At 41.8% G+C, this 140,027-nt stretch overlaps 4 protein-coding genes across 36 annotated transcripts; 2 read left to right on the top strand and 2 right to left on the bottom strand.

Moving 5' to 3' along the window:
* The first annotated feature begins 24,150 nt into the window (after nt 1-24,150).
* On the top strand, nt 24,151-90,196 carry LOC133509186 (rho guanine nucleotide exchange factor 9). Of its 18 annotated transcripts, none has more exons than XM_061835951.1 (16): nt 24,151-24,208; nt 27,421-27,459; nt 28,064-29,731; nt 31,766-32,101; nt 32,965-33,091; nt 33,182-33,288; nt 57,825-58,004; nt 59,405-59,494; nt 61,343-61,543; nt 65,895-66,074; nt 66,876-67,108; nt 67,818-67,947; nt 69,738-69,869; nt 73,618-73,861; nt 73,962-74,030; nt 76,164-80,514. In XM_061835951.1, the coding sequence occupies exons 3-16, from the start codon at nt 28,133-28,135 to the stop codon at nt 76,337-76,339; spliced, it is 3,804 nt and encodes a 1,267-aa protein (XP_061691935.1). In that variant the 5' UTR covers nt 24,151-24,208; nt 27,421-27,459; nt 28,064-28,132; the 3' UTR covers nt 76,340-80,514. The 18 variants fall into 18 exon arrangements, 17 of the variants coding, with proteins under 17 accessions (XP_061691935.1, XP_061691944.1, XP_061691938.1 ...); XR_009797256.1 differs by lacking the exon at nt 24,151-24,208 and having other exon boundaries at nt 27,164-27,459; nt 76,164-78,131; nt 78,244-80,514; XM_061835958.1 differs by lacking the exon at nt 24,151-24,208 and having other exon boundaries at nt 27,164-27,459; nt 28,064-29,354; nt 29,571-29,731.
* LOC133509191 (ankyrin repeat and SOCS box protein 12-like) lies at nt 82,256-88,365 on the bottom strand. The gene is made up of 3 exons (XM_061835984.1): nt 87,295-88,365; nt 84,613-85,141; nt 82,256-84,529 (listed from the first exon to the last, which is right to left on the bottom strand). The coding sequence occupies exons 1-3, from the start codon at nt 87,577-87,579 to the stop codon at nt 84,372-84,374; spliced, it is 972 nt and encodes a 323-aa protein (XP_061691968.1). The 5' UTR covers nt 87,580-88,365; the 3' UTR covers nt 82,256-84,371.
* On the top strand, nt 89,869-127,522 carry LOC133509188 (moesin-like). 16 transcript variants are annotated; one of them, XM_061835967.1, is made up of 18 exons: nt 89,869-89,880; nt 90,096-90,203; nt 104,477-104,501; nt 107,375-107,438; nt 118,041-118,088; nt 118,291-118,374; nt 118,450-118,545; nt 118,710-118,832; nt 119,305-119,456; nt 119,545-119,628; nt 120,637-120,783; nt 121,318-121,414; nt 121,882-122,045; nt 122,169-122,299; nt 122,448-122,608; nt 123,865-123,957; nt 125,585-125,818; nt 126,705-127,522. In XM_061835967.1, the coding sequence occupies exons 2-18, from the start codon at nt 90,125-90,127 to the stop codon at nt 126,867-126,869; spliced, it is 1,947 nt and encodes a 648-aa protein (XP_061691951.1). In that variant the 5' UTR covers nt 89,869-89,880; nt 90,096-90,124; the 3' UTR covers nt 126,870-127,522. The 16 variants fall into 16 exon arrangements, with proteins under 16 accessions (XP_061691951.1, XP_061691967.1, XP_061691953.1 ...); XM_061835975.1 differs by lacking the exons at nt 89,869-89,880; nt 90,096-90,203; nt 104,477-104,501 and adding exons at nt 105,534-106,394; nt 117,171-117,241 and having other exon boundaries at nt 126,705-127,521; XM_061835976.1 differs by lacking the exons at nt 89,869-89,880; nt 90,096-90,203; nt 104,477-104,501 and adding exons at nt 105,534-106,408; nt 117,171-117,241 and having other exon boundaries at nt 126,705-127,521.
* Nucleotides 92,789-106,721, bottom strand: zc4h2 (zinc finger, C4H2 domain containing). The gene is made up of 5 exons (XM_061835985.1): nt 106,632-106,721; nt 103,626-103,797; nt 103,238-103,410; nt 95,744-95,906; nt 92,789-93,842 (listed from the first exon to the last, which is right to left on the bottom strand). The coding sequence occupies exons 1-5, from the start codon at nt 106,682-106,684 to the stop codon at nt 93,729-93,731; spliced, it is 675 nt and encodes a 224-aa protein (XP_061691969.1). The 5' UTR covers nt 106,685-106,721; the 3' UTR covers nt 92,789-93,728.
* Nucleotides 127,523-140,027: the final 12,505 nt, after the last annotated feature.

Here is a 140,027-nt window from a genome sequence, read left to right as displayed (position 1 = left end):
ATATTTCCGTGCAACGATCATAATGCTAATATTTAATGAACTGTGGCATTTGTCATTTTAAAATGTTGTTATTTTATTAACTTTGTAATGGTGGACACAGTTGCAGGCTGAATCAAATTACTCGTATATGAGCGATATTGGCGTGGCATTATCAAAAATACTAGATATGTCTATGGATTAATACAGCTTTCCTAATTCTGTTTTCCCCCCTGATGACAAAAATAAATAAATCAAAAAGTGCAATTCTATTAATGCAGCTTAATCAGGTCGAAAACCGTCAAAGTCAAAACTCTGCACTCTATTTTGCTGTTAGACTGAATTGAATCGTTTTATATATGGAAAATAGTTTTGGTATGTATTTTGTGCAATGTACTTACTTCTTGTACAAGTCTTGCATGCAGTTTACTCTATAATACATATTTATATTTTTTTGCTACCATAGATGCAATGATCAGCGACTTACAATGCATTGACACTGGCACAAAGTGAACTTCTGCCTCCGCAGCTCGGCAGCCGTGGGGCGTACTAAAATACGAGCGTTGAATGCACCACGCAGCTGGTCAATGCGGATGCTCCGGTAATGTCAGATGCTGTTTGTTTTTCCAAATAACTGAAATAATCAGTGCCACGGCCTTAACGAGTCAAGGTTCAGTGATTTCTGTAATAAAATACAAATGTTTCATAACATTTGGCAGGTCTGAATTTGTGTTTTACTAAACGATCTGAGATTTGAAAATAAGTACATTTGTGAATGCATAGCGAAACAAGATCACGATTATTTCAGTATATCGGGGTTCATTCCAGAACTGGAAGACAACTCATTTTTTAAGCAAACAGATTTATTATTTTCTTTATTTTTTTATTTGCCAGTGACTCACCTGGAAAGCATTGGACACATGGTTCTGAGGTCCCGGGTTCAATCCCCAATCCACCTGTGTGGAGTTTGCATGTTCTCCCCGTGCCTGCGTGGGTTTTCTCCGGGCACTCTGGTCTCCTCCCACATCCCAAAAACATGCAACATTATTTGGACACTCTAAATTGCCCCTAGGTGTGATTGTGAATGCGCCTGTTTTGTCTCTGTATGCCCTGCGATTGGCTGGTCACCAGCTCAGTTTGGACCCCACCTCCTACCTGTTGACAGCTGGGATAGACTCCAGCCTTCCCTGTGACCCTTGTGAGGATAAGTGGCTAAGAAAATGGATGGATGGATGGATGGATGGATGGATGGATGGATGGATGATGGATGGATGGATGGATGGATGGATGGATGGATGGATGGATGGATGGATGGATGGATGGATGATGGATGGATGGATATTTCTTTTCCCTGTGACTGACTAGCGACCAGCTCGGGTTTTATAATCACAAGGGTCGTGGGAATGCTGGAGCCTATCCCAGCTAACTTTGGGTGAATGGCAGACTACACCCTGAACTGGTCACCAGTCAGTTGCAGGGCACATATCAACACCATTACTGGCCGGGAATCGATCCCACGCCGCCCGCATCAAAGTCAAGAAGATCGGAGTTTTGGCCACGAGTCCATGCTAGATGTGTCTGGTAAGCAAAAAGAAACTTAGCTACATATTGAAAATTCAATCCATCCATCAATGTTTTCGTCTTATCTGGGGTCGGGATCACAGGGGGAGCAGCTACAGCAGAGAAGCGCTGACTTCCCTCTCCCCAACTACTTTGTCCAACTTTTCTGGGACCACAACACGTACCGACCACTTTACAGACTGCACATGTTTGTGTGCTTACATCAAAATTGCAGGTGGTGACAACGCATAACTCAATATACTCTGTATATTTCCATTAAAAAAAAAAGTTCAGAAACATTTATTTATCATGGCCAAACTTTTGGATGTATTAATTCCAATAAACATTTCTAACCACAGGCAGATATTGGCAGATGGAAGAATATGCTCTTTTAAAAATTGACTCCTGCTGAGCGATGTAAAAATGCGCTAACGTCGAAGAGAATATCAAAATATTAAACTTGGAGTCAATGTGTTCCCACATCAAGGGGAAGAACAAGTGCAACCTAACTTGCATGTGGCATTAAAGTGGCTTCATTAGGGATTTGATCCATATACTCACAATTTCATAAAGCGATAGTAGCATGGAAAGCTCTGTCCACAGCAATAGTTTATTGCCCAGATTATTATGTTTTTTTTCTGTTTTTTAATTGTTCAATCTCCCCTGCTGTCTTTCCCGTGGGCACTCACAAAACTAACATTTAGATTTTTAATTACTTTTTGCACAGACAAATGGGTCACATTCCAGAACATTATGTTCCCTTCGCCTTCATTTTGACTATTTTACTTACTCGTGGACAAAACTGAATTCACTGTTGATCATGTTGCAACTGAGCCATGCATGAGTGGGCGTACGATCATAATCAAATCCCTCATTTAATTTTTTTGTTTTTTTTTTTTTTTGCAAAAGTTCACCCTTGCAAAAAAATGAATTAGCGGTAAAAAAAAAAAAAATACTTGAAACTTGAGCAACAACTGAAACACAGGGTGTATTTGATGAGCGTTTTCAAGCATTTTAAGTACCTTGAAGGTAGAAAACCACGATAAAAATGAAATCTTAATTACCATTTTTTCCTCTCTAATGCCAGTGATCGTGTGATACTGATTGACTTAAAACAATTTCTCAACCCACTGAGAGTTGCCATCATTGACATGTATCTACGAGCATTTACAAAACACATACAACAATACAAATTACACTTGTTGAGTTCATCTTTTCTGCTGTGCAGTGGTAATCTTGCAAGATTTGAGGAAGCCTCTGCCTGGAGGATTCACTTGCTGTCAGGTCAGCCTTCCTTTGTTCATTGTTATATGATCAGAAATGTCATCTCAGCGCTTCCATAAGTTTTTTTTGCTCTTGACTGTTACCCTGGCAGTCTTATTTTTTTTCACCCTGCAATTTCTTTCCATTTAATTACATGTCATCATGTACAATGACGGTTCAACCTCCAAATTTGTGGGAGACTTTAGAAAGATATTTGTGCCCCAAATTCTCTTTCAATGTGAAACTTTCCAGAATTTTACTCTTGACTGCAGTCCACTCAAGGTTTGAAATTAAATACAAGTGATAATATATTAATATATTATGGGCACAGTTATTATATTTGCAACTATTATTATTATTTTTAGTTTTTTTTTAATCAGGCCAAAAATGTACTAACCAGCTAGTAACCTATTCAGTTATTATGTTATTGACCAAATGTTACTATTTTATATGTTTCGAACGTTATGTTACATTTTTAAAAAAGGGGGAAATTTATCACACTAGGCAGAATGGTGGAGCAGCTGGTAAAGTGTTGGCCTTACAGCTCTGAGGACCAGGGTTCAAATTCCGCCCCCCCCTGTGTGGTGTTTGCATGGTCTCCCCCTGCCTGCGAGGGTTTTCTCCAAGCACTCCGGTTTCCTCCCACATCCCAAAAACATGCAATATTAATTGGACACTCGAAATTGCCCCTAGGTGTGATTGAGTGCGGCTGTTTGTCTCGACGTGCCTTGCGATTGACCGGCAACCAGTTCAGGGTGCACCCCGCCTCCTGCCCATTGACAGCTGGGATAGACTCCAACACTCTCCATGACCCTTGTGAGTATAAGCAGCTAAGAAAATGGATGGATGGATATTCATTGGTCAACATAATCCACCCATCTGCAAACTTTCACTATTGCTTGTCCTCATTAAAATTGTAGGTGAGCTGTAGCCTTTCCGGCTGAGATTGGATGAGAAGTAAGGTACCCCCTGGACAGCTCACCAACCATTCGCAGGGCATGTAAAGACACCATTGACCCTCACATTCACGTTTTTTTGGACAATTTTTCAGTCTTCAATTAAATTAATGCAGAATCTTTTTGTAGTCTGAGGGAAGGTCGCACGAATCGGCAAAGCTCCACTCAACCATATGGAGACCAACAAACACACATAAAATATTAACCATGAATGTCTTCTATAGTAGCATTAAATTATTGGAAATACACTTAAAAGGTGCCTTGCATAAACATACCACTGCTTTTTAAGGTGACCTTCATTATATTTGATGATGTTCACAGAAGTGGTGAGGATCTCAACACGTCAAGTGGTAAAATGGAAATTATCCATCCTGCACAATCGGACGACTTTGAGTGATGTGATCCTTTGTAAGGTTGGCTGTGATCAAGAACTCTTTTGCAACAGAAAAAGAAGGAGTAGAGTGATGTCCTGTGATTCCCTACAGAAGGATCGCCTGTGAAGAAGATAATGAGTAAATCAATGAGACTGGTTGTAAGACTCGGGCGAAGTCATGCCTGCTCGGTTGGGGGTAAGCTGTCTTACTATCAGGCCTCCAGCATCATCTGAAACTAAAAGTCTTCTATGCTTTAGAGTGGAGCACATTCAGTTTATCAGCGTGTGTCACCTTGTGCATCCAAATGTGTGTATTTCCAGCAACCGGTATGGTAGGCACTCAGACTACAAGAAAGGCTTTGGGTAAAGGCTTCACCTGCCTGAAAAACATATCCACATAATTGACAGACACATTAAAGTCCTACTGTATTATTAGGCTATATGCATGAGTCGCATTAATTCACACACCTTTGTCAAACTCTAAGGTACACCTGCGTTGTGTTCAGAAGTGTTTTTAATATTACACCCTCACTAGGTGTTTTGTTACTGAATGACAATGGGTGGGATATGCTTCAGCTTTTCCATGACCTCAAACCAAAATTCTAAATCCATCCATACATACATACATACAATTTTAGAGCCGCTTATCCTCAAAAGAGTCACGGGAGTGCTGGAGCCTATCCCAGCTGTCAACGGGCAGGAGGCAGGGTACACCCTGAACTGGTTGCCAGCCAATCACAAAGTACACAGAGATAGACAACAATCACACTCTCAATCACACCTAGGGGCAATTTATAGTGTCCAATTAACGTTGCATGTTTTTGTGATGCGGGAGGAAACCGGAGTGCCCGGAGGAAACCCAGGCAGCCAGGGGGAGAACATGCAAACTCCACACAGGTGGGGGCGGAATTTGAACCCTGGTCCTCAGAGTTGTGAGGCCAACGCTCCAACCAGTTGCGCCATCAGACTGCCAGTTCTAAACACTTACAAATGAAAATTTTGATGTTTCACACATTGGTAAATTAACAGCACTAGACTGCAGTAATGTGGTATTTATTGTACTCGTATAGTAAATTAGTGATTGACGACTGTTAAAGCACAGTTTTAATAAAAAATGAACTTAAAGTATAACAATATCTAAATGAGATATTGCATGCACTGGTAAACATTTGAATTACCTTAGTACTGTACAGAGTTAGGCTACCAGGAACTCTTTGAAGTTATTTAATTTAAACCAAAACAATTGCTAAGTTTCTTTGAGGAGACTACAATTAACCTTCATACTTTTATCGCAGACATAGCACACACACTGTGTTGCCTCTTCCTTTTCTTGTGCTTCCCTTTAGGCTTTGGCTTTATCACAGCTCCGCCAACTCTGATGTGCTCAAGAGAGTTCTTTATGTTGCATGTCAAATACACCATAGAGCCCAGCTGTATTGTTTTCATCTGCCGGCTGGTTACAATGAGCTCCCCCTGAAATGATATCATAGATTATTGAAGATGGTTAGCGCTTGTGATGTTGTGGGGATTCTGTGTAATGCTGTTGTGTTCACTGTCATGACTATTGAGTGCAAAGTAATGTAATGTTATCCATAAGTGACAAATGAAATAACTTAATAGTCTGCTTGTGCTTGATTGTATGTTGTGTGCGTGTGCGTGTCCGTGTGTGTGTGTGTGGTGGGGGGGTGTAAAGATTTGGATTTTAATCGGTGCTTTGAATGAGGGCCTGCCCCCCGGTGCTGACCTAAATTCATGTTTGTGCAGTGACTTCCATCAATGGATGAGGTGTTGAACACTTCAATCAACAGCTCTGACAACCTTTTTTTTTAACATGAGCTAAATATGGTTTGTGGATGGCCCTGTTTATTAAAAGGCACATCTAAGAGGTACTTGAATTAGCACAGATAAATCCCTCGGTGTTGTTAACAGTAACTCAAACATTGGGTTGCCTCAATCTGCTTGGACATGACATTAATTTAATTTGGATCTGCCAGTCCTCAAGTACAAAATCCATGTAATACCTGATTAAACTCATTTGAATCCAGCAGGCTAATTTGTGAAAGAATTCATTTTAAGCAAATTGGTCTGTTAGACACTTTAATTATGCGACTGCCAGAAAGTCAGAAGAAAACAAAAATGACTTCATAGACACTAATGAAAATGTAAATTAGAGCTATGCCTGATGTCTAAAATGGGCCAATTCTAATATCAACAACAATTTTAAATGTCAAAGAGAGGCTTCATCCATTTTCTGAGACGCTTATCCTCACAAGGGTCGTGGGAGTCTTCCGGAAGGAGGCTGGGTAAACCCACTTAATCTGCCAAATTTGGAAGATTCAACAATGTAGTTTTGTATTTTTGTTATTTTGTGACCCTAACCCTAAACTAACCTAACCTTACCCTACAGAGAATGTATATGAAATTGAAATTTCTAATGAATGTCCAATGAATGACGTTAGATACTGTTAGCTTAGAGGTACATCCTTTAGTCAACAGAAAGTAAAGATTTACATTCACTGCTCTTATCATACCTTTTTGTGTGGGCTGCACAAATCAATGTCCCACCAGCAGGACGTCAATGAAAGATTGCCTGAAGTGGAAACCTGCCATTTCACTTATCCTTTTAAGAAAGATTGTGATTCATTTGTTTGTCAAAACAGCTTTATCACAGGAATAATTAGATTTGGTCCAATCCAAAGTGAGAATGTTGCCATGATAGAATTCTTCGTACTAATACCTTGGGCAGTGTTTTGCTTGATGTCCTTCTTGATGGTCCTCCATCTTTAAGATGAATCAGAATCAGCTTTAATGGCCATGTAACAAGACACATGAGGAATTTGTCTCCACTAGTTGGACCCAGTCAGCATGGTAGAACAGCTGTAGAACATTGGCATCACAGTTCTGAGGACCAGGGTTCAAATCCCAGCCCCCTGCCTGTGTGGACTTTGCATGTTCTCCCCGTGCCTGCATGGGTTTTCTCCAGGCACTCCGTTTTTCTCCCACATCCCAAAAACGTGCATTCATTGGGGACTCTAAATTGCCCCTAAGTGTGATTGTGAGTGCAACTGTTGTCTGTCTCCTGATGCCCTGCGACTGTCTGGCAACAAGGTCAGGGTGTACTCTGCCTCCTGCCCGATGACAGCTGGGATAGACTCCACCACTCACGCGACTCTCGTGAGGATAAGCGGACAATGGATGGATGGATGGATGATTATGATAGTTGGAGCTACATGAGTGTGGTGTGTTATTGACTAGTGAAAGTATATCACAGCTGTGGTGATGCAGATATAATGGCAAATAGTGTAAATGATGTAAATAATCATCTCTACCATCTTGCACGTGTCCACTTTGAGGTTGTGTTTTCCTCACCAAAGCTCCGGCCGCTCTAGTTCCTGTTGCTGCGCAAACTCATCACTATCTTTTAAGACTGTGATGTTGACTGCAAGCTTCAGAGATTGACAGCTCAGTGCATTAAGGTGCAGTCGTTTGTGTAAAGAGCACAGTAGCAGAGAAAGGAGGCCTTGGGGGTGAGCTGAGAGTAAATGTGGATGAGGTGGTGTCCCCCAGCCTCACCTGCTGTGTCCTGCCCTTCAGGAACCTGTAAATCCACCAACTGATGGCAGGCAAGACACTGAACTTGAGAAGGTTAAAGGGGAGTAATTTGGCAATGACGGAGTTAAAGGCAGACCGGAAGTCCACAAGCAGGATCTTTGCCTAGTTCCCTGTTCCTTCGAGGTGTTCCGGGATGAAGTGTAGTCCCGTGTTGACCACTACATGCACAGACCTGTTTGCTCGATAGAAAATCTTCTCGGGGTGAATCAGGGGTACTGTGACACTCATTAGGTGGTCCACCACGAAGGACAGAGAACTTGATGACCACAGATGTCAGAGCAACAGGTCTGAAGTCATTCAGTCCTGAAATTGCAGCTTTCCTTGGAAATGGTGGAGAATGTGGGGGAGAATGGGACTTTACACAGCTGCAAAGATCTGTTGAAGATCTGTGTGAAAGCTGGAACGAGCTGGTCCGCCCAGGCTTTCAAATAGGAGGGTGACACACTCTCCAGAGCCGCAGATATAGGGGGCAGTGGTGTGTCAGAGGAGTGATGGTGGTCTTCGGTCATGTGGGTCAGTGGGTGTGGCGTGTGAAAGTATTCTTTTCAAATTTGCAGAAGAAGTTAAAGTTGGGGGGGTGATCACTTGTAGATGGTCACTGATTGTACTCGTGAGCAGCAAACTGTTTTTGCAGCTTTTCTTGGTGTAGTCCGTTTGGTGTAGTTGGAAGTCAGGTTGTAGTATTGTAAAACACCTACAAAAAAATGAAAAGGAAAATTAAAAATGCAATGACTACATGCCTCGTGTACATTATGCTGAGGGTTGGAGATACAGGTATAAAAATCACATGATGTAATGCGTGACATTTAAGTTTAAGTGCTAAAGCATTTTAAAAGGCATATTTTACACCTAAAACTTTGCTGTAAATTGCTAGATGACTTTACATCATTTGCACAATTGTCGTTGTATCAGCATTACCACATTACCCGTAAACTTTCACTGCTTAGTGTGCGTTTTTGTTTTTAAGTCTCCAAAGTACTTTTTGTCATATTGGCAATCAGTTGTCATATTAGAGAAGCTCCATCTACTGTAGACATATTCCTTGTGTGTTTTTTTTTTTACATACTTGGCAATTAAAGATTATTCTGACTCGACCCAGCACATTACACCGTATAATATATTGATCCTTAAGTATGTTAATCTTTCGGACAATGGTAATTCATTAATTCATTCATCTTCCATTACGCTTATCCTCACTAGGGTCAAAAGCATGCTGGAGCATAACCCAGCTGTTGAGAATTTTTGCAGTATTTGTCATGATCCCTCTAACTCATATCATCTACGTTCTAAACACAGACAAAGCAATGATTTTCTTTGTCAAGCTCCTAATTAACAGCAAACAAGTGGACCTATCTCTTTAAAATTCAAAGCACAGAAAAGCTTCAAACGATGAGAGACACTGTGTTGCTATGACGTGTAGGAAGTTAAATTGACTTTGAAAGGTAAATTTCTTTTCAGCAATATAATAACTTAATTTCTCTGTTGAATAAAAATACATGTTGTATAAATTTGATAAATAACAGAGAAGACTGTTGTTAATAAGCCTGCACAGTTTAATAACCAAAAATATCAACAAAACTTTTGTGGTGCTATTATTGCAGCAAAGGTTTTGCTATAATAATCGCCCCATAAACCTTTTGGCTGCTGCTGAGTGCGCACAATAATGTGTATTTCCACCGATGAAACAAAGGGCCTCACATTTGGTATTTACAGTATATTGTGGGGGAGGGCTGACTCATGCCATAAAGCCCAGGTGTGTACCTGGGCTTCAGTTTTAGACAAGTGAAATGGTTAAAACAATTTATTACATATTATAGTTTCGTAGACGTGCACCACAGTGAAAATTATTTTCGTCTCAAGTCTTGGACGTTGGCAGCATTACCCCTTCACATACCCAAACTCTATCAGTATCTTATTAATAATTAAGGACTTTTGTTTCAACTATAGTGGCAACACTTCGTAGAAGGTCAAACGTCTCACACAACTCATTTTCAAGTAAGTAGATGTAACTGTTTTGACTTTGGACACCAAAACGTCCTCATCATTTGAACCAAAAGAAGAACTCTAGCATGATTTTACGATATTAACTTGGTGTCTTGATAAACGTGGCTGGATCCATCCATCCATCAGTCAATGCATCCATCATCTACCGCTTTTCCAGGTCGGGTCGCAGGGGAAATAGCTTCAGCAGCGATACCCAGACTTCCCTTTCCCCAGCCACTTTTTCCAGCTCTTCCAGACGGATCCTAAGGAGTTCCCAAGCCACCCGAGAGACATGCTCTCTCCAGCATGTCCTGTCACCAGGGAGGCGTCCAGGAGGCATCCGAATCAGATGCCCCAGCCACCTCATCTAGCTCCTCTCAATGCGGAGGAGCAGCGGGTTGATACTGTGCCCCTCCCTGATGACCAAGCTTCTCACCCTATTTCTAAGGGAGAGCCCAGACACCATGCAGAGTAAACACATTTCAGCCACTTGTATCCGGGATCTTGTTCTTTTGGTCACGACCCAGAGCTCATGCCCATAGGTGAGCGTCGGAACGTTGATCGACTGGTAAATTGAGAGCTTTGTCTTTCTACTTAGCTCCCTCTTTACCACAACGGACCGATACCAAGTCCGCTTCACTGCAGTTGCTGCACAGACCCGTCTGTCAATCTCCCGCTCCATTCTTCCCTCACTCGTGAACAAGACCCCAAGAAACTTGAACTCCTCCACTTGGGGCAGGATCTCATCCCCGACCTGGAGAGGGCACGCCACCCTTTTCCGACTGAGTACCATAGCCTAAGATCCCCTGTAATTTTATTTTGTTGGAGTTATATCAATCTCAAGAAAAACAGCACTTTTGATGGATGGCCAGCTGCGCCCCAAGTGGTTAAACCCATCGCCTGCCACCAGCTCAAGTCATTGACCAGCAGATGAATGTGGGCAACTGACTCAAAAACCCAGTCCGCTTGACAGAGCTTGAGATCATGCTCAATGGATCATTCAGTCCCAGCATTCCCAGAACCCATGGCTGGGGCATCCTTTACCAAGACACTGATACCCTGGACGCTTCAACAACCTCTGCTCCAGTGTGTGCCACCTCTAACTGTTTGTGTTTGATGTGTCCACAACTGAGATGGATCAAATGCAGAGGAAGAAGTTGTTTGTGTTCATGACAATAAAAGAGTATTCATTTTTTATTACCCTGTAAAGAAAGAGTAATGTAATGTAGAATTTTACCCATACTAATCCTACTACCATATGCTGTAATCCAAAATACAGTTTTAAATTTTTCAGATTAATTACCAACACTCACTGTTAAATTGTGGTAAAATGCAGTCATTAAAAAAAAACAGTAATATGCAATCCAAATAAATTAGCAATACTAACCATTAAATTACTCTCCTGTCACTGCTCAAGTAAATTACACCAAAGGAAATGTTAAATTGCGGTGATATACTACTATCCATAGTTCAGTATTTTAATGTTAAATAAACTATGGGAGATGTATTGTTAAATTACAGAGACAATGTTATAATCCAACATGTAATCTTATACTGTGAAAATCAAATTAAATGCGCAGTAAAATAATTGAATTATCTTTCTGCCAGTAAACTCCATGTTGTTTTCAATGATGAAATTTTTCTGAGTGTATTGTTCTGTTTGTTTTTATTTGTCTTTTTTTCCAATCCTGTTATTTCTATGGCACACAGAAGATTGGAGAAGAGGACATTGGTTTTGTTATATATTCAGGACGGTGCTTTGGTCTAATCCACATACACTCCAGCTCGGTCCCTCTTGTGTGCCCTGCCCTTAAGAAGGCAAACAATGGATATTCTTCAGTCTCCTTCAGATCACCTCTTTCAACACATTACCCTTCATCACTTGACAATCTCCTTTTCTTTCTTCTTTACTATATATCTGTTAATTTTAATTAGGGAACAGTTAGTACCAAATCATGCACTTTTCAAAATTCACTGCATATAAATTATTTTTGTGTAAAAAAAAAAAAAAAAAGAACATTGGCTCACGTTCTTTTTGCATCAAAAGAGATTTTTAGCTCAACCCAATTTAACACTCAGTGAGTTTAAGCAAGGTGCTCCACACTTTCTATTCTGCAGCATAAACACTCAATATATGCTAAGCCTCATTCTCTTGGTACGCATAATGTTGGCCGGATCTCACCGAGCTCCCATGGACCCGCACACTGGGCCCCCGTCCTCCTTCTCCCTTCTGCCAATAGCTGTCAAGGAAGATCAATATTGTCAATTCACATCGCAAATGTTGGGTCTTGACTTTCCAAGGTGATGTCTGCTCGTCTCTCCAATGATACTCTCAACTCTATTCGATGTTATTTATGTCGTCCACAGTCACAAATCACACACTTGTCTTGAGGAGTTGTACAGTCTCTACATGTGACTCCTTGTTTTCAAATAAATCACATATACTAACCCTAACCCTGTATATAATGTAAACGGCATGCATCCATCCATTTTCTTAGCCGCTTATCCTCATGAGGGTCGGAGGAATGCTGGAGCCCATCCGAGCTATCAACGGGCAGGAGGCAGGGTATAGCATGAACTGGTTGCCAGCCACTCGCAGGGCACATAATGACAAACAGACGCACTCACAATCACACCTCGGGGCAATTTAGAGTGTCCAATTAATGTTGCATGTTTTTGGGATGTGGGAGGAAAGCGGAGTGCCTGGAGAAAACCCTTGCAGGCACAGGGACAACATGCAAACTCCAGACAGGCAGGTCCTGGATCGAAAACGGAACCTCAATTAGACACTCAAAATTACCCCTAGGTGTGAGTGAGAGTGCGGCTGTTTGTCTCGATGTGCCCTGCGTTTACCTGGCAACCAGGGCAGGGTGTACCCTGCCTCCTGCCCATTGACGGATGGGATAGGCTCCAGCACTCCCCGCGACCCTTGTGAGGACAAGCGGCAAAAGAAAATGGATGGATGGATTATTAAGCCTCACAAAAATTGGCCAGTTCCTATTTGTCGGTGACAATATGTCTGATATAGCTTTCCAAATCTGACAACAAGGAATAAATACAAGCTGAAAGGAAAACAGATGGTTTGAAGGTTTTTTTCAGTCATCGGGTTATTTATAGCTCGAACAATTATATTATTACAATTATGTACATGTTGTACTTTTTCCTCAATGCTCGCTGCACCTGCCCAAAATGGTCTTTTTTTTCTTTTTTTTTTTTCGGTAAACAACAGCAGAGCATGAGATGAGGAAAAGAGGGGAAACTCAAGGACAGTTTGTATCTCTTCACGTATCAAATAAATTTCTGCGCAGCATCTGTAAGAAGAGTATTTGAGCCGGTTCTTTTGGGATAACAACACAGAGACTTCACTGTCATATCCAGGTTTCATCTAAAGCCCTAACTATACTCAATGATGCTACTAAAAGGAACGCAACAAAAAGGTGGAGGAAAATAAACTCAGCACAAAGAGCCTTGAGACCTCTGTCTCTCCGACAGATTGCTGCTACTCTAAAAACTCCTGCTTAATCCTGTCTCGGAAGGGCACACACCCACATATTGTATGTACATATGGTACAAGTGTACGCACGCGAACACGTGCGCAGTTGAATTATGCATATACAACCAAAGAGTGATATGTCAGATAATAACAGCGTCTGCAGGAAAATGCCATCCCCCGTGGTAAAATTTGTTCTGATGAGGTTTGAGGGTTAGTTAAATATGGAATAATGATAATTGTCACTCATTAGAGCATTTTCTTAATATGCACAAGATTCCACATGCATCCTGTGGCCAAGTGGCCCATTAAAGCTCAATTTGAAAAGAAGGCTTCCATTCCTGTGAGTGTGGCAGAAGTGTAATTTCTGCAATACGCCGGTGTAACTTTTTCGTTTTCAGGCAACTTTACTATAGAGATTCAAATATGGCTGAAATATTAAATTAGCCCTCATTTGTGTTTTGCAAATAAGCACATGCTGCCTCCGCAATTGTCTATTCTTATGAATCTGACAATGAACCCCTCACCCAGACTTCCCAGAGCCTCCTCATATTTTATTTAGTTCTAATTTTCTATCATCAAGCAGAGGAAGCGCGAAGGCTAGTTTGAGCTGTCATTTCTGAGAGTTTCATGAATAGAGACATACCAAAGAAGATATTAACAAAGTTTGAAACCCATCAAGGTTGCTGTCTCTCCAGGGAATGAGTCTCAGCCACTCTCATCATCTTGTTCTTGTTTGATCCAGGCTGAACCCTAAAGATCCGTTCTTTTACTGAAATAGGTGACGCATAAGGTGGGAGGGAGTGAATATGTTCTTCAATGCCATTTCTCTATCTTAACTTTGTAAAAGTACAGTCCACATTCCATAAAATTCACTCTTTGTTATTTTGGTACTTGCCACTGGTTCCTCACTTGAAATTACATATTTAAATGAATTACACAAGTAAAATATTACTTTGCAGATGACTGCAACAGTCACCTGTAATAGTTTTGGAAAGATATGGTCAATTCATTTATTTTTGCTGTGAATAGTGAATATACCAAAATGCAAGAAAACAACAGTTCAGCTTTTATTTCTAGGAATTTGCTGTACATTAAAATTTTACTCCCACATACACAATATCACACCTTTTGTTTGAATCCAAGCGTTAACAGCAAAAGTATTGGAACGTGTTTTTTTTCCTGAGGTACCTCGCGCTACATCGATTATTCAAAAAATATATATGCGACATACATACAACACTGAATTTTATTTTGAAAATCACTTGCTGAAATTTTTCTCATGTGAAGACTGGAATTATTGGGAATTGTTAACAGTTTAAAAGTAATAATTGTTTCTAATTCATTTTTCACACTGAGAGCAAAAATGTCTTAACCATTATGTGTCCCAAAATAAAATTTCATAATTTGGATCATTTTCTGAACATGCTAGTTTAATATATACGTATTTATTTATTTGTTTGTTTTTTTATTTATTTATTTATTTATTGCCATTGCTCAGGACATGACATGACATGACATGACACATAAGAAATTTATCTGTGTGTCTTAACAATTCCTTTTTTGGTTCCTTTACAAATGGTCCTTCTATGTCACACATGCTTTTACCATTCACTATTAAAGCTACTGGAGGGAGCCTCATTATGTTGTTTCAATGTACCACAGTGATGGATCTGTGATCTGAGGTGCCAGGTTGTGGCACACAGCAAAATTGACGGTGTTATTTCCGAGGTATGTATGAATTTGTGAAAGTGCAGAATAATTACATGTCTATGCCATTATTACAAGCTGCATTACAGTGAAATGTATACAAATTAAATTTAAACAGGTCAATGAATGAAATATTCCATCTGCGTGTCATTCTGTGGACTAGTAAGTTAGTATAAGTGTGTAGTATTTAATTTTCTGTTTGAAAATATGTCATAAATGTCTTCATAACTTAAAAAAATGTTCTGCTTGGCCGTCTAAACAAAAAAAGCTGTCTATGCCACAAATTTCCATCTGCACGCTTGCTGAGCAATCTTGCGATGTAATTTCCTGTTCCTGTCTTTTAATTCAGTCTTACCTCTCTCTCATTAAGACACGACAGGATCCAATTTGACAGTATAGTTTTGCATAGGAAATAGCTGTGAATCAGCAGAGCAGTGAATCGATATGAATATCAGAAATGAACAAAGGATATTGAAAGACATAAATGATGAGTCTCAGAGCGTCTCTGTGGATGTCTAGTTCCTTAGGTTGTGGTCCAGACCTTCATTTTAAAATAACCTCACTGCATTCCGAATATGGATTGGAATTTGTTTTGATACTGAATGTCATCTTAATGCTGCAATGCAAAAACAGTGAAAAGACTAAAAATTAATAAGGGCTTATGCAATGAGACTAATATTGTACCGTACTCTGTTCACTTCCGGTTGGTGAAGACTTTTTGTTTCGGATAAATGATTCACTTGAATTAGTGCGTTTCAAGAGTTTGTGACGTTCAAATAATCAAACAGAAACAATGAACTGATCACATTTTAGTAGCTGCAATAAACACAACAAAAGGGAATCACTGTTCATTGGCTCTATGAACTTAACATGCACGTCAAATGAAGCAAATGTGTGCCCTTCTTAGCAACAGACATTTTCCAAACACTCTTGTGCTTTGGACCATGAGATGCCAGGGAGAGGTTACCCGAGCCTTTTCATAATTAATACATGGGGTAATTATCACCATGCTGGTTTATATGCAAAAGTAGAGAATACTATATAGTCGTATATGTGACTGCACCGAATTCTCCATTTCATTTATCATTAAGCTCCACATCTCATTTTATTCTCAACATCTTGATTCCAATTAAACGGCCGAAATTACAGTTCCCGTCAAATCATGGCTTTGTTTATCAAGACATTGTCAAATTATAGTGAACCATGCCAAATATACTCAAAAACATTCAGGTCTCTACTATCCAATGGATGGTTTCCAGCACCACTGTCACACTTTGCTTATAATTGTAGTATACTGTACAGTATATTGTCACACTGGTGGCAACCTGACAAAACACAAACATGCCACACGCAGTTTAGCCGTTATACAGACCAAGGATAAATCAACATTTAGTGTGCACCAACACTGTGGAAATATTTATCTTGGAGAACAAACACCGTGCGCGACAAAGCTGCCATATTGGGAGAAGCCAATAAGGCAGATTAACTGTTCTGGTGTTCTGGTGATGTTCTGTTCCCAGACATGTTCTTCTGGGACAGATGGAGCCAATGAGACATGTAAACCTCATTGTTATCACAGAATGGCCATGGACACATTAGTATTAATCACACAAAATAAGAGAGAGGATCATTACACGACATCGACCACACAAAGGGCCCTGTTTTATGGGGTGTAAAAAAAAAAGTCAAATATCATGGTGATTAGCATTGTCTTTAATTTATAAGATAACATGTCACAGAATTTAAAAGATGAAAGAAAACATTTTCTGCATTCCATTACTGCATCATTACTGCCAAACAAATTGTGGAGTGATTTGCTGTTGCCAAGTCTAATTGAACAAAACGAAAGTTGCAACAACTTTCTCTCTCTCTCATTTTCTACAAGTTTTTTTTCCCCTCTCTGTGCTTTGAAAGGTTTTCTGGGGTCATATCAATAAATCCGACCCTACCCTCACTGAGAGTGAGCGGACACTAATCAGCCGAAGGTTGATGTTATAATTTGTGCTGATACTAACTGGGCGTTGCTTTACCTTTAAATCGATAGGAGCTCTACCATGTTTAGAGTTAGTTATTATCCAACCATCCATTTTCTTTGCCGCTTATCCTCACCGGGGTCGTGGGGAGTGCTGGAGCCTATCCCAGCTGTCAATGGGCAGGAGGCGGGGTAGACCCTGAACTGGTTGCCAGCCAATCGCAGGGCACATCGAGACAAACAGCCACACTCACAATCACACCTAGGGGCAATTTAGAGTGGAGTTATTATTATTTTTGTTTAAATTGTCACACTGGCAGCCACGCCGCTATGGGGGGGTCATTCACAAACGCCTGAGTGAGGATCGATACATTATACTGTTTAACTCACCCCCTTTGTTTGGTGGTGAATAAACCTGATTGTTTTAATAGAGGCGCAAACAGCCCTTTTCTAAATATGCCGGCTGCCCTCGTCTACCAAGTTACAAACCTCCACCTCACATATTTACAGAAAATGCAACACTGGGCTGTCAACAGAGGTTGGATTAGACCACTTGTTTAACCCCAGACTGTAATTATTTCTTTTACCACTGGATTTAAACAAGGGCAACAAACATGGATTGTATATCTAGCCATCCATCCATTTTCTTAGCCGCCTCATCCTCACGAGGGTCGCGGGAGTGCTGGAGCCTATCCCAGCTGTCAACGGGCAGGAGGCAGGGTACACCCTGAACTGGTTGCCAGCCAATTGAAGGGCACATGGAGACAGACAATAGTTGCATTTAGAGTTAATTTTGCAAACTTTTGGGATGTGGGAGAAACCCGGAGTGCCCGGAGAAAACCCACGCAGGGACGGGGAGAACATACAAACTCCACACAGGCGGATCCGGGATCAAACCCGGGACCTCAGAACTGTGAGGCCAACGCTTTCCAGCTGAACCAACCGTGCCACCATAGTATTAGTCAACAGTTAAATTGAACACCAGGAAGTTGAACAACAAAAGGTGATATTCTATTCTTGTTTTAATTTCCAACCTCTGTTATTAAACGTTACATGTGTAGTTTAATATTTCGCAACTATTCAAACATTGTATATACGCTTACTCTACTAGAATAAGCACTTACCAAGAACCATTCATAGCCTGCGATTCTGAGAAATTCAATCAAACATTTTAATAACTTATTCCGCCGCTGTTTTCAATCATTATTGGCCAGGTCTTTCTCAGAACTCAAATGAGAGAATATGTAGGTAGCGTGAATGCATTGTTAAGTACTGCACAGCAGAGAGAATATTTTTTAAATCTCTTTATATTATTTATATATTTACATTGAAGCGTGAACCTTTTTACAGGTAATAAATATTCTGGCATATAGATGCTAATGATATCACCAAGGTTCTGAACACATAACTTCATGCTTGCTTTTAAAACCAATGTACGTCGTCACGGTTATACCAAAGGTATGTTTAGAAAAAATAAAGATTAGTTTACTGTATACAGTTTGCTCTCCAAAATGGTTATCATGAGCATCCACCATTTTCACTCCATGACCTCCCACTATAATCTGCCTACTTTAACAGCAGTAAGGTAGGATTTTTTTGTATGGAGCTGTAATGGTGGAACACCGTTGGTGGTTTTCCCTTTGTCACTCAAGCCATGGAATAATCTTGCATTTGCATCTGGAAAGGACGATGATGTCTGGGATGGGTAAAATGACTCTATGGGCAATAATATAACCCAATATTAACAAGTGGAGGGAACTGATTGTGCATGCAAGTATCGTGCAGTGCAGATCTCGTTTTTTATCGGGGGACAGCAAAACATTGTAGAACAATTATATTGTGAAAAAAAACATGGCATCTATTCAAGATGTAACAGGCTGAAATAATCAGATGAATCATGTGTATCAAAAAGAAGTTTGTCGTGCTTCATTATGCCGAAGCACTTTCATGCATTTATTACCACTAGAGTGAGCATCGTTTTGGTATTTTTCAAAAAAAAAAACAGATTCACACGCATTCCAGTTCATCACGGCATCATTACGATGTGGATTACTTTTTTTTTAAACCTTTGCCAACCAATTACTTTCAGTCTGTGAATAAAAGTGGTCTCCAAAGGCGTGTATTTCTCTTTGACAAAACATATTTGTGTCAGTCCATTGGAAAAGTATAGTTGAGCAAAAGAAGTAAAACATTTTCTGTATCCCTTTTCAAACGAGAGGCCTGAAGCCACCCACATGTGACACTCTGAGCCACAATGTCATTCCTGATGAAAAGCCAGCCACGGATATTTCATAGGAGAAAATAACCTCCCTTTCAACGTCTGAGACCCTCATGCCGTTTAAGTGTCTCTTCATCAACTTGGAGAGCCATGCACTCGTTTTAAAAAAACATGTCCTTTAAGGAACTATCAAAATGGAAAATGTTGGAAATGAGCTCATGACAATTACTTTTCAGACATTCGCCATACTCCTTTTTTTTTTTTTTACTCAGGCTCAACTTTATAGAATATGAAGAAGCATAATGAAGGCATTTTTCAGGGTATATATGGTAGCAATCAAAGTGCATACACCCGGTCAGATCAGTGCAAGTGTCTCAGAATTCATCCATCCACCCTTTTTCTGAGCCTCTTATCCTCACAAGGGTCGCAGGAGTGGTGGAGCCTATCCCAGCTATCTTCAGGCAGGAGGCGAAATACACCTTGAACTGGTTGCCAGCTAATCACTGGGCACATAGAGACAAATAGCCACACTCATAATCGCACAAAGGGGCAATTTGAGTCTCCAATGAATTCACGTTTTGAGGTGTGGGAGGAAACTGGAGTGCCACAGAAAACCCACACAGGCACGGGGAGAACATGCAAACTCCACACAGGCGAGACCAAGATTTGAACCCCGGCCCTCGGATCTGTGAGGGCAACGATCTAACCAGATGCGTCACCGTGCCGCCTCAGAATTCAATTCACTCTCAATAACAGTATGCCGGTATTGCATATTTACTTTTTCTATCGTTTTTCAGGCCTTGCTTATTTTCACTGCATAATCAAGGTGAGCAGACCAGGGGATATGTTTGCAGTAATACAGTATTATTATCATGAAAACAATTCCTATGTGGAGTCACATACCAGAGGGATCCATTTAATTGAATCCATTTCCTTTGCAGATGATGGATTCACCTCCTGTCATGGTGGATGTTGTCTGATTTACATGGTCTCATTTTGTAGCTCAACTCTGCCGTCGGGTCTCTTCTATCCGTCTGATGCTCCCGCTAACATTACCAACACCAGCAGGAAAATGATGGTAATTGGCCATTTTTTGGCTCAGGCAGCTGCTAACATGAAGGCAAAAGGCTTTGGCTAGGAGTGCTGAAACATTTTCGACAATCTTTCCCCTGATAATCACGTTTTCCATTTGTACCTGTGCTTCCATTGAATGTGTGAATCTGCACTCGGGGGAAAAAATTGATTAAAAGGTGGAAATATGATGCATAAACTCAATGATTGGACCTTGTCGTGACTGACAGCAAAAGGGAGATGTGACAGACATAAGTCTCCCGTATACACAGATTAAAAGTGGCTCTTATCACTCCTCTTAAAGCCTTTAGCGGGGATGACATGCTTCACTGAATAATAAATGAGAAAGTTCCACATGACTTGTAGCTTTTAATTTCGACTAAGTCATTACTTAACTTGCGTCAATTATCTATTATCAGATTTTAGGAGATATATGGTGTATACTTTTTCCTTGCAAAAGTTTGAGATGAGTATTTTCCACCCCCTTAATGAACCATTTTAGTAAATGTGCAAGGCCAATGAAACCATGTACGCCTAATAATGGTACAGCGAATATCACGAGAATTAATACAGCATTTCAAGTATTTTACAGAACACCACAGCGATGAGAACCGTACAAGGGAGATCCACTAGATTGCCTGTGGCTGTCCTCACATCTAACGTTAATCCTGGCTATATTTCCCAGGCATAATTCTTGACTTTATTGTGAAATGACTTCTCAGCCCTCGGTGTGTCCTACACAGATGCACGGCGCATACTCACACAATGACTGCCGTGGTCATTCACGGCTTATGTATAACAAGCACAATTCACTGAATGAAACAGATAGGTCTCAGTGGCATGCTGCTTGGAATTATTGAACATGTACGTGTACAAGTGCACCGTCATGGGGGGGTGAAGCCAGATGCCTGAGGGTGACAAATCCTTGAAAACAGAATGTTGTGTAGAGGACAATTGCAACCCTTTATTAAATTTAGGATTGATGTCTTACTGGGACCATCCAATACAAACCAGTTATTCAATGAACGCGTGGATTACTCAGTTAGTTAAAACCTGAACAGCAAAAGTCTCCTACATCATTTCATCTTCTTATATTAATTCCTGTCGTTTTGGTGAGAGAAACCTGTTTGTGCCTGTATTGTGTGGCTTCTGGGGGAGGGTGGGGGAGAATGCTCAAACGTGCACTCTTATCTGTTTTGTAATAAAAGGATCAATCTGTATACTGTACCATACAGGCGGCCATTATTCATTTGGAAGAAGCAGAGCGTCATCATGTGGCAACAAGCCTTCACTACACATCAATATGCAGGATGAGATTTTTAGTTTTTACATTTTTTAATGTACACTACATGGGCGGTACAGTGTATCAGGTGGTAAAGCGTTGGCCTCACAGTTCTGAGGTCCCGGGTTCAATCCCGGACCCGCCTGTGTGGAGTTTGCATGTTCCCCCCAGTGCCTGCGTTGGTTTCCTCCAGGCACTCCGGTTTCCTCCCACATTCCAAAATCATGCAATATTGATTGGACTCTCTAAATTGCCCCGAGGTGTGATTGTGAATGTGGCTGTTTGTCTCTATGTGCCCTGCTATTGGCTGACAACCAGTCCAGGGTGTACCCCGCCTCCTGGCCGTGGACAGATGGGATAGGCTGCAACACTCCCCGTGACCCTTGTGAGGATAAGTGGCAAAGAAAATGGATGGATGGATGAATGTTCACTACATATTATTTTTATTTGAGCCTTCTGTTTTATTCTTTCCCGTTTAACCTTTTCCGGGTCACAGCAAGGTCTGGAGCTTAACCAGGCTGAATTTCTGCGAAAGACTGACTGCACCCAGGACAGGGTGATTCTGTACCACTATTTTGCCAGTGGCTCTGACATCTGTCATTTGCGACATAGCCAAACGTTCACCCAGCGTGATCCCAAATAAATCGAGATGGCAGTTGCGAATGGTTCCTCTAGATGTCTCTCTTCACCCATGATTAACCGAAGACTCCTCTCAAAGCCCGTCCCAGCAAAAAAAAAAAAAAATAATGTATCTTAGTTGGCGGTCAGTCAGAATGTGGAAGAATAAACACGTGGGGGCCATTATTGTCCAAAAGCTGTGTATGTGCAAATGTGAGTAGCAGGTGCTTATCCTTGACCAAAAAAAAAAAAAAGGCTACATTCGAGGATGTTTTGAATAAAAATGTAGTATTTACAAACTTCATCGTGAATGCATTGTAAACCGGCACCTCTCCATTGTTTCTGTTGGCCTTAAAGCACTGTTAAAGTGAGGGTCACATGGGAATCAATGGAAACCTGTAGAAGAACATCCCCCATTCCTCTTCCATTTGTGATAATAACATGTAAGAAACGAGTAAGATTCTAACAGCATCAAATTGCAACACAATAGTAAGAACATTGCACACTTACCTTACACTGATATAATGTCGTTCTGCCAACTGAACTGTAACCGGGTAGAAACAATCCAGAGGTCAGAGGTCAGCATTCATCACAGAGATAAAACAGTCATCTCTAAACAAACATTCCTAATGAACAATCACTGACAGGAATGCCAGTGTTCTTTCAATCGCAAACTAATTATGTACAATGTTGCCTCCGATAACCCCTCTGCCTAAAAGGCCACATACACTGTGTTGTAGTATTATATTTAGAAAAATACACCTCATCGCCAGCGTGACTTCATCAATTCTTTGCTGAGATTCAATGAGAAGCTCTGCTCTGCTCTACAAAGATGTGGATGCACTCAAAAGACTGGAAACAGTTATTCTGTGCCAGGCTGCCTTTCGCTCTTTGCTACTGACCCACAAATGAAGCCAAGTCCAGCTCAGCCCAAGGCTTGAGCAGGCAGATAACATGCCAGATATATATATATATATTTTTTATTATTTTTTTTTTTTTTTAAATGAACAGGTTGGGGTTTAGGGAGAATTTGCTACTTTTGACTTCTCATATGCAAGTCCAAAACACTCCAAAGTGTACAGACAAAAAAAGAAACCAAGTATGACTCATGAATGCTAATTACTGACAAGAGCACATTTGGAGTGAGGACCACAGAGCTCTGATTTGAATTCCTAAAAAATCTGCTGTTTCCTTTCTTGCTCTGAAGCAGGAAGTAGAGCTGTGGTTGTCTTCCGTTCGCCTTGTTTATTGGAACCCGCCTTCCTGTTTTCAGATTCACCCTGATAAAGGCTAAAAGTCCCCAGCTGCAGGCCCCCCATGCATTCACATATATTTTTTCATTTATTTTTTTTACGCCTTGCTCCCCATGAGATGTTTTTATTGTGTAGTGCATTTTACCGTCACTGATGACTTTCAGACATGTCCTTTTTAATAACAGTCTCACATGTTATGGAAATTTTAAAAAACTCAGTGTCAGTTGATGGGGGAGTGGAAATCAAGTGCTTAGTTACGTGTGTGTGTGTGTGTTGTGTGTGTGTGTGTTGTGTGTGTGTGTGTGGTGTGTGTGGTGTGTGTGTGTGTGTGTGTGTGTGTGTGTGTCAATGATAGTGCCATGTGCAGCCTGGCCAGGGTAGAATGGAGGTCAGCACAGAGGGAATGTCTGGAATGTCAGGATAATTCAAACTCTTTTTGACCACCAGAGAAAAGTGCTTCCATGGTCTGTTTAATATTTTAAAAAAAATTAATCTACAGAATATGACCAGTAGTGTTGAATCATTTGCCCCAGCATTGGATGCGCAATGAATACACACACAGGGGATTTCAACATCATCATCCTTGAGACCTCTTCAACTCCGATCCAGATAGCTTTAAACTCGGTGTTCCCAAACACTTGTCCGGAAAATAATACAAAACTCCCAGCTGTTTTCACGGAAGACGCAACGCACACCTCTCGAATCGCGTTCCCATGCTTTGGTAAGCCTCCCATTTGATATCGCGGCATATCTGCTGCCGTGCCCCCGCCCCCACTGAGCCAGTCTAGCCAACTTTTTTCAAGGCAGCCTTGTTTTCACTCAACAGCTTTGACAAAGACTGGTGAAATAATTACAGCTGGGCTGAAACTCGGTGAGTGTTTGTGTACTGTAATCTCCACCAGTGAGGACTGTGTCATAGGAAGAGGAGGAAGAGGTTGATTGTTCTGACAATGAGAAGTCAATGACATCATTCCAAAGCATTCGCTTAATCTGTTGAGAGTATTCAACACTTTGGATAAATAGGCAACTGGTGGTAATGTGCACGGCTCAAATGTCAACAAAACTTATCATTTCAGATGCAGGCCCATTTTGCCAAAGGTCCAGCCATCTCTAATCTGAATCTCCTTTCAACACCTGTGTTCCCTTTCACTCAAAATACAGTACATTCTATACCTAACTTTATTTTATAGTGTATTTCCATGATTGTGATGAACAGAACTGTTTTATGTGCGCATGAGCCAGAGTACTACTTCACGATGCGGGCCAGGATGTCTTGTATTGGGGAAGAGAGGGCAGGAAGACGGCTTGGGGTCCTGAGGAAGTGACTGAGCGTGCGGAGTGAGGGAAGAGGAGGGGAGGGGCTGTGGAAGAGTGTCATGAGGGAAAATGGACAGCACAAGGACCAGACAAAACAAAACATGAGTCACGATTACCCAATGCATGTACCGTATGAGAAGTGAAAGTCTAGCTTAAAGATTTGGTTGCTGTAATTTGTCTCGTGACTCCGGAGCAGTCGGAGGACCCAGGAGCAAAGTGCGGCTCCATGCGCAGCAAGGGAAGCACGGACACATTGAGATATTTACATACGGTCAGACAGACTTCCTGGCATTGTCAGCCCGAGAGCATTGATGTCAGATCCACTCCTTCCTGTGCAGAAGGGAGAACGCCGTGAAATGACAATGGGCCCAAAACAGGACAGAGAGGAAATGTTTAAATTTAGGTCCCTTCTTCCACCATCTCCTCTTTCTATCAGCTATGTAGCACTGGAGCTGTTTAGGTTTTGTGAATTCCTTCAGTTCCCCCGACCCCCCGAGCTCCCTCTCCCCATTGTGTCCTTTCAATGGAAGGATTTTCACATTCAAGGCAAATCCCAAAGGAGGATCAACCAGTGAGACCAGAGTGCAGTCAATTACTTGTTTTCACAGACAAATGCGCTTTAGTGTAAATCGCTCTCACAAATAGGCACAAAGACAATCTTTGGTTTAAAAGTTGACTTGTGTTTTGTTTTTTTTTTTTTTTTGGGGGGGGTTGGTAAAAATAATAAAAACAGTCTGCATTTCTCATAAACGTATTTACTGCTGAAAACACTGTACAAGTATATGCTCTATCATACAATACATACATTCAAAATATTTGTTAGCTTACCAAAAATTGTGCCTTTATGGAGTTAATAATGCTTTTTTTATTGAAACGTCTAGTATAACATTTAATATAATTGCATTTGTAGTTCAGTGTTAATAATTCTATATTTTGTAGTGTTTGCTATACATAGAGGAAGGTTTGGGAAGTATAGGTTATCTAATCATGATACAAAATAAAGTTGACCGTAATCAAATAGTTACAGTAAAAATAACTTCATCAGATTACAGGTACATTTACATTTTCAATGTGCGAGGAAAGAGAAACTTTCTCCAGAATTAGCAGTGGTACAAGCGGATAAATTGTCCCACAAGAAACCTCAATAGACCGCAGGGAATGTTTTCTTGTTGGCCAACCAAAATGACACAGGCCACTCCATGGCCATGTTGGCTTCCCAGAAGTGGGTGTTAAAAAAAACAAAACCAAAAAAAAAACTCAGTGGGAAATATGACGATTCCGCCCGACACCAGTGATTTTTTTTTTATATTGAATATTAGTCACAATATTTCATTATATTAGTCCCAGCCATTTACATTTACCTGAAACAGAATTGCATTCAAATATGTGACTTTTGGTATTTATCTAAATAAAAGAAGTCTACTGTAATGAATGAAAATGTAGTTTAAAAAAGGTGTAGAACTACAATTGCTTATACTCCAAAGACCAAGGAGGACACATTTCGCATCACCCGGTAGTTTTTGCTTACTCTGATACCAGAATTTAGTTTTTCTGTTTGTGGAATTCCGTATGTAGAAACCCGTTCAAATAAAATTGTATAAATTGTGGAAAATATAGCCTATCGTTATTCGGGATTTTTTTTTATTTACTAATTTCTCGTTTGGCGGCACGGTGGAGCAGCTGGAAAGCGTTGGCCTCACAATTGTTAGGTTCCGGGTTCAACCACAGACCCACCTGTGTGGAGTTTGCATGTGCTCCCTGTGCCTGCCTGCGTGGGTTTTCTCCAGGCACTTCAGTTTCCTCCCACATCTCAAAAACATGCAACATTAATTGGACACTCTAAATTGCCCCTAGGTGTGATTGTGAGTGGGGCTGTTTTTGTCTCAATGTGCCCTGCGACTGGCTGGCAACCAGTTTAGGGTGTTACCCCGCCTCCTGCCCGATGACAGCTGGGATAGGCTCTGGCACTTCTGCGGCACTTGTGAGGATAAGCGGCTAAGAAAATGGATAGATAGATAGATAGATAGATAGATAGATAGATAGATAGATAGATAGATAGATAGATAGATAGATAGATAGATAGATAGATAGATAGATAGATAGATAGATAGATAGATAGCACTCTCCGCAACCCTTGTGAGGATAGGTGGCAAGGAAAATGGCTGGATGATTTCCCATAAAGATACACATTATTAATTTTTAGATTATAGATCACTGTACTGACATACCTGACAGAAACTAAAACCTAAAGCAGTGGTTTTGTATTACATTTGTTGAGCAGTACTTCAGCGAAAACGGAAAACGTGATAGTTGTTGTTCTTTGGAGTCGTGTGTTTACAAACGTTATCCTGACAATCTACAATTGAAACGACTTGAAATTAAATCAGTCGCGTCAACTCGGTGTTGTTTAGGCACTCTTGTTGCTTTCTACCGAGTTTGTCACGACCGCGTAACAGTTTGTGCTCTGCTGTGCGCGTGCACTCATCTCAAATGACTGCTGGCGGCTGCGCGTGCTCGCAGGCCAATAGTTCACCGGTGTGTGGCTCAAATCACGCTAGTGCGGCTTCGCACAGGCTACATCGGGCGAGGTCTTGTTGTGTAAACCGAGCGGGACAGGATCTCGTGGGCGAGTCGCCGCCCGCCACTTCCCCCGTAGATGTCGGCTAAACCGCTAACAGTCAGCCGGATAAAGTTTAGCGTGCGTGCGAAAGTCTGGAGTTGTTTTGATTTGTTTTGTTTTTTTTTTTTTTTTTTTTTTAATCTAAGGACTCCAGCGGGAATGCCATCTTCGCCTGCGACTGGGAAGTAAGCGAACGACTTTATCTTCTCCTGGTAAATCTCAGTGTTGTTCATGTTTTATTTGAGGTGGCTGTGTTGAAGAACCTGCGTTTTAAAGTCGGACACTGGCCAGTGTCTCCATTAATCTGGGGAGTGTCACAAAGTGTCTGACAAGTTGCGAGCCCGTCATAAACCATTTTGTATTTTCAATCTATTTCGCAGTTTTGTCAAACAAATGATAACTTGTGTGTAAGTATTCACTCTCGCAAACGTAAGTGTGAATATAATTTAATGCTAAGTGCTCATTTTTACATTTGAAATGCTTGTGTACAGAACTGTCTCAATGACTAAATCAGTAACCCTATGAATTAAGACATTCGCTAAAAAGACGAGATGGTTCAAAATATTTCACAGGATGCTTCCATACATTTTCTTGGCATAGTTATTGTTAAGCAATTTAGGATGATGTCACAGCCAGCGACAAATAACAAGACATACGGTTTTAAGGGGTTTCCATGACAACACTGCCTCCTTGTTGAAATGGATAAGATGGGGCCAACATGAGGGGAAGGAAGTGGCAGGTGATTACGGTTGTTGACAAAACTTTTTTTTTTCTTTTTTTTTTGTATAGGTATTAATGTGAGAGCAGACCAAGACATGATGATCATTCACATCAATAGCTGACATTGTGGAATGAGAGATGATGGAGCAACTAGACGATCCTGCCCCCGAGAGTAACAACCCTAATGGGTTTGTCAACCGAGTGTTTAATGTTTCCCTGGATCTGGAGAATGAGACCAGCAGTGTTTATATTAAGGAGAGTGGGTCAGAGGCTGCTGAGATGCAGGGCGAGGCCCAGGCATCATCTATTCCGACCCCGATCAAGGACAGACAGGAGGTCAACCGAAGACCCCGTGCAGCTGGCGGAATCTGGAAGATCTTGAACCGGAAAAGAGGTGTCCCGGAGCTGGAGCGAAGACCCCACTCCATGATTCTCCTAGGGGAAGGTTCCCTGCCGAAACTCTCATTTGCTGATAAAGTTCGTTCCTTTAAGAAACTTAAATCCCCTTCTGTGTTCAGAGGGAAAGCTGGGAAATTGTCTAGTGCCAAGCTCAGCAGCTCATTGGTGGATGAGGATTCTTTTTGCCGAGACTTTGGCACTCCACAGCAATCCAGCAGGGGCACACTTAGACACCGTGGCAAGAGGCACTCGTATGCTGGCTACACAGCAGAATTTGACTGTTCTTTTGAAGACATCGACCTCCCAGCTACGATGGATGACCATCAGCCGACGACTGTTCCAGAAACTACAGTTCCGAATGGGTGTAAACCATCGGAAAGAGTTTCATACTCCAAAAGAAGCAACATCAATTCAGCAAACTGTAACAAAGCTGCAGGTTGTGAGGAGGCTTCTGTTAAGGCTGGCAAAAATACAACCCAGGGTTCAGGAAGGCGACACAAAGATGTGTGGAGTTACCTGAGGAGGATCTCTCTTTTGGGAAAGGCCAATCCTGTCTATTCAGAGAGGAGCTTTGATTCTGAGCTTCACTCTTTTGACAAGACAATTGATTCCGACTACGGTTCTGTAGAGCTTGAGAATGTCAAAGACTTCCAAGCGCTGCCTCCAAAAAATTCTGACATGAAGGGACATTTTGGTGGGTTTTTTAAATTTTTTAATAATGTAGCAGAAACAGCCAGAAAATGGCGGACAACATCTCGCTCCTTTTCTCCTCCTGAGGAGGAGAAGACCCCAATTAATTCACCTCAGGCTCCTCAGCGCACAGTACACAAAGTTCACAGTTTGTCCCTCACACTCCACAATGAAGGGCATCTACAATGTCAGAATCCGCCATCCTCACCATTGACCACTGAATCCTCAAAACCCAGCATCTCTGACTATGAGACCACCGCACCTGTGACAGGTGCGGGATCTCCTTTTGTTGTCTTCAAAGCTTTTCGGCCGTGCTCAGTGTCTGGAAATATCAATGGCTTTGGAAACTCAGACAATTCAGGAAAACATATAAACATAGCAAAAAACCACAGGCCCACTGTTGTAGAGAATCATATTCATCACTCGGTTACAAATACTGAGACTTGTGCTGAGCATGAAATGAATCCATTAAACTGTCTGCACCTAGGAGAAAAGGTGAAGGAAGACACAGGAAATGAAGAAGATTCCAAGAATGCTTCACCTGACTCGCAGCAGACACAGGACGTAAATATTATATTACAAAAAAATGGTAAAGAGAGCACGACCAATAGTATTCCATCATGTGATTCCACAGAGGAGATATTTAAGGTAATGTATGTCATTTCAATTAAGCTATGTTTTTATTTAACAATTCCCCTTCAACAGAATTTAAGTAAATGTGTAATAACTCTGCAATATCATGTTTCTCATTGATGCCATAACTACATTCCATCGCAGACTTCCTAATCATTAACACTGCCAGAGGCATGCTATTACTATCTATGTTCAAAATGTAGTTCATGTAACAATTTTAACCATATACATTCATTTTCCTGTAACAGCAACAGAAGAAGGACAAACAGCATAATATAATACTTTGGTCCTTGTAGGCGTGCTATAAATATTGGGAATAATAAAAGCATTTAATGCTCCAGCCTTGGGCTGACATAAAAATGTCACCGATGGCAGAGTTATCATTTAGCACCCTCTGTTGGTGAGATGGGGTAGTAATTGCAGTGGTTTACAACATTAAACCAGAGACGTTTGCTCTTTCCAGCCCTGCCAACCTCATATAGCATGCAAGTACAACATTTTTCCCGTGAATCTTGCTGTGTGACTGCCCCTTGAGCATGGTGATGTTGATGCTTCATGGTGGCAAGGCTTATATTTATGTACTCCAGTGAAGGTATTAGTCATGTCCCTGCCAGTCACACAGAGTCAGGACACGGTAGCACAAATCCTATTGACAAAATAAGATATGACAACACAGTACTCAGCAAACTATCATGAGGGTTAGCTATGCAACGAGATGGGCTGTTTATCATTGTTTTGGTCATTGCACCATTAAAATAGTTAGGTTGACATATATGGAACCATAAACTGTAGGCTGCCTGGTTTCATTTGGCCATGCATTTTCTATCGTCTGATATATTTGAAGGGCATTTCCAACTAGTGTGTCCGCAGTTTCCCATGATTCTGTTTTTTTTTTTTTTTTTTAAACACGAGGTTGTGTAAAACAAATCTAATTTAATGGACTTTTCCTAGATCCTCAAAAGATAATAGAGTACTGCACATTAAAGGTAAAATTTTCTACCTACAATGTTATCAAAGTGGTCTTCTATCCCTCTCTGGCCCAATCTGATTCCTGTAATTTCACTTTAATGATTATTTTACAACCTGGCATGGCGGGACAGCGACAGTTTATCACAGACTGGAGAGACAGAAGGAGTTAGCAGCCAAAGTTCAAAATAATGATTTTGGCAGATCCCAAGACAAAAAATAAAAAGAAGAAAAATATGTAACATGGCGTTCACGTGAGTGAAGGGTAAGGCTCTAGTCAGAGTTGTGAGGGCTGGGAGAGGGAACAGGGAAAACTGCAAACTCTATCTTTAATTGGTCACAACATTAGATACACATCAAATTAATTAAAAACAGTAATAATTACATAAGTTCCATGGTATGGATATGTCGCCTTTAGATCATCACCAAAATTTAGTTGGTTCTTTCTTGGCCTATGCACTAGCCTTATACAGCTTCGTTTCATGTTTTTTTGCACAATCTTGATCATTTGAATCGGTGCTATTTACTGTTATAATATCAAGTAGTTATAGTCTGCCCTATGAAGGACAGCTATTTAAGGAACTTTTTAATGATTAATTCTAAGATCAGTGTCGATGACATGAGTTCAAGAGCAATCCATCTATTATTTCCGACTGCTTTTCCTGTTTAAGGTTTGTAAGTGTGCGCGCAAGACAAACTACCCACTGAATGATAACCAACTGAAGGCACATAGCGAAAGATAACCACCGGAACTCAGATTTACACCTACGGTCAGTGAATAGCCATCGATCCTACGCTGGCTGCACAAAAGTCAGTCATTTGTACCACCATACTCCCAGTGACCTGAACTAAATCGAGCTTTGTATTTTAAAACTTACTTTCCTTAGTGTTTTCCGTCAATAATAGTAAAAAGGACATTTAAAAAAATATAGTTGATTAAGAATTTATAAGAACACAGTGGGTTTTTTTTGGCTCCCGCTTGATTTCAGGTGTAGGTAGGTGTACCTAATGTAGTGTCCTGTCGGTATTTATTGTTGCACCTTGTGTGTGGGCCAAGCCTCTGAGAATCTTTGCCAATCCCAGCTGTGTGAGCAGATTGCAAGCCAGACAGGCTGCAGTGTAAGACTGCCAGGCCCGGCCCTCCCCCACTCTAACACAGAGAAGACCTCTGTACCTCAGAAGCTGCTGCGCCCTCGTCCTCGCCCGGCATCAGCTGTATTGGATGTGTGGAGCCCAAACCCAGACCGAGATCTCAACAACGATTATAGTGAGTTTGGCTCACTATGCCGACGGAGGCACAGACCTAATCCCACCATGCAACACTCACTGGGGCTTAGACGGATGCCTGCCCGTCCCAGGCCCTGCTCGGTCATTGAATCCAGTGTTAGCGAGATGCAGTCCACGGAGTTGCACCACAGAGTAAGATGTTAAATTACACACAGGCATTTATACATCCATTAGCTGCATTTGGAAGCAATATTCAAATATAATGTTAATCATTATTTAAGTACAGCGTTTTAATTTTCCTGTATTTTAGCATTATGTTCACGTTCAACCTGTGCATAATGTTACCATGGCTCACAATAATATTAAATACAGTATACCTTTTAGTAATAAAACCACTTTCTCATATTTTATGGTCTATTACGAAGCTATCATAGTCTTTTCCTTGTCATGATGGTGAGTGATACTTGGAGAGCTAAGTATTTTTTAAGTGGTACTTGAAATTAAAGTTTTACAAAACATCCAAAAAGATGTCTGAATCCAACTTACTGATAAATAATAGTCCAAGACCTTTATGAATGAATAGAGTACAAATCCTGAAGGGCAGCCCGTTCACAGTACAGTACAGTACAGTACTGTGCAGTAGCAGCACCACTCGGTGTTAGCTGCAACAATGCAAGCATGCTCTGCTCTATTTATAAGGAAGGGCTTTATTTCAGAAGGCTGCTTTTCCACTAGCTCACATCTTCTCACTCTTCTTTGTCTTTGTGGTCTTTCCTTTAAACACTTATTTAATTTTCTATGTCATTGCTCCCATAAGTTCTACTTCTCATTGGCCTGACTTGATGTGCTCTACTGTATCGCCTGACAGTTCATGTACCACTAACACACCACCCCATTTTGCATGCTGGATGCAATATACTGTACTTTGAATTTACTGTACAAACAGAGAGATGGGATTTTTGATAGATGTTGTGTACATTCAGTCTAACTATACAGTACATGAAAACAACCCTCATGACATGTAGGAATTGTCCTAACCCCTGAGTACCTTCCAGGCCTTGTCTCGTCCTCCTGGTGGGTCTCCATTAGAACCACCACTCAGGGCTTCTCTGCAGCGGTGCCACTCCCTACCTCTGCCCACCAGCACTTTAACTGCTTTGGCTCTTCTCCTGCCTCATTCAGGTATTACATCACACAAATTTCCTTTTCCACATATAGATACATATGTTGGATTAAATTGCATCATCTGACTTTCTTGTTCCTGTCAAACAGATGCAGGTCAGTCATCCTCTTCATCAGTACGTCTGCGGTCTGAAGGCAGTAGTTGCACGAGGAAGAGGCTGCTACGACCTGGGTCAGAACCACTGCAAGTCAACATTGTAAGTTGACCATACCCAGAATTACACTCACAGCTTTTCTGTGTCTGAAGTTTTGAAGGGCCAAAGCTTGATGGAACCCTACAATTAAACCTCAATGGCTGAGCATGCACACCTTACTGTTTATTTCCAATTGCCCTTTTTTTTCCACAAGAATACCTCAAATTGAATATTGAAAATTATGACTGTGTATTGAGGCAATAATCCAAATCAGCCATTTGAACAGCATGGCCACATTTGGCTACCCAGCAACCACAGAGTAAACTCAGGTTTCTATTTGATGATCGCTGCCGATGGTTGGAAATGTTGATGTGGTCAGTGTGATCACTTGCATATTTTCATCACGGATTGAAAAAAAAAATGTATTTAAAAAAAAACATTGTTTATTTGAGTATTGGTATTGTTGTTTTCCAGACGGTTTTGTTTTTATGGTTACATATATTTCTGTTTTGTCTTATGGGGACAGTGGACCATTAATTAAAGAATTACAAATATGACTAGAGCACCATGTGTGGGACATATTAATAGCAATGGCAACTACACATTGAAATTCATGTTTACTTAAAGTTCCCAGATTTGTGCTATTTAGATCTACATAGAATGGCTCTCTAACATGGACCTAGTATAAAATTGTGAATTTAAAAAAACTACTTGATTTTATCATATGAGTCAGCATAAAAGGCCCTTCTTACAGCTACAGTACTTCTGTTTGACACAGTTTCGTATCCCCTTTGTCCATATTTGGCTAGGACTACCCGTTTCCCTCTGACTTGTGACTCACTTGAGAGAGCACATGTGTTTGTATACACTTTTCAACTCCAAGTTTTCGTGTGATATTTGAATCCCCCACTCTCAAATACTTTGGTCAATTCCAAATTTTTTATTGAATTTTAACTTACCATTGTACACCTAGATGCAGTGTTTGTGTATATATAAACATACCTTCACCACTTGTATTTTGGTAGATGATGGGGGTCGAGTTAACTCAGTACCTGAACAATATAGGAAATGATGCCTGAATGTGATGGCCATGTAGCCTGATTTCGTCCAATCCTCTTTAGTCATTACTCCTTTTAAATTTAGTCAGTGGGTGGTATAGAGCTCGTGCACCTACGTCATAAAATCCCGTGACTTTTGTTTACCTCGCCAAATTGCCAGTCAAGCTAAGCATTGCTGAAATCGATGTTTTCGCCGATAAGAAATTGGACTGTTAATTCACTTCCGCTTGTCTTGGACAACTGGATATACACATGGATTTGGTGAGTAAGTCGTCGAGATTTACACGGAAAAGTTTGAAAGCGTATAAAAGTGTGGACACATACGAATACTTCGTGGCTGGTTCTGTTCCCATCAGGAATAAATCCCACATAGTGAGGGTTTTGACGGCTTGTGAACACAGAAGTGTGTTCGGCGACACGTTAACCTTTGCTGGAAACCATCACTCTTTTCAACTAGTATTTAATACAAATACCAATATTTAAATAAATGACCCCTGGTTTTACACAAACTCGCATTCATTAACTATGATTTAAAAAAAAAAAAAAAAGGATGGCGTCGTCTCCATGGAACATACATGGAACCGATTGCGGTCACACTTAACCTCCGTAAACCTCTGTGGAAGACTTTTTTTTGTTCTTTTTTAACACGCATTCTTCTCAAATGACCCAACTTTGCATTATGAATACTTTTTGGTAATTTGAGATAAAGAATAATTCCTACCTGAACTGAAGCGATCGCTACACAGGTGTGTGTGTATTTTGGTTGTGCACCATCCATCATGTTTAATTGCCGAAATCCATCGATATTAACTGGTCTTTTCAGCTGGTATTCCATAGAATGATCTCTTTGAATATCTGTCTCGTCTGTTGTGACAACCAACAGCACAACAGGTCTCGGGTATTGTAAATATTCTCCTCCGGTTCAATGTCTCCCATAATGTCGTGCATCTCTGTTTGACCGTCAATATGGGGCCGTGAAAATGGTGATGTCATGTACACGAGCTCTATTAAAGGATAGCATCACACTCATATATGCATTTGCGGGAATGCACAAGTTATTGTTGTGGTAGGTAGGCACATGACTGACCCTGACGGAAATTGATAAACAACAACTACAACAAACTTATTACCAGTATGAAGTGCAAAACAATATTGCAACTGACAGGGGCAAGCAAACCCAATAGCAAGAAAGTGACTTTACTATTGATTTGTTACTCATCCGTTTCCATCTTGATAGTCTTCTGCATAAGTCTTTATTTAAATAGAATTACCTTCAGACTAATAAAAGCAGACAGCAGTATACTTACTTTGAAATGCAAGTAACCTTGGGAGAATTATTGGTATACAGGTTACAAAGTGGGTATAGGTGGGTTGATGTATGTTGGCTGGGAGAGGGTATTGTGGTGTTTGGTGTGGAGATGGTAGGTGGGTTTTCATTGTAAAACCTATGTATATATATATATATATATATATATATATTCAATAATTCAAGTTGAATCTACTGTTTGATATCTCAGTGTTTGCTTGTGTCAGAATTTGGAGAAGCGCAACATGGTCTATAAAATATCCCCTCTCTAAAAATTCTTTAGGATTTTTTTTCTTAGTATCATGAATATCCATTTTCAGTGACCTCAATCTAGAATTTAATTTAACTAAAAAAAAAAAAGCCTCAAGATAATTAAGGATTTGGGGTATTTGATGCTACATGGTGTTTGCAAACCACTGCACAATTTTGCCATGATGCTGCCCGTCTTGTGTTCATTTACTTGTTTCTATCTTGAGGCAGCCGTATTAGGCAAGGCTAAAAGAAGACAGTGTGTGGGTGAGGGAGAGAAAAGGGGGTGGAAGAGAAAGAGAGAGTTTCCTGTTTTGTGTGCATGTGTACGTTGTAGCCTGCCCTGGGGTAGGGACGTGTACCACTGGAAAGGTCGTTGAAGGGAGAAAGACATTTATGTGAAGCATCTGCAGATGTTACATATTTTGCATGTCTTATTCCAGTATGCACAAATTGGTGCTTTGACGGAAATATTTTAGGGACACTGCAGTGTGTGTTACTGTTCCTATTAGGATGACTACTAGTGCCCGGAGGCCGCAGGCAGAAAGAAAGCATTCTGACTGCAGTGGATTAACTGCTAATGCTGACGCCTCTCTTCTTCATTTCATTTAAATGGATTTCTCCTTCAGTCACTTCCCCCTCTCCTTTCCTTTCCTCTTCTCTTCTCTGTTAATTCTTCTTCAGATTGAGGGGACAGTTCTCTGTAGTCTGGTACTGATGCTGTGATGATAGCATCTGGATTGGCCAGTTGTGAGAAGGAAATATTCATGCAGATTATAAACTTAAAATTAAAAAACATTACATGACTAAATGTAAGACCAACCGCAGTATATGAGGTCATAATCATATTATGCAACGCTATTTATTAATTATGAATGCATGACTCAGCAGCCAGTGGTTAGTTGGGCAAAGAGTAGGACTGTTATGGAATGCACGACTTGTGCACGCAACTGTAGACACATGCTTGGGCACCAGTTCTCATCTGCCGTCTCTGCTCAAGGTTTCTGGTTTCTCATCAAATAAGTTTTTCACTTTTCCCTTGATAAACTGGGGGATTTGGATCAGGGGGTGTTGCTTGTCATTGTCAAATGTGGGCCTGTTAAGACTCTTGTAATTAAGAGCTATTCAAATTAACTTGACAGTATGTACAATACTTGCCACCTAGCCCTCAGGCTTTGTGATACTTCCTTTGCACAATAAAGAGAGCATGGTATCGTTTTATTTTTTCAGAAGAATAAATACAACCAGGTTGTATTGGCTTTGTCAAACACTAGCTGGGTTTACATGGAGCTTGATATTCTGATTAGAATCAGGTGGAATCTCACACCAAATAACAGTCCTCCATATAAAGACCTCAGCTGGGATAAACAGGATGAGGCCAAATGAAATTCCATTTGGTTTTCAAGGGGGTGGAAGATCTCATTCTCCAAACCAATCAAAAGTCATGAAAACGGTCAATCGGAATGTTGTCAAGCTGCATTCTGTCTGTGCAGGCTCTGTCTTGACATAAATGCGCAGCCATTGTTTACGCACTTAAAAATATGACTGCTTCCAAACAGAGCTTGTCTGCGACAGAACCTTTAACTATTTGTGACCTGTTTTTATCAATCTGTTGCTTCAATAAAATAAAAATAATCACAACTATTGTGTTAAACAGACTGACCTGAATCTTGATAAATCATATTTGCATAGAATTACGCATGTCACACATCTGTTAAATGGCTGTTCTGATTAAATGTACTGGCATATGTAAATATCAGCGCAAAATATAGTAGATCACATCACATGTAAACTGTTGACCAAAGATATTCAAACTGAATGATTTCAATCAGAGAGAACAAAAAAAGTCTGCATGTATCAATGAAGAACTGCAAACATCTGCATTTGGAGCCCCATGTGTTCTCAAACCCGTTATTGGTGTTTAATCAGCATTACCACACTACCAAGGTGCAAACCCTTATTAACTGCGACGTCCTCCAGCCACCAGCTGCAACAGTTCTGATTAAGTGCTGCTGATAGAATCTAAGCGGGTGGTTGTGTCACATCCACCTGAGGTTGTTTCTTCTCCCAACTGGGTTTGTGCCTGTCAGGTGTGTTCATGTGTGTTGTTGTTGGTCCATGCACGTGGGCTTATGTTGTGTATGTGTATGTGTGTGTGTGTGTGTGTGTGTGTGTGTGTGTGTGTGTGTGTGTGTGCATGTTGGGGAAAACAGAGAAGCTCAGGGCCTTTTCTTATATAATTGTCAAGAGAGTTTCCTTTGCTCCCTATAAAAGCCATTCCCACTTTTATTTAATGTGGCTGCATATTCCCAGAGACTATGTGGTAACTCTCTGATCTGACTCACTGGAATAGCCTGCTTTACTGTCACTCTATTATAATTAATTTTCTGTCTCTTTCCAGACCTTGTATGTCTGTCCTAGTGCAGATTTGTATCTGTGCTTTGTTGTTGCACATTGTATTATAGACTTCCAGAGTGCTATTTATTTTTTCAGCATCATCTCTGAACCAATCATAGGTTGATGTTAGATTAGGACAGTCAGGGAATTTTAGTTGATTGTGTGACAAATGTAAATGTAAATGTAATATTCCTTTTGGGACAGGTTTAGACCATGCAGTACTTATTATCCAGCATCATCTGTACCTCAGTCATCATTTTGTTTGGTTGAATTATTTTCATCAACAATTATACTTATAGCTTCATTCTTGCGTAATTTTTTTCTGTTGTAGCCTTCTTAATTTCCCTTTTTCTAGTCATTAGGACAACATATCCATGTGAGTAGCAAGAGATTGAGGAAGGTCCTTTTCTGTTCCAGCATGACTATGCCCAAGAGCACAAAGCAACGTCTATGAAGGCATGGCTGGTTATATTTACTGTGAAATATCGGGATTAACTCACACAGAGCATTGGTCCAAACCACATTACACCTTTAACACAGTGAACTACAAAAGAGATTTTATGAAATGCCAAGGATTCCCTCAGACTCACTCCATAATAATGCTGCAAGTGTTCTCAGAAAACTGTGATAATGGTGCCCAGTGTCACCATATTTTTTTCTCTGTATTGGAGTGGTGTTTTTTTTTTTTTTAATTTTCCCACATAATTACAGTTTCATTCCCAGTAGTTATTATTGTTGAAGCGATATTGCAGCACACGTCTTGCCAGTGTTAAGTGGATATACAAACAATATCAATAATGTAGTCTTCAGCTGAAAAGTTTTTATTTTATTGACAGTGCACAAACTACTTGGGATGTGACATTTTGAATGCTGGCTCAACTTTCTCCGTGGTCACCCTCAGGCCAAAACCTTACACACTGTAACAATAACTTATTGGCAGAATTTCCATGTCCAAACCATTGATATCTGCTCTCTTTAACTTTGTCTCCAAAACATCTAACTTTGGCTGTCCCTCTGATGAGCTCATTTCCAATCCTATCCAACCTGCTCATTCCTAGAGGGAACCTCAACATCACATTCACAGTTCCGCCACCTCCAGCTCTGCTTCCTGTTGTCTCTTCAATGCGAGTGTCTCTAATTCATACATCATGGCTGGCCTCACCACTGTTTTATAAACTTTGTCCTTCATCCTAGCAGAGTCTCTTCTGTCACATAACACACCAAACACCTTCCACGAGCTGTTCCAACCTGCTTAGACATGTTTCTTCACTTCCTTACCTTACTCTACCATGGCTATGAATTATTGACACCAGTTACTGCATTTGTATTTGTCCTTCTCCCTGTAGCCTCACTCTTCCCCCTCCACCTTTCTCATTCAAGGATCTATATTCTCTTATTTGGCCAATCCTCTTTCCTCTCCTTTACAGTGCATGCCTCCACCTGCTCCCTGCTTTCACTGCAGATCACAATGTCATCTGCAAACATCGGGGATTCCAGTCTAATGTCATCTGTCACCACCATTGAAAACAGGAAGGGGGTCACAGCTGATCCCCGATGCACCTTAAATTCTTCTGTCACACCTACGGCACACTTCACCACTGTTCTGCTGTCCCCATTGCATGTCCTGTACTATTCTAACATACTTCTCTGCCACACCAGACTACGCATTCAAATGACCATCAAGCAACTGTTAACAAAAAAAAGTGTTCCCGTGTCCCAAAAATGCATTCATTGGAGACTCTAAATTGCCCTTAGGTGTGATTGTGAGTGTGACTATTGTCTGTCTCCATGTGCCCTGCAATTGACTGGCAACAAGTTCAGAGTGTGCCATTCCCTCTACCCGAAGATATCTGAGATATTCGCCACCACACTCGCGACCCTTGTGAGGATAGGTGGCTCAGAAAATTACAGTATAAGCTAGTTTATAATACAATACCTCCCACACAAGCAATTGAGTGAGTAGGGCCTGTGATTTGACAAACTCTGGTGTAACAGACAAGCTCCTTGGGCCCATTGGAATTTGTTTGTGAACTCTGTCATGAACAACTCAGCTACACCAGGAAAATTTTTCAGAAGGGTTAGTGTATTGTGTTTCTTAAAACTCTTCCTACTGACTCGTGCAAATCTTACTCGACAAACATACAAGGCAAACAGTCTCAGTTCAAGCAAGTAGTTTGAAGTCAGGCAGATGTTAGCTTCATTTAACCTTCAGTGGATTGGGCACATAGAGTAAATGGTGGTGGTGACCCTATTCTAAATTGAGACAAGTATAATTGGCTGTAAGGCGTTCTACTTGTAATTGTGTCCTGCAGGCCCATGTGAAAAATGGAATAGATTTTCCTGGCAGCTGACACTTCCTGTATACATTATTTTGTTATACTTTGCCTCTGACCTCTCAGGGTGCTGCTACACCAATGCAGCCTCTCAGAAAGCCCTCCTTCACAATCACGTACAGTATTATGCAACCACTTTACTTCTTCACCCTGCCTTTTAGAGTCTCAGTCTACTTTGCTGCTCCCCTTCCATGATCTTGATTTTCACTCCTCAATGTTTATTTTGCATTTGCTCACCAAACGTGCATTCTCTCAATGGGGTCCTTCCTCCAGGCATGTGAGAGTACAGTGCCTGCTTCTTAGGGGCAGTTCTACTTTCCTGTGGGAGTGTAAGTATGATGGCGTTCTTTTTGGCTGTTTTTTTTAATTATTTTGCAGTGCAACTCAACATTAAGTAGCCTAAGTCTTTGATGGGTATCAGTGCCTAGTGCAATACCTTTGTAGGGGAAGGAACTGTGTTGGGTAACCTTAGAAGGTGTTGGGACTTGCATGCATCATAAAACCTAAAAATTACTCCCTACTAAAAGTGGAGAAAAATGGTGTGATGAGCTCCATAAAGAATCAAGGCTTAAACACAGAACAAGCAGTCTTGCACGTAAATATCACTTCACTGCAGAATTGTGTGCACTGGTGAAGCTGTGGAATCAGTTTGGTTCAGTGAACAGAAACATCTACTATACTGTAAGGCAATTCAGGTAGAAATTTCCTGCAGGGCACATTTTCAAACAATGGAGCCAAGGAACCTTTCTGTGTTTGGATACTGTTTTTATGATTGTATCTATAATGTCACTCTCTGCCATATTTTAGGGTTAGGGCTGGCATAACAGCGTTCTAAATAAAATATGACAAATGTGCAGGTCATATTTTTCAGAGGGGGGCAGGGGCAAAGGCTGTTACATAAAGTTGTGACATTTCCACATCAAGTTCACAATTTTTCTTCTCGAGCTAATAACAGATCACATTTACATAATAAAACTTACATGCTACTGGTTTGAGGGATTGCAATTGTTTGAGCAAGCAGCTGCAGAGAAGGATGATTCATATACTGTAATGTGAAAGCAATGCACAAACAGTGACACAAACACTGTCATCAATGTTTTTTTATGGATTTGCTGATGCATGCTAAATAAGTAAAGCATGGAGTAAAGAGGCTTTTGTTAAATATTCTGTAAAGGTGCATCACTGACAAACTGGGAAAGGCGACAGTCTGAGCCCCGTGTGACCTTGAATCCATCATTGGTCTTCATTCGGCACCACTGTTCTGATGAGGTGCAAACACTTTACTGTGACTTTCTGCAACCACAAGCTGTAACAGTTTGAAAAAAATGCTGTTGATGGATTTTAGCAGGTAATTCGATGAACAAATTTTCACTTTTAGATAAATACTGGAAACAAAAAATTATCAAATATACTGTATTTTCCGCACTATAAGGCGTACCAAAAAATCTTTAATTTTCTCAAAACCTGACGGTGCGCCCTATATATGGATCAATATTGAGCCTTTAGTGCAGCTCCATCTCATGAATGCATAACGTAACCCGAGCCTCTACTGTAGCGTTTATTCTATGCGCCTTGTAATGCGGTGCGCCTTATATTTGGAAAAAAAGTTTTAAAATAGGCCCTTCATTGAAGGTGCGCCTTATAATGCGGTGCGCCTTATCGTGTGGAAAATACGGTTGTTGCTCGGCATTTATGCATGGTCCAAAAGTTTGTAAATGGGTGTTTTGTAAACTCATGGATAAGCGGTAGTACGAAACGGCGTGTTATTAAAAATACACAGGGGGCACGATCATGGATTTTAGAATCTGCATGAGCACTCTACTGGTCCAGGTTAGCTGCAACTGAACAGACTGAATTCAGGTCTGGTGTCAATACACAGGCCAGTTGAACACAACAAACCACAACAAAAAATGACTTCACCTATAACGAACTTTGGTTTGTAACGAGACTTCTCCGAAGTAGACATTTTACAAAATTCTAACAGACATGTATGCATTGCATGCAAAAAGGGAGCCAGCAACCAGAAAACACAGCCAGGCTTCCAATGTTTAAGGCCCCAGGTGGCTGCCAGTGCTCTGATGAGTTGTGACACTAGCAAACACACTCATAACTGGCACAATGCAAGTGCACTAGTGCAGCACTCGCCTGCAACAAATCAGTCCTGAAACAGGTCAGGCGTTTTATACACCTTATCCCTTATAATTGCCTATTTCTGGGGGGTTCCCCACATAAAGATGCTTTTTGCATATACAAATATTGATAAACAACATTGTTTTTTTTTTTTCTCAAAAATGTGACTTCTGTGAAATTGTGCACTTGGAAATGTAGTTTAGATCATCTGTAAACTGTGGTGGATGCTAAATATCTTGGCAGGACAGTGGATGACTGGTTAGCACACTTGCGTCCCGGTTCTGAGGACCTGGGTTCAAATCCAGTCTCACCTGTGTGGGTTTTACATGTCCTCCCCATGCGTATGTGGGTTTTCTCCAGGTACTGTGGTTTCCTGACTCATCTCAAAAACATGCCAGTTTGATTAATTGGAAACTCTAAATTGCCTGTAGCTGTGAATGGTTGTTTGTTTAGGCCCTCCGATCCGCTGAGGATCAGCCCAGGATGTAGCCCGAGAGTCATCTGGGATAGGCTCCAGCACGCCCGCGACCATAGTGAAATGAATGTACGAGTCAATACATGACAACAAAAAATGCTGTACAGATGCATACCTTTACTTTCAATGACTTATTGCTACTTGCTCTTCTTTCCAACTCACTAATTACTCACACAATTCATCTGAACCAAACAGCTCATTTCTGAACAATAGTGAAAGACCTCGGTTCAAGAACACGCATATTTTTAGCCATTCTGTGGCATAAAGGTCCTGGGAGAAAGCAGGACATCAGTGTTGTTGCTGTGCGGATAGGAAAGAAACAAAAGGAGCAGTGGAAATGGGTGTGGTGGGCATTGCCTCCATAAGCCAAATGCCCTCAGGCCACAAACAGAGTTGATCACACATACATTTTTATTCAGAGAATAATATTTCAAAAACGTTTGTGGTCTCACACAGATTCACTCCAGAAAATTCCAGGGTTAGAACTATGCATTTCAGCCACGGTCAAAAAACACTATGAAAGACCAAACCCTCGATGAAAAGGTTTTTCTAGTTTTTGCCCTCCACTTAATTTCACTGGAGCAGCTGTGGACCAACATCTAACTTCTGCTACTACTGTCCACACATTATGTACTGCAATTCATGACTGTTCAAATGAAAAAATGATTAAGAAATGTATAACTAGCTAACATTCCTGCCTTGACAGAAGTCCGCACTTTATGAATGCTTTTCTTGAATCCGAATTTGGCATTAGTGTAATAAACTTTGTTCACTTAGTGGCTAGGAGAAGTGACAGCTCCATTGCCTCTTTGTGAGACGTGGCCTCAATTTTGACCATCCACTTAAGTTCCCAAGAGTGGTTTGATTCCTAATAGTCAGCTAGAGACCTCATTCCATTAGATACTAGTCGTTAAGTGCATCCGTCCTTACATTACTCTCAGTGTCACAAATGTAAGTGATGATGGATAATACCAACAGCATATTTATGTATATTTCTCAGAGAAATATAACGTTAGATGGTACAGCGCTATAATTACATCAGCAAATCTGGTGGGAAACATTGATGCCAGACCATATGAGCAGTATCTCTCTTAAATTCATTGTTAGGATGTGGAGCACATTCATGATCTGGAGAGAGTTGAGTTTCATGGTAATTGATTTGCATCTGTTCTTTTCAGATGATCTTAATGCTTTTTTTTTTTTTTTTCAAGACTGACAGCCATTGTGTTTGGAAGTTATACCTTAATCAGGGAATATGGCCTATTCAGGTGGTGTGTAATCAGCTGTCACATGGGAAGTTCAGGTTCATTTTAATATTAGTGAAAGTACTGTAAATGGGATCACCTTACTGTAAATTTTAGCAACCAAAAAGAAAGTCGGCTAATGTGGCATGAATCTTCAGTGAAGAAAATAAGTATTTGAACACCCTGCAATATTGTAATGCAAACAAAGGCTACTGTACCAAATGTTAACATTGTTTTTTTCAGGTGTTCAAATACTTATTTGCCGCTGTATCACACAAATCGTTAAAAAAATCATACATTGTGATTTTCTGCATTTTTCTTTTTAGATTCTCTCTGTCACAATGGACATGCACCTACGATGAAAATTTCAGACCCCTCCATTATTTCTAAGTGGGAGAACTTGCAATATAGCAGGGTGTTCAAATACTCATTTTCTTCACTGTATTTTGGTTCCTTCTTTCTGATGCATGTGAATATTCGCCAAAATAATTCTTCACATTATAAGCCGAGGCTTTCTTCCTTTCTAACCAAGATATGATGTTGATGGACCCTATAGTTAAATAATAACTGCTGCAGAAATATGGGAGACCATTGAACGTGCCAATCATGTACAGGCAAGTCGTGTTTGCCTTAAGGGCTGTTTTCAGGAAAGCCTTTTCATTTCCACAGACAAGTTTATGGAAAAAACGTCCATGTAGCAATTGAACTCATAGGACATTATCAACTGCCACTGTTTATTAAAATACCTCGCTGAGACTCCTTTGCAAGTTCTCATTTCAAATAATGTATATTAAATAAATTATAAACTGGTCCATCCAGTTTTAAGTAGGATGGAAATGTGTCTGAACACGACGAGGGCTTGTCAGGCACAAGGGTCCGCTTTCTGTTCACGTCAAATAAGCTCTGCGTTTTATCAGATGTATTACTGTGAGGAATTGTACTGTTTTCACAAATTGTCTTTTGTATATGTATGAGTAAATTAGCATTGGTGTCTGTGCAGATTTAGACTTTCAGATGTGACCTTTGTTGTCTAAATGTCAGGGAGATTGGAGAGTGAGCCCACAGTGGAAGGGCACGCTTATGTAATATGCTCCCTCTGCCTTTCACACACATTCATACACACACACACACACACACACACACACACATGTACTAGCACAGCGCAGGCTCTTGTTTGAGAAGGGTTGTCATATCTTAACTGTGATGCTGCGCGCAGCTCTTTGCAATTCACTGAAAGCCTCACTTTCATGAGCCTTTGCTTTTATCTGAATATATGTGCAGAAAGTACCCTGGAAATTATTTATGGCTTTAAAAATACTGGCGCACTCCTTTTGCTGTTATCATCTCTCAAACATATTCTTAGATCTTTGATCGAAACCCAACGCTCTATGTGAAGTTATGTTTTGTGGTAGATTGGATAACTGGTTTTTGGGATTGTGGTGGTGATTGAACTGAACGATATGCAGGCTATGAAATTATTTATGATCACAAAGCGATCCCATCGTAATCATCAAAACAATGACGACATAAATACTCAGAAAATACAGAATCGGGATTTACAAGGTATCACCTATGCTGTTGATTTGAGATACAATTACAGTGAATTCTAAACTTCTTCACGTTATGACTATGTACTGTAATGCAGTCCAGGCATTTCCATATCGGGGATTTATTTGGAACCTAGAAACTTAAACTGAATGTAAATGCTCCATATAAACACCTCAGTCAGAATACACGGGCCAAATCCGAGAAGAATTTCATTCGTTTTCACAGGGGGGAAATATGCCTTTTGCTAAATCAATCACAAGTAAACTCTTTGCCGTGTAAACCATGAATCGGAATGGTGCCGGGCTGTGCTCTGTCTGTGCCTGTTCTGTTTGACATAAACGCCCGGTGATGTCATCATTTACGCTTGTAAACATGGTAGCTCCCGACCAGAGCTTGTGTGCGACCGAAATCCTGGCTTTAACCACTTGTAACTTGTTTCTATCAAGCTGTTGTTTTATTGAAAGTGCAATAACAGTCCTAACTACTGTGCTGAATAGACGACGAGCTCCCATCGTGATAATCATCTTGATAACTTTCCCGATGTGCGGCTTGAGGCTAATGCTATCCGGTCATGATCCAAAGTTTCTTGATAGTCTTTTTTATCTCTCATTTAGCACATCATTGCCATGGTTTGTGTTTTGGTTTGGATTGTGTTTGGTTTCATGTTTTCCTGTGTTCCATGTTTTTAATGTATTGTGTGCTCATTTAGTTGGTGTCCATCTGTTCTCGTTGTCCAAACAGCTCCCTCCAGCCACTCTTATCTTGTCCAAGTGTTTCTCGTTGTCTTGTTAATCTGTTTATATCTAGTTCCTTAGTTTCTATCAGTTCTTTATGGTTCATTGTCTCGGTCTCTGCCACATCTTAAGGCTTCTTTATGACTCACGAAGGCGTCGACCGCGTTGATGTCACTGCGGCTCTCCAGCGTGTAGTTTGCCGTTATACTCGAGCGCAACCCACGCGTGCAGTTTTGAAAATGTGCTGCAGTTCTTCTCCAATTCAGAGGCGTCGCTACAGCTGGTATTGGTTAGGACACAGCGTGGAGTTTCCTCTCCACATTTTGGTCATTATTCCTTGTGTTTTGTTACACATTTTGATTGTGGACAAGAAACAAAGCAATAACAATGGCGACTATGGAACCTTGTCTGCTTGGATGGACCTAAATGACGAGATGATACGTTTAATCTTCTTCTTTTTCTTTCGGCTTGTCCTGTTAGGAGTCGCCACAGCGTGTTATCTTTTTCCATCTAAGCCTATCTCGTGCATCCTCCTCTCTAACACCCACTGTCCTCATGTCCTCCCTCACAACATCCATCAACCTTTTCTTGGTTTTCCTCTCGAGATGATACGTTTAATCATGCTGCAAAATTGATCGAGAAGGCGGCAGTGTAGGTGGTATGTGGACCGGGAGGAACGGTGAGTACGTCATCACAGCATATGACTAAAATGTAATAATGACGAGAGATGAGCTCCACGGCTTTTGCCGCGCGGCAACTTTTTTTGATGTGTGCGCGGCAAGCTACGCAGAGGTGCTATGCGGGGTAATTCCTAGGTCAAGTGACACAACCCGGGCTTTGTCAATTGGGCGATCGTGGGAATATAATGTGGCTTTAGTTAGTTCACTTGTCATGTTTTGTTTCCAATTTTAGGTTTATTCACATGTTTATTAGTTTGGTTATGAGATGTGGCACTTTCAGTTTGCTTTTTGCATTGTTTCTTGTTTGCCTTTTTGGAGGAAATTAAATATTTTTTGAGACTCCCGCACTCCTGCCTTGTCTCCCCTGGTTCCCTGCACTTGAGTCCTCCACCTTTTTGCCCAGACTTCCTCGCCTTCAAAAACCCTAGATGTGACAATCTGAGATTGGAAAAATCTATAACATCTTATATTAACTGATTACAATTTATCAGAAAAAAAGACCAAAGTTCAATAAACAGGTGCCGATGTTTTACCCCTAACATTTGTTTATCTTTTCCATGCAATATTGATGCAGCATGACAGACAAACGAATGTGCTTATTTACCTTAGTGTTTGGAGCTCTGTTTAATGCACACATTACTTTAACATTTAAATCACATTCAGTGGACTAATAACGTGAATTGCACTATAAAAACGTTTTGGATACGATAATTTCAAGTAAAAATAAAATGACATTTAAACTACCAGCCCTCCCAGTTCAGATGAATATTTGACTTCAAAAGGTGTCAGGCAGTGAAATTGTATTATTTGTAACTTCAAATATTGGCATATTGCAACTGTAATATTTTTTTTTGTGTATGACTTAAATTGTCACTATCCAGAGCTTCTTGTATCATGATTATTGTTGTTATTATTATCATCTCACTTGTCACTGATTTATTTTGAAAAATTCTCTCTATTCACATGAAAGAAGCATGCCAGGGAAATCAGCGAGAGTGAGCATCAGAATGATTTCCCAAACGCGTTCGAATGATCGTTTTGTCATCCCCATGCGACAGACTGAGTTATTATGCCGGATGGATTAGACGTACTAGGATCAGACAGAATGGTGGAAATGCTGACATCATCCCAATATGACTGCAAGGTGTTCTACGCTAAATAAAACGAGCCTGACATGAAATCACCCCCGTACGATACGCCTAATTATTGGCACATATAGTTTTGGCAAGGAGGTGTTGCGTAGAAGGGATGGTGGAAAGGAAGGTTGTGATTTCAGCCTAGGTGGTCAGTGAAGTCAGCGAGGGGCTGGCCGTGCCCCTCCCCGCCTGGCGTGATGTCGGATGCCGGTAGTCTAGCAGTGGAGGCTGATGAGTATTAATTCAGGACCGCCTCTCGAGCACTGAGCCCTTCTCAGCCTGGTCGCCGCTCACCATAGCGCAGCTCTGCAGCTGCGAACAGCCTGCACGCCGCCTTCGCCTCCGCTCCTTTTAATCTGCAGCCCGGAGAATCGCTGGCTTGTAGGGGAAGAAGCAAAACACCGTCAGGTGTTGATCAGCAGGGAGAAATCGCGGTGCAGACTGATGACGATGATGATGGTGAGGATGATGCATCCCCTCCTGTGCCATTATGAATTACAAGACGCAGTGTGAAGAGGCGTATCGGCATCTTTTTTCCACGTTTCGCCCAACCTTAAAGGTGGATTACAGGCTGGCCCGGGGTCTTCGCAGCTGAATACCGCCCGACTGAGAACACCTCTTACGGCCCGCAGTGCTGCGCCATGGCCTTGGATGTCCAGACTTGCGCGGTGTTTACGGTGATCGCGTTGCTGGTGCTTGTGAACGTGCTGTTGATGTTCATCCTCGGTACTCGTTAATGGATCTGCGTTCGGGGCACGGTTCGCAGCGCACCTCGCTGTCACACAGGAGAGGAGAGACAGGCGGTGCGCGGTGTTTGAGAGCGGGGACACCCGGCGCTCCTTCACGGCTACGCGTTGAAATGAATGACGTTGGTACAACAATGTATTTTGTGTTACCCCAAATCCCCGATCCTTCGTTGTGTATTTTGTCCCCTCACCGTTCGTTTGTGGTAGATGATGTTGTTTGGTGGTGGAGCAGACACGTTAGCTCTGTATGCTCCAACCTTTTTCTGTGGTCACTAGATTTATCCCCGCATATAAACATGTCCCCTTCGTCAATCTCCTCTCTTCTCTCTCCTCCATATTGTATTCCATGGTTTATGAGCATGAGAGTGGTCCAATTATGTCACTATTAGACTGAAACGGGGGGATTATTTTCAAACCTCTGCTGCTGCGTGATTTTACATTCTTATTTATTATTCACGACATGACAGCTAATAGGTGATCTCGCTACCGACAGCAACGTGAATATTCTCAGCAAACGGGCTCGCAAGTGAGATGTGTTATTCAGACGCTGCACGATCATGGTAGTTGAACAGTAGTTGTGAACAAGGCTAGGCCAAATCAAGGAGGGCCTCCACTTTAGGTTTCCCCCATTTTAGATGCAGTTAAACTTGGCTGCTATTTCCATCGCTAGAAGATTCACATCTCGACAATGCACGAGTTTCCGAGGCTCACAGCTCTCTCATCGTTGCAAAATGTGTTGGAATATGTCATGTTTTTTTTTTATCCGTCAAGTGAAAAGGCTTGTTAGTTTGAATATGCCTGTTTCAATTCTGCCATATGCACCATAAGCCAATAAAGGGTGGGAGGCAGGTGTCATGAATGTTTAATGAATGTCATAAATAGATGGGCTAAAAGCCCATCTCAGAGTTGTCTGTGACATTCCTATTATTAGTAATGGTGGGCAGGCTAGTTTGCTTTGATTTTTTTTTTTTTTTTTTAAAGATATAAGTGCTTTCTCACCCTCTAGGCTCAGTAATACAGTATGTGTTTGTTAAGTGAAGGTAGAAAGGTTTCCCTGCATGTGTTGACGAATACTTAGCAGTCACATTTTGCAAGGGAAAGTAACTTCCACTTGTCGTGGCATGTGAGCTGATCTTCTCTTCCCTGCAGAACAAAGCTTGACTTTACGTCCATGTCGGGGCCACACAGTCGAGTAAGAAGCAACATAGTAGCTGCCACAATTATGGAATCCCCCCACCCCTTACTTTTACGGTTAGCGTCGTTTTTGAAACATCACTGTAATTTGGATGCTTTGACTTGGAGAACCCCTTGAAATTGAGCCTCATACAGTACTGGTGAATAACTGAAACTTGTCAGCCAATCAGAAAAGGGTCGCAGATGAAATGAAAGGGTTGAAGGCTAATGACATTAGTGATTTACTCTAGGTTGAAAGTATTTTTGCGAAGACTTTCTATAGGTGTTATCACACAAAAACATTCCTCAAAAGGCATTTTCCGGAACCCATCATTCAATTTTCAAACTTATTAGTGTCTTGCATTCAGGGTGAAAGGGGGCATTACAGCCAAACTTTGTCATTTTTGACTAATCCTGACATGTTTTGATATTGTAAGCAAAGCATAATGATGTCATTTACTGTAGTTGTTATGGAACAATCTGAAAGTGAGCAGCATAGCATGTGTTAATTTAGTGTTTAGTCCAAGTCTGCAGTGGCTTGTTTCATGATGTATCACAGCATACATTTTTTCTATCAGCTTTGTAGTCTTTTATCTACTCAGAACGCATGCATATTTTCCACACGTGTAGTCCCTGCGGGACAGGTGCCTTCTTATAGAGTTCTGTTGTTATATGTTGTGCAAGCAGCGGTGCCAATGTGTGTACGGAGCGTGTGAGGGAGAAAACCATGTGTGCGAGGGATGTGCTGGTATTCCTCACTGGTTTTAGGAAGCGCTATTTCTGATTGGCTCCCAGACTCGGGGTATATGTTTATTACATAACAAGGTTGGCAGACGCAGGGAGGATGGACCGCGAGACTCACTCTGTGCGTCAGAAAGAGAAACCTCTCTCTGGAATATAGCACCCTGTTAATCGACATCTTTGGCTGAGCTCTCGTGAATAACCATAATTTGTGCTCTTTTGAAAGGGATGGTCAATCATGATCATATGAGCTGGATTTCTCCATGCATACACTCTCTTTACAGTTAAATGCGACGAAAATGGTAAGGCTTGTTGAAATATATGTACAGTGTTTGCTTAAGAATGCTACCGGTGCGTTGGTGCGGCTATGCTACCACTACAAATAGAGGAGGAATGCAGTGGGGTTGCCAGTGCAGTGAATGCTAATGCTTTGTCGTGGAAAGACAGAAGGACTCAAGCCATTGTTTTTGGATTTCTTGTCTAATCTGTTTAATGTATTTTGCATGAACATGCCATATATATATATATATATATATATATATATATATATATATATTTAGATTCCTCTGCATTCATTTGCTTTGACCTAAATATGAGTCCAGCAGTTTGAAGAGGGTTCTCTGCTCTTTAACGGTACTGTATAGGTCACACAGGTCACAGCTGTAAGATACATGGGTTACGAGTGTTGGGTGGAAGAGCTTTCCGATGTTATTCGATCAGGCTATGGCTGAGCATAGCTGAGGCAGGGGCAATTGTTAAGGCTAATTATGTAATGCTTTTGTTTTTTTCCAGACATGTAGGGTAAAGAATGCAATATATTTGAGAATGCTCATCTCCTTAAGCATCACTGAATGAGGAAAAGGAGAGAAGAGAATAAGGAGGAACATGGTTTTAGTCGATGGATCGCTATCTCGCCCTTGTTCTTGATGTCTGTTGCCTGTATTACAGCAGTTTGATAGGAACTGCACTGTGGTGAATTGGGCAGAAGATGGTGTAGTGCAGTGGTGGGGACCTGCTAAGTTTTAATAGGAGAGCATCAAAGCTGACCTCTGTTCTGTAAGATCTGCCCCAGTCAGGTAGAAATCTCCTCTATTATTCAATGGTATATTTCTCCATTTTACTCATTTCAGTCTCACTTATATAAATCTAATTTCTCTTCCTGAATGAACACAGATTTTTAATCTTTTTGAGCAGCCTCCATCCCTGCTGTTTCCATGGCAGCGTGACACATGTTTTTGCAGTAATCTCCTCTCTTCCTCAAGTGAAGAGCTTTGAGATATAGGCTGGAGCTATTGTTGCAGCGGCTCACAGCCCCGTGTGATTGCCGATGTAATCAACCTACTCAGTGACATCTTTGACCAAAAATATGGAATTGGGGCTTTGCATGGGATGAAAGAAAGAATTCAGCAGATTAACAAATAAGTGACAAACTACTTTTCACGAGAAAACCAATAGTATGCAGCGGTTACTCGTCTAACCTGAAGAGGAAATATACTCAGGTACATGCTCTACTGTGTGAGTTCCAGCAACAAACTGATCTCATCATACAGGTCCCTATTTTCGTGACCGGCGTAAATCTGGCACAGCGAGTGGCACAACTCTGCTGATGAGTAGGCTGCACCACTGTGGGTGTGTTTGCTGCTGACTTTAGTCACTGCCAATCAATGTGGTTCCTCTCATTCCCTATAAACATGCATGAATAGTTTGACAGACAGCAAACATTCTCCAAATAAGAATCCAAACATTCTTGCTTCTAGTTTTTTGTTCCTCATAGCTGTAGTTAAACGTGAAACTCACTTTAAACACATAATTAAAAAAGGAATGTCCGCTACCTGTGCTAGCATGCAGTGATGAGAAAAGTTAGACATGCTAATAAGATTAGCGCAGATGTTATGGTCAATTGTAACCCTTCAAACAATACGCAACAGCTCAGAGTGTTATATACTGTACGGCAACATTTCATCCCTGTCTTTAATATAACGCAACCATTTACAGGTGGGGGAAGTTCGATTAGTGAGCTACGGGTACACTGAATGGACAAATTTAAAGGGGACTTGCGGTGGTTTGGATTAACAATGTGGCCCGCCCCCAGAGCTCGTTTGCGAAGAGCCACCGGAGCACGCTCGCGGCCCGCCCCCGGAGCTCGCTCGTCAAACTCTGCGTCATTCCCGAACCATCCGAAAATTCTACATTTACAGCCACAGGTTCAAATCTGTATGGAAGTATTCTTCCTTCTTCCTGATCAACCGATACTGCTATTTTTTCATCAGATTAGGATAAATCAGAGAAATCAGCGCTGGCCATATTTGTATCCCATCGTAATCGAGCCTTTGATGCGGCACGTAATACGTCGCATCTGCGCACGTAGGTCATGTGAGTCGCCAAAATGGTGGCACCCCTGAAAATTCTTAATTGTCGATAAAAATCTTCTCAAAACACCATTAAGTGAGAGAGGATTAACATCACATTTTCAAGATACAGTACATATTACATGACCTATTGGATACATTGTTAATCCAAACCACTAGAATTCCCCTTTAACAATGCATGTTGTTTCAACTAATGCACTGAAATATATAAATACTAATGCATATAATGTTAATGTTTAAAATAAAAAATTGATTAAAAAAAACAATCAATAGTGTTAGGATTGACAAATGAGAGTAGAGTGTTCGCCCGTTATTCACGGGTGTTACGATCCTTACACCGCTGCGAATAACAGATGCGGTATTAATATACCTATGCATAATATGTACCATATTTTTGCAACCATAAGATGCACTTAAAAGTCTGAAATTTTCTCCCAAATTGCTCCAAAATTGACAGCATACCTTATGTGGACAATTGTGTAACTTGTTCAACAAATTCCATTTTAACAAACTGGCTACACTGTTAGCATGCACACTACCATGTGTTTTAGAATGTATGTAAGAGGCCATATGATGGAGCTCACTAGGGAGTGAGGAACAATGGCATTTCACATCTGTAAGCAGAAGAAGCTTACAACCTACACACTGCCTGTGTAGGCAGATCATTACTGACGATGTTGTACACACACACACACGATGTCACATTGAAACTAAAATGATCACACCACAACAAACAGAATAGCATAACGAGCAAATAATAAAACAAAAGAATGACTCAAGAAATAAGTGACACAAAACATGCAGTTCAAACGCGATAAAATAGTGTTAGGTATGTGCAGAAGATAATTAAGATATTTTTTAACTTTTATTTGTGTCCAGAGGGACTATTAAAAAACGTTTTGGATTAATGGATTAGTGGATTAATACCACATGGTTTCATGTCAACCATAAAGTAAACGTCATGAAAGTTGTTTGGGAACTGAGCAAATTCTGATTTATTTTAAATGTACATGCTTTGCCAGTCATGGGAACGTTGCCCTCTCTTTTCATATATATGGTTGTAACATTATGCCAAACACATAATGTGTGCGAAAGTTCAACTCATCATCTTCAGCCTTAAGTTGTTAACATTTACAGCTTCATGCAAGTAGCTTGTAGCCGTTGAGGCTAATACGCTCATATTAACAGCTAACTTGTCAAATAGTTTACCAATATGGCTCTTCCTCAGAGACAGAATCAGCCACAACGTGCTTCTTTTTTTTAGACATTTGTGTTTTGCTGTTGTGTGACCAAGAAAGGCAAGTTCTTTCTTGTAGGTTTTACATCACATTCCTCTTCAGCATTTTTTCGTAATATGCTCAAACTTTCGAGTTGTATTGCTCATACCAGTTAGCAAAAGTTCTTCCGGGTACATCATAAAGCTAACCTGGATGGCCGCCACTGCACATGTGGGTGATCCGAAAAAGCCCTGATTACTGACTGCACATGTGTAGGCACTTTTGACAGAAAAACAAAGCTTAAAAAAGTAAACAAGGGGATACTCTCTGGCACTCCTGCAACCCCTGTGAGGATAAACGGCTGAAAAAATGGATGCATAGTTTAATAAAGGTAGCTGTTTAGTTCGAACACCTGCCTCATAGTTCTGAGGATCCGGGTTCAAATCCCAGCCACGTCTTTGTTGGATTGATACATTGCCAGACGGTGTGAATGGTTGTTTATATGTGAACTGTGACCAGTTTAGGGTGTACCCTGCCTCCCGCCCCAAGATAGTTGGGGAGATAGCATCCTCGCAACCCTAGTGAGGATAAGCAGTATGGAAAATGGATGGTTTATTATTTTATTCTTGTTGTTATTGTGTTTTATAAACTGTCCACACGATACATATAGGGGAAAAAGAGAAATGTGTGCTGGTTTTCACATCGCACTATCATATATTTTTTCACACTTCACTACATGTTGCACAGTCACAAAAAAATAACCTGCAGCCCTGATCTGAAATGTTTTAGGTAGACTATTGAACTATCTAAAGTAAAATTATTCACCCTTGGATGAAGACTCATAAACACGCATGAACACAAACACAAAAGTAAAGAGAGGGGATTGCTCAAGGCAAACTGCCTTCTTTGCACATTTGAATGCAGTGGCCTGTCTCCATTTCCAATTTTATCCAGTCTTCCGTCTATTTCAGTCTTCCAAGCTAGGACATCTCTCCCTTTTTGTTCAAACACTTTTCAAAAATGGGGATTTTTGTGTTTGTTTGATAATTTAAGGGAAATAAAAATGAAATCGTAAAGGTCCCATATTTTCCATTGCGTGACTCTCTAACATGGACTTGTTAAAAAAAAAAAAAACATGAAAAAAAAGTGTCCATTTGTCAAAATAATAACCCCTTAGATTTGTCATACTCGTGTCCAGTAAAGGCCCCTTTGACAGCTACCTCTGTTTCACCCAATTTTGTATCTTCTTGCGTTTGTTATGTTGACTGCACTGGCTCGGGGGCTGAGAGATAGACAGAGATCTTCATTAGTGATGTAGATAAGATTGGAAAAAAAATTGAAGGTCTCTGGACAGAAAAATGTCTGGAATTCAGGAATACATGGATGATTTCGATTCCTATTTCACGTTTACTGAGGCACCATAGAGCCTATATTAAATCTCAAATACTAGAAAAGTGAGTTTAGTAACAGGTGGGACTTTTAAGAACATTATTTTTCAGAGGGCTTTGATTATTTCATATTTGATCCATATGCTGAACATGAAAACATAGTTTAGATTTCACCTGTGTAGTTCCTATGGCTTAGCTTTTGTAAATACCTTACCCAGAGCCAAAACAGCATTTGGCTGGCTTGGGTTGAACTGGCTGGGTTGCCCACAATTGACATACTTTCATAACTTGGGGCTGAAACATTGTAATAAAGAGACATGGAAAGGATACAAACCTGCACAGCCTTATGTGGACATGATGTTCGTCTCTGAGTGGAAAAAAAAAAAAAACAGTATGATTGATAAGATTGCTGTTCACTAAATTGATGATTTTACCTCTAGGCCCAACTTAGAAGCAACGTCTCTGTCTCTTGTCCTTTCAACAAAAGGACTTTCATCTTCCCAAAACATTTGCTAAAAAGAATGCCAATCAGCTCACAGGCCATGATCACACCCTATTGACTGATTGCATGTCTGAACGCTGTGTTCTCCTGTCATAGTTTTGCCCTTTTTTTGTTGTTGCCCTTTGGTGTATTGTGCTGTGGTTTGTGTTAGTAACTGTTTAATGCTGTTTTCAGTCCTTCATGTTACCAGTGGGCTTTGAGGGTTTGATTTTGAATGAATTAGTAATGTGACAAAATCAATCAGTTAATGACGATTGTGGTGAGGAGGAGATGAAACCGTTCCAAGCAGGTTTGAACGCATAGAGGAAGGTGTCAGGTGTGTTATGTGACACAAGACTCTCTGCTAGGCTGAAAGGCAAAATTTGTAAGAGTGGGGAGACCAGCCTTGATTTATAGATTAGAGACAGTGCCATTGAAGAGAAAACAGGAAGCAGAATTGGGGGTGGCGGAAATGAAGATGTTGAGGCTCTCTCTAGGAGTGCCCAGGTTGGAAAGGATTCAAAATTAGCTCTTCAGAGGGCCAGCCAAGATGTTTTGAAGACAAAGTTACAGGGAGCAGATTTAGATGGTTTGAACACGTTCAGAGTAGATATAGTGAGTATACTTGTAGATGTTTTATGAGGATGGAGTTGCAATAAAAAGCAAAAAAAAAAAAAAGCAATAGAGTTTGGGGGGATTCATAGTAGTAGTGAGGGAAGTTATGAGCGTTGTTGGTGTTAGAGAGGAGAATGCAGAAGATAGTCTTGGATGGAAAAGTGTGATGCGCCTAACGGGACAAGCCGAAAGGAAAAAAAGGAATATAAGTGGTTTTGACGGCAGGATAAGTATTGTAATTGCTGTCACATTTACTTACCGTGATCTTTTAAGTACATTCCCTACAGTACTTTTTAAAGAATCTTTTAAAAATAATATCTCGGTCATGTATTACTCACTCAAACCTTCTGTATTTGGCATACCGAAGTTAGAAAAAGTGCATAATAGAGCACATATGTGAGCACAGGATTGTGGATATACACAGTGTAGACATTAGTTTGGGATGAGTTCAGGTGAAGGGAATCTTGGTTTATTTTATTCCTGCAACGTTGTGTCAGTGTTGTCACCAGTGGAAACCACAATTTACTGTACTCTACTGCATAGATTGAGATATATTCTGTATTCTTGCCTATTTTCTAGTTGATAAGTGGCGGGTCAATCGTCAACGCTGAGGCGGTATGGGACCATGTGACCATGGCGGACCGGGAATTGGCATTTAAGGCCGGTGACGTCATAAAGGTGCTGGATGCCTCCAACAAGGACTGGTGGTGGGGCCAGATTGATGAGGAGGAGGGATGGTTCCCTGCCAGCTTCGTGCGGGTGAGTCTGATGCAGCTGCAGCTGGCCCACAACTACAGACACAACATACACCCACACAGAGAACTGGAGGCATGAACATGCAAATAAACATTGATATGCTGGCACTTCACATCCACAATTATTTGAATAAGACATATTGCCCTACTAAAAATAAATGCAGAGTGTCCCTTTTGTGCGGCATCACATCAAACTCTTAAAGACCTAGTAAACTCATTTTCATATTTTTCTTTTCTTACACATGAATGATGTTTAAAGATATTTGCTGAAAATGTGCAAAGACTGAGAGCTATTTATGTACCAAATTGTGGTGATATTGTGTTAAACACCTCACTTTCTCAGTATACCAGATTTTTGTGGCGCGGTTAAAACGAGGCCAGATGACACGAGCAGGCCTCTGGCGTGATTCTTCCCTCCCCCACTAAATATGTCCTTATTCCATGTGGTGGCTGCTCTGTGCAATTGCCACTTCCTCAATGAAAATGACTTGGACCCTTTCTACCACCATAGCGTCTATCACCCATCAAGCTCATTGTTGTGTAGGCCCACATGTAACACATAGCAAGGCACCGACGAACTGGACGTCTCTGTAGCCCTGCGCCAGCCCGCCAGAGGCTAGAGTAGCCGGCCGTGGACCATGGAGGTTGATCCAAATCCCCACAGCCTCACCCCACGTAGGCCATCACAACAGTGACACTTCATTAAAGGATAACTGTTTCTGAAGTGTGTTAGCTCGTGAGCTGCCAGCTAGCTGGCCAGTGAGCTCTGCAGTACAGGGTCAAGTCATTTTGTTTGTTTTCTGTTGTGTTGCACGTGTTGCATCAGGGAAAGTTTACTACTTTATAGGCACAGCACCAGTCAGCTTGTGGCTGTGTGAGCCCTAAAGAGCCACTGACACAAACGTGATTGACAGCTGAAGGTGCTACAGCACGCACTTACCAGACAACGCCCCTGCTGCTAGAGGGCGAGCTTTAGCTTTCATGAGTTTGGAACCTTATTTTAGATGCCGGTACTATGAGACATTTTATATTCATTAGAATTTGACAGACTGCCAAACACTGAGGTCATTTTTTTGGGTCAATTTACTAGGTCTTAAAATACATTCACCACATCTTCATTTTATATTCTGGTTACATACAGTAACTACCCATATCTGAATAGAACAAACTAAACTCTGTTTGAAATTCTCTCTGATGAAGGTATTGTGTTTTATTACGTTGAGGGCTCACTGAAGGAAGAGTTACTGTAGCTTCCTGGTAAATGGAGGCTCACAGTAGAACACCCCCATTTCCTGACACCCCTCATTGCCATTCCCACCTGTCCACCCTTCCATTGTCACCCCCAAGACGCAAGGACTGTCTACCAAAAAGTATCTTTCTGTTGTGTCATTCTTTCTCTCCAAGGTGGAACCCCACCCTCCTCAGCCCCAAACAAAACAGGTTTTCTATATCAACCCCATAGCAACTCCAAGGTTCCAAAACACTACGTCAAAGGTGCGTTTTTTTTTTCCAGCCTCATCCACCCATTTAGCCTGTCCCACCCGCCACGCAACGCACCCTCAACATTACCAGACATTTAACCTCATCCAGTCACCCTTGACAGATGTTCTAGATAAGGAGTACTGATGAGTCAAAAGTAAAGATCCTAATTTTCTTCCTCAAGATTTCTAACCAAAATATTTGAGGTATTATGCAGTTTGAGTGAAATCTCCAATTAATATTAATTTTCACAGTTATAGTTATATTGATTGCTATTTTTTAAATCCTTTTTGTGAGTGCATCTTATTTACTGTTGACTCTGACTATTTTTCAGTTTTAAGGCTGTGCTCCTGGTTCTCGTCTCTGCAGTCAGTGCTCTCCCACCTGTCACTCTGCTTGTCTGTGGCGCTGCATTTCTCATCTTTTTATTTGGCATTCTACCCGTCAGTTCAATGTTATATTGGCAAACTGTGTGTCATCAGGTGTTGGCTGTTGGGCTTTTAAATTCACGATCACTATATCCTTTCTATGAGCAGGATCATATGTTACGTGTGGGAACCTCTGAGTATGAAGGTCAAGGAGCGAATGTCCACACAACGATGTTTGCAGAGATCTACAGTGGGTTTAGAATGTGAATGCACCACTGTTAAAATTTGAAAAAAAAAAAAAAAAAGATATACAGTAAAAGATCCCACCACAATAAATGTTTTCCACCATTAATAAAATCTATAACAAGTGCAATTCAACAGACAAATAAATAAAACTACATAAACAATCATTCAGTTGCACAACTTCTCATCCAATAAATGTAATGTTTACTAGACTATAGCTTTAGATTTTATTCCACCTTTCACTCATTTTGGGTCAAAAGAAATAATGATTACCCATATTTTTTAACTGTAATTACACCACAAACTAGGATTCAAAATACTATATTATCAATGTAGAGTCCATCTTAAAAATTGGCTGTACCCTTATATAAAGCATGTGTAATTCTCAGTTCCAATGAAGTTGCGACATACATTGGAATACAATGTTTTTCAAATCTTTTTCATCCCATTTTTTTTATGCATACATTGTCTTAAGTCCAGAACTACGGAATAAGTACCAGTGGAAATTGATTCAAAAGCTAGACTGCCAAGCAGCCTACACCATCATTAACGAAGCCGCAGTTGTTTTGTTGAAATTCTGGCTGTGTAGTACTAGACAGTGAAACACAGTCATGGTCTCTCCAGCTTGACAAATTACCAGTTGCCATAATTGACAATTATATGTCCAAATTAACAGAACAATGGCTTCCCCAGAAGACAGCATGAATTTTAGATTGGCCCAGACAGAACCCAAGTCTAAATCCAAGTGAAAATCTTGTATGTGGGGGTTAAGTTTAGCACAAGAGATCTCGTTAAGGCAACAAATTTGGAATACCTCGAATGAGTCGAACATCATTCAAAAAGTGCTATGCATATAAAGCCTTCTACCCCAAAAATAAATATTGTAATTAAAGCAAATTTGCTTTCAACAAACCACAGTATCAAGTTGAGTGTGGTTATTTTTATATCCCTCCCACAGATGTTTTTTTTTTTTCCCTGTGGAAACCTGGCATTTTAACATTGGTGTGGTTACTTTTAGTCTGAATCCACTGTATCCAGTATGTGTGCATAAGTAAAAGGGGAGGTCACAGTCAACGTCGGAACTGTCTTATTTTTGGGTGTGCGTTTTGATGAAGTCACAGATTTTATTTTAAGGGTCAGGTCATTATTTTTTTTTTCATTTGTTAATATCTTTTCATCAAATTCATTGACGACTCATTTTACCAAGTCACCACGTGTATGTGTTTGTCTGTGTGAATGTGTTTGTCCTTAGTTGTGGGTGAACCAAGAGGACGGCGGAGGAGAACCGGCCGAAGGGACCAGCGAAGTTCAAAACGGCCACCTTGACCCGGCAAACGACTGTTTGTGTCTGGGCTCGCCGCTCCAAAATCGCGACCAGATGAGAGCAAACGTCATCAACGAGATCATGAGCACAGAGAGACACTACATCAAGCACCTCAAGGACATTTGTGAGGTATAAAATGCATCTCAGATAGCTTATAGGAGTAGATTAAATAGCGTGATTAGCTGTTACCCAGGATATAGTACTTCCAGCGTTAAAGGGGAACATTTGGGGACGTTTCACATTGTAATGATTATAAATAAGTAGTCTTGGGTGTCTGGGTTTTCTGGCCGCCCATCAAGTTTGAAATGAACCACTGACTAATTCTGTGTCCGTTATCTGTGAATTGGCCATTTTGCGCTTCAGCCTCACCTTTATAGATGAGCTATAGCTGCCCCACTTTGACAAAAGCCTACCCCAGACGTGTTATAAAGACAGCTGGGAACTGATTTAAATTACTCCTGCCTAATATGTATCCTTTAAAGATACCCAAGACATTTGCTTATTTTTAACCTGTATCTACAGTGCCATATATATATTTTTTTAAATGTAACTACAGTTCTCCCCCTCCTCAAATTCTTATTTTTTTGCACTTTCCCCACTTGAATGTTGAAGCTCATCAAAAAGTCGAAATATCAGACAAAGATAAGTTAACAAGTAAGTAAATAAGCTGATTGTATATATTAAGGGAAAAAATGGTCAAAATTTCCCAGCCAGCAGTGTAAAAAAATAAATAAATAAAAAAAGTAACAGGCCTGGTTAAACCCAGTAAGTGCTTGGGCCACCCAAATAAAAAGCATTACATTTTTATTTTAATTTGGCCCTGTAACTGTTGAGTCTTTCACATCGCTGTGGAGATATTTTGGGACACTCTTCTGAGCAGAATTTTTTTAAATTCATTAACAGTGGAGTGTTATCAAGCATGAAGAACCTTTTTAAGGTCATGCCACAGATCGGATTCAAGTCCGGACTTTGACTAGGGCACTGCAAAACCTTCATATACTTTTGGGGGGTTTTGTTTTGTTATTTTTAAGCCATCCAGAAGGTGACTTTGTGGTTTGTTTTGGATCGTTGTCCTGCTACACAACCAAAGCCTACCTCAGCTTGAAGGTCACAAACTAATGGATGAACATTCTCCTTCGGGATTTTCTGGTCCAAAACAGAATTAATGGTTCCATCCAGGCCAAGTCGTTCAGGTCCTGAAGGAACAAAGCTGATCTGGACCATCACACAACCACCACCATGATTGACTGATGTAATGAAACACACACCTTTGAAGTTTTTTTTTTCTTTTTTTTTTTTTCCCCAAATTATGAGCCTTTATTTTATTTAATTTTTTTATCAGCAGTGGTTTTCCCCTTGGAACTTTGCAATGGTGCCATTTTTTTCCCCAGTCTGCTCTTCCTTATTGCTGAGTTATGAACACTAACATTAACTAAGGCAAAGTAGGCCTGGAGTTTTTAGATGTTGTTCTGGGTTCCCTTATGACCTCTTATGAGGACGCTTAGTGCTTTTGCTGTCATTTTTACAACCGTTCCATGTTTTTTTCCATGGGTTTTCTTTTCAATATTATTATTTCATTTTATTTTATTTTTTGTTAATGGCTCTCACAATAGTTTGCTTGAATTGCAATGCTTTGGAAATGGCTTTGTAGCCCTTTTCAGAATGTCAACTACTGTTTTATTTCTCCTCTGTTCTTGACATTCTTTGGATTATGGCATTTTTGGATCTTTTTGACACCTTTAGGCCAATTTAATTTTGCCAAATTGGTTCTATCTAAGTAATTTCTTGGTTGAATACATTTTGGAGGGAATCAGGGAAGTATGTGCTCAGTGAAAGTTAGACAAAAAATGTGATTAGCAACCCTAAATTCATGGTTTGACAAACTACTTTTTCTCTCTGGGCCAGACATATTTGAGTATGATTTTTTTCCTCCATAATTAAAATGACAATTTAAAAAATATCATTTTATATTAACTTGGTTTGTCTTTGTCTGATATCTACATTTGTTTGCTGATTTCAAACAGGATTTGAGAATTGGGCCAAGACTTTTTCATGGCTATTTATGTATAAAGACAGCTCAAAACATACAATGTTGCATATTGAAACAATAGGTAATGTCAGTTGATGGTGGATTATTTACAGAGGGGGTGCTTAGAGTTAGTAAGTGCACTCCTTTTTTTGTTATTAAGACAAAATATGATGTACTACATACATTAAGTACTTCTAAATCACATAATTTATTTAAAGGAATATTATAATGCATTTAGTTTTCTCCAATTTTTTTCATGTAAATGTACCAAAAATGATTTGTTTTTCAGTCAAAAATGAATTCATATGACTTTTCACATAAATATTAGTTTTTGAATAAAAGTTGACAAATCTGTGAATAGTACGCATGTCATGGAGCTTCTAACAAACCACTTATGACCTCTTTACACGTGCAAGATCGTTATTGTGGTTGAAGCAAAGAATATAACTATATAAATACACACTGTATGTACATACATACATAAATGCATGCATACAATACAATACAATACATTCATACTTGGCCTGCATATTTTGTTACAGCATTGTCATTGCAACATTCATGCACGCTCTGCTGCGATGTTTGTGTATTGTCATATTGAATTAACTGCAAGGCTAAAAGTGACCAGCAGTTAATAAGATATTTCTCTCATCAAAATGAAAAGACGACAGGCATATGGGGAAGAGAATTGTCCCAAAATCATTTACACACATATCCAGGATTTAAACGTTTTTTAAATCCATCTATGACACGATTTTCACTATACCCACGATTTATATACTTTTTCCAATCCATTGTGTTGGGTTGTGTGTGCATTCATCATTACTTATCATTTATAAATATTCAATCCTTTTTGAGACAAACATTCTGAATGAAGATATTCACACACACATTGAGAATATTCACACGTTGGAAGTCCCGTCCCTCCGTCCACTAGGCAGTAGTATTGCTGTCTCCAATGAGACTATAAGCTATTGAATAGATGATTGAGAGCTAGCCACTGTTATCCCACCTGGCAACCACATGAACATGAAAAATCATTCAAACACTCCAGTAATGGGCTATTTTTGCTGACAGATGACGAAGGCGATTTCTTTTTAATTCTACTTACTAATATCTGTGCTGCCGGTTGTTCACCCTGTTCAGCCATGATAGGTTTACTGAGAATTTTAGCAGTATTGGACCATACAGTGTTGGATTCCCATTAAAATTACTCATTTTTGTTTTTTTTTAGGGGGGGGTTGTCTTTTTGTCCTGTTTAGCTGTCAGGTCAAACAGAAAGTAGGATTTCTATCCCTTTTCTGCCAGAACAGTTCAATTGTGTCACAATGGAGTTTCTAGACTTCCTGTGATTATTATTATTTATTAATATTATAATTGATGTTTATTGAGAGCCGATCAGTCGACTAGGATAAGGTTTCTACAGGGCAAAGAAAACAACAGGGTGGCACGGTCAATTAGGGGTTAGAGCACGGGTGTCAAACTCAAGGCCAGGGGACCAGATCCGGCCCGCCACGTGATTTTATGTGGCCCGGGAAGGCAAATCATCGGTGTCACAATCTGTGATTCTTGTGAAAATATGTCCCAACATTTCAAATTGTAAGATATCATAAATGTTAATGTTGAGATATTATAAGCACATTTGTGTTACCAAACATGAACAATAGTTGAAAACCCCATCACGCTTGATTTCTGGTTACAAAACTAGTTCATAAATTTCATGTGTAAATATGATGAGACGATTCAGGTTTTCTATGGTTTCACCATAACGGGCTTTTGAGGGAAATTGTAACTACAATGTGGCTCGCGACAAAAATGAGTTTGACACCCCTGGGTTAGAGGATCTGCCTCAAAGTTCTGAGGTTCAAATCACGGCCCCTCCTGTGTGGAGTATACATGTTCTTCCCGTGCTTGAGTGGGATGGGTGAGAGTTTAACTCTCTTCGGTCACGAAGAAAAGCAACAAGAGATGAATAAAGTTAAGTTGAATAATACTCACAATGGAATGGAATATATGAAAGGGATTTTTTTTAAATAAAAGAAAAACTGGGAGTTCTGTCATGATACAACTGCAGTAAACAAAAAAATTTACTTAACATTAATTGAATACCACATATCGTACTCATCTAAAAATATAAATCTGATTTATAATATTTGTACAATACTGTTATTTTTAGTTTCTTTCATTTCACTCGCTTTTATCTTTTTCAATGTGAGTCAGCAGCGGTGTGGTGGCGCTCGAACCTTCTATTGACCAGCTGCTGCTGACAAGAAGTGAAGAATTAGACATTGAAGCAAAGCAACTCTAAAACATGACAGCAGTGAACTGATCAAAGTCTGTGTTTTCACTTCTTGAGCCGTATTGTCGGCCTTCTTTCAGCTCATTCAATCGCTGGCTCCCATCTACATCGCCTTTGAAAGCACGATTGAACTTTAACCCCTTGTTTTGCAGGGTTACCTGCGCCAGTGCCGGAAGCGTGTGGACATGTTCAATGATGACCAACTGAAGGTCATCTTTGGAAACATTGAGGACATCTACCGCTTCCAAATGGGATTTGTTAGAGACTTGGAGAAACAGTACAACACTGAGGAGCCACACCTTTCTGAAATTGGACCTTGCTTTTTAGAACATGTGAGTTCAGTGTGCACTATTTGACAATAGGGCTTATACTTAAAACACAAATTAATTGATAGAAACATCCACCACCAGAATGGAAAATTACATGTTCCTCCAAACATTTTTTAATGTTAACATCGGCTCACATCCCACTCTGCAGTGGCTCTCCTGTTGTTCAAGGACTGCTCTTGAAAAAACTGTTTTTCAATTGATTAACTGATTGCTAGATTAAGGATTTCAAACATGCAGAGCAATACATTAATATTTAAAATGTGCCATATACTGTACTGTACATTTTGTCCCACATTGAACCATTGTGTACTGCCAGTCTGAAAAGTAGGAAGAAGTAAAACTGGATGTATTTAAACTTTACTAATTTCCCATAGATAGATAGATTTTTTTTTTTTGATGGATTGTTTTTTAATTTATTTGTATTTTTTTATATTGTGTGCTTTCATTTTTCCCTGCTGCTTGTGCCATTTTAGTATTATGATGTAAACCCATTATTTTGAATTGAAAATGGCACTACGGGCAGTAAAGTTTTCCCTGTTATCTGAAAACAGATCAAGATCAAAATGAAGGCAACACTTTTTGTATAACCCTGAACACCTTGTTTGAATGAAAAATCGATGGATTGGGCAATAATTCCACTTCAGTCCTGTATATAGGCTTACTTTAGATGACTATTTTCTTTAAAAACATACGGTCATCATAAATACCAAAACAATACTCTTGGATCACAAGTTTAAGCTTGTAAGATAATCATTTAAATTGACGGAATTTTTAATGTGACATTGCTGCTGTTCTTTGTTACAGCAAGATGGTTTCTGGATTTATTCAGAATACTGTAATAACCACTTGGATGCCTGCATGGAGCTGAGCAAGTTGATGAAGGATGGCAGGTACCAGCACTTCTTTGAGGCCTGTCGACTCCTCCAGCAAATGATTGACATTGCCATAGATGGCTTCTTGCTCACCCCTGTCCAGAAGATCTGCAAATACCCTCTCCAGTTGGCCGAGCTTCTCAAATACACAGCACAAGAGCACAGGTTTGACACATTGTATATTTAACAGGACTTACTCAATGAAAAATAATTTAGAATGAATGAACATTGCAGTCTAATGAAAATGTAAAAAAAAATAATGGTAATTTTATCCAGTTTTCATTTTAGTACATGTACAGGATCAACGCTTTATTGGTATTATTTGAAAAAACATCTCATGTACAAATACTCCATAGCGTACACAAAAATTTAGACGTGCATACTCATGATGCAAGCCCACATTAGGATCGTCGAAGAGATTTAGCATTACTCAGCTAGCTCCAGGTCATTCACAAACCAGACGCTCTCAGCCAGATAGGGACAAGTGCCAGCTCCGCCAGCGAAGCCTGCCAATTCACACTGTTTGAGAATCTGCCAGCTATAGGCCATTCCTCCGTCAAACACAAACTATACCAAATTTGGATCCATTGCAATAAGAGGCAAAGAGAGGGGGAAAAAATCGGACTCAGATTTATGCAGTCGCATTTTACAAGCGATTTACAAAGTGGCTAATTAGAATTCAATGCTCTTCGGACCTTGTTCCAGTAGGCTCGCCTCTATTACTTCAGTATACATCCATAGTTTTATAAGATAGAGACTGTGTCTTTCATTACTGCAACATCACATCACATTTTTTTAGAGTGGCTAGTTTTCAAAGAGCTTAACTTTAGCCTTTAATTCCCCAAGAGTCATTATGTGTGCACTGTGCCTGTAGTGACTATCGATACGTGGCAGCAGCCCTGGCAGTAATGCGAAACGTCACTCAGCAGATCAATGAGAGGAAGAGGAGGCTGGAAAACATTGACAAAATTGCCCAGTGGCAAGCATCCGTCTTGGACTGGGAGGTATGTGTGTGTGGGGGGGGGGGGCGCACGCTTCTGAATGCCTGCATGTGTGTAAACTGCAGCTTTTGTATCGTATATGCTTGACGTTTTTAGCTTTGGCACCATAGATCATTATTTAACACAAATCAGGTACATCTGTGATAAAAAGGGGATGTGGTGGTAAAGATGAATGATGCTCCCAAACAGTTTTAAGGTTGTTCCTCCTATATTTAAAATACAGAATTAGCTCTTTGGACAATGTATCATCTGTGCTTTCATCCTCGATCAGGCTGTGTCAAGATGGAATTGTAACATTACACACCAGTTCATCCTGCCCTTTCTACTTTGGCTTCAGACCAGACCTTTTTACTCAAAAAAGAGAAAATCTCATCCAGTTTCGCCACTTTTTCTTCCATTACTCACATGCTCAGACATTCATTAAAGCAACAGCATTTCTTTTATATATTTTTATTTTTTTAACTTTTACCATTATTATGGAGAGTAAACATAAGCAGCATGTCTAACTCTTTGCTCTAGGTTGCCCAGACTGTGTTGCTGACTGAAGCACTGGTGGTGGGCCGTGTTTGTAATTATGAGTGTACCCCTTTATGAGCAGAGGGTAGCGGGGTCAGGTAAAGTAGGAAGTAGAGTGTATGGCCCGGTGTGTCGGAGCAGCAGCTTGTTGTGAGAGGCAGTGTGCTGCCGTGTTAAAAAAAAAAAAAAATAGTACTCGTGAAACACAAAATTTGTCTTGTAGTCTAATCCACACGTCACGTGTTGTCTGTTCCATGCCGCCATGTTTTTTTTTTTAAATAACCATTGGTTGTCAGCTAATTACGGTGCTATGTTAAAAGATGCGACAAGACTAAAAACAAATTAGCTTTTTAATTCAAAAATACTTATAAAGATATGTACTATAAAATATATACAAAATACATGATGGTGATGTGGAGTAAATGTCTTTTCATTGATGGCCTCAGCAAATTATGACATTTAAGCATAAAACGCTAATTATATAGTCTCTCACATTGATCTAAAGTGTATAGAAGTCACATCAATAACATCTCGACATCAATTTTATGAAAAACATTAGATTAATTTTATGACTGAAATAAATCACTAGTTTTTTTCATCCTTAATTTTGTGACACGTTAATTTTTAAATATCATATAACTTGGCCTTTCCATCTTTTGTTTCACTTTTCCTCACCAGTCAGTGTTGTAACGTTTGGCAAATCAGGATTTTTACAAAAGGTTTATTAATAGCTACAGATTCTGGGCAGTGCTCGAATGAAGAAAAAAAGACACCCAAAGAAGTGTGCATCATTCATAGGCCAAAAAATGATGTGTAAGACTATGGTTGGTTTTATGTGCTTTGTCTTTATTATAATGGTTTGGCTTTCACAGGGTCATAATTCAGTAAAGATCATGTTTCATTGTTTTTTGTTTTATGTTATATTCTGAATGACATATAAAACTCTTTAAAGGAGGGGTGTGGGGGGGGGGGTGACAGCATAACCAGCACAGTCAATCCACCCACAGATTCCCTGACTTGAACCAACATTTGGATATTACGGTGTACATTATCTAATACATGTAATAAAAGGGGAACTGTTTACTATTTACTGCTGGGATACTGTCAACTTCACCAATGCTACAGTATGTTGTTCTACTCCATAATATATCTGTACGCTATTTGCAAAGCACATTGTTATGCATCCTGGATTAAAAAAGATGAAGGCACAAATAAATCTGTGATTTAGGGATTTTTTCAATGAGTAAACCTTTGATTTCTCGATTTTAATGTTTTAGGGGGATGATATCTTGGACAGAAGCTCGGAGCTCATCTACACTGGAGAGCTGTCATGGATCTATCAGCCATATGGGCGCAGCCAGCAGCGAGTTTTCTTCCTCTTTGATCACCAGCTGGTTCTCTGTAAGAAGGTAGAATGTCTTTATCTTGCTTCAGTTTCTTCCTTTCATTTTGCTTCCTGTTTGCTTGGGAAAAAAAAAAAAAAGCAAAGGGAGACACAAACTGACTCTGCTCCTTAAAGGCTGTACATCCCATGGTCACGACAGAGAATCTTTCAGACAAATGCGACTTGTTGCTTAGGCCGAAAATATATTACCCAATGCAAGACGCATGAGCCCTCGGTTAAGTTCAAATACTCAGCACATTTCTCAAAATGTAGCTGCAGTCGTTTGGGCTTCGATGCACTGAGGCTGTGCTCCCCTGTCAGACGAATGTTCATGCTCGGCTACACTCAGCCGTACATGCACACGGAGGCGCAAGCACGAATGCGGTGAGACACTTGCACACAGTGTCTCACCGAGGCAGAGGAAATTCATCCTCACATGCATCCAAATGTGAACCAAAAACAATTATCTTACACACAGTTTACAGTTCATGTTGGTCTTATGTATATGCTGTTAGTACATATAGAGTATTTCATTAAACCTTTCATTTACCCTTCACCTATCACTGCTGATCATTTCTGGCACCACAAATTGATTCCAGTATGTGTGCAGATCTCAGTTTTTGCAGTGCCAATGATAAAAACTCGAAAAATATGCTGAATTACACATTTGGGCTCTATCTTTTTTCATTTTTCCAATACTTCCTTCTCTAGCATTCTCACTCCAGCGACAGGCCTCTGAGAGAGTGGGGGGGGGGGGTGCCCTCCTTCTCGTATTGTTCTTTTTCAGTATGTACATTGATGTAGTTTTATCTCTGCATGCTCATTAGAGGTTCTGTTTCTCTTTTTGCCCCTTCTGACATCATTGACTGGATGTTGTTTGTTCCTCGGGCAATAGTGGTGTTATTATGTGGCAATTAGTTTATGTTGACAGAGCGTGGAAGTAAATAAAAAGTTAGGTTGGCTAAGGTTATTTGTGTAAGATGCGCTGGGCTGATGCCATGGTCTGATTTAGCCCCCGGCCTTTTTCAGAAATTGCGAGTGTGTGTGTATATTGTAATGCCATACAACTATTTGCATGATTGCTCCCAAACCCAGCAGCTAATACTGATGAAAACTAGGAAACACGATGGCAATGTCAGCCGAACAATTTCCACACTGCATTTTTTTGGGGGGTGTTCTCGTAACGTCCTTACTATTAAGTCGTTTCTGTGTATCCATCCATCCATTTTCTTAACCGCTTATCCTCACGAGGGTCGCGAAGGGTGCTTGGGCCTATCCCAGCTGTCAACGAGCAGGTGGCGGGGTTCACCCAGAACTGGTTACCAGCCATCACAGGGCACATCGAGACAAACAGCCGCACTCACAATCACACCTAGAGGCAATTTAGAGCAGTGATTTCCAACCGTTATAGAGCAGGGGCACATATTTTACAATTGAAAAATCCCACGTTACACCAACAAAAGTAAATGTCACCAAAACTGGATAGATTAATTACTGTAGGTACTTCCTGCCATCTAATAGAAGAGGATTTTTTTGTTCTGTCTGTCATTGTGCCTCACTGGCATAAATAAATGAATAAAGATACATTATTTCTTGGAAATAAATAAATACATTTTTTAGCAATTACATAAAATTGGATAACTTCCCACGGCACACCTGAAGAGCGCTCACGGCACACTAATGTACTCCGGCACAATGTTTGGGAATCACTGATTTAGAGTGTCCAATTAATGTTGCATGTTTTTGGAATGTTGGAGGAAACTGAAGTGCCCAGAGGAAACCCACGCAGGCACGGGGAGAACATGCAAACTCCATACGGGCGGGTCCGGGATTGAACCCCGGACCTCAGAACTGTGAAGTCAACTCCTTACCAACTGATCCACCGTGCCGCCTCGTTTTTGTGTATGTTAACAGTAAATCTCAGAATGTATGCCCTATTTAGTTGTCACATCTATTGTTGGTTTATGTTGGACTGTTTATTTTCTGGTGGAAAACTGGTTAGAGTTCAAATCCCGGCCCCGCTTGTGTGGAGTTTGCATGCTCTCCCCATGCCTGCGTGGGTTCTCTCCGGGCACTCCAGTTTCCTCCCACATCCCAAAAACATGCATTCATTGAAGACTAAATTGCCACGTAGGTGTGAATATGAGTGCAAATGGTTGTTTGTTTCTATGTGCCCTGGGATTATCTGGCAACCAGTTCAGGGTGTACCCTGCCTTCTGCCCGATGACAGCTAAGATAGGCTCCAGCACTCCCGTGACCCTCTTGAGGATAAATGGCTCAGAAAATGGATGAATGGATGTCTATATTCTTGCAAGCAGGCAACAAAGCATTATGTAGCCTAGCAAGCTATTCCTAGCACTAATAGTAGAATGTAAAGAGAGTAGCAAAGTGTCAAATCATCTTCTATAGTTTCAGTGCATGTGAAGTATCGTATTTTCCGCACTATAAGGCACACCTCCAATGAATGGCCTATTTAAAAACTTTTTCCACATATAAGGCACACCGGATTATAAGGCGCATAGAATAGATGCTACAGTAGAGGCTGGGGTTACGTTATGTATGAATTAGATGGAGCTGCACTAAAGGCTCAATATTGATCCATATATAAATCGCACTGGATTTTAAGGCGCACCGTTGGCTTTTGAGAAAATTAAAGGCTTTTAGGTTTGCCTTATAGTGCGGAAAAGACGGTAAATTAATTACAGTAAATTAGCACCCATTATTTTTATCATGTTGTAATATTGGTTTCACCTGACTGATTAGAGTACATGAACTGATTAGAGAATAGTTTTAAAGATACTTCGTATACAGTACACAAGTATATACCGGTAAATGCTTTTTCCCCACACCCACAGCTTTATTAGATAAACAGTTGCATAGTCTTGTCACTTTTTCTCACTCTTTCCATCAAAATTATCATGGTGGGAAAATCGTGGTGTGTGTTTTGTAAGCCCCTCAATATCAAAAGCCACTTACTTTCACATTTATGTACACGCAAACACACAGTGGATGTCACGTACCAACATTGCGTTGGCGGACCCAAATGCAGGACTTCGAGGCAGAGGCATAATGTTCAATGTGGTTTATTCCGGAAACTGGTCGATACCAAAAAGGAGTCCAAAACAAGGCATAGGCACAGAAACAATAGGCTACGCAGGATCCAAAAGGCATACGGCAAGGTCCGATGACTATGGGGCAAACTAACAAACTCAACAGGACAGGATCAAACAAAAGGCCACAGAATTGTTGTGACTAGGGTTACTCTTAACGTATGCGTAGAAGCGGAGAGTCCCACAGGCAGTGAATGCAACTCACTAACGAACTGGCAACGCCAGTGACACAACTCCAAACTTAAATACACAGTCTAATTAGAAACCACATGGAAAACAGCTGTGGCTGGTGACAGGTGTCAGAGGTGACACCGCCCAGAGCGGTGGGTAGGCCACGCCCCTCTTGGCCGTGGTCCAGCCTTACTCATGACAGTGGCCTTCATAGCCACAATCGTGATTATCTTGTAAAAGTGCGGCTATGATACACTTATCAATGCCAGTCTTAATATAATGTTGACCATCATATTTTCTGAAGAACTGGCACCACTCTATGTGCAAAGTGGGTGTTAATATGTTTGGGCAGCAGATGGAAAGGGTTACATAAGACAGACGGCCGCTTGTCAGTGGAAGGTGACTTGTTGACGTCTTGGAGAGATTTAAGCACACGCGCGCACACCGAATACTTGCGCTCCACAAAAGACACGTTTCTGTGCACCTCACCAGGATCTGATCCGACGGGACATCCTCTACTATAAGGGTCGCATCGACATGGATCGCTACGAGCTGCGGGATGCCATTGACGGGAGGGATGATGACTTCAACGTAAGTGTAAAGAACGCCTTCAAATTGTGCAACAAAGACAGCGACGAGATCCACATCTTCCTGGCCAAGAAGCCGGAGGAAAAGATCCGCTGGCTCAGGGCTTTCCATGAGGAGAGGAAGATGGTGCAGGAGGATGAGAAAATCGGTTAGTCACAATCGCATTTGGGGAAGGTCGTGTCAGTTGTTTTCTTTCCATTACCGCTTTCTCCGTTTCACCACTCGTTTTTTCACAAACTACCGTTTAGGTTTTGAGATCTCAGAATACCAGAAGCGGCAGGCAGCCATGACAGTGAGGAAGGTGACCAAACAGAAAGGTGAGGCAACAAGAAGATATCAGGTGATTTCCATTTTCTTTTCCTCGCTGGTGTGCTCTGTCTTCTCATTGTTGTTTATGATTCTTTCAACCCTCTTTCATATCTACTTTCAATACCAAACACACATTTTATGTAGGGTGTTCTGTGTACCTTGGAAAAGTACAGATGATTAAGCTTTGCTTACGGTCTTTTATTTGCGTTAACTGTCTGTCTGCTCCCATGAAGCTGACTCGCCACATGTAGTAAAACGGCTGTTAAGCATCAATGAAAAGACAGAGGGACTTTTTGCATGAAGTATTGTGTTTGAGAGATGACACACGTCTTCATGGCATCTGGATCCGGTGTCATTTCCTACCGCCAACAACTGTTTTTTTTTTTTTTTTTTTTTTTTTTTTTTTGAACTGAGCCAAGGCAAACGTTTGTTGGTTTTAACCTTAAACACTTTTATTCAGTACCTGTACTGAACAGTTGTCTCAATGGTTTTAGGTAGTAGGAGCCTGTGTAGGATTACCACTTGCGCTTGGGACAAGCTAATAAGGTCCAGCACAAGATGACAAAGATAGCTGAAAGTCAGAGCCTAGGCTAGTAACGGTCGGTCACAATTTCCAATAAATTGTGTTATCTCAGATTTTTGCTTTGTCCCATAATTGTGAAAACTGATTTTAGTCAAAGTGGCTGAAGTTAAAGGTCAGATCTGTCGCTTTCTTTCCACCTCTCTGCTGCTTGTAATTAACAGTTTTGTTCTCTTTGTGAGAACTAAGGCCCGATTGAAACCATATGACAAAAGGCATAACAATATAATCAAATTTAGATTGTGTAAAAGCGCAGCTTCAGCCGCCAGTGGAACCCAACAGCCTTACAACTAAACGAAGAAAAAATAAAAAGTGTTTCTTCGCTGCTTCCTCATATCAGCACAAACACTGGGCCCACATGTCACAGCTGCTCGTGTCATCTTTTGCGTTATAGTCATTTTAGTGTTAGTCTAGATGTTTTTTGTTTGTATGTTTTTAACCATGACTGATATTTCCGCAATGGCCAGTGGCGCAACAAAGCATGATCATCCATTAAATTATGAATTAACCAATGACCACTTCTGAATGTTCTCTCTGTCAACCCTTGTAGATGTCTGTCAAAATAATTGTTGTGTATGTGCTGTATGTGTACATGGCTGGCACAAGGTGAAGTACTCTCTTGAATTTCAGATTCATTTATAGATTTCCTCTTGAGAAAGAAGGCCATGTTGTATGGACATGGTTTGAAAATGATTAAGGTATATGCATAACAGTCCTCTATAGAGATAGCACAATAAGATGCCATGGCAACTGCTAAAAGAGCATTGGGAGGTGTTGTCATTAACCTTGGAACTGGAGCATTAAGTCACTGTCCAATCGCACGCAGTATCTCAGAGAAACAGCTTCCTTTGGTCCCAAATAGACCTTCTCACTGCTAAAACTGTGTTTGGCAACATGCCTGTAACAAAGCTCACCATTTTTTTTTTCTCCCCAAATCATTTTATGTTGTTTCTGAGATGCCATGGCAGCTTTGGAATCTTTCATCTCCAAATATACTATTTTGTAATTATGCCAGTATACTTGTGATGCTTGTAAACTTGCTAAATGACATGGTAGAATCTAGTTCAATGCATATTAACAGCTTTTTGTTGGCCTCTTATTTTCACCACCCTTGTGTTCCCTCAAGTGTTGAGGGTGCTATTCAAACAAACACGCTGTCGACAAGCCGAGAAGAGCAATGTCTCGTGTCCAAAAGCCCCGGTTGCAGCATTGCATCGGGACGTGATATGTCGGTTCTGTTGTCTGCGTGTAACGGACTTTGCTTGAATAGCATCTCAAGTCTCCCCTCGTGTCGTCGCTAAAGCTGAATTCCACTTCCCATCCAGTTCCGCAATCATCCTATGATCATGTTTCAGGTTGAACATGCAAGAATGTTACCAATGGAATCTCATTTTTATGCGTGCGCCTGTTTGCTGTGGCAGCATGAATAGATGTTGTGCTGTCAGGCGATTCAGTGACAATACTAACAATTGTTTTCTCTTTGCTTTGTGGCTTTGCTGCCTCCTTGTCCCTCTGCCCTTGTACCCCCTTTCTTGCCTCTCTGCGCCTGCTTCTCTTCTAGGTGTAAATAGGTGCACGCCCCCCTCATATCCGCCCCCCCAGGATCCCCTCAGTGCGGGGCAATATGAGGTCACGGAGGACATGGCACAAGGAGAGGTTTTTGAATTCAGTCAATCCAAACGAGGCCAGGCTCCTTTCTGGCAGAATTTTAGTAGATTAGCCCCATTTAAGAAATAGACACTTTTGAAGGACCAGCTATTTTTTCGTAGAAGCACTAAACACTGGATGATCGTGTCCCACAATGAAGAAAATACAAAAAACACACTGACTTGAGACTTTCAAAGCTAAGGACCAATGTCAACATTGGGTGTGGTCGAAAGCAGCAAGAGGACCGAAGGCTTTCACAGAATTGAGGGGAGGAATAAAATAAAATGAAAAAAAAAAAAGTCATACTTGTTGAAAACATTCTTAGGTATCATGCTCCTCCAGCTGAGTCAACCATCCTTGGCGCTCTCCCTCGGATTCTGCAACACTTACCCGCTTCATCACACCACCTGAATGTCCTGGAATTCGTAGAGATTGTTGTCTTACTCCTCTTTCAATCCATCGTCTGAAGAGACCCACCAGGGAGCGCCAGGTCCATTGTATGATTGTGTCCAAGCTCTTGCTGTGCTGCTACACTCCGTGAGATTACATGTTGCATTCTTGTGAATGTGTTGCCAAATAACGACAGTCCTATGCTACTCGCCAAGGTGTCTGAAGTACCTGCAAAAGCTCCACTCTGTTGGGCGTCACCTCTCCCACCGCTAATGACAGACCATCCACGCTCCACTCACGTCTTCATTGGGATCTCCTCTCTACTCGGTCGGAAGCAGTCCGCTCGTCGCAATGTCGCCGCCTCTCGGTCATCCTGCGTTCCTCATCTCATTACTCACCCGTTCAGCCCATATGAGTCACAGGAAGTGTTTCATTCCTTCAGAAACCCGCCACAGGCCATGATGTGACAGCTCCGGGAACAAATCAATAGTGGGAATGTCAAAAGTATAGTGTATTAACATTCTTTCACCAAGCAGTTTTGACAGGGTATTCATATCCCATCACGCAAAAGGTCGAGGGCTTTATGTTGAGGAGAGCTTGCCGCTCAGATCAACCTGCTGGAGGCAGGAGATAGGCCGACTACGCTCCAGCTGGCTAGTGCCATAACCCCTCCCTCTCTCCCCAGAGACCACCCCTGTAGCACTGTGCTGGCAGCTCACGGACCGGCTAGAAAGAGCATTGAGGTTGATGTCTAAAATGTTTTATTTTTTGTCAGCTCATAATTTTTTTTTTTTACTTATTTTGTATTGGTCACAAAGGCAAAGGACACAGCGTGGCTGAATACTTTTTGTTGAAGATTCATGTGCTACGGATGGCTGTAGTAAAATAAGGTAGACCCCTTACCACCACAAGGAGATCAGAACAGGGAGATATTTTGCAAAAGTGAAAGAGTACCGAAATTCCCGGCCTATAGAGCGCACCTGGTTATAAGCCTCGGTACACAGAAAGAGTTTAATGCTATCATGTTAGCGTTAAACTTTTTCTGTGTACTTATTACCAGGTGCGCTAACGCTAGCGCCGCGCTAACACTAGCGCCGCGCTAACGCTAGCGCTGCATAGCTGCATAAACTGCAGGGTTGAAAGCATGTGGAAAAAAGTAGCAGCTTGTAGGTCGGAAATTACAGTATATTAGTGTGATGATTGTAGAGGCACAAGGATGGCTAGAATGTTTAGCTTACTGGCATTTTCTGATTGTGATTTATGCATCTTCACAGATTGCATCTTAAAGTCTTGGCATCCCCCTTTCTCCCATCATGTTGTTTTTTTGATCTGATCCATGTTCTGGCACAGAATTCCACACTATTAGCAGAATTTCTGAAGACTTGTTTCACCTACAAAGAACGAGAGACATGTAAGAGTGAAAACAACGCTCTTCCTGAGTAGGCTTGAGTTCGTTGTTCCAGCTGGAATGCTCACAAAACATCTGTCCGAGGTTTGTGAGGATAGTTTGACATGGATTCTATGGACAGTATGTCTGCTTATGTGGGCAAAAGATTACAGAATTAATGTATCAAGTATGTTGTACGGTCTGTGTTTTGTTTCAGTAAAGAAAGTTGAGAGATGGATGAGTGGTGTCTCTCCCAATCCGATTGTTCTGGAAGATAATTCCCTTCGCCAACAACATACGGTTCCTAGACCATGATAACCTCAGGTCCAGTGCTGCGCCCACCCCACCTCCTCAACCCCCCCGCAGATGCACATGCACACACAAACACACAATCATGCGCACTTACTGGCCCGTTGTGCTGCGGAGAAGAGAGATGCTATCGAACAGTGCCTTCCAGCATTCCACTAGTGATTATCTATTCAGTTCCACAGGCAGATTAAAATTTGTCACGTATTTTCCCTTCAGTGTTGGACTTGCAACGGTTTCTTCCTTTCTGTCTCGCACGAGATCCGCTCGGACAGATATCTCTTCCACATGAGTCGTTTCCGTGCGCACGGCACACTCCAAACGCTTACTTTCTTATTAACTGTATTACACTTGCATAGCAGCAATGATCTTGCACACTTATAAGTTATTTTTATTTCAGATAGAGTATATAGAAACGACATGGAATTCCTTTATTGTTGAAAGACGATTTCCTCTGAATATATATTACAAATCATTAGTTTTGCTTAGTCGAGTTGTAGTGTTGAAAGAATATTATCAGCAGTGGGTTATGAATTGAATAAGAAAAAGTCATCTATTTTAACTTTATCAGCTTACGCACTGTAAATAGTGTAAAAAGAACAGATCATATATTTGGATATTGGTATTTTGCGTTGGAGACGAATGTTGTTCCAGTTCTAGCGTATGGTAGATCTCAGTACCAGTTAAATGCATGCTTGTGGCATCCAATACTTTGCATGAGACTTAAAACAACTCTTTATGGTTTGTTTAGTTTCATTTCACTCCCAGTGGGAATTTTTTTTTTTTCCCCACCAACAAACATTCAATTGTGAGCCCACTGCCATCTCACCGAAGGGAGTTCTGGTTTCTGTCTGGCCGTCTCCTTGCTTACGTCACGTTTACGCTTGTAGCTTTTGTTCTTATTCTATGTTGGGAAGAGGAGAGGGACCGATCCTCACACAGAGTCGCCGCGAGCTCCCGATAGGTCAAATGAGATATTTGGCAAACTGACAGTCTGCGTGCCAAATATTAGACGTTCTCTTTTGTATTCCGGTCGACACTGGCACAGTTCTAATCGCTGGTTATTTATGGGTACCAGTAACTGCTGAGCTTCAGATGATGACGCAAAACGGGTATAATTTTTCTATGACAACCAAATAGGAGTTAGCACTGATCATAGGTGTCGTGTATAGATTTTTAGTCGGGCACAAGAGCTGAATGCATATGAACTCTGTAGGGACGTGCTAAAAATAATCCTAATCCTGACCACGCACGCAGAGTACTTCATTACGATTCATATCTTGCTCTTGTTCAAAATAATGCTCTGATGTATAAGAACTTGACAGTGAGGATGATTTTCTCACTTGTATTTATTTAATTCGTAGCCGACGTTGTAACTTCAAGGCCAAATTGCTCTAACAATGTAAATCTTTTGTTGATTTTATAAAGTTAACGTTTCGGATCTTTTATTCAAGGCCCAGATTTTGGCCTTCAGTGTGGATGAAGGTCATTTTAATCATATTTGTTTCCCAATTCTGCCCTAAGACGGCCGAGTTAGCGAACGGAGTGCAGAGGATGCTGCTCGCAGTGATCCTTTTTATTCCTATGCGTATACAAAACACTTGCATCACCACGAGAGATCTTGTGGTCGCATCCGAGCAGTCAGAGCACCGCAGAGTACAACGAGCCGTACTCGATGTGGTTTTGACCGACTGCAATATGATCTGAAGAGCGATGTCCCACTTTTACAAACAACACGATTCATTGTAAATTACCATGTAGTCCAAGGTTTAGGTTTTGCCGACCGTAAAAAATGAACTCACTCCCCCATAATCATTTGTCTCCATATGCAAACATTTCTCATTTTTGTTATTGCTGGTATTTTGAGTTTGATGATTTGATGTAGAAATGAAAAATAATGCTTATTCAATCCAGAAACTGTGAATGGGAGAGTGGGGAAGTCAACTGTATGTACATTATATGTTTTGGTGTATTCCGAAGCACTGGGAATATGTTGTACTTCGCTGTAAAAAAAAAAAAAAAAAAAGAATCCATATCTGATATAGCTGTACTTTTGTTGAAAATAAAACCTCTACAGATTTGGTGTCGGGCGTTTGTGTGTGAATGAGTTTTGTGGCACTTCAAATATTTGGCACATGGATTCATTATTGAATTAATAATGAATTCAAATGTACTGGGGAGGGGAGGGGGGATAGTTGTGAGTCAGTATGGACGTATTTCGGGAGAGATGTACATCTTTGTGAATCTGTCCCCCAAACTTGTGGAGTTCACATTTGGGAGGGACTGAATTGAGAGGATTTTAACTTTTTCGAAATATGCAAAAAATGTCAAACCTTTTGATTTGCTTTCCATTTTGTGTGGAATAAGGTTGCTGTCAAGAATGATGTATAATTTAATTTTTGTGTTTGGTGTGGCCATTGGCCTTTCAACTATCTTGCTACTCATGCTCCTTCTCCTTCACCAGGGCTGTGGGTTTGCCGGAGCCAATGACGTAGAATTAAAAACTGGACTGCGCACTCTCCATCCATCATTGGTTCCGCCACGGTCAACAGGCTCTGACTTCTGGTCAGGGCAAAAAGTATGGTAAACATACACACTTTGTTATGGAAAACGATGCGATAAATACTGTGAAGAAAATAAGTATTTGAACACTCTGCTATATTTTAAGTTCTCTTGGCAAGAAATCATGGAGGGGTCTGAAATTTTCCTCATTGGTGCATGTCCACTGTGAGAGAGATAATCTAAAAAGAAAAATCCAGAAATCACAATGTATGATGTTTTTTAATGATTTAGTTGTGTGATACAGCTGAAAATAAGTATTTGAACACTTGTCTTATCAGCTAGAATTCCGACCCTCAAAGACCTGTCAGTCCGCCTTTAAAAGTCCACCTCCATTCCATGTATTATCCTGAATCAGATGGACCTGTGTGAGGTTGTTAGCTGCATAAAGACACCTGTCCACCCCATGCAATCAGTAAAACTCAAACTTGTAACATGGCCAAGACCAAAGAGCTGTCCAAAGACACCAGAGACAAAATTGTACAACTCCACATGGCTGGAAAGGGTGACGGACAAATTGCGAACCAGCTTGGTGAAAAAAGGTCCACTGTTGGAACAATCATTAGAAAATGGAAGAAGCTAAACATGATTGTCAATCTCAATCGGAGTGGAGCCCCATTGAAAGATATCACCTTGTGGGCTCTCAATGATCCTTGGAAAGAACTACACGACAGGACTTGGTCAATGACCTGAAAAGAGCTGGGACAACCGTTTCCAAGGTGACTGTTGGTAATACACTCAGACGTCATGGTTTGAAATCATGCATGGCACGGAAGGTTCCCCTGCTTAAACCAGCACATGTCAAGGCCCGTCTTTAGTTTGCCAATGACTATTCGGATGATACAGATGAGTCACGGCAGAAAGTCTTGTGGGTAGAAGAAACCAAAATGGAACATTTTGGTCATAATTCCACTAAACCTGTTTGGAGGAAGATGAAGTTCCATCCCAAGAACACCATCCCAACTGTGAAGCATGCCGGTGGTAGCATCATGCTTTAGGGGTGTTTTTCTGTACATGGGACAAGACGACAGCACTGTATTAAGGAGAGCATAACCGCGGCCATATATTGTGAGATTTTGGTGAATAACCCTTTTCCCACAGTCAGACAATTGAAGACGGGTCGTGGCTGGGTCTTTCAACATGACCCGAATCACACAACCAGGAGAACCAAGGAGTGGCTTCGTAAGAAGCACATCAAGGTTCTGGCGTGGCCCAGCCACTCTGCAAACCTAAACCCAACAGAAAATCTTTGGAGGGAGCTGAAACTCTGCCCAGAAACCTGTCTGATCTAGAGATCTGTGTGGAGGAGTGGGCCAAAATCCCTCCTGCAGTGTGTGCAAACCTGGTGAACAACTGCAGGAAACATTTGACCTCTAATTGCAAGCAAAGGCTCCTGTACCAAATATTAACATTCGTTTTCTCAGGTGTTCAAACACTTATTTGCAGCTGTATCACACAAATAAATCGTTAACAAATCATACATTTTGATTTCTGGATTTTTGTTTTTAGATTATCTTTCTCACATTGGACATTCACCTATGATGAGAATTTCAGACAACTCCATGATTTCTAAGTGGGAGAACTTGCAATATAGAAGGGTGTTCAAATGCTTATTTTCTGCACTGTATATAATAATTAATTATGAAGTTTTAGCTGAAACACACTTACGAGTGAAAAGTTAGTTCTTTGCGGCCGCCTGGACGCTTTTGACAGCCAACAGCACCAAAAAAAAAAAAAAAAAAAAAGCAAAACCTCACGTATTCCAATTAAATTCAATGTTATTATGTTTCACAATTTACAAATGTAAGGATGTCCACTTTCACATGAAATAGTACCCAAAGCAATGTTGACCACGTGAAACGGGCCTGTGCGCAGTCCAGTTTTTATTCTATGTCATTCCCTGGAACCTTTCCCAGCTGACTCTGGGTGAAAGGTGGGGTACACCCTGAACTGGTCGCTAGCCGATCGCTGGGCATATAGAGCCAAACAACCACAAGCACTCATATTTACACCTTATTTATTCATATTTAATTTAAAGTCTTCAATTAACCTACCATGCGTGTTTTGGAGTGCCCGGAAAAAAACCCACACAGGCACAGGGAGAACGTGCAAACTCCACACATGCAAGGCCGCTTTCTGAGGACCCGCGGCACATATGCTAACCAGTCGTCCACCGTGCTGCCATTGTTTTTTTTTTTTGTTTTTTTTTAAATGCCTGCCAAAAGTGAGTCTGCAGAGTGTAAGTGTGCTGCCATCAATAAGTAATGAGAATTATGCAAATACATCTCTCAGCCGACTGCTCCTCTTCTTCATCCTTTCAAGCCTACAAGATGGAAAGACTTTTCCCGCCGAGACGTTAAAACTCATTGGCGTGACGCGGTGTGGGTGTGGGTTTTCGAGAGGTTCGCCCCAGTTGTGACTCTTTAGATGGAGGGATTTAACTCTTTATGTGGGAGAAGATACTCGCAAAATCAAACAGCAAGCTGAGGGTGACTGAAGCCTAAAATAGCTCAGCTAAACTGCCTTTGGCAAGGCCCGAGATTGAGTCAGATCAACGAGTAGCGCAACTGCGGCCTCTAGTGCTCATCAGTGATGTTACGCTTGATAAGGACATGGAAGTGTTTGGCATGGACTAAAGTATTCGGACATCTTTGGGGGTTTAACGCCAAACGCTAATCAATACAAAGGAGAGATTGTATGTGGTGTATTTATCCAAAAGACCACTGCCTCCCTGCACGCTTGCCTTACTTGTGTTTTTATTTGCTTTTGAGATCCAGAGCCTCTTAAGCCCATCATAGAATGGAATTGCGGTCATGAGACGGAAAAGGGCCTCCCTGAAGTCTTCCTGCGATTAACTGGCAACCAGTTCAGGTTGTACCCCGCCTCCTGCAAGATAACAGCTGGGATTGCCTCTAGCACACCCGTGACCCTCGTGAGGATAAGCGATGGATGGTTACTATACACAAATGCAACACAACAGTAGATGATATGGAGCAGTTAGAAATAAGTATTTATTGAATAACATGACTAAAACGTGAAAAAGTAAAAACAAATACACTAGATTCACTCACCAAGTTGCTGATGATTAAAATGTTTTGCAGTGTGCTCATCGTTCAAGATTAGTTTTTTCTTGTTGAAACTGACCAAAGAGAAAAAAAATGCTGATGTTGCTTTTGGTCAGCTAGGAGGCCCATAGAGGTGAATTTGAAAAGCGATCAGTTAAAAAAAACAGCAGCATCGTTCACATCCGTCCATCATCTGAACTGCTTATCCTCACAAGGGGCAGCTAACTGGGGCAGGAGATCAGTCCTTGGTGTGTACCCTGCCTTTTGCACACGGTTAGTTGGGATAAGCTCTGGCCATAATGATGACAAGCTTTATAGAAAATGAATAAATAGAATGTTGTCCACAATTTTTTTTAACTTGAAACGGACTTGATAAACAACACTGACATCAAAATTATTACTGCTTCTCCCGATGCTAACTGGAACATCGTGCGCGTTCAGAGGTGTCGTGCTTCAGGTAGTTCCTCAGGATAAGCGGGATCTGCAAACTGTCAACGGCAGGCTCTTTGTTGGCGAAATGAAGATGTCTGCGGACTGCCAGGCGAGTCTGTGACATCAGGGATTTGGGACAAACTGGGGCAGAAGGACGGAAAAAGTTAAAGCAACATTTGAACTCGTTTGCGACAAAATGAAATTGCACTCATTTCGAGTCTCACCCCTTGCTTTGAGCAGCAGAGCCAAGGCTTCGTTCTGCTTTGTCGTCTTGTCAACGATGAGCGTCGGCAGGTACACGTCTGCTCCAAAGTCTATCAGAAGTTGGATGTACTCCACGCCGCAACCATAACGCAAACATACCTCCAGCACGGTCTTTGGCTGCTTAATTCGGGCTAGCATCTTCTCTTCTGTGCAGTTATAGTTGGGGTTAGTTCCGTGGAGGAGCAGGAGTTTAAAGCAGTCCAGATGGCCGTACACGGCCGAGATATAAAGAGGCCCCCGGCACGCCGGAGCGTTAGATGCCCATTCTGGCCCTTTGGGTCGGACGTCCACCTCCGCTCCGAAGCGTAGCAACTCTTGGAGAATGTCCACATCCCCTTCTCGAGCAGCTGTCAGCACCGGCGAGCAGTTGTTGTGCTGGCTTCCGTTTGGGTCGGCTCCGGCCTTCAGGAGAGCCACCGCGCAGTCCAGATGTTTGCCGCTCACGGCCGTGAACAAGGGTGTCTGGGCCTTCACGTCCAGACTATCTACCTGGACACGATCAAGCTATATTTAGCCAAACATTCATTTGCCAACATTTTGTTTTATTTGCATACAGTGAAGAAAATAATTATTTGAACACCCTGCTATATTGCAAGTTCCCCCATTTAGAAACCATGGAGGGGTCTGAAATTTTCCATGAATTGAAATGTCCACCATGAGAGAGATCATCCAAAAAGAAAAATCCAGAAATCACAATGTATGATTTTTTTTTTTATGATTTATTTGTGTGATACACGTGCAAATAAGTATTTGAACACCTGAGAAAACCAATGTTAATATTTTCTACAGTAGCCTTTGTTTGCAATTCCAGAGGTCAAACATTTCCTGTAGTTGTTCACCAGGTTTGCACTCACTGCAGGAGGGATTTCGGCCCACTTCTCCACACAGATCTTCTCTAGATCAGACAGGTTTCTGGGCTGCTGCTGAGAAACACGGAGTTTCAGCTCCCTCCAGAGATTTTCTATTGAGTTTAGGTCTGGAGACCGGGTAGGTCACACCAGAACCTTGATATGCTTCTTAAAGAGGCCACTCCTTGGTTTTCCTGGATGTGTGCTTCGGGTCATGTTGAAAGACCCAGCCACGACCCAAGATGCTACCACCCCCATGCTTCACAGTAGGGATGGTGTTCCTGGAATGGAACTCATCATTCGTCTTCCTCCAAACACCATTAGTGGAATTATGACCAAAAAGTTCAATTTTGGTTTCATCTGACCACAAAACTTTCTCCCATTACTCCTCTGTATCATCCAAAGAGGCCCTGTAGCTCATTGGTTGGAGCACTGGTTTGGTAAACCAGGGGTTGTGGGTTCGTATCCCACTGGGGCCTCCACTCCCTGAGAAGGGTTGTGTCAGGAATGGCTTCTGTCGTAAAAATTGTGCCAAACATATATATACGTTCATCTGAGATGACACGCTGTGGCAACCCCGAAAGGGACAAGCCAAAAGAAACACACACTCCTCTGTATCATCCAGATGGTTATTGGCACTTTGATTGAGATTGACCGTCACCTTTACCTTGTTCCATTTTTTGATGATTGCTCCAACAGTGGACATTTTTTCACCAAGCTGCTTCGCAATTTGTCCGTCACCCTTTCCAGCCATGTGGAGTTGTACAATTTTGCCTCTGGTGTCTTTGGACAGCTCTTTGGACTTGGCCATGTTACAAGTTTGAGTCTTACTGATTATATGGGGGGGACAGGTGTCTTTATGCAGCTGATTACCTCACACAGGTCCATCTGATTCAGGATAATACATGGAGTGGAGGTGGACTAACAGGTCTTTGAGGGTCAGAATTCTGGCTGATAGACAGGTGTTCAAATACTTATTTGCAGCTGTAGCACACAAATAAATCGTTAAAAAATCCTACTTTGTGATTTCTGGATTTTTCTTTTTACATTATCTCTCACAGTCGACATGCACCTACGATGAAAATGTCAGACCCCTCCATGATTTCTGAGTGAGAGAACTTGCAATATCGCAGGGTGTTCAAATACTTACTTTCTTCACTGTAAACAAAGCTAAAACACTTACAAGACATAAGTGAGGTGGACACGAATGGTCAGCATAGAGCCCAGCAGGTTCATTTATTATTTTATTGTGATTGTAGTTTACAGTGACGTCGATCTTGGATTTTTGAGAGGCATTTCTATTTTTTGTAATGTCAAAGCGGTCATTCGAATAATATAAACACTTATAAAGCAGTGCGCTTTTACACAAGTGAAACGTTTTCAGCATTTTTATATCACGTCAGATTTTCTCTCAGGATATCAGAGAGATCTTATGCAGCACTGTACACTGAAACTATCCATGTAGCATTATTTTATTCAAAAATTCTGTGGGTGTTCTGACCCATGTGGACACATCTTGCTTTTTTTTTTAATTTAATTAATACGCCTTGCTGAGGTCTAAAATAAACCGCTTCTATCATTGTAGTTTCGATTAAAATAAGTTCAGTGAAGCCGTTCTGATCGAACATGAAAGGCGATTATGCGGCATTAACGCACAATGTGTTCAATGTCTGTCAAATGCTCAAAGGCACAACATATTTTGTTTCCTAATCAAAAAACATAAACGGCCCAAGAGTCACAGGCGAACCCCCCCGTACCTCCACACTGCTGCCCGTGCTCCATATGACATCTCACCTCTGCACCGTGCTCCAGCAGCAGCTCCAAGCACTTGAGGCGTCCCAAAGCAGCGGCAGTCCGTAAGGGGGTGACGGGGACCCCCCAGCCGCTTCGATTGTTGATGGACCTCCTGTAGCTCTCCTGAGAAAGAAGCTGCGAGAGGAGGGAGATGTCGTCGCCGCTCACGGCGTTGTTCAACGCTTGACTCAGCGCTTTGTCCTCATCCTCCTCCCTGGGCTGCAGCAGGGAGAAGATCTTGGAGATGTCCATCAAGCTCATGTCCGCCACTCGACCCGCAGCCATGTTGGCCTCCGAGGCCGGCGGTGGTCAAACTTCTGCCATCTGCAAACCCCGTCGATGTGCCCAAACATATCTGTAATCATTTGTGTCCATGTGACAGCTCCGTATGCTGTGCATACGTAATGCTGCAAACCCTTTAACGTGAAGTGACCCTTGCAGCTTTAAAAGTTGACATTTTTGGTGAAAATGATACGCTATGAAAAGAAAAACTCACCTTATTCGGCTGAGGTTATTTCCAAGCAAAAACAAATTACATTCAGGAAATGAAAGCAAAGTTTGTGTGTGTATGTGTGATGCATGCAAAGACTTGTGAGTTGTAAAAGGTGCCAGATAGTGTGTTTGTGTATTTGTACGTGTGGGGGCGGGGGCGCTAAATTTAGGCCACAGATGGGCCTGGCTGAACTTCCATTCTTGGAGAGGCTAAAAATAAGAAAGGTGATAGACCAGTGACACTGTTTGATTGGTGAGTGCACATCTACGCGTCACTGATGTCCAGGACACAAAAACACAACGAGAACAGATGCGTTTATGTCTGTATGGCAGAATTAAAAGCATGCTCAGGGAGAGTAAGTATAACATTTAAATTGCTTTTACATATTTGTCAAGGTTGCAGGTGAGTAAAAGCTGAAAAGTCACCCAAGAATCTATCGTCCTCTCTCTCCCTCCCAGCTGCCCTCCCCATTTCCTCAGCAGAAGCCATTTTAGAAAGTGTCAGCTGCGTGACTGTGAGACATTTCAGCAATCAGCTGTTCTTTTCGCCAAACCTAACTCCAGAATGTTCCACTAGAATGTAACACCACATTCTTTCTACAGGTGGCAAATAGTCCAGATTGCTGGCATTCGCTGACGACATGCGCCATAGAGATGCTTTCAATTATTTCAGAGCGTATACGCGTAATAAAGTATGTCAAAAATGTGAGTACGTGCTTCACATTTTTTATAATATATACTATTCATATTTGATTTGCAACAATTTCAGGGTGTACCCCGGCTCCTGCCCGTTGACAGCTGGGATAGGCTCCAGCACTCCCCGTGACCCTTGTGAGGATAAGTGGCAAAGAAAATGGATGGATGGATTTGCTATTGTTTAAAATGGGACAACTTCAGGGGATACTTTGCTTTGATGTACAGTGAATAAAATAAGTATTTGAACCCCCTGCTATATCGCAAGTTTTCCCACTTAGAAATCATGGAGGGGTCTGAAATGTTCACCGCAGGTGCATGTCCACTGTGAGAGAGATCAGCTAAAAAGAAAAATCCAGAAATCACAATGTATGATTTTTTTTAAATGATTTATTTGTGTGATACAGCTGCAAATAAATCATTGATAAATGGGTGTTCAAATACTTATTTTCTTCACTGTTTTTAAATGAAATGAAATGTTGGCAAATAATGTTCGGCTAGATATAGCTTGATGGTGTCCAGGTAGATAGTCCCTGCATGATTTCTAAGTGGGAGAACTTGCAATAAACCAGGGTGTTCAAATACTTACTTTTTTCACCGTATGGACAGCTTGTATACATCAATCCATTTTCTGAGCCACTTGAGCTGCTGGATATTAGAGGCCTTGTACTTTTGCACAGATGCTTACAAGGATTTTGGTCGGGGGATATAGAATACTTGGTCAGTCAATCACCTCTCTTGAAAATGGTTTTCTGAAGTATTCCTGAGACGCAGATTATTATTTTTGGACGCAGTTGTTCACAGATTGTTAAGCAATGATTTTGAACAGCTCAGCCTTACGTGGATGCTCATTTAATACCCAACCACGACACTTCCCTGTTTCCAATTAACCATTTCATGTTCTGAATGTTCCAAATGTTCCATTCCTAAACTTTCCCACTCTTGTGTAGAAGTACAGTATTCTGTTTTTATTGACATTTACACAACATCCCAATGTAATTGAAATTGAGGTTTCTCCGACATATAATGTACAGTGTGTGTGTATATATATATATATGTCCATCATCATATGAATTCTGTACATAGATATACTGTATTGAAACAAAGTGAGTGTCTAATTGTTCAAAATCTTAATAATAAATGTATGCGGGCTAATAATGCCATGAAACTTGGATGACTGATCTTGGTTAAAATTTTCTTTATTTGCTTTACATAATGAAAACAATTTATCATCGTAATAAAAAATGAATAAACTGAATATGTTGAATTGCCATCCTCGTTTGTTCACCACTAGATGGCGATAGTGACACATTGATTTCAGGGAGTGTCCCTGTTAAAAACAGAAAGAAGACCGCTTCACAAATAATAATAATAATAATAAATGTCGTACATTTGTAGTTGGTAAGACACGTATTTTTTTATTTGTATCCTTGCTTATTCGTGTGTGCTGGCATAGAGGTTAGCAGTTGTTTAGATTTTATTTTATTTTTTATTGTTACTGTGTTAATGCAATTATCTGCGGTCTAAAATGTTTTCACACAAGTATTTACCGGAAGTATGTTTCACCACAGGTGAGCATAGAGCGTTGATGGCCTTTATTTTATTTTTTTTATTAGATTCTGAAAACTCTTCGGGATAGCACAAAATGGAGCCTGATGTGGTCAGAGAAGTCCTTGTGTGGGTTAACCATCTGGACCAGAAACCCAAAGAGCTGACACCCACTTGTAAGCTAAATTCCTTCATAAAATTATATAAATGTCATGTAGTGTTTTTCTTGGCTGCACTATTTTAATTATGTGTATGTTGGACTTTTTGTTGTTGTTGTCCAACCTCTAAGTGCTACTATAGACTGTTTTCGACCACGTGACTACATCCGTGGCACTTGGCCATGTTGGATGGGTTCATTCTACTGACACACTGTTCACTCTAATGCTTTTGCATACAGACCAGAATTACACAAATGTTCGTACGAATGTTAAAAGTGACGCATGATGGTTTAAAAAAGACTTTGGAAAGTTATTGGTCCTCATTAGATGTTGTTTCAAGAAACCATTACGACAAGAAGTGTTCTTTGACCGGCAATATCGACCCGTATGCCTTGGAGGAACACAAATGGAGCACGCAAGGGTCGGCGTCGGTAACCTATCCAGACATTGTCCACTATCTCCTCTTCTCGACAAGCGCTTATACCGTAGACCAACTAAAGAATTACGAAGGTCTGGAGGCCTACAAGCAATTCATCAATGGCTGAATCCATTGCAAGCAACCTGTCTCTTCACACTGCTAAGGTTAGTGTACTGTACAATGCAATTTAAATATGTACCAAGTGGTTATAGTCAGCCTTGTGTTAAATTATGTTGATTATACCAACGAAAGAGGTGTAGATTATTATTTTCATTTTTGTTACCGAGAGGGAGAGAGATGGCGGTTCCACTGGGACGAGTCCCAAGTGGAGCTCACGCCTCTTTCTCCACTTCCACAGCTAGATTTTTAACTCAACTCACGAAACAGCTAGCGGTGCGGTAACTTGTTTTTGCAAACTTATTATAATAAAACAGAAAATACAGATTTTGGAGACATGCGTTGCATTCACACACACACGAGTATTGTGTGTGGCTGCTAGATCGGCTCTGCTAATCGGAGACAGCCACAGTTGTCGCCGTTTGGTTGCTAACTGCTCCGTTTTCTCGCACTAGTTCTTGATCACAGCTGGTAGTCGAAAGAAAGACGTTTTACAACGCCCGCTTGAGCGACCGATAATATACCAGTGCGCCTCCATTCGTATGCCTTTCTGAAATGATTCCTGCTTAGTTAAGTGTGTTTACGTGCATTCACCAAACTAAGATGGCGCCCGCGTTCCAAATCGAAAGGTGTGTGACGTCACTCGAAAACAGTCTTTAGCGCGCTAATGTGCCCAGGGCCTGCAAAATCACAACTCGCGAGGCCTCTTGAAAGGTAAAGATTTGGCATCTTTCCTCTCAAAGTGAAAGCGCGTCCCGGTTGGTTCATTTTACAGGTGACGCCAAAAAAAAAAAATCTCTGACAAGATGGGAAGAGCGCGCAACCCGACAGAAAGTAAGCGTCCGGCCTTTTCGTCACATTCCCTGCGCGCCGGGTGGCGTTCATGCCGGTGTGTACGTATCTGCTTTCTGTTTTGCCCTGTGGTCAGCGCGAGGAGTAACAGGTTTCTGTGGCCTTGAAAACTTTTATCAGAACGAAGACACAATTGCAGTGCTAGACGCTGCAAGGCAGACTAAATACACCCATGAGCTAAATGGCCCAGGTCCAAACATCGCTAATATTGATGTTTCCTGTAGACACCAAAGTGTTTAATCTGATGCTGTTTGGGCTTTTTTGAAACAATTCTTTCACTTAAGCGCGCGTGCACGTTAGCGGAGTTTGCCGAAAGCGCCTCGCCGCCCTTCGATGCCCCTCTCTGGGTTTGGGAGTAACTATTTTGTGGAAATATGCGGGTCACAGCAACCTGCGGTCGCCTTAGCAACTGCGAAGGAACGTGGAGTTGCCCTGGCAACAGATGAAACGAGGGGTTACCGTGACAAAAACACCACAGGAACTCATTTAGCGGGACCTCGCTGTCCTTTTTTTTCCCGACAGATCGCGGCAGACATGACGGGCACATCGTTTGTACGACGCGAGGGACGACGTTAACGCGGAGTCAAATGTTTGTCTTCATTTTTAATATGCTGGCCAGTGGAAACCCATCCATATAGTTCATAAAACAAATACTCACCGGATGCTTCATCAAGTAAATGGGAAATTCTGTACAACTATTTTATCACCATAATACAAATGAATTTAATAATTGTAAAGGGGGTCCAATATACAGATGTAATTAAAAACAACCTGTTAAAGAACGCATCAGTACAAATTTGTCTCCATATGAGTCATCCCGCCGACCCCTGCCAACATTCAGAGAGCTCCGTCACAAAATATGTCATTCAAAACAGAACTGCATGCGTTGACAACAGAAATATGAAAGCGGGTCAAACATGCACATGCAGCTGATTTGTTCCATGTTGTGACTGCCCTGTTTTAATGTAGCTTTACCACCTGCTCACTCCTGGGGGAACGAGCGTACAGGAAGTTGGTTGTTCTGAGAAATCACTCCGCCTTTGATTAAGAACGCGGACGCAACGTGCTTTCCTACTCGAAAAAGAGCTCTGCTTGGGTGGTACAGCTGCACAGATTTAAAAAAAAAAAAAAAAGTAGACACCAGACCAAAAAGTTAAGGTTTGATTCAGAGATATTGGGGATGGTAAGATTTTACCAAAAAAAAAAAAAAAACCATTGTACATTTTAGTACAAAAGACATTTATTTCCATATCATTGTATTAAAACTTACAACACAATTTAAAGCAAGTCAGTCTGGCTGTCCCCCCCATGTGGGTTGGTGGTCACATTAAAAACATTAAAACAACACTATTTAATTTAATGTAGCCATGAAACCTATTGTATTTTTTTTTTTTTGGCACTGATTACAATTGACAACCACAGAAGCATGCATGCAGTGAATTGAAAAAACAAAACAAAATTACAGTACATTATCTAAGGCAGGGGTGTCAAACTCATTTTTCTCACGGGCCACATTGTAGTTCTGGTTTCTCTCAGAGGGCTGTTACGACTGTGAAATAAAAATATTGAATCATCTCATATTTACATCATCAATTTATGAACTAGTTTTGGAATAAGAAACCAAGTGTAATGGTGTTTTTTTTTTCAACTATTCACGTTTGGTATCACAAAAATTCTTGTAAGATCTCAACTTTACCATTTATGACACACAATTTGAAATTTTGGTCCCGATTTTGACAAGAATCATGGAAATTGACGCTGTAGATTTTGGCTTCGCGGGCCACATAAAATTATGTGGCGGGCCGGATCTGGCCCCCGGGCCTTGGGTTTGACACCTGTGAGGCAATAATCATGATGAATACAAATGACCTTTGTTATTGCAAGAACACAAATGAGGGATAATAAATCAAATGAGGAAGCCAAACAGTTACATATTAAAACAGCAAAAAGCACAGATAGGAGGAATACACAACGTACTGTAGATACAACCCAACCCTGGCTCAACGGTAGACCGATATCTAATAAGTACAGTACGAGTAATACATATAGTCAAAGTGTACGGGAGTCTTCCAAATGCGTAGATCTTTCATTTTTGTGCGTATGATTGATTCAGGATCAGCACGCCGGGCCAGTTTGCGGTAAAGAGAGCGAAGACTCTACTCGTCCGGCTTCCTCTTGGGCTTCTTCGGGTTGCGTGAGCGGCTTTTGGCCTTGCAGAGGGGACAGATGGGAGCGTTGCGGTGAATCTGCTGGTGGCACGACAGGCAAGCCTGGAGTCAGAATAAAGGAGACAGTGTTTAGTTTGAAGAACGCAGACGTCTGAAAATGGCAGTCAAATTGCAAAACGACACCATTACAGTCAGGCTCCCATGTAAAAAGCTTCACAGAGAGGTTTGAGGTTCAGTGCAGGTTCGCGCAATTATGTGGTAACCAAAACAACAGCGCAAAACAACACTGGTAGGACTTTTAAAGAGTTATGGATACTGGGGGCCCGGTATTCAAATGGCCCGGCGCCATGGGGTGTCCGACATGTTGACATCCACCCGTGCACATCAAAGACAGCAGAGGCATAAGGCCACTGATCCTCCAAAAACTTTATCTAAATGCTAATGCCTGCGTAATATCACCTTCCATAACTGTTTTTTTCAAAGGTGAGCGACGCAATCAATTCAGAAACGGATCACAGCCTATCCCAGCTATTTTCGGTATGGTGTACAACACATGGAAATAATTTTAGTAATCCTATTTGCTCTAAAAACGTTTTGTGTGATTTCATGTCAGACATTTAAGGAAAAAAAATTGAATGTGTCTTTTTATAGTCAGGTGTGTTAAGACTGTATGTCGACTGGTATGGGAAATAATATCTGCTTCTGTTGTTGATGTCGCTTGCTCAGGCCGCTGTTGGGTGAAACAATTTCAATTCAATTCCAAACAAATGAGAAAATTCCCAATCTATCACAATCCCTAAGGCATGTCCGATACTAAAGTCAAATATACACCAATGAATGTTTTTTTTTTTTTTGTAACTTTACTAATAAGAACTGCATGGACAAGCACTTGTTTGACACGTACAAATTACCTGCTGGCCTGGGATGAATGATTCATTCTTAATTAATTCTTGTTGTTACTAATTTCGTCCAGGCTCATTTGATTAAAGATCAATTTGTTGTTGTCCATATTAGAAACTTTAAGTGACAACATTTGTCACTGTTGTATGATGTACCCATAGTTTTAATTATTTACATTTTGGCTTTTTAATAAATAGTACGACCTCCTGAAATGCAGCAAATCACAGTGAGTTCTTTTGTTAAGCAGAACGACACAAGCCAATTAGCTCTAATTGAGAGTTCGGGATGATAAAACCAGTCTTAAGAACCTGGGCTGGGACAATTTGTGAATTGAAATGAATTGCAAAAGCAAAACATACCAATGTAGGATCATTTTTAAAACCAGTTCTTTTCATTTCCTTTTCTTACATTTTCATCCAATCCAGTACTATATTTGTTGAGGGACTGCAACAGATTAACATCATTTCAATCGCGACTATTGTTTTACGATACCGTAATTCCCGGCCTACAGAGCGCACCCGGTTATAAGCCTCACTGGGTACATTTGTAAAGGAAATACCATTTGGTACATACATACGCCGCAGCTGTGTAAAAGGTGCAAGTGCCCACATTGAAACCCTCATTGATATAACGAGATATTTACAAAGAAAAACGGTACACAGAGAGTTTAACGCTAGCGCTGCTGCACTAACGCTAGCGCCGCGCTACCGCTAATACAAATGCTAACGCTAGCGCCGCGCTAATGCTAACACTGTGCTAACAGGGCCGGTTAAAAAGAACATACCGATAAAAATCACTCAGACACAGCAGTAACACGCTAGTGCAGTCCTAACAGGGCCGGACCGGTAAAAGTCACTTCCTCGGCACATATATTCCACATATCCTTTTCCGCTCGAGTGCCTCCTTGCGGCCGTTAGAAAAAAATGCACAAATTAGCCGCATCACCACATAAACCGCAGGGTTGAAAGCGTGTGAAAAAAGTTGCGGCTTACAGGCCGGAAATTACGGTACTAGTAAAATATAAGTCTTGCTACCACTCTACAGTATTTGAAATTAAAAGCATATACCCTAACATCCTCTGTTATTGCTCGATTACAATGTACCTTCATGGGCGGTGGTTGTTGCCTGAAGGTGGCAGTCTGGCGGGCGTCTTGTTTGCGGGACACCTGAAGTTGCTGTGCCGCTGCCGCCGCGGCAGCAAGGGATTCTGGGATGGCCGGTTCATGGGGCTCCTTTTGCCACTCCGCCTTTTGTTTCTCAAAGTAACTATCAAAGTGCAAAGACAAGACAGACACAATAGGTTTGGCTGTGAGTCCCATTTGCAGGATCTTGCAGACGTCATCCCATCCCACATCAAGACCACCGATACAAAGAAAACAAGCCCCCCCTCCCTCCCCTGTTTTAATGTACAACTCCGGACCAAAGTACAGTCATAGTGAGTGTTTGTCTGAGTGTCTTTGTGCAGAGGCAGCGAGGGCTAGGAAGGAAAAAAAAATAAAGACAAATTCTGCCCTGGTTTTATGTCTGACTGCCGCACCCCCCCCCCCCCACACACACAACAAAAAATATATCCTATTTCGTAACGCTCTCATATTTCTCAAAGAATAGCTTTGTTACGGAGTACAATTCACCGCAAAACAAGTCTAATGGTTCGGCTTTCCTGTAACCACATCCATCGACGTACTATTAACACAACCCATCTTAATAGTTCATGTTCAATGCATGTTCATTAAACATGTGTAAATTTATATTTCGAGCTGATTTTCTTTGAGCGAGAGCCCATTTCACGTGGAAGTGTCACTCCCTCTAAGAGAGTATTTGAAAATGTTCTTCACACCCAACAGGCATATGAGGTGCGATTTCATTTGCTTGAATGTTGCTCTATCACACCTTCAAATACAATTTCAGTCGGCACTTATTACTTAAAAAAAAAAAAAAAAAAAAAGAAAATGATTGCAGAATTATTTTTTTCTAGCAGTAAGATGCACTACTGAGGAGTCTTACAGCATCGTGGCACCTGGCACAGAATAAGGGTAACGGTCAGAACCCCAGTCACAAATGGTCAACAGCCCGATCAATTATCACAGATTTAGCCGACAGCGTCTCAATTACATCTCTGCAGGAGGTGTTTCGTTGAAATGTTCCTAATGAAGCCAATCAACAACCAGAATCTTGAGCTAAACGGTTGAACTGCACCATGCAATAACCACCAGACAGACATCCATTGTATGACACGACTGGTCCAGACAGCATCGATCAGCTCAACACAACTGCGCCGTAGGAACAGAAAGATTCTCTCACCCCTTGACTGCGAGCCCCCACACTGATAGGAAGTGAATACAATAAGTTTACTTGGGCAAACCGGCTCAGCAAGCAGGCTTCGAACCTCGGCATGACTTCAACCATAGTCACGTACGGGAATGTCATCCACCCTGCCTGACCTCGTTCGGGCCATGGGTGAACTCGCCTTTGGGCGAGAGATGTGACGCACCCTGGACTGGTCGCCACCCAATCGCAAGACGCGTATACACAACTCAGCATTCAATTAAATGAAGTGCGCAAAAGCGGATCTGAAAAATTAATTGTTGTACTAGCTCTGCTTTTTTTCTTTTTTTTTTGAAGAAAATGATTAAAACCCATTCGTGGGCAGCATTCCATTTTTGGGACATCATGATTTTCACGCATTATTTCCTCCATTTTTTCCCTTGAGAAATATAACCTTTAATGGGCAAGGTCCTATTTTTGGGACGATCTACTAAGAAAACACAAGTACCATCTCGCGGGGAGCGTCCCATCTTTGGGACGAGATTATAAATAAACAAAAAAGAAGTGTTATTTCCTTGATTAGGAGACTTTTATCTCAATAAGGCAAAAAAATTGCCACCCTGCCCATGAATGGGTTAAGTATGGAAACAATCTTAAAATATACAGTAAGGCCCTTTGTAATACCGGAGTATGGAAGTAGATTAGTGCCACCAGGATTTGAATTTGAAATGATAAGTGATCACATTTTCAATAGTTGTATTTCAGTGTAACTTTTCAATGTTAACAATTCAACTGGCTACAATTCGCTGTCTGAAATTCACCGTCTGTGCCACCAGGCAGGGTTACTTCAGGTCAGAACCGAACACTCAGCCAATCCAGTTACGCTTTCTTAGTGTGTGACGTCACGAGACAAAGTAAGCGTAGCTGCGATTGGCTGGGTGTTCTGCCTCGTGCCACAGATAGTGAATTTTAGACCGTGACTTGTAATATGATCACTTTAAATTTCAAATTCAAATCATATTTCACTTTACATTTCAAATTCAAATCCTGGTGGCACTAATCTATTTCCATACCGGAGTACCCTTTTATCATCTTTAAAATTAGTTCTGATCAGCGCGGTTGCCATGTGAGCAAAATGCCACAGGGCTCCTTAGTATGACTTTCAGCAGCGATGATTTTGTGACATTTTTTGACAGTAACATTGTCCCTGTGAGAGCCAAAATTAACCTCCAACTGGCATCAATTTTCTCAAGCGCACTGTGTCCTTGGAGGACGTAATAGGGACTATTCCATACTCGGTTTTGCCTGGTCACTTCCTCAGAGCTGGCTTTTTACACTCATCCATCCATCCATTTTCTTTTGCCGCTTATCCTCACAAGGGTCGCATGGAGTGCTGGAGCCTGGTTCCCTGCCAATCTCAGGGCACATAGAGACAAACAGCTACACTCACAATCACACCTAGGGGCAATTTAGAGTGTCCAATTACAATTGCATGGTTTTGGGATGTGGGAGGAAGAAAACCCACACAGGCACGGGGAGAACATGCACACTCCACACAGGCAGGGCCGGGATCGGACCAAGGTCCTCAGAATTGTGAGGCCAACACTTTTACCTGCTGATTCACCGTGCCGCCTTTTTACAGTCATCTCTCGTTCAATTTTTACCTTCCTTACGTCTTTGTTACCGTAATTTCCAGCCTACAAGCCGCGACTTTTTTCACACGCTTTCAACCCTGCGGCTTATGCGGAGCTACAGGGCTAGCGTTAGCGCCACGCTAGCGGTAAACTCTTTCTGTGCTCCGAGGCTTATAACCAGGTGCGCTATTTAGGCCAAGGATTACGGTACATCAAATTCTTACTCGTCTATCTATGATCTACCACTGGTTTGCGCTACTGTACTTGAACCTCTTTTGAAAGGCTGTGCACTCCATTTAATGTGACTGCAATCAAACGTCTTCTTCAAAAAGCAACTTTTTATCAGATCCAGATTTCCAATCTTCCTTCCTCCAGTTCCAACAAAACAGGGAGGCACTGAGACAAGCCTCGTAAAAGTAATTTATGACCGCCTTGTTTTTTCACAAAAAAGGTCTTATTTCTGCGGTGCCCTTGTTAGATCTCAGTACAGCCTTTGAAATAATTGGCCACCTGAAGGAACTGTCTTAAATTGGTTTAAATTCTACTTGTCAGATCACTTACATATTTTACAGTGAAGAAAATAAGTATTTGAACACCCTGCTATATTGCAAGTTCTCCCACTTAGAAGTCATGCATGGGTCTGAAATTTTCATCGTAAATGCATGTCCACTGTGAGAAAGGTAATCTAAGAAAAATCCAGAAATCCCAATGTATGATTTTTTTTTTTTTATGATTTATTTGTGTGATACAGCTGCAAATAAGTATTTGTACACCTGACAAAAACAATGTTCATATTTGGTACAGGAGCCTTTGCTTGCAATTACAGAGGTCAAACGTTTCCAGTCGTTGTTCACATTTGCACAGACCGCAGGAGGCATTATGGCCCACTTCTCCACACAGATCTTCTCAAGATCAGACAGGTATCTGGGCTGTCGCTGAGAAACACGGAGTTTCATCTCCCTCCAAAGATTTTCTATTGGGTTTATGGGTCTGGAGACTGGCTAGGCCACGCCAGAACCTTGATGTGCTTCTTACGAAGCCACTCCTTGGTTTTCCTGGATGTGTGCTTCGGGTCATGTTGAAAGACCCAGCCACGACCCATCTTCAATGCTCTGACTGTGGGAAAAGGGTTGTTCCCCAAAATCTCACAATATATGGCCGCGGTCATCCTCTCCTTAATACAGTGCAGTCGTCCTGTCCCATGTGCAGAAAAACACCCCTAAAGCATGATGCTACCACCCCCATGCTTCACAGTAGGGATGGTGTTCTTGGGATGGAACTTCATCTTCCCCCAAACACGGTTAGTGGAATTATGACCAAAAAGTTCAATTTTGGTCTCGTCTGACCACAAAACCTTCTCCCATGACTCCTCTGTGTCATCCAAATGATCATTGGCAAACTTAAGACGGGCCTTGACATGTGCTGGTTTAAGCAGGGGAACCTTCCGTGCCATGCATGATTTCAAACCATGACATCTTAGTGTATTACCAATAGTCACCTTGGAAACCGTGGTCCCACCTTTTTTCAGGTCATTGACCAAGTGCTGTCGTGTAGTATTGGGCTGATTCCTCACCTTTCTAAGGATCACTGAGACCCCACGAGGCGACATCTTGCATGGGGCTCCACTCCAATTGAGATTGACCATCATGTTTAGCGTCTTCCATTTTCCAATGATTGCTCCAACAGCGGACCTTTTTTCACCAAGCTGCTTGGCAATTTCTCCGTAGCCCTTTGCAGCCGTGTGGAGTTGTAATATTTTGTCTCTGGTGTCTTTGGACAGTTCTTTGGTCTTGGCCAAATTTGAGTCTTACTGATTGTATGGGGTGAACAGGCGTCTTTATGCAGCTGACGACCTCACACAGGTGCATCTAATTCAGGACAATACAAAGAGTTTAGGTGAACTTTTAAAGGCAGACTAAAAGGTCTTTGAGGGTCAGAATTCTAGCTGATAGACAGGTGTTCAAATACATTTTTGCAGTTGTATCACAAAAATAAATCCTTAAAAAAATCATGCATTGTGATTTCTGGATTTTATCTCTCACAGTGGACATGCACCTACAATGGAAATTTCAGACCCCTGGGAGAACTTGCAATATAGCAGGGTGTTCAAATATTTATTTTCTTCACTGTAAATACTCAATTGTGTGCTACAGGAGCTTAACCCTGTACTGTGTACTGTACGTGAAACATGTTGGGGGGGGAAAAAAAAAACATTTACGTTTGTTGTTATGCAGAGAACATGGAACTCCAAATGAACCCAATCAGTTCTCCAAACTTCATCAATCCAGAAAGAATTAGAAAACTGGCTATTTCGATCCATCTTCTATACCACTTATCCTCACTAGTCCCAGAGGACTTTGAGAGAAGCGTAGCACACACTGAAACGGTCGCCGACCAATTGGAGGGCACACATCAGCAACCATTAACACTCACTTCTTTCTCGGAAGAAACATGTAAGGAATGTGGTAGAAAACTGAAGTACCAAAAGAATATCCATGCAAGCATGAGTAGACCATGCAAAGTCCATTCAGGAAGGCCAAAGCTTGGATTTGAACCTCAGACAGTAAAGCAGATGTGTGAACCTCTCACTGACTTCATACCCTGACAAGCAATTTCTCACGACTGAATTCAGATAAACTTGGAAAAAATAGTCCTTGGCTCCAAGGATCTTAGAAGAAAAGCTCTGGGAAAGGTTTGCTTTGCGCTCAGGACAGCAAAGTAACTTGGCATCACTGAACATCAGGATTTATCATTTAGCCCCCACATACAAAAAGGTATATAAATATATATATATATATATATATGTGTGTGTGTGTATGTGTGTGTGTGGTGTGTGTGTGTATGTATATAATTAAAAAAAACAACAGAAGTGCCACCATTTTTTGCGATATTTGAAAAAGGCCAGCAGCACAGTTAACGACTGTTAACAGTTCTGAGGACTTGGGTTCAAATCTGGCCTCCCCTGTTCCCCCCAGGCCTACGTGGGTTTTCTATGGGAACTCAAACATGCATGGTAATATTTTTTAATCATTTCCATAGAATCATTCAATAAGGTTTAAGACAAATGGCAATCCCTTATTATTAGAGGGTTTCTCAGTAAACCGTTCAATACCAGAAAATGAAGTACTGTATAGACATATGTCATTACTGTGTCGTTATGTCAGAACTAGGACTGTACTGATTCAACTTTTTTACTTTTGATCCGAGACTGAAATACAGCCTTGAGTTTTGGCCGATATCAGTAATCATCGTATATGCTTTACTTATTTTGTAGTGTGGAATGTTAGAAAAGGGCTGATCAGGTGATATTACTCATGCATCAATCAAACTGAACGGTGATGTGCAATCCTGGAATGACAAAATTTGACGTTTGTTATTAACTAATGAGTTACATAAATGAATTGAATTATTAAAATGTACTGCATCCCCCAAAAATAAGTTCCATAAAACAATAAATACTGAATACATTTAAATTGCATCACAACCAGAGCTCCACTTAAACATAAGCGTAGCTGACATTTGAATCGATTAAATAAAAAATAAATGGGAAAACAATGAAAATCAATAAATAATAAATACAAGTTGTACTTTTAAAGTGCAAAATAAATTTCAATTGTGTTTGTTTGTTTTTTTATGTTGTCAGTGTTTAGTATTTCCTATTTCCACATGTGCTGCAATACACTTGAACTCCCTGATGCAGCTGGGTTGAGTTTTATTGGCAATGTCGTAACAGAATGGAATCACTTAGTGAGGCTCGAGGTCCTGAGCTGTCTTTGTGCGGCCTCATTGTTTGGATCGCGGTTCCTGCTGTGCACGTCTTGACCTCTGAGGGGCAGTGTGGGTCACACAATGAGATACACACTTGCAGGAGCAAAGAAAGTAGAAATCACGATCAATTATTATTTTAACTGTTTTCTCCACAGAGTTTGAAGAATATATGCAATTGTTATATGACCTGGTTGTCATGTTTATACAGTTTTTAAGCGCTAATATTCATTATTTGAGAGCTATAAATGCTGTGACTTGAATGCTAATTTTCATTTTTCATTCAGTGTGTTAGCATTGAGCCAGCGATTTTTGTGAACATAAACGAAGCCTGTGATGCAATTAAACATTCAGTAGGTGGAATTATTTCATGATGCGAGTTGAGATTTAGTGGCCTTCAACGGAACTGTTTTCTCCACAGAGTTTGAAGAATATATGCAATTGTTATGTGACCTGGTTGTCATGTTTATACAGTTTTTAAGCACTAATATTCATTATTTGAGAGCTATAAATGCTGTGACTTCAATGCTAATTTTCATTTTTCATTCAGTGTGTTAGCATTGAGCCAGCGATTTTTGTGAACATAAACGAAGCCTGTGATGCAATTAAACATTCAGTAGGTGGAATTATTTCGTGATGCGAGTTGAGATTTAGTGGCCTTCAACGGAAATGTCAATAAACTCGAAGCAAGCAACATTTCACGCCTTGCTTGCTACGATTCAGATCTAGTCCGATCCAATGTGAAAACACTTTTTCTGACGTCTGGACGATTTTGATCCAAAAGTTCAGATCCGGACACCCCTAGTCAAGTCTTCCTTTTTATTCCTGTAATCAAAAACCGTCTCGCTAGTGCTAATGTAAACTAGAATTGTCTAGGAGGGCGCAGGTGTGTGTGTGTGTGTGTGTGTGTGTGTGTGTGCGTTTTCTACTGACTCCAAGGAAAGTTTCTCCTCTTCTTCATTGAGGTGAGGGAGTCTGTGCAGTCCCAAAGTCATCCTCAGAGCATCAACGTGCTCCTTCAGAGGCTTGTACTCGTCATGCAGGCGGCGGGTTGTTTCGAGCAGCTTGTTCAGGTCATTTTCAGACTGCTTGATTGTGCTTTCCATCTGCGGGGAAAAACAAAAACACATCTAAAATGCCTAACTGTATATTTGAACATTTTCATCTGAATACGCCACAATAAACCCGTGCATCTAAATTATGTGTGCAAAACAATTTGATTTCTTGCATATTTGTATATAAAGGTTATTACAGATTCTCTTTCCACATGCTGTAATGGGGATAATAACGGTGCTGGTCTATAATTGTAGTACACCCTCACCACATTGATATCTGCATGGATGAGGCGGAGCTCTTCGACATGTGCCATCTTCTCCTGCAGGAGGAGATCCATCTCTTGCTTGTACTCCTTCAGATGCTTCTCCTCAGACTCCAAAGCCTCAAACTCGATCTTCAGACGAGACTTGATCTTTTGCATTTGGATTGTTTTGTTCCTGCCGGCGCAAGAAGAGTACAATTAGCTCATCTGATTCACAGTAGAAAATCAATGAAGGGTAGCCGGTAAGCAACACCAACTAAGGCAGGGATGCTCAACACGTGGATCAGGGCTTGAAAGTGGGAATAAGGCCAAATGAAAAAGTCCATGTGAGACAGTTGAATGTACAGATAGCAAGGTTGCAGCATGTGCCTAAGTGTGTGCTGGAAATTATTTATTTATGCCGGGTAAACCCTCTGAGATACAATATTTATAATGTGATTGACATCATTGGCAACCGTTTGACATTTTTGGCACACCCCTTTACAAGAGAAATGAAAGGGGGAGGTCATGATATAATTGACATCATTGGCAATTGTTTGACATCTCTTAGCTCACACCTTTAGTTGAAATATGAGGGAGGGGGATGTGATTGACATCATTGGCAATTGTTTGACATGTCTAGGGTCGTGGCTTCAGTAGAGATAGTCTCTGATAAGTTATTCATATTACAGCACGACACGTTTTAAAACAATAAATGTGTAATAATGTGACCTGAAAAGAATGATTTTTTTTTTTTTTTCCCAAAAGATCATTTCAGGAATAGTCTACTGTCGGGTCATACAGACAGTTATAACATTGCAAGCATCAGCCTGAAAACTTCCTCTGTTCAAATTTTGTTAATTTCTTTTTTATAGATGCTACTGGTCAGTCCGGACATTGGTATGTATTTCAATTTGTTATTGTTATTATTTTTTTTTTTTACAAATTACTGCCTCATATAGTGTATAGTGTTGCACATGGCTTTCTGTCTTGGACGATGCAATGTTAATGGCTCAACAGACATGGCGAACGTCTGGTTTCCTGAAAATGTGATGCTTTTGGAGATGCAAAGTTTCTATTGGACGCCAGCAATGTATGACAAAAAGTGGTATTTTTGAAAACTGAAAACGCTAGCTTCAAGTCTAATAGTTTAATTATTGTTCAAGTGACCATAAAAAGAGGTTTGATGACAAAAAAATGGCATTTTTTAATAACACATGGCACTTTGAAGTTTTTTAACAGATTTTTAGCAAGAGCACTGAAATTGAAAGAATTTGCTTTTGCAGGCCACATAAATTTAATTGGTAAACCAGATTGGGCCCCCAGGCATTGAGTTTGACACCTGAGGTTTCGTGTGTGGAAGTCATCTTCTAGAATGGACTCAACAAGACTTTTTGTAACTCCTTGTCAAGCAGATTCTAGCTTCAGCTCTGATTCTCCTGTCAGTCTACTAGGCCACCTCACAATTTAATTGGGAGAATTTTAAAGGATAGATTTTTGAACCATGACACCAGATTATAACAGATTCAATGAAACATAGCTAGCAGTTTGCTGTCAATGCGCAAAGACGACAGTTCCAATATTCTCAGACAATGTAAACGCTGTTTCCCTTTCTTGTACATAACTTCAGTTTTCCTTGAAATTTAGTTTGTCAAAAATTCTCCCAAAGTATTTATAATTTTCCACACAGTCCACCGCCATTGTTCAAATGAATGACGTACCAGTGGTAGAGGCTAGTTGAGCTAAACGTGTTTTTTTTAAGTCCTTAATGTATATTACACTATACTGGCTGTTTGTTGTTATACTCGAGTGGCTCCAACTACCAGAGATAAATTCCTTGTGTGTTTTGTAACATACAGTACTTGGCCGATAAAACTAATTCTGAAATTGCTTATGAGGGAGACCAACAGCAGGCAGTAATTTGTTTCAACAAGTACGGTCAGTTAATTCAAATAGATGAAATATAGAATTCAGACATATTGTAGTTGTGAATCTTGAGGGGCAAAGCATTCATACATTCTACATTACATAACATATAGAACCACATAACACGTGCCAGCACACAATGAGACATTCAGAGTGAGCAAACTGCTGCACAACTTGAGCTGGGGTGGTGGGGATGATGCCTTGCTCAAGGGCACCTCAAAAGTAGCCAGCAGGCAGACTAACAACATTCCAATGACTACAGTCGTTGCCATTTTTGTCCATCGCTTGATTAAAAACCCGTGTTCTCTGAACTCCTAAGACCTGATACAACACTGACTGGGCTACTGTCATGCCAAATCCTTTGAAAATAAAAAAGAGGAAGTGTCTCAATTTGATTTTTGTTGATCAGGTCGGTTAAGTAAATCGAAAAATTTTGATGAGATCTTCACCCTTGCGGATTGTAATTGAGGATAGCCTACTTGCTGATCATGAAGTACAAAAACTTACTGGGCACAACTTTGGGTTCACCAGCACGTGGATCGGTCATACCCATATCCCTTTATTATACAATAATAAAATTATTGCAATTTGTATCTTTGGCATCTTTAGCTTGGTATTACACAGTCGTTAAAAAAATGCTGGAGGTACATGTGTCGTGATATAGTGTCGTGTATATATTGACATTGCCTGCAAATATTCATATATATATAAAAGAGTAATAATGATTATAGCGCAGCCATCAGCAAGGCCAGCTGCGAATGTGCAGTTACATCATGACAGACTGCTGCTGGCTAATGAGCTAGCTCGAGCACAGCACTGCTTCGCATCCCACATCTGGAATTTTACACATCGAGAATATTGACAAACGTCAGCTATAGTCTGTGTGCGACTATGTAATGACCTCAAGACGTGTTAAAAATAACAAAGGCTAGCTTGGTCCGTTTAGCGAAGTGGTAGCAATGCTAGTCACGGTTAGCTAACAGGATAACAAAGCAGGCAAAAGGGGGTTTGGGGTGGGGGGGGGTCGTTTGGCTGCTTAGTGTTGCATTCGCTGACCTCTCTCAAACATCAGGTTGATGAATGTTTTACGTTTTCGATCCTTACCGTACTTCCAGGATGTTTTCTAACTTGCACATGATTTCCTGTTCGTCCGTCATGCTGAAGGAATACCTTTGAATCGTCGCCCAGATGGTGCCGCCGTGTTGCCCGGTGGTCTCCTCTTGGGATTATTAAAAAAAAAAAAAAAAAAAAAAAAACACGGGGGAAAAAAAAAGTACAAGACCGCGCACGCGAGTGCGCTTGCTCAAAGTGAGGTTGTGGATGAAGGGTTCAGTAAGTAGTCTGCACCGACGTAAATACTTTGCTCTCACTTCGCCAAATAAATGTCTATATTCACAAATAAACACAAGTAAGTAATATTTTTAAAAATCACACTCTGAACTGGAAGTACAAATACTTAAACAAAAGACAAGTGAAAGAAAAAGCACCGTAATACTTTTATTAAATTAATTTATTTAAATTTCAATAGTGCAGTCTGAAATGTATCTATTTGTGTATAAAAATTCGTTTGTACTCCAATTATACACAGTACCTTTGTTGATAACATTAAAAAAAAAAAACTAAATGTTTGCTAGTGGGGAGAACGATGGACAACAGTTTAGCAGATCTACATCAAATTTTTCAGGACCTGGGTTCAAATCCAGCCTCGCCTGTGTGGTTTTTGCATGTTTTCGTTGTGCCTGTGTAGGTTTTCCACCCACATCCACAAAATATTAATGCCCGGTTAACTGAAGACTCTAAATTGCACATAGTGGTGAATCTGAGTACTAATAGTTGTATGTTTATAGGTGCCCTACGATTGGCTGGCGACCAGTTCAGGGTGTACCCGCCTCCCGCCCAAAGTCGCCGAAGGTAGGCGCACCACATCAGCAACCTTAGTAAGGATAAGCACAAAGGAAAATGGATGTATGAGTGGATGTTTCCTGGCAAGTGTTGGGATGCTACCAAAACTACATTCACATAGCTTTGCTGATGTTGTGAATTTACTAACATCCAGAAATCCTTTTTCCATACCACTTATCCACACTACAGTCTTGGCTGTTCTGGCGCCTACAGTATATCATCTAACTGGGTGAGAAGCTGGGTACTCGCTGAACCAATTGCAGAGCATATTTAGAAACAAAAACAACCATTTGCACTTATTTGCATAGATTTTTAATGCTTGCATAGAATTTGTTAATGAGCTGCTACTCCATCACAACGGATGAGGCAATTGAGGCGACTGACTTTGCATACGTTAAACTTTGCAGTCACTTGTATGTGATTAATTTGCTGCAATTATTGTAGTGACATTGTCGCTAAAGTCAAATCACTTTTAGACTTTGAAAAGTCTGTTCTTGATGGTGAGATATGGACGTTGCAAAATGACATTGAGATCAAAGCCAGATTAACATTCACTCAATCTAGAAAGCATGTTATGTTCAGGAAACAACAAGTGGACTACAGCAGAAGTATCCCAATCTTAGGTGATGTGCCTTGAACCTGACAGCTCCTTTGGGGTCAATTTATATCTTTGAGTCTCCTCTTTCACCTTTCAAAATCATCAAGTCTAAATAGAGATCAAGAATGACTGATGACCACCTTACAGCCTGCCTACCCCTTACAACTATCCCCGACACATCTGACTAAGAGAGTTCCTTTTTCCACTACCAGGTCCCCTACTCGGATAGAAAGTGATTACCTTTTTTTCCAACTCTGAGATCTACCTATTTTGTGTCTGGTTTGTTCTTCTGTCTGATATGAATTAATGTCAGTTATGTTTATTGCTCATCATGCGTGTGTGGGTGGGATCAAAGACTCTAGATTTGTTTGACAGCGCACTATGCAAACTTGCAACTGTATGTGTCACGTCCCATCGGAAACGAGAGTAGGACCCAAATGCAGGAACTTGGAAGACGCAAGGTAGTTCAAGAAGAGACACGTTTATTTTATGCAGAGTTAGGGGATCGAGCAGGCAGTCCGGTGGAGCAGCGGTAGTTCGGACGTCGGGCGAAGAGAGCAGATGAGCGGATAGGCAGGAGTCGGTACACGGGAGAACAATCAACGCAGGCAGAAGTATCAAAGGAGTCAGGCTTACAAGGTTGGTCGGAGAACGGACGAAGGTCGGTACACACAGGTTCAATCAGGGACACCGGAGCACACGAAGTGGACATGAAGATCATACGAACTGGCCCCGGCCAGTTGTCATCGCGGTCATATAAATCCACAGCATAATCAGGCTCGTGCTGAAGCGGCAGGATCATGACAGTGCCCCCCCCCCCTCCCCCTCAAAGGCACGGCTCCCAGACGTGCCTAAACGAAAAAACAGACAATAATTAACAGGCAGGGGTGGGCGGAAGGGGTGTCCGGAGGAGGGCACGCCCCCCCCAAACCCTAGTCTGGTGGCCATCCAGGCCACTAAACACAAGGCGTCCGGGTGGACAGGTCAGGAGGACGACCCGGACGCCAAGCACCAGGGTCCCCACGGGGCGATTCGGGCGGACGACCTCTGTGAGGAACCAAACGGCGAAGCAGGAACCAGAACGAGGCAGGCCTCTGCTCCGGACGAGAACCTCGCACACCGTCATTGCCAGACGATCAGGGATTGGTCGCCACCGAGGCTTGGTCAGTAGGCAGCCGTGGATTGGTCACCAACGAGGCCAGGTCATGAAGCGGCTGGGAGCCATCTGGAGCGAATAGGATGATGGAGAGAAGGACCAGAGCCATGACCGCCACCATCCCGAAGTCTCTCCAGCTCCAGGGTGGCTCCACAGAACTCCCCAGCTCCTCCTGGACAGGAACGTGAGAAGGCGGCGACACCATCTCCCCCTCCTGGACAGGAACGTGAGAAGGCGGCGACACCATCGCCCCCTCCTGGACAGCAACGTGAGAAGGCGGCGCCACCATCGCCCCCTCCTGGACAGCAACGTGAGAAGGCAACGTCAGTGTCACCGTCGCCACCTCCTGGACGGGAACGTATGGGCGTGCCCGTTGCCGACAGAGCAGGAGTGTGGAGCATCCGCGGGACGGTCGCCGACAAAGCAGGAGTGTGGAGCGTCCGCGGGCCAGTCGCCACTGGTACTCCAGAGCACGGACGAGAAGCTGCTGTGGAGACGTCGCCACCTCCTGGACAGCAACGTGAGGCGGCATCCGGTCGGTCCCCACTGCCACGTGAGCTTGCAGTGCATCCGTTGAAACAGCAACGTGGGCGTGGCGCGGTGGCGAATCCATTTCCAGGGCAACGTGAATGAGAGTCGGCAGAGAGTCAGTTGAAACTGACACGTGGGCGTGTCTCGGGAGCGGGTCAGTTCCGACTGCCGCGTGAACTCTGCTCGGAACAGCCAAAACCTCGACGTGGGAATGGCGAGGAGGCGGGTCAGTTTCCACAGCTACGTGCGCTTGGCGAGGTGGCGAGTCCGTTCCCACTGCGACGTGCACTTGAGGTGGCGAGTCAGTTCCCACTGCGACGTGCACTTGGCAAGGGGGCGGGTCGGTTTCCACGGCAACGTGAACCTGAGCTGGCGAAGAGTCAGTCGAAACTGACACGTGGGCGTGTCTCGGAAGCGGGTCAGTTCCAACTGCCACGTGAACCTGCATCAGCAGCGAGACCGTCGCCCTTGTGACGTCAGAGTAGCTCGGCTGGTTCGCCAATCCTTGCCGGACCTGGGCCGTGAGAGCCGCCAATTCTGCGCTCTGCCGCTCTATCTCCACCCGCATTTCACGGTAGAACGCCTCGTGATTTGGAGACTCCTCCTCCCTCTGGGCTGGAAGCTTCGCCAACAGCTGCGGGTCTGCCGGTTCCGCCGTTGCCGGCGAGGAGTGGGAGGACGATGTCTTAGTTGCCGCGCAGCAGGAGGCACCGGGGAGCGCCCGGCCGGGGCGTGTCCTCTGGCCGCCACGCGGAGGTCCCGGGTAGATGGCCAAGCGGGTTCCCTCATACGGATTGGTGTACTTAAACCTACCGGGTGAAGACGTTCGGGTGCTGGAAACGCGGGGAGGGGGGGCAAACTGACTGGGATGAAAAGCCGGGCAAAGAGATTCAAAATCAAAGTCGTCGGAGTCGTACTCAGGCAGCCGGTCATACAAATCACAGGTTCAATCACGGACACCGGAGCACACGAATGGGACGTGAAGATCATACGAACTGGCCCCGGCCAGTTGTCATCGCGGTCATATAAATCCACAGCATAATCAGGCTGCATTAGGCGCAGGTGTGCACCTTCCAATCAGCGCACTTGCGCGGACACCAGCACAGCTCGTGCTGAAGCGGCAGGATCATGACAGTGTGAGAGAGATGTGTCTGAAAGAGGGAGGGTTTGTGATGTGTTATGTAGTGCTTGTGTGAAAACAAGAAAAAGTGTTGTGATGTTAGTTGCTACATGCCAGAAAGGATGTCTGTGGTTTTGTGATCCTGACATTGGACTGACCAATCTCGGGATGTTGGCTACTTTCAAAAGTAGATCTTGGGTCAAAGAATTTTGCCCCCACCTGTCCTAGATACTCAGGACCCACTGCCTTGCAATTTTCCATGCTTTTAATTGCTTTTGTAACTTCTCCCTTTGCAATCATTAGTACTTACCGATCCACATCAATCACATAGTCTGCGCCTCTTTTTTGCTAATTTTCCTTATTCTTCAACTTCTCAAAGTGTTCTATCCATCTGTCTCGAACATTACTGGCACCAGTCAACAAGTTTCTATTTCTGTCCTCTGTTACCCTAAGATGGAGCACATCCTTTTCATCCTTATCTCACTCTCTGGGCAACCTGTTTAGATCTTTCTCTTGCTTTTCAGTTTTCAACCTGGCATACAGTTCATCCTGCTTATGCCAGCTTTACCGCATCTCCTTTTTTTCGTGTCTCTTCTCCTCTCTTCAATCCGCTCAGTGTGCCACTTCTTCTTAGCTAACCTCTTTCACTGTGCGATTTCCCGCATGTCTCAGTTCAACCACAAAGTACTTTCCTGCATGTCTCTCTGATGACCTTGGCTGTAGTGATCCATTCTTCTGGAAGCTCCTCCAGCCCACTAAAGGCCTGATTCACCTCTTCTCTGAAGGCTTTTCGGCCCTCTTCCATTCAGTGTTTTTTAATAAACATGCATAGTAATGGGCCTATTTTTTTGACCATCTTATTCAATAGAATACTAGCGGGAGAGAAGATGCCAGAAGAATGGAGCAAAAGTGTGCTAGTCCCCATTTTTAAGAACAAAGGCAATGTTCAGAGCTGTGGAAACTATAGAGGAATAAAGATGATGAGCCACACAATGAAGTTATGGGAAAGAGTAGTGGAGGCTCGACTCAGGACAGAAGTAAGTATCTGTGAGCAACAGTATGGTTTCATGCCTAGAATGAGTACCACAGATGCATTATTTGCCTTGAGGATGTTCGTGGAACAGTACAGAGAACGTCAGAAGGAGCTACATTGTGTCTTTGTATACCTAGAGAAAGCCTATGACAGAGTACCAAGAGATGAACTGTGGTAGTGCATGCGCAAGTCTGGCGTGGCAGAGAAATATGTTAGAATAGTACAGGACATGTATGAGGGCAGCAGAACAGCGGTGAGATGTGCCGTAGGTATGTCAGAAGAATTTAAGGTGGAGCAGGGACTGCATCAGGGATCCGCCCCTCCCTGCTTGCGGCAGTAATGGATAGGCTGACAGATGAGCTTTGACTGGAATCCCCTTGGACTATGATGTTCGCAGATGATATTGTGATCTACACGGAGCAGGCGGAGGAACAATTAGAAAGATGGAGGCACGCACTGGAAAGGAGAGGAATGAAGATTAGCCAAAGTAAAACAGAATATATGTGCATGAATGTGAGGGGCAGAGGAGGAAGAGTGAAGCTCCAGGGAGAAGAGATAGCGAGTGTGGACTACTTCAAATACTTGGGGTCAACGATACAGAGCAATGGAGAGTGTGGTAAGGAAGTGAAGAAACGGGTCCAAGCGGGATGGAACAGTTGGCGGAAGGTGTCTGGTGTTCTATGTGACAGAAGAGTCTCCGCTAAGATGAAGGGCAAAGTCTATAAAACAGTGGTGAGGGCGGCCACGATGTACGGATTAGAGACGGTGGCACTGAAGAAACAACAGAAAGCAGAACTGGGGGTAGCAGGAAAAAAGACATTGAGGTTCTCGCTTGGAGTGCACGGGTTGGATAGAAATAGAAATGAGCTCATTAGAGGGACAGCCAAAGTTGGACGTTTTGGAGACAAGGTTAGAGAGAGCGAACTTTGATGGTTTGGACATGTTCAGAGCCGAGAGAGTGAGTATATTGGTAGAAGGTGTCACGTCCCATCGGAACGAGAGGTAGGACCCAAATGCAGGAACTCTGAAGACGCAAGGTAGTTCAAGAAGAGACACACGTTTATTGTACGCAGAGGTCGGGGATCAAGCAGGCAGTCCGGTGCACGGGGAAACAATGCAGGCAGAAGTGTCAAGGAGTCAGGCTTACAAGGTTGGTCAGAGAACGGACGGAGGCCGGTACACACAGGTTCAGTCAGGAGTACGAGAGTGCTGGAACGGGACATAAAGATCAACGAACTGGCGCCGGCCAGTCGTCACCGGGTCCTATATATACGGGGGATGATCAGGCCGCATGAGGCACAGATGTGTGCCTCCCAATCACCACAGCCGCACAGCTCGCGCTGAAGCGGCAGGATCATGACAGTACCCCCCCCTCAAAGGCACGGCTCCCAGACGTGCCTAAACGAAAAAAACCAGACACTAATTAACACAGGCAGGGGTGGGCGGAAGGAGATCCGGAGGAGGGCACGCCCCCCCCCCCCGAACCCCAGACTGGTGGCCATCCAGGCCACCAAACACAAGACGTCCGGGCGGACAGGTCAGGAGGACGACCCGGACGCCAAGCACCAGGGTCCCCACGGGGCGATTCGGGCGGACGACCTCTGTGAGGAACCAAACGGCGAGGCAGGAACCAGAACGAGGGAGGCCACTGCTCCGGATGAAAACCTCCCACGCCGTCGTTGCAAGACGACCAGGGATTGGTCGCCAACGAGGCCAGGTCCTGAAGTGGCTGGGCGAACTCAGGAGCGAAGAAGATGATGGAGAGCAGGACCAGAGCCATGACTGCCACCCCGAAGTCTCTCCAGCTCCTGGGTGGCTCCACAGAACTCCCCAGCGCCTGCTGGACAGGGACGTGAGAAGGCGGCGGCGCCATCGCCGCCCTCTCCTGGACAGGGATGTGAGAAGGCGGCGGCGCCATCGCCGCCCTCTCCTGGACAGCAACGTGAGAAGGCGGCGGCGCCATCGCCGCCCCCTCCTGGACAGCAACGTGAGAAGGCGGCGGCGCCATCGCCGCCCCCTCCTGGACAGCAACGTGAGAAGGCGGCAGCAGCATCACCAACTCCACCTCCTCCTGGACGGGAGCGTGAGAAGGCAGCGACCCCGTCGCCACCTCCTGGACAGGAACGTGAGAAGGCAGCGACCCCGTCGCCGCCTCCTGGACAGGAACGTGAGGACGTGCCCGTCGCCGACAGAGCAGGAACGGGGAGCGACCGCGGACCGGTCGCCGACAGAGCAGGAGTGTGGAGTGTCCGCGGGCCAGTCGCCACTGCCACTCCAGAGCACGGACGAGAAGCGGCTGTGGAGACGTCGCCACCTCCTGGACAGCAACGTGTGGCGGCGTCGGGTCGGTCCCCACTGCCACGTGAGCTTGCACTGCATCCGTTGAAACGGCAACGTGGGCGTGGCACGGTGGCGAATCCGTTTCCAGGGCAACGTGAACCTGAGTAGGCGGAGAGTCAGTCGAAACTGACACGTGGGCGTGTCTCGGGAGCGGGTCAGTTCCGACTGCCGCGTGAGCTCTGCTTGGAACCGCCAAAACCTCGACGTGGGAATGGCGAGGAGGCGGGTCAGTCTCCAAAGCTACGTGCACTTGGCGAGGTGGCGAGTCTGTTCCCACTGTGGCGTGCACTTGGCAAGGGGGCGGGTCGGTTTCCACGGCAACGTGAACCTGAGTCACCAGTGAGTCCGTCGCCGTTGCGACGTCAGCGAAGCTCGGCTGGATCGCCAATCTTTGCCGGACCTGGGCCGTGAGAGCCGCCAATTCGGCGCTCTCCCGCTCTATCTCTGCCCGCATTTCACGGTAGAACGCCTCGGGATTTGGCGGCTCCTCCTCCGTCCTGGCTGGAAGCTTCGCCACCTGCTGCGGGTCTGCCGGTCTCACCGTTGCCGGCGAGGAGTGGGAGGACGGTGTCTTCGTTGCCGCGCAGCGAGAGACACCAGGGAGCGCCCGGCCGGGGCGTCTCCTCTGTCCGCCACGCGGAGGTCCCGGGTTGATGGCCAATCGGGTTCCCTCGTACCGATTAGTGTACTTGGATCTACCGGGCGAAGTCGCTCGGGTGCTGGAAACGCGGGGAGGCGGCGCAAACTGACTGGGGTGAAGGATCGGACGAGCAGATTCATATTCAAATTCGTCAGAGTCGTACTCAGGCAGCCGGTCATACAAATCACGGTCCTCCTCATATTCCGAAAAGTCAGAGTCCAGAAGAATATGAGGAGCCGGACTGGTCGTGTTCGGGACGTATTCATACCTCGCTGGCGGAGCGTAAGACACGGAAGTGGAGGACGTCAGGGAGCCTACCCGGATTGGGCAGGCTTGGTCCTCCAGCAGACGGTCCACCTTGCGTCGGTCCCGGCGACGCCGGGTCTTTCCTGCTGGGTCCTGTACAGCCCAGTTTGTTCTGTCACGTCCCATTGGAACGAGAGGTAGGACCCATATGCAGGAACTCGGAAGACGCAAGGTAGTTCAAGAAGAGACACACGTTTATTGTACGCAGAGGTCGGGGATCGAGCAGGCAGTCCGGTGCACGGGGAAACAATGCAGGCAGAAGTGTCAAGGAGTCAGGCTTACAAGGTTGGTCAGAGAACGGACGGAGGCCGGTACACTCAGGTTCAGTCAGGAGTACGAGAGTGGTGGAACGGGACATAAAGATCAACGAACTGGCGCCGGCCAGTCGTCACCGGGTCCTATATATACGGGGGATGATCAGGCCGCATGAGGCACAGGTGTGTGCCTCCCAATCACCACAGCCGCACAGCTCGCGGTGAAGCGGCAGGATCATGACAGAAGGGTGCTGAGGATGAGGACAGTGGCTGTTAGAGAAGAGGATACACGAGATAGGCTAAGATGGAAAAGGATGACACGCTGTGGCGACTCCTAACGGGACAAGCCGAAAGGAAAAGAATGAGAAGACGGTATAAAATGGGTAATAAAATTTACAGCACTGGTGTCGCAAAAGATATAATTCAAATTCCAACTACAAATTACAAGTTTTTGTGTCAGAAGTAATCCCTCTGGAGTCCAACACACTTTCTCAGTCTTCGCTGCCATACCTTCAAATATACTCCTGGAAAGATTCTTTCGAGATCCTCCACAGTTCTGTTGTCATGGCCATCTTGATGTCTTCAAAAAGTGTCCCCTTGATGACCACCTTGAACTTGGAAAAGTGGGGGGAAAAAATAACAAGGAGCCAGGTCAGGTTGGAGGTTGTTGTTGTTGCAGCATCGCAATGTTTTTCTTGGCCAGGAACTGTCAGATGCTCAGAGCATTGCATTGACATAGAGAAGAAGATGTACAACAAATGTAATGTTGCCCAAAGTCAATACTTTATGTTTTTTGGGACTCCGATCGAGGAACCTTCCTAGTAGACTTCATATTCTAACTTAAATATGCCAGAAAAGTTGGACTTGACAAATAATTATAATTGAGAACTAGTAAATCAAATGTTATAATAAAGAATCAATGTGTAGGATATTAACGTTACTATCCAAAGGCATCCAATATTCTGTTACAAAAATAGCCTTAAATTTCAGCAAAAAATACTGCAACAGTTGTTTTGTGATGAAATCACAGAAAAATCAAAAACTGTTGACCAATCTGCATGATGAACAATAATCATAACCAACATTAATTTGAACCATACAAGATCACTGACTTGTTTGCCAATTAGGCAAACCAGTCAGATGTTAAGAAACTGATGATGAATTGAAGAACAAAATTTTAGCTTTTGGCAACGATCTCTTCATTTGAAGAAAGTGTTTAAATCTTATCTAATCTAAAATCTAATCCAACATTTGTCTGCTTCTTGGGAAACTGACAGTTTTAACAGTCTGAATCAGTGGTTCTCACCTGTGGTCTTTCTGGGACCCGGTTTTTCATATTGCAGAATTGTGACCTACATTCATAAAAGTTGTATAAAGTTGTTATTGTTTAGAAATAGCCCCTGAAAACACATGTACAGTATATTACGTTTATAAATGTGTTTTTTGAACAGCCAAAGATATATTGATATCCATAATGTCTGCCAACCAAAGGCTGAGCTGCATCGTACTCGTTTACAGAGTAGACTTGGGGTCCTGACCCACCTGCTGAGACTCACTGGTCTGAATTATGCTTTAAATTTGGTGACGTATGATTGAAACATGATGGGAAGTGTTCTCATCTGAAGTCTGCCTTTGAGCAATGCTGGGCCCCCAGGCTGCTAATGGATTAAATGAAAGAGAGGTGCTTGGGAACAATACAATGGTCTTTTCTCACTGCGTCTAATCCTTGTTGGTATTGCAAGCAGTTTCATATGACTCCGCAGAGAAAAGGTGACAAGGGGCCTTGAGAAGAATTGTTTTACTACAGGCTAGAGAAAAAAGAGAGATGTCAACTGTGAGTAGCAACTATTCATTGTTTATATTTAATGTAGTTTGGGATTGTACTGTATATGTTTTAGTAAGTTTATGTTGTATTCGTGGTGTTTAGGAATTAGCACAATCACAGATGGATTAAAAATAAGGCCCAGTAATCTAAAATGGACCAAGGTAGACGACATTGCAATTCATGCTCGAGCTAGCGAAGACTTGTATGGTATCAGCAGATTTTACAATATATTTAAGGATGACGGAAATGTATTTTTTCTCCTATTCCGTTGTACATTTCTCTTTTTAAAGTGTTGTACATAAACACGGAGCAGCATTGTTTTGGCGTAGGTGAAAATTGCTGAAGATATCATGATATTCCGCCAATAGTAGCAATAGTATCACAATGCAGCAATTGTGTGATAGTCTTTATTTGTACACCAAGCGATCAATCTTCAGTGTATTAAGCATGATTAAGATGAGATTAGATAGATAGATAGATAGATAGATAGATAGATAGATAGATAGATAGATAGATAGATAGATAGATAGATAGATAGATAGATAGATAGATAGATAGATAGATAGATAGATAGATAGATAGATAGAGTTGCAATACAGTACGATTCACATCATACCCAAATTGTTGGGAAGTGGACAGCTCTATATACAGTACATCCGTCGCCAGATAATATCAAAAATGTGTCATATGCTGGTGCATTGAAATTGTATCGTATGATGTGATGACAAGACGTCGCGCCACTGATATTTTGTCCCAACCGTAGTTTTGACCCATTCATTATACTGTGAGCTTCATTTTTTGATTGTAGCCTCCACCAACCTCTTGTGAGTGGATGCTCCTGGTTGAACAGAAGAATGTAAGGAACACTCTTTTTGGTCCTTTTTCTGTCCAAGAACCAACAAATTGATCTCAGTTTCAAAGAGCCTCAAAAGATATGAGAAAATAAGTACTCTTCATTTTGACTCAGTTGTTGTTTGTCATGTTCATTAAAGCTTCTGGAGTGATGCATTATTGCACAACAGTGATATTTTGTTGCTGTTGCTTATGTTTTCCGGCAGATAAATGTTCGGGTAACGAGCATGGACGCTGAGCTGGAATTTGCCATTCTGCCCAGCACGACTGGCAAACAACTTTTTGATCAGGTACACTCTACAACACATGCTAATGGGCCTTTTTTTCCCTAGCAGTAATATGATACAATGAATTGTTCTGTTCAGATAGTGAAAACGATCGGGCTGAGGGAAACCTGGTTCTTCGGTCTGCAGTACCAGGACAGTAAAGGCTTCTCCACCTGGCTAAAGCTCAACAAAAGGGTGAAAAAAAAAGTTTACTTATCTACATGTTGGTATATCTCTCAAATGACCCGCCCAACCGACACCCTTGATAGATCCCCACAAATGAATGTGACTTTTTCTTGATCCACTAAGGTTAATTAGATGCTTGTGTTAATCCTTTTGTTGCGGGGTGCCAATCCCAGGTGACTGCTCAAGATGTCAAGAGGGACAATCCTCTGTTGATCAAGTTCAGGGCAAGGTTTTACCCCGAGGATGTTTCAGAAGAACTCATCCAGGAGGCAACGCAGCGTCTCTTCTTTCTGCAGGTTAGCGAATACAAAGCCAATGGCAGTCATCACAAGTAAAGTAAATGAAAAATTGAGGTTCTTTATTTTGCTATTTCATAATTCAGAATTTTGAAAAATATACCTACCTTGTATTCTATTCCAAATTACTAGTACGACTAAAATGTTTTAAATTCACATTAGAACTACAATTCAGCATTGACAAAAAAAAAAAAAAAACACTTTCAACTAGCAAGTATGAATTTTGTGGTGGTACCTATGCACAGACAAACCAGGAATCGCAACTAAAACAGATGCCACAAAAATCTCTGAGGGTTTCCCATCGACTCAGGCATATGGTTATTCTCACCGGTTTTTCACAAGAGAGTTCCTGCGCACAAAAAATAAATCCATGTGCATCACATAAATTTCCGGAGATTCATGGCTTTTTCTTTGTATGCGCAATGATAATATGAATAATAACAATGTGCAACTGTCATTCTTTTTGCTTTAGGTAAAAGAGAGCATATTAAATGACGACATTTACTGCCCACCCGAGACTGCCGTGCTTCTGGCCTCATATGTGGTTCAGGTCAAACTTGGAGACTATAGGGAAGATTATCACGTAGCAGGCTACCTAACAAGAGAGAAGCTGCTTCCCCAGAGGTAGTTGTTCCATCCTCTGGATACAAACTTTAACTTTATTCAGTCATCTGAATTCTAACTGGAGTGTCATCTTCAATGGTAAACCCAGGATTTTAGAGCAACACAAACTGAATACGAATCAGTGGGAGGAAAGAATTCAAGTGTGGCATCAAGAGCACAAGGGAACGCTAAGGTAACCCAAACTCAATGTCCTCCCTCGCGTTGGGCATTGCTTGAATTTAAATGATTCCGGATCCAATTCTGGTTCCTTGTTTAGATTCCAGTTACAAACGATTCTGGTTTCCGATTCTTTTAGAGGACAGCAAAATGGTGGCATGGTTTGAAGAAGGGATGATTAAACTAAGAAGGGCCATCTGTTTTGCAAGCCACAGCATTGACTAAAATGAACGTTTGATCTGGTCTGTGTCATTTGCATGCATTCTAAGCTTTGGAAATACATATTCTAATGTTCACAAGTAATTTGCATTTACTTTGAGCCGCCGTTTGTCACATTTTATGATCTGCCTCAATTTCAGCATAAGACAAAATTCACCGTGTAGGCCAAGGCTCAGCATGAGTAAGAGCACATTAAAGACATGCATCCGTTACGTCCACACATCGTGCAACATACGAGTACTTTGCACATTATAATCTTATTGCAAGTGTTGCACTGAGGAGAAGGTTATTTACGAGGAGAAGGTTATTTATTAATAATTTAGGACACAAAGGTCGCGGGGAGTACTGGAGTCTATCCCAGCTGTCAACGGGCAGGAGGCGGGTTACACCCTGAACTGGTGGCCAGCCATTCGCAGGGCACATCGAGACAAACAGCCGCACTCACAATCACACCTAGGGGCAATTTAGAGTGTCCAATTAATGTTGCATGTTTTTGGGATTTGGGAGGAAACCGGAGTGCCTGGAGAAAACCCACGCAGACACGGGAAGTACATCCAAACTCCACACAGGATGGTCCAGGATCGAACCTGGGACCTCAGAACTGTGAGGCCAACGCTTTACCAGCTGACCCACCATTCCGCCGCATCATAAAGAGGAACCGAGATTTTTAAAATGAACAATTTCAGGAGAATTGTAATGTAATTCCTGGTCACTACCGAGGTTCATTCTCGATGCCCAACCCTAGCACACCTTTCTGCGATTAAGTGAGTCATCACATAAAATATGACATGACTCTTTGTCACAGGGAGGATGCCATGGTGAAGTACTTGAAGATAGCCCAGGATCTAGAAATGTATGGGGTCAACTATTTCAGCATCAAGAACAAGAAAGGAACTGAGCTCTGGTTGGGAGTAGACGCGCTGGGCCTCAACATTTATGACAAAAAGGACAAGTAGGTCTTCAGGTCCCAGTTGGGACAGTTGTTAATTTAAAATCCATTTTTAATGCTGATGTTTTTGTCATACAAAATGTACATTTCTGCAGATTAATAACGTTTTTTTTTTTTATTTATTTAGTCTTTATTTGTCCTAGAAAGGCAATTCAGAACGGATTCACATTTGCATTGCCTGGCTGAAAAATAGCAGAGTAAAATAAAATTATGTTCGAGATATAAACAAATTAGATAGCAACTATTTTGAACACACATTGCTAGGTGGGCAAGGAAAATACAAGTTTAAGATGAATAAACTTAAATTACTCGGCTGCCTTTTATTCTTTATCATGGTATAATTCAAAATGCACCATCTTGGATATTACTCAGTTTCAAATTGAAAGGGAAACAATGTGGTATTGAACATCACTATCTACTGTGATAAGACCTTTCATAATTACTTTGCCATACTGATATACAGTTCACATATTTGTGTATTATTTTGCCAGATTTATTTGCGTCTAAGCTATGACAAAGTATTCCAATATTCTGCAGGCTGACCCCAAAGATTGGCTTCCCCTGGAGTGAGATCAGAAATATTTCCTTCAATGACAAGAAGTTCGTCATCAAACCAATTGACAAGAAATCTCCGGTATGGAATATGTTAAAAGCAGCAATATGTACACGACAGGCCAGTTCATTGTTTATTTAGGGGACACGGATTTGTCTTATGTTCGCCGTTTTAAGTTGATCGAATTCATAGATGTCTGTTTGATTAGCATTGATTGTTTAGTGTTCGTGATTTGAGAATTTAGATTTATTAGATTAATATAAATAGCTTTTCTCAACTACAAACAAGAAACTAATGACATGCTGATTCAGATCTCTTCACTGTGCTTGTTAACAGGTTTTCCATGATACTCATGGAAATTATAATTATCCTAAATGCGTAAATCCTAGTTCATACTGAAATGTGATCATTTCATAATGATGATCACCAACTTTGCTTTTCGGGCACATCTCCAGGAAATTCACGATCTCAAGACTCTACAATGAATTAGATGCTAAGATGTGGCGTCATCAAACAAACCGTAGATAATTGATGCTTTTGTGTTAAAGGACTTTGTTTTCTATGTACCTCGTCTTCGCATCAACAAACGTATCCTCGCATTGTGCATGGGAAACCACGACTTGTACATGCGCAGACGCAAACCGGACACCATCGAAGTACAACAGATGAAGGCCCAGGCAAGAGAGGAGAAGAACAAGAGGCAGATAGAGAGGTAAAAGGCAAAGATAAGGACGTCTTTTTTTTCAAGTTTACAGTGTGTGATCTGTAGTTAAAAAAGAACTGTCAGGGGAGAGCGTTGTTCCAGACGTGTACTTATGCACAATTCTCCTGTCAGGGCTCTGCTTGAGAGTGAGAAAAAAAAGCGTGAAAACGCTGAGAAGGAAACAGAGAAGATCGCTCGTGAGACAATGGAGCTGATGGAGAGATTGCGACAGATTGAGGAGCAGACAAAGAGAGCTCAAGATGGTCTGACAACTTTCCAAATGCAATGTTTTATTCTGATTGCAAACATATTTAAATATTTGTGATTTGGGAATTTCTCCCAATAAAGTCTACCGTAACAGAACTGTATACGCTGTCTTTTGTATTGTGTCTGCTGAATGTTGTGTTTCAGAGCTGGAGGAGCAGACTCGCAGGGCGCTCGAGTTAGAGAAAGAGAAGACGCTTGCGCAGGAGGAGGCTGAGAGCCTGGAAAATGACCACAGGGCTGCCATGCAGGCGAAAGAAGCCCTGCTACAACATCCCCAGTCCAACTTGAAGAGTCAGGAGGAGCTGGTACATGTACACCATTCGGCCGTATGCCAACAGTGGATTATATGTGAACCTTCATTTGTGGAAGTATATCTGCTTTAATATAAACTGCTGCTTCATGTATGGGCAGCGCAGTGACGCAGCTGTATAATGTTGGCCTCACATTTCTGAGGACTGGGGTTCAAATCCCAATCCCGCCTGTTGTGTGTGTGTTCCTTGTTCTCCCCATACCTGTGTGGGTTTTCTCTGGGTACTCTGGTTTCCTCCAAGAAGCACAAAAACATGCAACATTAATTGGAGACTCTAAATTGCCCCTAGGTGTGATTGTGAGTGCGACTGTTGTCTGCCTCCATGTGCCCTGTGGCAACCAGTTCAGGGTTTACCCTGCCTCCTGCCCGATGACAGCTGGGTTTGGCTCCAGCACTCCTGCGACCCCTGTGAGGATAAGCGACTAAGAAAATGGATCGATGGATGGATAGATAGTTCATGTATGTCATTCCAACACACGTGTGCCCCCTAGTTCTCATTTGTTGCTCCCGATATTAGAAAAACTCCCGCAGTCGCCGAAAGGGCATCACTCTACTTTGAAGAATCTCTTGAAAACTCATCTCTTTTGCAATTGTGTAGCACCTTAATGTGTCTAACTAGTCTCTCTACCTTGTACTGCTTCACTATTGTTACTAGTTTGTGAAATGGTGAAACAAGGGTATTATTTTCGGTTACTGAACTGAAACTGAGTGAATCCAAGTTTGATTCTGCATTATAGAAACGGGCGGCACGATGGCTCAGCTGAAAAGCATTGGTCTCACAATTTTGAAGTCCCGGGTTCAATCCCGGACTCGCCTGCGTGGAGTTTGCATGCTCTCCCTGTGCCTGCGTGGGTTTTCTCCGGGCACTCCGGTTTCCTCCTATATCCCAAAAACATGCAACGTTAAAGTGACACTCTAAATTGCCCCTTGGTGTGACTGTGAGTACGGCTGTTTGTCTTGATGTGCCCTTCGTTGGCTGGCAACCAGTTCAGGGTGTACCCTGCCTCCTCCCCACTGACAGCTGGGATAGGCTCCAGCACTCCTGCAACCCTTGTGAGGATAAGCAGCTAAGAAAATGGATGGATGGATGAATTGTAGAAACGAAGAGATTGCATCAACACAGACACAAATGCACACGCACGCGCATGGACACACATACACACACGCCTATTGTCACGACAAACAGAGCACAGTGACCTTAGATCAGGAGCACTCTTAACTCTTTCCCCATTTGTGTGCCCATGTGGATAGGCCACTGAGCTGGCAGAGCTTACATCGAAAATCTCCCAGCTGGAAGATGCCAAGAAGAAAAAGGATGAGGAGGCAATGAGATGGCAGAAAAGGGTGAGAATTAACGGAAGAAGCGGGAGCCAGATAAAGGACGAATCAAAAATGAGCTCAGAGGGATGTCTGACACTCCTAAGTGAACAGGGTATCAGATAAGATAGATGGATAGATAGAAGCAAGGAATCCGTCAGTGGCAAGAATATCACAAGACTGAGAATTTATTGCCATTTAATATGAACCAAACCCTAGTAAGTCTATTGTCGGATTTAACATGTAACCCTAGATTCTCGGGCTGTCACTATCGAATATTTTCCAAATTAATTATCCCAGAGATATTCTGTCGAGTCAAGTAATTGCCCACGACCTCTACATTGTTTGTTAACTTATAATGTGTTGGGGTTTTTTTTCATTTCTGAGGGACTGACCATCTGTCCTTCAACTGCATATATTGGTACTGAGTCTATAGTACAGAATATGAGAAAGCAAAATCAGCCTCTGCTAAACAGCATTGGCATGCCAGGGATTACCATTTTAGGAAAAAATAAATAAATAACACTAACTACAATTCAGCTCACTCATCCTACAGTAGCGACTTAACTCGAATTTCAACTCAAGTCAGATTCCACCATTAAAGTCAGAATTTTTATCAAAATACTTTGTATAAAAAACAAATACAGTGAAATAAACGAGATGATGTACTTAGCATGACTGCTGAGAAGTGGATGGAGAAGAAGAAGGGGAGGCTGGACTCAGCCATTGCTAAGCTATTAGCCAGACAAAATGGCGGACGGGGGACAGGCGTTGTAAAGTCGAAACGTTTTAGGTCGAGACCGTCTTAACCCGAGGACTCACTGTATTAACAATGACATACAGATCCTCTGTCATTTTTGCCGAACACTCCGTCCATGTGCAATAAATGTCTGTGTGGTAAACATGGACACTGGTCAAATTGTTCTGGGTGGCACAAATATGCTTTTATTAATACTTTTTATTGCCTTGTGCCGGAAATTTTTGCCTCAACCAATATTTGTGGTCAACTTGCCTGAGTTAGCTGACTTGTTTTCACAGCCCTACTTGACTCAAATGCTCACACTGAAATGCGTCATCTTTAATTTGTTTCTTTTGTCACCATAAAAATAAAAATAAAAAAATACTGTACTTCAAATTGTGCACGTATTCACTTTAACGGCGTTAGGTGCACATTCATATTTTTTTTCCATTTATAATAATTATAGGGTAGCACAGTGTCCTGGTGGTTAGCACGTCTGCTTCAGAGTTGCGAGAATTGGGTCTCGAATCTCAGCTTTAGCATTTGCATGTTTTTAATGAGAGATTTTTCTTCCTAAATTCTGGGATTCTCCCACATTCCCCCACGGGTTAGCTTGATGATATTAATCCATAAAGATTTAGGAATTATTTTCACTCAATTTTGTTACATGTGCTTAATAATTGCCAAAACTCTTGAACCATACAAACTAAAATAAGAATTATTTTATGTGTTACAAAGTAATCACCAAACTAGTAAGTGCTTAGAATTTAAACATAACATAAAACATTTCTTAAAAATAACATTGTAACATTGTCTCATCGAGTACTCACTGTAACAATTTCGCATAAAAGGCTACTGAGGGTGTAAACATTTACAACAGCTCTCCTCTGAATATGTAAATGTCTTTGTTGACAGGCGATGATGGTAGAAGCTGATTTAGAGAGGACCAAAGAAGAGCTGAAATCAAAAATAATGGGAATCCACATTCAGGATTCTGTCCACCCGCACATGCATGATCATGACGAGACAGATGAGAGCAGCGCGGAGGCGAGCGCTGAGTTAATGTCTCCCGGCACAGTACGCGACCGCAGTGAAGAGGAAAGAGTAACAGAGGCACAAAAGAACCAGAGACTGCAGAAAAACTTGAAGGTACACTCAATAAATATAGAACAATCTGCAGCGGTTTGCCGCCAATCTATTCTGTTCATCGCTAAAAATTGTCACCGAAAGAATCAATCCCTTCCACTCATAATGTAACCCATTCAAAAGTAATAATGGGACTTCTGACTTTAATTTGAAGGTAAACTATTTACATTCCCCAGATGACCCGTGCACATACCCGTGAAATTTGCCAAGCTTTTTGACAACAATCTCAGAAATGTTGCAAATTGATTGACCACATTGACTTCAAAGCTTTGTAAACATTTCACGTTGTTGTAGTCGAACGATAATTTGTGCAATTTATGATGGTTTATGCCCAAATGGACTCAGTCTCGGTTGACGCTGTCATGTCATGTAGTTTACTTTGCCCGCTCGATCTCACCTATTGCGCACTTCCTGGTGATCGTTACGTTTGCTCCATTTGTTGACTTTTCTGTTTAATACACGCTGTATATGGTTTTGATTGTGCAGGTTAGTTGACAGCCTAATTGCACCCCAAAAAGGATGTTTTTTTTTTTCCCGTTGTTGTTGATTTTGTTTTTTTTTTTTTCCAAGCAACTAAGTGCACTCTACATAATTAAACAATGTTGCCGGTACCTTGCCTTTCAAGTGGTTTTATTCATTTGTCATCCACAAAGTCTATTACTCCCGGAATAAAATTGGACATTATTTCCCAAGCAAAACAAGATACCAATGATGTTGAATAGAATTTCCAACATGCAGGGGGGAAAAAATGGATTTAATAACTATGGACAAAAGAATGTTTTCAGATTGGGACTGAGGAGCGAACAAGGGTGTTGGGGAGAGGGCTGAGGCTTCTGAATAGTCTCAGCTATGAGGATTTCATTCTCTGTATGTTTGCGTTCTCTTTCAGTTCCTGAGTACTGAGCTTGCTCGAGCTCTAGACGAGAGCAAAAAGACCCCAAATGACCTGATCCATGCTGAGAATGTAAAGGCCGGCCGCGACAAATACAAGACCCTACGTCAGATCCGTCAGGGTAACACCAAGCAGCGCATTGATGAATTTGAGTCCATGTGAGAGAATCTACTGTAGACGGGCTGAATGAAGCACTAAATTGGATCAAATATGGAAACGGAGTAGACTTAATTTATACCAATATTGAATCTAAGAATGGATGAATAGACTTGATATAACAACAAATAGTATACTTCTACTGTCCTTTATTTTCAGTGTTTCATCTGAGATAAATCTATGAGAAAATTACATAAACATCCATTTCCCACGTCATTGGGGTACACTTGCACAATCTAATAAGTCAATACACGATCTTCATCAAATGTATTTTCCATTCTCAAAGATAATAATATGACTTTGTTGACACTATCAGAGAGGTATTAATTTAACAATTAATAATTACTAGATTATTATTGTCAAACTACAATGTAAGGGGTCAATTATATTTTGTTCCTTATTTAGCAAATTTCAGGGCTAGGCCTGCATTACTACAACAATAAACAAATTGTTAAATAAATATTATTCTGACAGTGCCAATAAAAACTTCTGTTCTGAATTTCTGTCACAGCTCTGGTATTGGATCTCATTAGCTTGTGTGGTTCTGTGATGTATAATATATCGTCTTTAGTCTTTTCCGGTTTGTTAACTTCTTCTTTTTATAACCTTATAAATGATTCAACTGCACCCATGGAATTTAGGTTTGTCACATTGTTTTCTCAAAAGCTCATTTTTATTTTATTTTATCCAAATAAAATAGAGAAAAGACACCATTTGTTTGACTGCGCGTGGTTGCGTTTGATGGTTTTGCATCATCACCTTCAACGTGCCGAACAATGCTTTGCAAAAACGGTTCCAGTTCGATAAAAAAGAACATGCTCAACGCTTTTGAAGAGCGTTAAGAGAGCTGGACTGGATTATTCATCCAATATCTTGAGAAAGTGTGTCCAAACCTTCGACTAGTGTACAGTTCTTTATATCCAGTCTATTCCATCTGTTTTGCTTTTGTACTTCTCATTGATCTCCTCACACCCTAGATGTATCTTTTTAGGATAGCAACATTGTGGAGCTGACTGGCTCAAAGTTTGGTTTTTTTTTAAACAGGAAGTCTAAATCTCATTCATCTGGTTCTACTTTACCCTTTTTATTAGGAATACACTAAATAATGTCGACTGTTTTTCTGCAAAGCTCAGCATGTGAGATGCATCACTATAATAGGTCATCATTATGTTACTTTCTTTTTACACCTTTTATTATTATCATTACGACTACCGCTATTATACAGCTATTACATGTTCTGTGAGTCTGGTACAAATCTGTTCAAATTTTCCTTGAAATAAGGCATTTCATTGCAGTGATGAATGACCAAGGGAAGCTGGAAGCTCAACTTGGTACTTTGATCCTAATTTCCACTTGTGTTACTGCGCTTGGCGCTTTCATTCCAAGAGCCGCCCATCTTATTTCACTGTCATTTTTTTTCCTTTTCAGTCTCTCTGTCCATCTGTGGCGATTTATTTAATACAGATACTATAAATGAAGCAAGCTCACACTCGCAGGGCACATAGGGGAAGGCAACAGTCGCACTCATAATCACATTTAAGGGTAATTTAGAGACCAATCAATGCATGTTTTGGGATGCGGGAAGAATCCTGGAGAAAACCCACGCAGGCACGGGGAGAACATGCAAATTCCGTACGGGCGGAGCTGGGATTTGGGATTTGAACCACGGTCCTCAGAACTGTGAGGCCAACGCTCTAACCAGCTGTTTCACCATGCCGCCCATTATTGACAATTACAGCAAATTTGTCACATCCCCCACAGGGTCTGATACAACTCCCATAATCCACTGGGTGCAAAGTGGATCCTTCTACCTTCTTCACTGCCTTTAGACTTGTAATCCTAAACAAGACTCACTGCTGCCATGCTAACTTCAGAACCTCAATAGCTATTGGAGGTTTACCCATGAGCTAATAATGGCCCACAGTGTAATAATCCATCCATCCATTTTCTTTGCCGTTTATCCTCACAAGGATCGTGTGGAGTGCTGTAGCCTATCCTGGCGTTTAACGGGCAGGAGGCGGGGTACACCCTGAACCGGTTGCCAGCCAATCCCAGGGCACACAGAGATAAACGGCCACACTCACAATCACACCTTTTTTAAATTTTCGCAATTTAGAGTGCCCAATTAATGTTGCATGTTTTTGGGATGTGAGAGGAAACCGGACTGCCTGGAGTAAACCTGCGCAGGCATGGGGAGAAAATGCAAACTCCACACAGGCGGGGCCGGGATCAAACCCGGGTCCTCAGAACTGTGAGGCCAACGCTTGACCAGCTGAGACACCGTGCTGCCTAGTGTAATTTCTCCTTTTTAAAATGTAACATAAAGTTCTAAAAAATGTTTAAATAAAGTTCAGGGTGTACCCCACCTCCTGCCCGTTGACAGCCAGGATAGGCTTCACCACGCCCCGAGACTCTTATGAGCATAAGCAGCAAAGAAAATGGATGGATGGATGGACTGTAAATAATGTTGTTGAAATCCTTTTCATAATGTCATTCTGTGCAAAGTATGCCGAGTACTGTATTACCATTTTTGTGTCCCAAAATGTCACTTTGAATTTTATTAGCTGCAAATTCGTGAGAGGGTGAATGTCATGCAGCATGGGACAAGCGGGTAGGACCCAAATACAGGATTCCGAGGCAGTGACATGATTTCGAGGGTGTAGCCAGACGCACACAGGGCAGTAGCCTTGCACAAATGACACGAATACTGTAATAGCCTTCGTGAAGTGTGTACATTGCATACTAAATATGAGCACAAATCAGATGTCCACTTCTTCAGAAAGTAAAAGGAGTTATCAAAGTGAAACATTTTTGTTGCACACATCAAGGGAGCGCTCAAACAGCCAAGCGTTGGAATAAAACTGATGAAAAGAAAATATAGCATGCCATAAAGAAAAATAATAAAGTTGATAAAAACGTGAAACTTTTGGAAACTTCCAAAAGTTGTGTTCCATTTTATGGACGACAAAAGGTAAAGAAAAAATATATCTTAGCTTCCTCATGCTCACTATCATGGAATGGATGTTTGCGCTTAGATGAATTGTAGAATGGGTCTTCTGTTCCTCCTTTGAGTCCCAGATTGTCCTCAGTACCGGAACCTAATTTAACCCAAAACAAGTGCTATAGAGGAGCCCGGCGTTCTGTGTCTCAGCCTCGGTTTATAGCGTGTACCTCGGTGCCAGAGCTTTGAGGTGAAAAATTTAATCAAAACCCAACATTACCCCATTTTTTAGCACAGTTGCGATGATCACATGATAGTTGTAGGTATGATATATAGCCCTCAGGATGCAAGAAAAAGTGTATTTTGTACCTGTTACATATATGAAAACCCGAGCGATGTATTGCAACCTTTTTTCACACCATACTAGTGAGCAACTTGGCAACAGCATTACTGCTTTTGTAGTCTTTGAGACTCTTGGCGGAAAAATGCAATCGTTCTTCCAGGAGCTCGCTTTCTATCCATTCCAACTGGTGTCCCCGCTGAATGAATATTTAGTTGACCTGGTGATGTCGTTAACGCACATTGCGGTTTGCTCCGTGATGATCATGTGGATCAGTTCTTATTCCTGAAGAAAAACCTCAAAAAAGAAAATTAAAAGTTGTTCGGATGTTAAGACGGGCAAATACAGAAGTCTGGGAGTGTTCATATACGTTGTGTAGATACACCTAAAGTAACACCATTTCATACCTGACTATTTCTGACAAACCAAGAGAACATTTTTGTAAATAAAAATTAAAATAAAAAGCCTTCAGTTCTTATATATTTCCAATATACATTTTTTTTTTTTTTTTTTTTTTTAGCAAACATGTTTATGTATCCCAAGTAGTCCCCACTGCTTTATTTAAAAACTTTCAGAGATATGTAATATGCATAGGAGTCACTGATGGTATAGTGGCACACACGCCTGACTTTGGTGTGGGCAGCCTGGGATTGATTCCCGCTCAGCTATGGTGTCGATATCTGCCCTGCAACTGACTGGCGACCAGTTCAGGGTGTAGTCCGCCTTTCGCCCGAAGCTACCTGGGATAGGCTCCGGCTCTCCCGTGACCCTTGTGAGGATAAGCGGCTTGGATAATGGCTGGATGCATGGTAATGTGCATATGCTTTATGTGTTGGCTCCAATGGCAGATTATGAGTACCATAAGACAAAAACACGAGTGTTCGTCATGTCAACCAGCATTAGCTGGTTTTCTGAGTATGATGATTCGCAGAAGAAAACCCTGCAACAGCAGAACACATCACAACTACTTGAAGGTTCTATGGTTAAGGTTCTTAAGGGCGAGACAATTATACTTCGTTGTAGGTTTGGACCTGTGTTGGTAATTTCGACTGACAGACTAGCGCAACCCACCGGATCTAAAACTGGGCGGACTGCACCACTGTTGGTGTACTTACAGCCGGCTTCATTTGCTGACAATCAAAATGGCTCCTCTAGGTTTGTTCTGTTCCTGACAACATTGTCAAAACACTATTAAACACAAGACTGGGAATGTACATAGAATGATGGCATTTTCTTATGTCCACTGCTTCCGCGAGTTGGTAAGCAAGCGAACAAATGGAAACTCTTATGATACATTTAATTATTAGACCGTAAGAAATGCACAAGCCCATTTTTTTAACTAGAACGGTACTCAATTGAGGACTAAATAACTGAAGAAACTATCCTAATTTGGATCGGAAGATTTACACCTTCCTTGGTACGTACAGTACATAATACCTCCTATGTGTTGTGTCCAAATTTGGTAAATTTCATTCAAAGCGTGTCATATGGCTTGCTCTTTTTTGACGACGTAACGTTAATGTCTCAAGAAAAAAGCTGTATTTTTTTTTCTTCCTGAGAAGTGACGCTTTCGGTTTCCAGTATAACGGCAGAACACACCCATGGTGGGCAGCATGAGGCCTCTTTTCCCCTCATGGGTGTTTGAGGCACGTTTTAGGATGTGCAGTCACAACCACTGATGGTTACAGATGAAAAAAAATATGTATATCCTCTGTGGCATTTGTATGTTATATTTTTCTCTCAATTCTTCATTCCTATTAGCTGTGCAAGATTTTTTATCAATTAATCAATCAATCCTTGACTCATATGACACCTTTGAACCTCAACCAGCAACACAAAGTACTTCTCAAAGAAACCGAAAACTAGTTCTTTCCAAACTCATTCGTAAAAGCTGTTTTAGTTTAAATAGATAATTGGCTCATTGTGGAGGAGCAGACAGATGATAAATCTGATATAACCCCATCACCAAATGAAAAGCGATAATTTAACTCTCATGCACATTGAAATTGGGTTCACGAAAACAAAAAAACAACCAATAATCAAAGGATGACAATTACAAGCACATATTATCCGCTGATTGATGTTTTCTGATGGCTTGAGATGTGTGTGCTGGATCTTTGTCTTGGAAAGTAAAAACTTTTCACCATCTCCACCTTCCATTTATGAAAGTACCAGCACAGAACTATGGAATGTACTGTACAGTGAAGAAAATAAGTATTTGAACACCCTGCTGTATTGCAAGTTCTCCGACTTAGAAATCATGGAGGGGTCTGAAATTTTCATCGTAGGTGCTTGTCCACTATTAGAGAAATAATCTAAAAAGAAAAATCCACAAATCACAATGTATGATTTTTTTAAATGATTTATTTGTGTGATACAGCTGCGAATAACTATTTGAATACTTGTCTATCAGATGGAATTCTGACTCTCAAAGACCTGTTAGTCCGCCTTTATAAGTCCACCTCCACTCCATGCATTGTCCAGAATCAGATGCACCCGTGTGAGGTCATTAGCTGCATAAAGACACCTGCCCACCCCATACAGTCACTAAGACTCAAAGTTATAACATGGCCAAAACCAAAGAGCTGTCGAAAGACACCAGAGACAAAATTGTACAACTCCACACGGCTAGAAAGGGCTACGGAGAAATTGCCAAGCAGCTTGGTGAAAAAAGGTCCATTGTTGGAGGAATCATGAGAACATTGAAGAAGCTAAACATGACAGTCAGTCTCAATCGGAGTGGAGCCCCATGCAAGATCTCACCTCATGTGGTCTCAATGATCCTTAGAAAGTTGAGGAATCATTCCAGTAGTACACGACAGGACTTGGTCAATGACCTGAAAAAAGCTGGGACCACGGTTTCCAAGGTGACTGTTGGTAATACACTAAGACGTCATGGTTTGAAATCATGCATGGCACGGAAGGTTCCCCTGCTTAAACCAGCAGATGTCAAGGCCCGTTTTAAGTTTGCCAATGACCATTTGGATGATACAGTGGAGTCATGGAAGAAGGTTTTGTGGTCAGGTGAGACCAAAATAGAACTTTTTGGTGATAATTCCACTAACCGTGTTTGGAGGAAGACCAATGATGATTTCCATCCCAAGAACAACATCCCTACTGTGAAGTATGGCGTTAGCAGCATCATGGTTTGGGGGTGTTTTTCTGCACACGGGACAGTGTATTTGGGAGAGGATGACCGTGGCCATGTATTGTGAGATTTTGGGGAAGAACCTCTTTCCCTCAGTCAGAGTATTGAAGATGGGTCGTGGCTGGGTCTTTCAACATGACAATGACCCGAAGCACACAGCCAGGAAAACCAAGGAATGCCTCCATAAGAACCATATCAAGATTCTGGCATGGCCTAGCCAATCTCCAGACCTAAACCCAATAGAAAATCTTTGGAGGAAGCTGAAATTCCGTGCTTCTCAGTGACAGCCCAGAAACCTGTCTGATCTAGAGAAGATCTGTGTGGAGGAGTGGGCCGAAATCCCTCCTGCAGTGTGTGCAAACCTGGTGAACAACTGCAGGAAACGTAGGACCCCTATAATTGCAAACAAAGGCTACTGTACCAAATATTAACATTTGTTTTCTCAGGTGTTCAAATACTTATTTGCAGCTGTATCCCACGTATAAATTATTAAAAAAAAATCATACATTGTGATTTCTGGATTTTTATTTTTGCATTATCTCTTTCACAGGGGACAATGAAAATTTTAGACCCCTCCATGGTTTCTAAGTGGGAGAACATGCAATATAGCAGGTCGTTCAAATACTATTATCATAGTATATTATTAGTATTATCTTCACTGTATCTACTACATAACCCCGTGTTCTTTCTTCCTGGATAGTGCCTGTAACAGTCATTAGTCTTCACATAAAATCTTTCCACTGTGTGTACAGTGTCAGGATGCTGGAAATAGGGTGGAACCCTCCAAGTATTGTAAGTAGCGTTCTTGTCTTGATCCAAGAACCTCAGGAGGACATGTTTTTCCAGCGGGGTATCTGATTACTGGCAAGGCATAAGTGGAGATGGTCTGGATCTTTTTCTTGCCGTATAGCTGACTTTTCAAGATCTGCCTCACCCTCTTTCGGTATTTGGCTCTGGCTGCATTCCCGTGGTTGGCATTTGCCTGCGGAATTTCAAATTATTTGTAAGTGTATTATTTGTAAGCACAGCTGTTCTGATCAGCTGTGCCTTGCAGAGAGGACATTCAGGTCCATGAGGGTTCTATAATATGCTACACAGTAAGCCTTCAGTTTCCTCAAGTTTCCCGTCTCTGACATCATTCGGCAAAACAAGGACTTTTTGCATTTGATATACAATAGTAAAGTCATCATCAACCACACTGGCGGAACAACTTCACATTCATCATCAAATCTGAAAAAAAAAATGTTTTGCCATGCAATAAAATGTAAGGTGCAATATATCTTATAGATCCTCTTTTCCCTAACATAATATTGCTATATTGAATTAATGCTACAAAGATGTTTTCTAGATGATTTTTTTTCTTCCTCTCATGTGGTTCATTCATTATGCTTCTTACTCGGATAATGCGCGCCTCTTAAATCTGTTTTGCCGCTGTAACCAATGAATTCACCCACTGTGGGAAAAAATAGTCCTGTCTTATGAACTCATCTGTCAAACATTTTTTTAAAAAAAGAGAATCATGGATAATGAAAGGGGGGATAAAAAGAATTGCCTCTTTCAGTGTTGATAACTTTTCTAAAGGATGGGAAATTATTTTCAAAGGCCGGCAGAAATGATTAGAGTGCCACCACAGTAGAAAAAAAATACTTATAAAAGGGTTGGGCTGTTGAAAAAAATTCCACTCGCGTCAACTAATAACAGAAGACATTTGGTCGACTCACAGAATGTAACCCTTCCGGGAAGACAAAAAAAATTGGAGATTAAAGGTCACTGATGTTGCGTGAGAAGGCCTGCCGCACAATCTCTGATCTCATTCATACCACAGGTGTTTGAAGGTCTGGCCTCTTCTGTTTTTTGTTTTTTTTTTCCCCGCACCAAAACTCCTTCACTCACACCATTATGGACCTTGCAGTTCCATCCCACTTGTGCTGGAAAAGAAAAGGGCCAGAATTGGAAAACTAGAATTGCCCAGAATGCCTTGGTAAGCGGAATAAAGCTATAAATTGTAATGATTTAAAGGGGAGAGCCAGTGATTTGCATGAACAGTGTATCCAATAGGTCATCTAATATGTACCCTATTTTGACAATGTGTTGTTAAATTCTCTCTCATTTAATCGCGTTTTGAGAAGATTTTTATTGACAATTACGAATTTTCAGGGGCAGTGCCATTTTTGCGAGTCACTTGACCTATGTGGACGGATGTGACGTGTTACGTGCCGTTCCAGACGTTCAATTACATGGGACACCATTTATCCCCAGCGCCGATTTCTCAGATTTATCCTCATCTGATGAAGAAATAGCAGTATTGGTTGATCAGGAAGACGGAGGAATACTTCCATACAGATTTGAACCTGTGGCTGTAATTAATGTTGAATATTCGGATGGTTCTTTGGGTGGAATGACGCGGAGTCTGACTACTCGGAGGCCTACGCGCGGGACATAAGCGCGTAAACAAAGGCCTCCGGATCTCCAGGCCGGCAGACGCGCATGGTTCTTTGGACGGGAATGACGTGGAGTCTGACGAGCGAGCTCCGACTGCGGGGTGCGAGCTCCGGCGGCGGGCCGCGAGCCGAGCTTTGGCGTCCGGAGAGGTCGTTAGCCGAGCTTTGGCGTCCGGAGAGGTCGTTAGCCGAGCTTCAGCGACCGGGGCTAACGGCCTCCGCCTCTGCTGAAGCTCGGCTAAGAATAAGCGGGCATAATTTAAGCATTTTTGCTATCTTCTGATCAAAGACAACATTGGCCAGATTGTCAGATGAGATTATCTGCACACTTTATCCTGTAGTGTTAAGAGTGTTTCTCACACACACACACACACACACACCCCACCCCCTTCCAGATCTGCTCACGATCTTGTGTGGCACTACAACCATGTGATCATGACACATTCAACACACAATACTGCTCTTGTCTATTTAGTAAAGATGGTTCAATTGAGGCGGCACGGTGGATCAGTTGGTAAAGCGCTGGCCTCACTGTTCTCAGGTGCGGGTTCGATGTCCGGACCCGCCTGCGCGAACTTTGCATGTTCTCCCCGTGCCTGCGTGGGTTTCCTCCGGGCACTCTGGTTTCCTCCCATATTCCCAAAAATATGCAACATTAATTGGACACTCTAAATTGCCCCTAGATGTGATAGTGAGTGCGGCTGGTTCTCTCCGTGTGCCCTGACATTGGCCGGCAACCAGCTCAGGGTGTACCCCACCTCCTGCCCGTTGACAACTGGGATAGGCTCCAGCACTCCCCGCGACCCTCGTGAGGATAACCGACAAGGAAAATAGACGGATGGATGGTTCAATTGATATTTGTCCTCATTTCAATGTTCAGAATCATCTTTAATGGCCAAGTATGTATGAAAAATGAAAATGTGGATGAAGCATGAGAGGGACTCATGGCCACACGGTCATTGAAGCGGCGTTCCATCCACAACAGCGGGTGTCCCCTCCATAGGGTTTCAAACGTAAATAACGTTTTTAGGCAGCTTTGTTTTTAGTTCGGCTCACCGTCAGTCATATTTCCAACGATAGTTTTCCAGTCAATCGGGCTTCCAAGTGGCCATTACTCACGCAGACAGCTTGCGGCAGATCAATGCATATCAAGTCCAAGTGGAAAGGAAAAAAAAAAAAAAAGCTAAGGCCTGCAGCCCCGGCATCATCACATCAACGCTATTTGCGTGCGTATTGGGCGTATGGAAGGGCTCAAAGTTTAGCCCGATTTACGACCTTATTACATTTGGAAATCCCCTCCGAGACAAATGCCAAATCAAAACTACAAATAATCATAGAATAACAATGAAGTGGTTGTTTTCATCCAAAAAGCCTGCTTTGAAGTGTGAATGCTCGAATCGAATCCGATCGGGTTTCGGGGGTTGTAGGACCTTTAACTTCCTGTAGCAGGTTGCCGGAACGGCTGCGGCGATCCTAATCTTAATGCTTTGCCTGTTTTAGCGAAATATGTGCAATATTTTCTCATATGTTAGTTGTTGAAGCTTTTTGTTCTCCGTCAGTATGAAGGTTCCAACATATAAATAAAAATGACTGATGGTTAAAACATTCCGATGTCACCCGATGCTGAAACTGTAACTGGCTTTATTGCTGTTATTATTATGGAACTAAATCTTTCATTTCGTTCAAGAAGGGGGGAAAAAAAGGCACTTCGTTGCCGCTTCTTTTCTGTGTGTGCTGGATTTTACTGGCGATATATCTTTGAATTGCTTTCACAATCTGGGCTCCTCATAGTTCGTAGCAAGGAGGATTTCATTACATATTTAAAGTCGCAACTCATTAATGTACGTTACTGACGTGGCCTTTCGTCCACATCTGTCTGTGTTCCATGTTAACTTCAAGATTATAGTGCACCACAAATTTAAAAAAAGGGATGTAACAATGTCCACACCAATTTGGGTAGTTATTTTAAAAATTTATAACTTTGTATAAATTATGGTTACATCAAGCTAAGTCTGATAATGCTGGTCTCATGTATCAGTAGTAAAGTTGTGACATTTTCTCACAGGCGATTTTTATTTTTTGCTCAAATGTTTGCTGCATTTCTAGAAATACTGCAAAGCTGAATTTCTTGGGCGACATAGTGAACTCCACTTTCCGTGGACGCAGTGTTGCATCGGTATTTACTTTACTTACTTTGTCCACCTCAAGAGGAAGTGAGTGTTTAATGTCGTGCCACAAACATATTCCGAATAGTGTGACCTCACATTTCTCTTCTGTGAGAAGCAGAAATATTCGCGCACCAGGCCTGCCACATTTCGCTTGTCTTTTTTTTTTCATTTGAATCATTTCACATGCATGCGACTGTCCATCCGTGTAAGCTATCGGCTGCGCCTCCCCACCCCCGAAGAGACAACGAGTCTGAATACCCGACTCGAGAATAAAACCCTTTCACTCCACTTGAAATAAAAGCACCTGGACACATGTGCAGAGTGACTTCTCTTTACCTCCATTTTATTTGGAGATAAGAGAGGAGCAAAAACAGCATGCCTGGTAAACCTGAGCTACATGCCACAGACAACAAAAAAAATGGACGGCAGGCCACACGTGGACCACGGGCTGTCGCTTGGAGACCCTTGATGTACAATAATGTAAAAATAAAGTCGCCCCGTTTTTCTTCGGATTATGAATTGTCCCACACTTAATTCCTTGTGACAGTTAATATCAGCTGCTTTGAGTTCTCACTGTTGTGCTTTTTATGCGTGCAGAATGATTTGAAATCTGTTGCTTTGAATGAAAAAGCTGAATATAGTGTTTGTTTTTCGTTTGGATAATGCATTTTTTAATGAAAGTACTTTTATCAGAACTCTAAATCTTTTACCTAAACTACAATAATCATCACAAAAAAAGGTCCCGTAAATTGCATTTATATTATGTTGCTTGAAATCCTTAAAACGAATAAGAGGGGCATTATTTCATTTTCAATAAACATGCACACTCAATTAGCACACACACACAAAATGATAAAAACAACACAAAAACTCATACTGATAATCAGTGATGCAATAATGGCAGTACAATAGATTGCTAACCAATGTGCAGTGGCACATTAGTTTCTCCTGCAGGTGCTCCACGGGAATTATCCAATTTCACTTAATTGGTCCAAATATATTTTATTTAATACAAATTGTGTCTTTGTTCAGCTATCTATGGCAGCAAACTACTGTATAGTAACAAGGAGAAGAATGAAAAGATGATATTTATATCTAACCAATTTTTATTAGATTGGATTTTAGATTACATTAGATTAGATACTGTAGATAGATAGATAGATAGATAGATAGATGGATTTTTGTTTTATGTGCCACTGTGAGATTTTTTTTCTTTCCCTGATGTAAAATATCTGCCTTTGGCTCAATAACTGCGAAGTGTTGTCAAATTCACAACAGAGTGTGCTTTATTGTTGCGGTAGCTCCATTGAGAGAAAAAAGATAGTAAATGTCTGGTGTTACATAATTGGAATGTGCTTAGTTGATGTAATTAATTTTATATATCTGGCCTCACAGTTCTGAGGTCCCGGGTTCAATCTCGTGTGGAGTTTGCATGTTCTCCCCCTGTGCCTGCGTGGGTTTTTTCCGGGTACTCCGGTTTCCTCCCACGTCCCCAAAACATGCAACATTAATTGGACACTAGAGTCACTGATGGTGTAGTGGCACACACGCATGCCTTCGGTGCTGGCAGCGTGGGATCGATTCCTGCGCAGTGATGCTGTCGATATCTGCCCTGCGACTGACTGGCGACCAGTTCAGGGTGTAGTCTGCCTTTCACCTGTAGCTAGCTGGGGTAGGCTCCAGGATAAGCGCCTTGGATAATGACATGACATGACATTAATTGGAGACTAATTGGACACTCTATATTGCCCCGAGATGTGCTTGTGAGTGCGGTTGTTTGTGCCCTGCGATTGGCTGCCAACCACTTCAGGGTGTACCCCTCCTCCTGTTCGTTGACAGCTGGGATAGGCTCCAGCACGACCCCTCATGAGGATAAGGGGCTAAGAAAGTGAATGGGTGGATGGATGGATTCTAATCTTGAAATCAACCACATACGTGTTCTGTCAACAAATAGTAAAATGATAACAAAACATGATGAAAAGCAAACAAATGTTAAATTGTTTGTTGCAGTATACAGAACTTTTGAAGTTGTTTTTTTTTTTAAACTACTAGATTGTACCATGAGGTGGCGCTTCTGGGTCTTATTTGGGAAAATGCTGTATGACATGTTTGAGAGTACGTCAGAT

The sequence above is a fragment of the Syngnathoides biaculeatus genome, chromosome 11, assembly GCF_019802595.1.
Source record: "Syngnathoides biaculeatus isolate LvHL_M chromosome 11, ASM1980259v1, whole genome shotgun sequence".
Lineage (NCBI taxonomy): Eukaryota > Metazoa > Chordata > Actinopteri > Syngnathiformes > Syngnathidae > Syngnathoides > Syngnathoides biaculeatus.
Note: the sequence above shows the minus strand (reverse complement) of the source record. Positions and strands in the feature narration are given on the sequence as shown.

Bases quoted from the DNA above. Each gene is read 5' to 3' on its own strand.
- LOC133509186 (XM_061835951.1), top strand. From the start codon at position 28,133: ATGATGGAGCAACTAGACGATCCTGCCCCCGAGAGTAACAACCCTAAT. The intron at 33,289-57,824 runs GTAAGTTGACCA...CCTATTTTCTAG, and splicing joins AACCACTGCAAGTCAACATT to TTGATAAGTGGCGGGTCAAT. The intron at 67,948-69,737 runs GTATGTGTGTGT...TTAATGTTTTAG, and splicing joins CATCCGTCTTGGACTGGGAG to GGGGATGATATCTTGGACAG.
- LOC133509191 (XM_061835984.1), bottom strand. From the start codon at position 87,579: ATGGCTGCGGGTCGAGTGGCGGACATGAGCTTGATGGACATCTCCAAG. The intron at 85,142-87,294 runs GTGAGATGTCAT...GATCGTGTCCAG, and splicing joins TGCTGGAGCACGGTGCAGAG to GTAGATAGTCTGGACGTGAA. The intron at 84,530-84,612 runs GTGAGACTCGAA...CTTCTGCCCCAG, and splicing joins TCTGCTGCTCAAAGCAAGGG to TTTGTCCCAAATCCCTGATG.
- LOC133509188 (XM_061835967.1), top strand. From the start codon at position 90,125: ATGGAGCCTGATGTGGTCAGAGAAGTCCTTGTGTGGGTTAACCATCTG. The intron at 118,833-119,304 runs GTTAGCGAATAC...TTTTTGCTTTAG, and splicing joins AGCGTCTCTTCTTTCTGCAG to GTAAAAGAGAGCATATTAAA. The intron at 123,958-125,584 runs GTGAGAATTAAC...CTTTGTTGACAG, and splicing joins CAATGAGATGGCAGAAAAGG to GCGATGATGGTAGAAGCTGA.
- zc4h2 (XM_061835985.1), bottom strand. From the start codon at position 106,684: ATGACGGACGAACAGGAAATCATGTGCAAGTTAGAAAACATCCTGGAA. The intron at 103,411-103,625 runs GTGAGGGTGTAC...TTTTCCCCGCAG, and splicing joins TCCATGCAGATATCAATGTG to ATGGAAAGCACAATCAAGCA. The intron at 93,843-95,743 runs GTACATTGTAAT...TTCTGACTCCAG, and splicing joins AACAACCACCGCCCATGAAG to GCTTGCCTGTCGTGCCACCA.